General features: G+C 39.7%; 2 protein-coding genes across 9 annotated transcripts; both read right to left on the reverse strand.

Moving 5' to 3' along the window:
• Positions 1-9619: 9619 nt before the first annotated feature.
• RASGRP3 (RAS guanyl releasing protein 3) lies at positions 9620-120010 on the reverse strand. Of its 8 annotated transcripts, none has more exons than XM_043918261.1 (19): positions 119746-120010; positions 79382-79480; positions 54871-55003; positions 49959-50150; positions 48611-48713; positions 46717-46779; positions 46051-46182; positions 44494-44641; positions 42834-43007; positions 42329-42445; positions 40014-40289; positions 32759-32836; positions 28377-28493; positions 24427-24542; positions 21544-21691; positions 15968-16004; positions 13649-13774; positions 12947-13311; positions 9620-11393 (listed from the first exon to the last, which is right to left on the reverse strand). In XM_043918261.1, exons 4-19 carry the CDS (start codon positions 50026-50028, stop codon positions 11385-11387), a joined length of 2079 nt encoding a protein of 692 aa, XP_043774196.1. In that variant the 5' UTR covers positions 50029-50150; positions 54871-55003; positions 79382-79480; positions 119746-120010; the 3' UTR covers positions 9620-11384. The 8 variants fall into 8 exon arrangements, with proteins under 8 accessions (XP_043774196.1, XP_043774200.1, XP_043774197.1 ...); XM_043918265.1 differs by lacking the exon at positions 79382-79480 and adding an exon at positions 117117-117272; XM_043918262.1 differs by lacking the exon at positions 119746-120010 and adding an exon at positions 88358-88614.
• An 8044-nt stretch (positions 120011-128054) lies between these two features.
• Positions 128055-142588, reverse strand: LOC122703798 (small nuclear ribonucleoprotein E-like). The gene is made up of 3 exons (XM_043918268.1): positions 142582-142588; positions 131351-131354; positions 128055-128429 (listed from the first exon to the last, which is right to left on the reverse strand). The coding sequence occupies exon 3, from the start codon at positions 128419-128421 to the stop codon at positions 128143-128145; it is 279 nt and encodes a 92-aa protein (XP_043774203.1). The 5' UTR covers positions 128422-128429; positions 131351-131354; positions 142582-142588; the 3' UTR covers positions 128055-128142.
• Between the last annotated feature and the right edge of the window lie 1591 nt (positions 142589-144179).

A 144179-nucleotide genomic window follows, 5' to 3' on the forward strand; every position in this document is an offset into this window, starting at 1 on the left:
CACCTCTCAAAGGCATTGTTAGATAATAAACGGTGATAGGCCTTCTTATCATCGGCCAGTCTTTACTCACAATGCTTACAGTGTTTTCTAAGTATCTTCCTGGTTTGGGAGTTGAGATAAATACATTTTAATCACATTCAAAGTTTTCATCTATTTTTTTAAATTGTTTTTTATTTTCAAGAGTTTTAAATATAAATGGGTGTTGAATATTGTCAAATATTTAGCATTTATTAAGACAATCATATAATTTTCTCTTTAGATTTTAACCTAATCACATATTCATAGATAAATGAATACTGAACCATTCTTAAATTCCTAGTATTAACCTGTATATTTCATCAAATATTTAGCATTTATTAAGACGATCATATAATTTTCTCTTTAGATTTTAACCTAATCACATATTCATAGATAAATGAATACTGACCATTCTTAAATTCCTAGTACTAACCTGTATATTTTGCACTGTACTTAAAATATTTCAGATTTGCCTTGATATTCACAAATGAGATTATTCCAGTGTTCTTTTGATGTCAATATTATGTTTGACTTAAAGTTTTGAGAGGTCTTTATTATGTTCTAGAACTATGTAAATTATACAGAATTAATCTATACTTTAAAGGTTTGATAACATTTTTTAGTAGAACTGTCTGAGTCTGATGATAACTTTGGACAGCAACTCTTCAATGACCCCACTATTTTTTAAGTCAGGTTTTGCAGATTGTATTTTCCTAGAAATTATCCATTTTAACTAGGTTTTCTTTTTTTCCCTTGTTTTAGGTCTAAATTTGAATAGTCATTTATTTTTATTCTTTCTTATATATTAATATATTCATATATTTAAGACTGACTTCCTCTTATGGGTGGTGCTTATGTGGAACTTGTAGGAAGTATGTATAGTGTTTTCATGATCATTTCTTGTAAATTCTTCAATTTCTTCTTAAAGATTTGGAAGAGGTTTTGTTTTGCTTTAACTTCTGGATTTTAGGGAATTTATTTTTCTAGTTTTGCCATCAAGTTCTAATTTTATAGTATTATGATAAAATTTTATCTCTATTATTTCCAAATTTTGGAAATTTACTGATGTTTTCCTTGTGACCTAACATATGGTCCATTTTTGTAATTGTTTCATTGAAGAAGATAGAACTAAAGACAGTCTGTTTTTAGAGGACAGGGTTAATATGTATATGCATCAGTTTTTAACATCATGGTTTAGAGTACAGACTCTAGAGCCAGACTAACAGTATCCAAATCCCAGATTTTTTACTGAAATCTTAGGCAAGTTACTTAATTTCTCTATGTCTCAGTTTCCTCTTTTGTAAAGTGGCTATAATGATAATATCTACTTCTTAGGGTTATAAAAGGATTAAATGGATGAACATATGCAAAGCATTTAGGATAGTGTCTAGAATCAAATAAGCACCATATGTGTATTAGCTGTTTTAGTTATTTAGATTTACTTCGTTAATTTTTAGAATTTTTCTGGAGCAGCACTCTCCAAATGAAATATAACACAATTCACACATGCAATTTAAAATTTTGTGGTAGCTATGTTAAGAAATTTTTTTGAATAGTAAAATTATTCTTAATAATATTTTATTTAACACATTACATCAAAATATTATATTGTAACATATAATCAATATACAAAACTTCTTAGTGAAATTTTACCTTCTTTGTTGTGCACTGCCTTAGAACTCTGACAGATTGTGTACTAGTAGCACATCTCACTTTGGACTTTGCATATTTCAAGTGCTCAACAACCACATGTGGTCAGTGGCTACTGTACTAGATGGCACAGGTCCAGCAATGTATGTTTTGTGTACTTGGTCCTTTATATATCATGTGCTAAGTAAGGTGAAAATGACTCTCTTATGCCATTAATACATTTCTGTGTATTTCTCCTTGAATCACCTTTAGTTCCTATTCTATAAATGCTCATGCTCTGTAATTTGGTGCAAAAATACTTAATCATTCAATTTTCACTGTGAATTGTATCCTTTAGCATCAAAAATCAGCCTGCCTTTGTCTCTTTTTGTGCCTTTTGCTTTGAATTTTGTGTAATATTTATGACCAGCGTTTTAAAAAAAATGTTCAACCATCTGAATCACTTATAAGAAGTCTCTTGAGCACATCACAGAATTGGATTTTTCTTTGTTAAAAGTCTGAGAATCTTTTTAAAAATATAGTTGAGTGTAGCCCATTTATATTTACATGACAGATATATTTGAACTTAGGTCTGTCTTATTTTAGGTTCTGTTTTATATTTTTACAACTTTTAAAATGTCATAGAGGTTCTCCTGGCTTTGGGTTTTGTATTTATTCTAATATTTAGAAAGATTAGAGTGTTGTTCTGGTGTTTACCTTTATAACTATATAGAATTGTGTTCACCTTCTATGTCTTTAGAAAGAATTACTAAGAAAGCTCACCCCACACCTGGAAATAAAGAATGGCTGCATTGTCCTTTGGATGTCATTCTAGAGCAGTGTCTTAACAAACCTGCTTAAGGGTTAGCTGACTTCCTAGAGCAGCGATTCTCAAGTGCAGTACTCAACTAACAGCCATCAGCAAGCATCACCAGGGAACTCAGAAATACAAGTTCCCAATTTCCACCCTAGACAATGTAATTAGCCTCCAATTAAAATAAATAAGACTTCCCTGGTGGCTCAGAAGGTAAAGCGTCTGCCTACCATGCAGGAGACCTGGGTTCGATCCCTGGGTCGGGAAGATCCTCTAGCGAAAGAAATGGCAACCCACTCCAGTACTCTTGCCTGGAAAATCCCATGGATGGAGGAGTCTAATAGGTTACAGTCCATGGGGTCGCAAAGAGTCGGACACAACAGAGCGACTTCACTTTCACTTTTTCACTTAATTTTTAAAAAAATGGAAACTCTGTGGATGGAGTCTAGAAATCTGTGCTTGAGCAAGACCTCCACATGATTCTGATGCATGTGCAGTGGTTCTCGGACGAGCAGTTTTGTCCCAAAGAAGACATTTGGAACTGTCTGGAGGCAGTTTTGGGTTGTCACAACTTAAGTGGGGAGGACAGTGCTACAAGCATCTTGTGACACATACTACAATGCACAGGACAGCCTCCACCCCATCCCAACAAAATATTAACTGGACCCAAACATCCACCGCGCAGAGGTTAAGAAACTCTTCAAAGAGAGTATAACTTTGTTTGATAATACTATTTATTATGGATTAGGGTCCAGGTATTAACTTGGAGAAGAAAATCATTTGCATCTTATCAAGTTATCTGATAGAACTACAAATTCTGTAGAGAAAATAACCCCAAAGTTATGGTCTAATCACCAAGTAGAATATTTTGTGTAACAAAACATCATAAAACTTAGTTGATTAAAACAGTAAGCTTTTATTATCATGGTTTCTGGGATCAGGAATTCATTAAGTGGCTCTAGTTCTTAGCTTTTAACAGTGTTGTTTGATTTTGTAGTGGGAGGTCTCACATTTAACTATCCCTTTTTTTTCCCTCTAGTAAGCCCTGGGTTTTTGTTTTGTCTCAACTGTTTGAGCTGTGGGTTTGTAATCCAAAATTTGTAGGAAGTTCTCTTTGGGAAGATGCTGCCGGAGCCTGCCGGCAAACGAACTGGTCAAGAACGCAATTACCAGAGTACCTAGGAAAAAGAAGACTCAGAAGACTCAGAAAGATGGGGTTGAGAGGGACGGAGTCCGCTTGCGTCTGACTCCGCCAACTTTATTGAAGAATACCACACCTATATATATGCTAACAGGAGTTACTAAGAATAGATCGAGGGTTTTGCATATGTGCAGAGCTACAGATGTTTTAAATTCCCACACTTAAGATCAGTAAAGCATTAATTACCCTAGCGCCCAACATGATTAAGATCATTAGAACATTAGATAGAAAACAGGCTTCATCAATAGAACATTAGATGAAAACAGGTTTCAGGCATGATGAGCTTATCAGCACCAGAAAAACAGGCAAAAAGCTCACCGGTGTGTTTTTTTCCTGAAGGAGACAAATGCCAGTCTATACTTTAACAAGAAGGGGTGGCAGGACAAAGAGAGACCTTTTGATCTCTCTTAGGGCCGTAAGGGGCCTGTACATTCAGGCCGGCTCCCTGCAAGATGCCAGGATAATATCCAGGCCAGGTGAAATGTCTTATGATCCTAGCTTTTGCATGTAACTTCATTTAGCAAAGGTTAATTGGAAGGGATTGGCAATTGTATTTTCTTTTTTTCCATGACAAAGTTCACTATCTTAGAATTCAGTTCAGTTCAGTTGCTCAGTTGCGTCAGACTCTTTGTGACCCCACGGACTATACAGTCCCTGGAATTTTAATTTATATACTATATAATTACATATAACATTTTTATAGTTTATATAATTTATAATATTTATTAATTATATAATATATATGTTACAAATAATATTATATAATATATATTATATAAAGGAAATTTATAATATATGAATATATATTTATAGTTCCTTTATATAATAGACAGGTCACTTCTTACAAATGTTTAATCTGTGTGCTCCTTCTCTACTGCTGCTCAGAGCCAGACCAGATCCAGAAAGCTCCTGCTGGTATCTGTTGCTTCTGTTTTAAAAGGAATCTGCCCCTACAGGCTGAGAGGAATACTTCTTACTGCCTGCTAGTTGTTCCTTTGTTTATATTTTAGCTGCTGAGTCCCTCTCTACTACAGCAACTTCTCTTCATGTTCTCCTACAAGCCTCTGATCAACCTCTGATGCTTTTGGTTATCTTTCCTCTACTGGGCCTAGGATTTCAGATCTCTTCTAGTTTCTCTGCAAATGGAGCTTGCTTTTTTGTTTTTATTCTAACTGTTGCTTTTCTAATGAATTCTGGTAAGAAAAGTAGTAAGGATTTCTTTGTTTCACAACTTTTTAAAATTACAAACCTTCAAAAAAGCTTTAAAAATAATACAGTGACTGTATCTGTTTATCATATCAGCATTTACTGATTGATAAACATATGCTTTGGTCTTCCTCTCCTAAGAAGCAAAGGTAGGTAAACTTAGACCTGCCCAGCAATTAATGTTCTACTATTTTATCCTATTTGAAATGACTCAGATAGTAAATGAATTCTCTTCATTTAATTTAGTTTAGTTTCAAGTTACAAAAATCTGGAGAGGCTATTTTAGTTAGACATTCCCAAAACATAATATTCCTAAAGATTATTGAAAACTCTTACCTCATTTACCTCTATTTACTTAAAAGCTTTGTCATATCGTTTATTTTTCTTGCTGACAAATTTTGTACCAGGAATAATAAGGTCTTATTTGATTTCTAGTAAACATATGTACAATAAAAGTATTATACCTAACTCGTAACTGTAAAACCATGTCTGTATTAATCAAACCAGGAAGGTTAAGGTAACTTTAATGATTGCATGTGTGCTTAGCCGACTGTTTGCAACCCCACGGACTGTAGCCCTCCAGCGTTCTCTGCCTTTGGGATTTTCCAGGCAAGAATATTGGAATGGGTTTTCATTTCATCCTTCAGGGGATCTTCCTGACCCAGGGATCAAATCCATGTCCTCTGAATTGGCAAGCAGATTCTTTACCACTGAGCCACCTGGGAAGCCCAAGGTAACTTTAGTACCAGATATACCAGATATGAATTCAATATTGAGTATTTATGAACCTAAAATGTATTCTGGCCAATGTCTTATATGTTTGAGTATTTATGTAAGTGCTTAATTTCCTTTAAACTAATTAAATAGAGCTCTTTTATAATTAATTTTGGCAGTGCCACACATCTGTTATACACATACAAACACAGGGACCTCAAAGCTCCCATTCCAAAATTTCAGTCATGAATGAGGTACAGCAATGTAAAGCCCATCACTTACAAAAGAGATTGGATCCTAATTGGGTTTCTGGCAGATGTGCGAAATCAAGCTAACCTGTCTAGATGGCAGTACCCTTTTATAATAACATTTATGGAAAAGACTTCTATTCATAGATTCTGGTCATTTTAGGAGCATTTCTCTTCTTGGGGATGTCCCACTCTTGGACAAGAACAGACAGGTTTTTTTTTTTTTTCCTTTGCTTTTTTTCCTGATCCTTTCCTCCATTTGACATCAGTAAAAGTTTTAAATATCACAAAATTTCTTTGGCTGTAATTGGAGAAACAATACCAAACAAAATGAAAAACCTAAAGAAACACAAAATCCTAAATAAACCCTCAAGTTTGGTCTTGGGGTTTTACAAATACCAACAACACAGTAGACCATAAATGACATAATTAATACAAGAAAGGTCACAGTACTTGGGGCACAGGACCCCAAGATAACCCTGCCTAAACCCCCTTGTGGAGATCCCAACAGGTACTATGGCCACACATTGTTACAATAAAATATCATTGTCTTCCCACTCATGCATTTGTCTTATTCAAAATAAGATTCAGAAGACTTGCTTTAGGGATAGTTGAAACTAGTTGACCATTTAAAATTCCCCATTTTTTAAAAACAGGAAATTCAAGACAAGCAAAATACATAATATACACAAAAGTGCATCCAAAGAAACGAATGAACCAGTTCATAAATCAGGTAAAAGTCCAACCACTCTTGCCTTTCTCCGATAGGGTACCCTACTCAAATACAAAATAAATTAACTCTTCCAGAGAAAAAGCCTTAGAGAGGAAATAAAGGCCAGACTATTCACAACAGGATGACTTACCCTACTGTATGGATCCCATTGGCTCCCAAATGTTAATTCCTTGCTCTACCAAACGCTGGGGCAGCCGGTGCTGCATTAGGGAAATTCAAAGGGAAGATCCTCAGGACGAGGGACCCCAGCACCTGCTAGGGCCTTACCTGAAAATTCCCCAACCAGAGCTGGCTAGCCATGAGCAACAAGGCTCTTGACTGACTACAACAAAATTTGTTACCAAGTCCAAGTTTGTACTGCTTGCTTCATGACAGGCCAATAAATCAAGAGGGAAGTTTTTGGAGCAAGGAGTGGCGACTTCATTCAGAAAGCCAGCAGTCTGAGAAAATGGTGAACTCATGTCCCAAAGAACCATCTTGCCTGAGTTAGAATTCAGGCTTCTTTTACACTAAAAGGAGGAAAAGTAAGGTCAAACTTTTCCTGGTTCCAATCAGCCTCCTGAGGGGATGTTAGTTTCTTACTGCCTGTAGTCATTCACAGGTGGGCCTGGTCAGGTCATTTCCTGTGAGCTAGCTAAACAAAGGTGTTTTTGCTTAATGCTCATTACCTGGGAGGCAAGTTTCCCAGAGATGCACCATTATATATAATTTAAGCTTATAGGCAACATCCCTTTAGTGATTAACTTCTAATAGAATACAAAGGTTCTTCCCTATTACATAACGCTCTACCTAATATAACAGATGTTAACATCCTGCCACATTTGCTTTATCACTCTACAGAAAAAGCTTTCCTTTTTTTTTACTGAACCATTTCAAAGTAAATTGCAGATATTGATACTTCATCCCTAACTACTTCAGTAGGTATCTCCTAAAAACAGACATTCTCCTACATAACCATAAAATCTCAGACTGGAGTGAATTAATAACATTCATTCCATATGTCATTTAATATATAATTCATATTTAAATCCCCCAAATTTAAATATTTAAATTTTTAATATATTGCCTTCCAAAAAATATCTGCTTTATTTATTTTTTGGTCCGGAATCCAATCAAGGTTTAACACACCTCATTTTGTTGCTGGGTTTTGGTTGAGCCATAACTGCTCCATCCCTCCTTTTACTTTTTTTTTTTTTAAGCCATTCTATTTTTAAGGCATTAGGGTCCACTGCTTTATAGAATGCCCCATGTGATGCTTTCTTTATGCTATTTTGTGTAAACTGCAAGTCATTTGGGTTCTGAATAGATGTGAATTCCGACCTGGTTGCCATTAACCTCTTAAGAAGAGAATAAATATTTTTGTTCGAGGTCTGAGTACTCTCTAAACTTCAGCAAGCAAGTTTTGGATGAAGCATGGAGGAAGCAGTTTTCTGATGAACCTTAAATTCAAGTAGTTTCCTATCATTACCACCTTCAGTAGTTATAGAATACATTGCAGATGTCAAATAAATGGAGTACTTTTTATTTAAAAAGTTAAGTTTTATTTTCCTTTTGTATCCCTGTAGTAAAATAAATTCTTTCAAAAGGTCAACCTCTAAAGCACCTTTATACTTTGATCTTTTTCTCTCAGTTTATTTACATTTTACCCATTTAGTTTCTTAATCTCATCTACCTATTTTCAAACAGAGTGAGAATAACCAATGTTAGAAAACAGAACAGAGCTGACCCTATATACACACAGTGCCAGGAATAAAAAATAAAACCCTGTGAATATTTCTTTGTTTAATTCTTCTTTGACACAAAATTTAGTTAAATGTTGGATTTAGAGCCTCCAAAGAACAGAGTCATGTAAGTATGTAGTCTGAAGACAAGTTTAGAAAAGAACCCTATTTGACTATAAAATAATATTCTTATAAGGTCTTTATAAAGTACTTTTACTTGTATTATTAGACTTGATCTTTAAAATTCTGTAAGGTAGAAGGCTTTCTCCGTGGCTTAGGGGTAAAAAATCCACCTGCAATGCAGGAAACAAGGGTTTGATCCCTGGGTCAGGAAGATCCTCTGGAGGAGGAAATGGCAACCCACTCTAGTATTCTTGCCTGGAAAATCCCATGGACAGAGGCGCCTAGAGGGCTACAGTCCGTGGGGTCGCAGAGTTGGACGTGACTGAGCAAATGAACACACACACAGAAGGTAGTTGAGGAAGGTGGTGAAATCGCTCCTTTTCAAATGTGAAAACAGGCTCAAATATATGTACATAACTTGCCCAGGATCTCATGACTACAACTGGCAGAGATGGGATTTAATCTGGCTGTGGATTGCATGCCAAAGGTGTGCTGTGGGAATCTCATTTGACTGAATTTACCTCCTCAGTCAAAACTCCAGATATTTATCTTCAGGATGCTTAAGCTTCCTGCCATCAGTAACAGTTTGGCACTTCCTTCTGTAGGAGTCCTGCCTTCATTGTCAAATAACAAACTTCTTTGATTTTTGGAGAGACTCTGTTACCATGGAAATTTGGGGACATTATTACTTCAGGAAACAGTCTCTCCACATAAAGTGTTCAAAATATCAATTAGGATCACTCTTTAGACAGATCTGGAAAAACATCAATCCAGTTTGCACATCTTCCAATGAAGACTCAGTTGCCGTGTCTAGTATTTACTTTGTGTGTGTTTGCTCAAGTATGTCCCACTCTGTGACCCTCTGGACTGTAGCCTTCCAGGCTCCTCTGTCCATGGGATTTTTCAGCAAGAATACTGGAGTGAGTTGCCATTTCCTCCTTCAGGGAATCTTCCTGACCCAGGGATCAAATCTGTGTCTCCTATGTCTTCTGCATTGCAGGTAGATTCTTTACGTGCTAAGCCATCGGGGAAGCCCATTGGTATCTAATAATACTCATTGGTTTTGTTTTGTTTTTGCCACATGGCATGAGTGGTCTCAGTTCCCAACCAGGGATTGAACCTGGGCCATGGAAGCAGTGAAAGCACTGAATCCTAACCACTAGCCATGTATATATATAAACACACATATACAAAATAATTTATATACATATATACACACAAATATGCTTGTTTTATTATTTTTTTGGTTTGTTTTTACTCGTTTCATTTTAGTATCTTTCTAACAGGAAGGCTGACCCATATAAAACTTTCTGTATATTTGAAATCTCAAAAATAATCCAAACTAAATGGCAAGTGAAATAACTGCTTTGAGACAAAAAATAAGTCTTAACATTCCTTAACAACAACGTAAGACATAGAAGAAAGTTTTCTTATACTTAAATTACCATTTTCTGTTATTAATTTTGGTAACATGTATTTCGTTGCATTTATGAATAGGAATATGGAGTATATATACATAGAACCAATGCTGAGAATGGCTGTTTGCTTTCTGAGGTGCTTGCAAATGGTGGGTTCTTATATTTTCTAGCTTAATCACAACCCCTCACCTAGTAACTTTATTTAATTTGCATTATCTTTGCTAATTGATCTCTGGATCTGTTTGGCCTGATTAAGTCAGTTCTAGCGAACTTGAAACAGTATTTTAGAGAGTCAACTTGCCTTAACATGCACAGACTCTCATCTCCAAGGGGAGAGATGAAGAATTGCTCCTCTTTGTGCGTCTAACACAGGACCTTCCCAGAGCAGGTACTCAACAAGTGTTTGCTGAACAGAACTGTCTTCATTTAACTAATAGAAAGTGAGAAGAAAGGCATTTCTTTATTGAAGCAACTGCCCCCAAAGAAACTCCGTCTTACGTGGATTGCTCCCGGATGCAGACCAGTGTGCCTCTGTGGATCCAGCCTCTGACTGGTCCTTGGTAGCAGGTCATTCTCCTCACCCCTAGGCTCAAACCCATCTCTACTTTTCAATATCTTGAAAACCAAGTGCTTTCTGCTAATTCATCATGTAAGAAACAGACCCGTGTCTAGTAATGCTGAGTCAAAGGAAGATACTCAAAATACTGATACTTTAAATGAAATGTTAATCAGAGGCAGTTTGTGGTGATTTGCTTTCTATGTCTCTTTTTTTTTTTTAACCATGGATGGCAATTTCTTAGGAAGAGCATGCCAAAAACTTCAATTGATTTTTTTCATTGCTATTGACACTTCTTAATAGCAGTCTTAGGAAAGATGGCTAAACCTAGTCAGATGGGACAAGTATTTAGTGAATTTTTCCCCATGGCAATTATAAATGGATGTATCATGGCTACCTAGTGATGCAGAATTAGTAAGACATATGATTATAAAAGTGTGGCTTGTTGCACATTGTATGGTAAGAACAATGTAAACAGCTTCTCCTTGCAACAAACCATTATTAGAAGAACCACTGCATTCCAAGCCTGGAAGAGTTTCCTTGTCTCTCAAGAAAATGTTAAGTCCTGGTCCCGTCCAAAAAGCACACAAAAACACCATTAAATCGACTTCTTGTTAAACGCCCACCTTAGAAGTTTATAAAAACACTGAAGTAACATTCTCACAGAAAAGTAAAGTCTGAGTTTAGAGAATGAATATCAAGTACATGGCCAAAAGCTTCCATTTCATCCGTATATAAATGGCTCTAGAGAAAGGAGCGAAAATCACCAACTACATAACATCTCTCTGTGGCACCTCACTCGGATCAGGGGAGGAGGAAATAAATAGTTCATAGGGTAAATCCTCTGGCCCATAGTTCAGTCATAGATCCCACAGTGTCACAAGCCAGTAAATGTCCAGATATCTTTTCAGATAACTTCCTGAGCGTTGGAGTGTTCTTCAGAGTTTCTTTTCTTGCTCCTTCCAAATGCCAACACAATTGCCTTCAGTGTCCTCAGCTGAAGTCAGCCATCCTGCAATATGAATCAGAACCTGTTGTACCACGAGATCTCTCTTGGTAAAATAAAACTATCCCCAGAAAGCAATTTATCAGATAATTTTGAGGGAACCTCACAAATGACCAGTATTTTGTGCTCTCAAGATTTAGAGAGAATTAAAAGATCATGTAATCCACCCAGCACATGGTGTAAATGTTCTTAAATTAGATTGTAGTGGCAGTTGTGCAACTCTGTGAATATACAAAAACCCACTGAATTATATACTTTAGATGGGGAAATGTTATAGTACACAAATTATATCTCAATAAAGCTGTTTTAAAAGTTATTGTTATAAGAGGGAAACAATGGCTCAGCAGGAACTTACAATAAACTTCATATGACTGACGATCATGTGTGGCATCCTTACTGTCTTCAATGAGGAAGGAATTTTGGTTAAAGGTCATTGACATTTTTCTCATCATAGATAACTATGGAGACTGTGCTGAGATCTCCTGATGACAAGTGGAATGTGGAGGTCCAATCACAAGAATAAAGAGCATCGGCTTGATCCAGTAGGATCTCTGCCTAACCTAATATTCTGTTTATGATTCAGGAGGGAGGCAATGGCTGCCTTCCATGACATTGCTTTAAAGTTTAGGAATATGACACCAATTTCCTCAAATCCTTTTCTTAATACACTCTAGACTGTTGACTAATAAATTTATCTAAGTTCATCTTGAATCAATTTATATTTTCAGCTTGTTGTAACACATTCCATATGCTTCCCAATTTGCTTTGGATGATTTGAGGGTCATTTTTGTGTGGAGGCAAAGGCTCTTATAGAATCCTGAAGCCCACACACCTCTGATATTCACCACCCTCTCCCCCATGATGCTGTCAAAAGGCTTTTCTTTTTTTTAAGTAGGAGCAAGAGTTTCCAACTCTCCACTGTCTGCAAACTTTTTGCTTCCAATGCCTTCTCTGAGGAAGGGCCCTGATTCTAGTTGGAAAACTAGTAGCTAGTGGGCATAGTGTACTGATATATTGGATACACACAAGGGTCCCTGGACATCACATCAGTACACAGACAGGAAAATCTTCGCTGAGTTTTAGACCCCATTCAGTTCAGGTGGTTTTTTTTTTTTTTAATTTTAATTTTTATTTTTTTGATGCAGACCATTTTCAAAGCCTATGTTGAATTTGTTACAATATTGTTTATGTCTTATGTTTGGTTTTTTGGCCATGAGGCATGTGGGATCTTACTTCCCTGACCAGGGATCAAACCCACATTGCCTGCATTGGAAGGTGAAATCCTAACCACTGGACCACCAGGAAGTCCCTTGGTTCAATTTTATACATGATGAAACTGAGGTCCAAGGAGAAGAGACCATTTGTCCAGAGTCACATAATTAGCCGACAGCAAGACTAAAAGTGATATGTCTTTAAAAAAACAAAAGTGATATATCTTGATTCCCAGCCATTCTGCTTTCAAAACTACCAGGGTGGCCTTGTGGATTTGCAATAATGCTCATCTCAGTCCCTTTCTGCTTCCCTCTTCTGATTTTATTTGTGGTTTGACCAGCACTGACCTCACCATCCTGTTTGGTCTCATCCATGTCTGCTTCATCCTGGTCAGGTTCGAACGTGGTGCCTCGGTCAACAACATCCACACCAGCCTGCACCCTGGGCTTCTCATTTTCCCACTTGGCAAAGCCTTTGTCCTTTGCCGCTTTGTCGTGGAACTTGGACTTCATTTTGGGGAAGGTGTGGGACCCTGAGTCCCCCCAGCCAGCCTCTGACCACACAGGCTCAGTCTGGGTGGCCTGGCTGGTGGTGGCCCGCTGCAGCCGCACGGAGATCTTGCCAGAGGAGCCTGTGACCAGTGTGATGGCTCTGCTGTCCAGGTCTCGGTGTCCAGCAGTGACACCAGGGAACTCAAACACCTCATCCTGCACTGGAAGGGGAAAGCTTACTGTGATTATTGTGATTATTTGACATCCGACTGCTTCATAGCAAACGGTCAAAGTGGTTGCAGACAACAGGAGTCCGAAGGGCAAGGTCCTAGAGGAGCAGATCAGAGGCGGAGTGAAATTCGCCTCAGGTTATTGAGACCTGAAAGCAGAAAGCAGCGTGTGCAGTTCAAGGGTTTTTAGCCACTGCTGCTCACCCTGAAGAAGACCTTTGTGTTTATAACGTCTCTGACCAGTTTTAGATCCAGAACTCAGCCAAGGTGCAGGACTGGAAGGTGAGCAGAGAGAAATCACAGTAGGACAGAAAGTAGAGGACATTACCTGGGGGCAACGAGGGACTTCCAGGCAGTGACCCATGACTGCTGCCCAAGGAGGGCGCCCGGGCAAACCTCCTGCAGGCCAGAACCAGGAGGTCTTTGCACTGTTTATGACAGTTGGCTCCACAATCTGAAACAACCCAAAGCATCACAGGTGATTAGTGTGAACCTCGTGTGTTGGGTGCTGACCAGGTTTCCAGGGTGGTCTTTGGGCTGTCAGGACTCCCCTCCCCACCCTCGTTTCTGTGTTTAATCTCAGATCCACAGGGTGTGTCTAGGGGCAGTAAAAGGGCCAACAGGACTCTCTTCCCCTCCTGGGGTTCCTACAGTTCTCTCATATTTATTCTGTTGCTTCTTCTTTACAGTTCATTAAAGTGCTGGGGCAGCCTAAGAGAAGGAGTTGCCTTTGTCCCCAAACTAGACGTAAATTACATGGGACTGGGGTTCTTCTCCAGACCAAGATCCGTTCCCCACAAATGCACACCCTGAGCCAGAAAGAGGGTGAGAAGCCTCAGCATCTACCCTCTCCCAGGACCTACTGCTGCCTCTCATTACTAATAGCAAGGCATCCCTCCATTCAGGATGTGTCTGCATTTTCTATTCTTCTTCATGTCCCCAGACCTTTTCCAGAGCAAGTGATTTCATCTTTCACTTCCTCTCTTGGCATAGAAACAGAAGACAAGGTGAGCTTATGCTCAGTAAACATGTTTCATTGACTGTGGCTTGGAAATGGCAAGCAGCACACCCTGTGATCGTCCCATGAGATGCTTTAGTTAAGAAAGTAGATATTAATTGCTACTTGGGGTAGAAAATTTTGGCCCCTTTGGAAGATAACAGCATAATTACTTCCTATGATACGATGACAGTTCTACATTCCTCTTAGAATCACTAGACAGATACGATCATTTTAAAGGGTATATTTCTCTCTCACCATCAAAAAGGAGCTTTCTCATTATTTTCAAAACAAACCGTTTCCCTCTAAAGCAGTGATCCCCAAACTTTTTGGCACCAGTGACCAGTTTCTTCATGGAAGACAATGTTTCCACAGACCAGGGGTAGGGAAGATGGTTTGGGGATGATTCAAGCACATTACATTTACCGTGCACTTTATTTATAATCTAATGCTGCTGCTGATCTGACAGCAGGTACTGGTCTGCAGCCTGGAGACTGGGGATTCCAGTCCTAAGTGGTCTAGTTTCAAATGGTTTTGTAATGACATCATGGAAAGATCAAATTGTAATGATGTTTGGTCTGTTTTAATTAGACTTTTCACTCTATGTATCTTTAAGAGAAAATACCATATGAGCAGAGATCTTAGGGTTTAATTGGTTTTCATCTTCATAAAATTGTATGTGTGTGTGTGTGTCTGTCTGTCTGTCTAGGGCATAAGGGGGAGAAATGAGTATCTTTGCTGCTTGAAAGGAACAATTCAAGTTAGACTAAGATAACTGATTCAGAAAATTAAAGGGAATTTTTTTTTTTCCTGAGCACTAAAGTGTGACTCCCAGAGAGGTTTAAGGAAGCTCCCTACTCTTTGTAAAATGAGAGCCAAATACTGAAAGATAGCTAGAGAAAAAAAGGCATCACAGGGAACATTATTAATCTGAAGGCATTCTCTGATTACAATATTCCTTTTGTGGTTTTATTATACTCTTCAAGAGCATTATCAGATTCTTAAAAGAACCAGTATGAACAGTTTGCATAATACATAATACACATTACATAATTATATGTAATAATCTTTTATCTACGAGTAGCAACAAAAGTATCTAAAATTTGCATTTATTAAATATATATTTATTCAATTGCTATAGATTTCAATTAAATGGGGGGAGTATATGAACAAATTGACTGAAAAGGGCAAAAGTGTCTCCTCTTCTCTCATCATCATCTGTAATCTAGTAGAGACAGGACTAGCTATGTGAGAGCCGAAAGAGATGCGTATGTATTACAGAAATGAGCATGGGTTCTCTTTTTTCCCTTGAAGGACAAAGTTCTTATATACAGTATTTCCATTGGGCTTGCTCTCCTCAGAAATCCCACCTTGAATGTGTGCTAATGATGATCAGGACACCTTAGAGATAGGGGTCAGATGTGTGTGGGATGATAAGTGTAGTTTGCTTGGGATAAAATTCCAGCCTGGGCTCTTCGAAATGAAATGTCAGGGAGTCCTTTCCTAGACACATTAACTCTTCAGTTGCCAGTAGCCCCACAGCCCCAGGTTCTCCAAGATGCCCAAAGCTTTTAAGTTTTCATCAGACAATTATGACTTCTGGCCCAAATGTCACATTTAAAATTTTAACAAAATAACGTTTTTACGTACCTTTGCATTTGTATCCTTGCTTGATTATGCCCCAGAGCTGTAACAAAAAGACAAAGGAATGTCAGGGAATCTGAAGAGAAATCTGGAAAGAAAACAAGGCCGCAGAGAAGGAAGTCCTGGGAAGCGTGATGACTGGCAGTGCACAAACAGGATGTGGCTGCTCCTGACACCCTTCCTGTCAGATAGAAGGACCCTCTCCCGGCCCACTCCAGCTGGAGCAATAACAGGACTTTGGCTTCCGTTTTCTTTCTGGGAGCCAAACGGGAGCTGGGATGGGAAGCTGATACTGGTGAATTTATTGGACTCTGTTGTAATGCGCGCTCAGCAAAATTCACAGAAAGATTTTGTCCCTCTGCCTTAGGAAGCCCTCGATCCCTCTGGTTTCCTTTCCTTTTCTTTTCTTTTTTTTTTTAATTAGGGTATAGTTACTTTACAACTCTAGTTATGCTTGTTTCCGCTGTTCAGCAAAGTGAATCGGCTATATATATGCATATATCCCTCCCTCTTGAGCCTTCCTCCTATGCCCACTCCTCTTGCCATCCAACTAGGCCGCCGCCAAGCACCCACTGAGGTCCCCGCGCTGAACCGTAGGTTCCCACTAGCTGTGTTTCACGCGTGGCAGTGCACACACACCTAGTCCCCACCTTCCAATTCCCACTGCTCTGGCGCCCCCTACAGGAAATTAAGGGCTTCCTGGGTAACTCAGCTGGTGAAAGATCCACCTGCAATTCAGGAGACCCCGGTCCGTTTCCTGGGTGGGGAAGTTCCCCCGACAAAGGGGTAGGCTACCCACTTCAGTATTCTTGGAATTCCCTGGTGGCTCAGACGGTAAAGAATCCACCTGCAATGGGGAGGCCTGGGTTGGATGCTTGGGGTGGGAAGATCCCCCAGGGCAGAGCATGACAGCCCACTCTAATATTGTTGCCTGGAGAATCCCCATAGACTGAGGAGCCTGGTGGGCTAGAGTCCACAGGGTCACAAAGAGTGGGACACGACTGAGCAGCTAGGCACAGCACAGCACACAGCACGGGAAAGTAAGCAACCCAGCAGACCATCCTACTAAAGCATTTGAATTTTGCGTGGTTATTTTCTGAGAAGCATTTCTGCCTTGATGGAACACAAAAGAGGAAAAGATCTTGCATCTGTTCATGTCATTATTCTCTCCATGTGCCCGGGGTATGGTCTGTGCCCGGGCTGTGCCAACCCAGGTAGAAGTGGGATGGAGGAAGTGACAAGGGAGTGTCTGCCCAGGCACTTGAGGATTCTTATCGTGGTGACTGTCCTCACAAGCCCCTGCCTCGCTGTAACCTCCGTGAAGAAGGGCGCTGCCCACATTCTTTCTCAGGCCTCCTGCAGCCCTTGCATATGGGAACCAGGGACATCAGGAGCAGGGAGCATGGATGAATTAAATGGGCTTAGCCCTAAAGTTGGAGAAGCTCCATTCCTAACCTCTTTGTGCTTAGGCTGAGTGACTGATATCTACCTAATGAAATCATTTTGATAGAAACAGGGCTGGTAGGGGCTATTGACACAGACGGGGGTGTTGTGCACAATGTGTTATAGGAGAACAATGCCCTGAGCGTGGGCATCATGGCCCTAGGAGAAGAGAAAGTAGCTGCTGATTCAAGGCGGTAGGAAGGTTGCTCCTTACTCTCTTTCTGACAAGGAAATCCCACCAGTGGTGAGTGATTCCTTTGAGCCTGAAAAGTAATTTGTTCCTTCAGAAAACATTACAAATGTCTCTTGGGACAAGGTAACATTTTGCCTTGGAGACAGGAAGAATTATTAAGACAACTAACTGGAAGCAAGGCCTCAGGTGTCTTGGATGACTGGAAGAGGGATGGGGAGGTGTCACTGCAGAAAAGGAAGTGGGTAGGTAGGCCAATCACATCTGTCAGAACTGTAAGGATCTTTATGATAATCAAGTTTGCTTCCCTTTTATAAAAGGTGAGTGTCATGATGCAGGAAGTCAAATACTTTGCAAGGTCCCACATCTGGGAAACTTTGTGGGTATGAGAAAATGTTTCCTCACAGAGCCCCTGGTCTTTGTAATAACAAAAATAACAGTGATAGCATTGAATGAACTCTTGCTATGTGAAAGGCAGTTTCACAAAGTGAGTAATGAGTAAGCTATGTGTAGCAATTCATTTACTGCTCACAATATCCCTGTGCTTTGTCGCTTGTCATGTCTGATTCTGCGAACCCATGGACTGTAGCCCGCCAGGCTCCTCTGTCCCTGGGGGTTCTCCAGGCAAGAATATTGGAGTGGGTTGCCATGCCCTCCTCCAGATCCTTATGAGATAGGTAATGATAATTGTATCATTTTTACAGATAAGGAGACTGAGCTACAGAGAGGTGAAGTCACTTGACAAGATCTCATAGCTAGTCAGTAAGGAAAGAAGAAGGTGAAGAATGTGTCACTTGAGGAAAGACAGGAAGCCATGGATCCTGGGTGTTTAGCATGAGATCAGAGCAAAAGCCACTGATCTAGGACAAGAGAGGATAAGGTTTAAGAAGCATTTGATTATCTGGCTATAGCATGTTATTAGCACAGCTGCAGAAACTGCTAAATGCTAAAAAAGATAAAGTCAAGCATGAGACACATGAGGAGGGCAAGTCAGAGCATTGCTTGCTAATGCTTACTTAAGAACCAGGAGACAACACGAGGCAGAAAGAGGCTCTGGGTCAGCATACAAGCCAAGGACAGGAGAGGATACTTCCCATAGCCCTTTGACTGTGAGATCTCAGGCTCTTGTAGGGGTGATTGTTTGTGGTGGAAGGAGCGCTGGACTGAGCATCAGGAGACCTGAATATGAGTCATGATTCTGCTGCTCATGATCCATGTGACCTTAGGGAAGTCGCTTAACTTCTCTGGAGTTCAAAGTAAGGGAATTAGCAAAACTCTTTCAGCTTTGGAATTCTAATTCTAAAATCAATGTATTTCAAGCAGTGTCTGTTTGCCTTCCTTACCATCAAAATGGAATTTATTTCAAAAGTATGTGGTCCAGGCACTAAAAAATAGTTCCTTCTATTCCCCCATAAGTCCCTTCAATGCCCATGTAGAACATGATATTTTATAAATCCCTTTGAAAACTAATGAGGTGTTTTTTTTTTTAAATATGCCTGTGTAAAGATCAACTCAAATTGTAGCAATGCAATTAAGTGTATTTCGGAAAGTACAAAGGGCTATTAAAACTATAAATGAGTTAATTTCAATTAAACTCCAAAAGTATCAAGGCACACTAAAAAAACAAAGAGAGAAGGATTTACTTTGAGCTCTGTGGCATGCAACATCTGATATCATTTACTCATCACAACAACATGACAGGTAAGTCTTAACCCTCTCTTACAAGTAGGAAAATAGAGACTCGGAGATGATCTGTAACTTGGTCAAGGACATAGAGTTAAGGGCAGAATTGAGATTCAGAGTTCTGGACTCCAAGTCCAGAGCGTTCTACCTGATCACAGCTGCATCTAAAACCTAGTGCAGCAAATGTACGGTGATGAGTTGAGGAGGGGAGTGTGGAAGCTCCAAGAACCCTACCTTGTTGTTCCCCTCCATGGAAGGGAGAGACATCCAGAAGCACTGGGGAGCAGAGATAAGGCCTTGAGGTTTGATAAGGACCTACCAACTCTCACACCACGCCAGGGTCAAAGTCTCAACTTGACTTTTGGCTGAGCTGGGCCCTGGCCAAAGAAATTCCCTGGGCCTCCCTCTGCACTAGAGAGTTGCACATGGCTCCATCCCACTCCCACTCGAGCATTTTTCAGGTCTAGACACAGGCAAAAGTCCCCCTCAGAAGAGAGAAACATGAAAAAGGAGATGTATTTGTTTGATGATCAAGTGGTCAGGTGATGCAATCCCAATGGCGTAATTGGTAAGAGAACCTCTCTTTCCCTGGCGTGGGCGAAGAGAGCTGTTAGGCTGGCCTTGCCCCTTGACCACAGCAGCTGCTATGATCACATCTTTGATGTAACCACTGCCTCTAAATTTATCCATTCTCAGAGGGATGCTTGAATAGAAACTCCTGCCCTTCAGCTCCTCAAAGCCAGTTATTCAAGAATGAAAGTGGTAGTCCAGTGGTACTCTGCCTTGCAATGCAGGGGATGGGGTTTCAATCCCTGATCAAGGAACTAAGATCCCACATGACTCAGGGCAACTAAGCCTGCTGACTGCAACTATTGAACCATGCAGTACAACTAGAGAGAAGCCCATGTGCGGCATGAAGTACTCACCTGCTTCAACTAAGATCTGCCACAGAAAAAAAGTAAAAAAATATTAAACTGTCTTTTTAAAAGAATGAAAGGGGAAAATGTAATTTAGTGGGAGCTTATATGATATCAGCTATGAATTTCATGTGGGTCCACAGTGGGACATGACTGCTGAATGAAGCTAACAAAACTGAGTTGGCACCTGAACAAATGCCTCTCATCTGGCTGCTGGGCTACGCTCGTGTAGGTACCACATTTTCCATCTTTTATTACTAGGATATCAACTAGAAGATGTTCGGAGCTCAAGGGTCTTTTTTTAATACCAAGGCCAAACCTGATCTTAACTGCCAAAGAATCATCAAATGCGGGAAATGATGGGTACAACCTTCCTTTGTTGCAGTGGTGTAGGTACAACCAGAATACCTGCATTTGAGTCTCAGATCTAGTCATTATTGGCTGTGAAATCTGGGGAGAATTGGGTTATCCACTCTGGACCTCCCTCCATTCATACACAAATGGGGAAAGTAAAACGCCCACCTCATGGGCTAGTTATGAGGATCAATTACACTAATGTCTCTAAGTAGTTCATGCCTGTCAAATTCCAAGTAAATGTTATTTATTATTATAACCATCTTATCTTTGAAAAGATTTTTTTTCCTTTCTGAGCTTTGAATTATTGAGCCATGTCATGATAGATCTCTAGTGATTGACACCATATAAAACAAGAATTGGGAGGAGCTGGCTATGAGAAATACCCCACTTAGTTGTACCCACCTAGTGATGATTGCCAGGGCTCACTGGGCAGAACCTTTCCCTGGCAGGTAAGAACAGTCAAACTGCTCTCTTGAGTTAATAGTCCTCACCAACCTTCCCTGTCTTCACCAGCCCTGCATTCCTAGAAAAAGTGTAGTTCAACCTGCTGGTGCTGCTGCTAAGTCGCTTCAAGTCATGTCTGACTCTGTGCGACCCCATAGACGGCAGCCCACCAGGCTCCACTGTCCCTGGGATTCTCCAGGCAAGAACACTGGAGTGGACTGCCATTTCCTTCTCCAATGCATGAAAGTGAAGAGTGAAAGTGAAATCGCTTAGTCGTGTCCGACTCTTCACAACCCCATGGACTGCAGCCTACCAGGCTCCTTGTCCATGGGATTCTCCAGGCAAGAGTACCGGAGTGGGCTGCCATTGCCTTCTCCAAGCTCAACCTGCAGCTCTTGCTTTTAATCGAATGTTTCATTTCAGGGAGCCATCGTGGTTTACATGATCTAAGACAGACCGTAGACTCTGTTATTGGACCATTTTCCCACATTCTCAGAATACTGCACAAATCACCACATACAAGTGAAAACACTGAAAAACAGACTTACAAATCCTGCACAGTGTTCACAGAAGGTTGGCTTGAGATAGGTCATCTCCTGAAAATTATGGACAAATCCTGGTCCCATTTTACAGTGTAGTTGGGACTTAGCTCTCAGGAAGTAAGCCATCATCTCATCCTTACTGATCAGGCCATCCCTGTGAAGAGAACCAAGAAAAGAGGGCTCTTTAAACACACGTCGCTCAGTCGTTGCCACACTTAAATCACTCGCCTCCCAAACCTTTGTGACCAAAGCAGGTGGGAATGTTTGCTATCCTGTTCACATATTCACATCCGAAAGGAGAGGACCTCAAATGACGGCTTTCAGTGCAGAGTGTGTGTGGGGTGGGGGGCTGGGGGGGGCGGTGGTGACTTGTGCACCGTAGCACAGAAAGTCAGATGATTTACCAATAGTAGCTTCCGGAAGGACATCTCCTTTCTAGCCTTTGCCTCATCACAGGGTTTGCAAGAATCAAGTTGCTGGAGAAAGGCGGAAAATCATGATAACTGGACCCACCATTCTCAAATTTTTCCACCTGATGTCGTCCAGATCACTACCATTGGTAACCTTTTCATTCATGTCTTATTGGCACACAGACCATTCACTAGAGTGATTCTCCCAGATCTTCTTCACATAGAACCTCTGGTTCCACTTACCACTGCACACCCTGACTCCTTGTTTACCAAGAGACCCCATCAAATCCACTGACGTCGGTGAACTTCATGTTGCCGTCTCGCTACATAAGCATGAGTTGAAGACCACATCTCTCTCATCTGTCCTTTCTTGGGGTCATTCTCCCACCTCCACCCCCCTACCCCTGTCTCCAGGACACTGCCCCTTCTAAGTTCTGCTCCATCTTGTCAGCCATTCCTTCTTCTGTTTACAAATACACTCAGGACGTCTCCTCCTTAAAAAGATCTTTCCTTACTCCTGCCTCCAGTTCCAACACTTGTCTTTTCTCTCTTACTCCTGAAGTTTTTCGGAGGAGTATTCAGTAGACATTTTTTCCATTTCCTTCAATTACTCTTTTCCTCCAAATAATCAGGTTTCTAATTCACCATTCTACTGAAGCTGTCACAGTAACATCCTTAGTGGCCTTTTCTCATTCCTTGAACTTGCTGACCTCCTGGCAGTATGTGACATGGGGACAGGATTCCCCCTTTTTGACATCCCTTCTCCATGCTCCCCAGTGATTCCATGTAGCCATGGCTCCCTTCTGCCTCTTCTGCTCCTCCTTCTCTAGCTCTTCTGAAGGATCCATGTCTTTCAGCTTCTGCACGTGGGGAGAGGAGTCCCTGAAGCCACATTCCCAGGCCCCATGCTCACGTTCCTCTAAAGTTACCTATCAGAGGGACTTTCCTGATGGTCCAGTGGTTAAGACTCTGTGCTGCCTCTGCAGGGGGTGTGGATTCCATCCCTGGTCTGAGAACTAGATCCCACATGCTGTGCAGTGGGGCCAAGAGATAAGAATCTTTTTTTAATTAAAATAATAAACTTTCCCATCAGAATGTGCTCACACTCCTGGGACTCTAGCTCACACCACTGGACTGAAGACCTGACTATCTCTGTCTCCTACCCTGACTGTTCTCTTGAATCTTGGTGCCATATCTTCAACAACCTGCTAGAATCTTCTCCTGGATGGTCCACTTTCCTCTCAAAATCAACATATCTAAGCATGTCTGACAAGAAATCATGTAGGGATGCTTTAAACCTTCATTTTTAGGGAAGATTATTATATTTTTAGGAAAAAAACATATGTATTTGCTGGGACAGACTCAGTTCCATCTAAAGAATGGCAGAGTAAGAAAATGAAGACTGGAAAGTGATTTTAAGTTCATATTCTACATACATGTTACTGACAGAAACAAACAGGGAAGAAGTGGGTAGTCAGCAGATAATTTAAAGTCAGCAGATAATTTAAACTTGATTTTATAAGAGAAGTTTATGTTTCTAATAATTTATTTTAAAAGTATATAAGTATTTTTAAAGTATGTCACTGAGCTAGTTATACAGTGAAGATAGATTAAGGTTTTAAGATGTTTATGATAAGTTACCAAGGCTTTCCCTGTGCTGAATCACTTACAGGTTTAACTTTTTAAAAATTTCTCACACCAACACAAATATTAGAGGATTTTAATATGATATAATTTGGATATATAACCAAAATAAAATCCAGTATTTCATTACAGATAATTTTTAAACTAGGAGCTAATCTCACATAATTAAAAATGAAGTGATAAAATTATTAATGTCAGAGTTTCTTGCCAATTTTAAAAAAAATTTAACGATCCAGTTTTAGCCTCTAAAGTTACTTAATCTCTCAAAAATCATTTGAAGCTAAAGAGAAACATATTTTTCCTTTGTTTCTCAAGACAGCATTTGAGCTAGCAAAGACAAAAAGCCTGGACACTTTCTGGCTATCTGTACCTGTCACCTGCTCACCTGTAGCTGAACACCGTAAGTAATCAAAAAAAAAAAATCATACTTACTTGATGATTTTTAAGATTACTCCCTGGTCCAGTGATGATGAAGACTCTACTGTACTAGACCTAACTATAATTAGCCTCTATTCTTTTTTTGCTGGAGGTTTTGGGGTTGATGATAGTTCATCTGCTAAGTAGTAGCAGTAATATGTGAAATGGAGAGCTGGGCTAATTTGCACGTGACCCTCTACTTAACACTAACGATGTGATCTGCCTTGTGATTCTATCCAACCAGTCATGTTCATGGACACCAAGAAAAAAACAGCAAAAAGTTAGACATATCTCATTAAATCACTAGGATCAATGCTTTTAGGATATAAATTAGAGAGAGACTTCTCTGCTCTCCTTTGATAGTAATTTTCTGCTTCAGGACACCTGCATTATTATAATATAACAAAATTAAACTTACTGATCTTTGTCCAGCACACAAAAGGAATCCAAGAAGGGAAAATTGGCAGCTATACTTTCAAAGTCTTCTTGGGAGATATACCCATCATGGTCATGGTCGTAGTTCCTAAACACAGACTGCAAAGGAAAGACAAATATTTATTGAATGACTATTTATGAGGCAGCCTCTGAACTTGTTATTGGGAAAGCATAATTAAGCATACTATTTTTTCTATCAATGAGCTTGAAATCTAGTGGGAGATAACAAAATTGAGAGGCCTTTATGGTATAATGAGATAAGTGCGATGCTGAAGATAAAGGCAGAATGCTATGAGGGGAGGTGGAGATAAATTTTAAAATATTTCCTGAAGAAAGCAAGGTCTAAACCAAGACCTCTGGGTTGAGTAGGAGTGAGGCTGGTGAATTTACAAATACCAACACCATGACAATAGAAAGTGAAACTTTAAATGTTAAATTATCTCAAAAATCAAAGTATACACGTAATGCAATTCCAATAAAAATCCCAGTGGGAATTTGTTTGAAATGAACAAATTCATTCTAAAGTTCCAATAGAAGTAACATGTTGAAAATAGCCTAAAATTGTTAAAGATGAGTAGTAATGACCTCAGGCAAGGGAAACAAAAGCAAAAACAAACAACTGGAACTATATCAAACTAAAAAGCTTTTGCACAGGGAAGGAAACATCAACAAAATGAAAAGGCCACCTACTGAAGAGGTGAAGTTATTTGCAAATGATACATCTTAAAAGGGGATAATATTCAAAATATACAAAGAACTGACCAAAAAAAAATTTTTTTTAAAGGCAGAGGACCTGAATAGACATTTTTCTAAAGAAGATTTACAGATGGTCAACAGACATATGAAAAAATGCTCAATATCACTCATCACTCATCTCAGGGAAATGCAAATAAAAACCACAATGAGATACCACCTCACACCTGTCAGAATGGCTTTTATCAAAAAGACAACAAACAACAACTGTTGTTGAGGATGCAGAGAAAAGGGAACCCTCATGTGCTGTTTTTGGTGGGATTATAAAATGGTGCAGCCACTATGAAAACAGTAAGGAGGCTCCTCAAAAAATTAAAAATAGAACTATCATACAATCCATCAATTCCTTTTTGTGTATTTTTTCCAAAGAAAACAAAAATATCTGTTTTTGAAAAGACATATACACCCCTATGTTCATTCCAGCATTATTTACAATAACCAAGATATGGAAGCAACCTAAGTGTTAAGTGAATAAGGAAGGTGTGATATATGAATAAACTGGAATAGATTCAGCCATAAAAAAATGATGCAAACTTGCCATTATTTGACAACATGGAAAGACTTTAGAATATTATGCTAAGTGGAATAAGTCAGGCAGAGAAAGTCAAATATCATATGATTTCACTTATATGTAGGATTCAAAAAACAAATGAACAAACAAAATAAAACAGAAACAGACTCATAGATACAGAGAACAAACAGGTGTTTGCCAGAGGTGAGGGGAGTGGGAGGATGAAAGAATAGGCAAGAGAAATTAAGAGGTGAAAACTTCCAGTTACAAATGACATGGGATGGAAAGCACAGCTTGGGGAATACAGTCAATAATATTTTAATATCGTTGTATTGTGACAGTTGGTAACCAGACTTATTATGGTGATCATTTTATAATGTGTAGAAAAGTCAAATACCTAGAACACCTGGAAGGTCAATTATACTTGAAATAAAAAAACTGAGTAGCAATGAGAGACAGTGTACCTTATCAGAAATCAAAGCTACATTAGCCAAAACAACATGGTATTATAACTTAGCAGAGACAGTACAGTCTAGAAACAGATCTATATATATGTAAGAATTCAGAGTTCTTAAACAAGTTTGCTCAAAGATATACATGTATATATGTGCATGTGTGTGTGTGTATATGGAGGGAGTAGAATAAAGTCATACAAGGTCATCTACAAGTTATCAGTGATTATCCCTAGGCAGAAGAAATACCAAGACCTGAAAGTAAAACTTCTACTTTCTATGTTTTATGTAATGCATTAATATTCACAATGTTTCTGGCTTTTTTTTTTTTTTTGGGGCCTAACCACATGGCTTGTAAGATCTTAATTCCCCAACCAGGGACTGAACCTGGGGCCAGTGAGAGTGCTGAGTCCTAACCACTGGACTTCCAATGGAATTCCCCTGGCTTTCTTTATAATCAGAGAAAAATAAAAAAGAATTTTCTATTGCCCTCTTAGGATTTAAAAAAAATTTGTGAGTTCTCCCTGCAAACACATGTATGCAAATACTTGACTTGGCATCTACTGTAATGAATCTCTCTCTCTTTCCCTGTGGTTTCTATTATATTTTATCTTTATTGCCTTAGGTTTCAGGCTGATTCAGGAGTATTTTGGGACGTAGGCAATGAATAAATGAACAAATTACTTCATTAAAATATGACTGGCATCATTGTAAGTTTATCCATAGATAACTGAACTTTTTTTGTAAGTTTCACTTTCAGTACTTATTCAAATCAAAACTGCTTAAAATTTAACTATTATGGAGTGCTTACAATGTATCATTTAATACCCATATTTATATGGAGAGTGTAAGATTTTTTGTGGAATAAAACTCATTATGGAAATTCAAGTAAAACCCAGTCATTTATTTGATTAAGTTACTGGTACTCAACCTATCAAAACTGGGTCAACCTTCCCCCATGAAATTGGAATTAGAGAAAAGAGATAAAGTACTGAGGGGCAAAATAGACTCCGCATGTGGAGCAAAGAAGGCCTGTCTGCAGAGAATGGAGTGAGCATTCAGAGAAAAGCAGACATAAGAGTAGGAGAGAGAATACCTCTTTTACTTCTTGATTCTAGACTTTCCTGAGCCACAATTCCATGTCCCTGGATCCTCTGCCCACTTTCTCTGGCTCCAAGTGGGGTCTGTCACGACCACATCATCATGTGGTCCCCCCTGGACCTTATGGCTTTGTCATCATCTTCCCTCACCCCTTCCTCCCTTTCTGCCTCACATGCTCCATGAAACTTTTCTATCAGCACCTCATGGTTTTGTGGATGATCCAAGATGTAGAACATTCTTTTTCTGTCAACATTCTTTCCCAGCAAAGAGTACATTCTATACCAAAGACTTGTTTCTGTTGTACCTGAGGATATACTGATCCTCAAAGGTAGATGTGTAATCAATAATCACAGTTTCTAGCACCTGAGAAAGGTGCTTTCCATCTTCCCCACAGTGGTGCATCTACTCTTTGTTTCCATGGAAAACTCTGACATCATCTTGCCCTTCATTAAGTGATGTTTCTTACCTAAATGGTATTATGTTGCTGTGTCATAGACCTCCAAACATACAAAGCTGAAGAAACGATTTCCTTGCAGGATTTTCCTCCTACCCTCAGGTAACCAATTTATCAAGCATTTTATTATGATCCACGTGGGTTGTTTCTTGTTTTTTTTTTTTTTTTTTTTTTGACTGCATTGGGTCTTCATTGTGGCACACGGGCTTAGAAGTTGCAGCTCACAGGCTTAACTGCCCTGTGGCCTGTGAGATATTAGTGCCCCCACCAGGGATTGAACCCGCATCCTCTGCATTGGAAGGTGGATTCTTAACCACTGGACCACCAGGAAAGTCCCCCCATGTGGATTTTTAATGAGTAGATTCTAACCTTCAAACAGTCCTTTGGGTTGCAGGGGCAATGACAAATGTGCCAAATGCCTGGGGAAGACAGGAGTTCTAAGTAGCTGTGAGTATTTGGACAAGTGAGAACCCACAGAAAGAAAGGAGAAAGGGGGCCTTCCTGGGAGAGTCTTCCCCCAGAAACCATGGCCAGGTGGAGCTAAGTGTCTGTTAAATTTCTCCTACCTGCCAGAGGGCTGTTTTAATGGACTCCAGCTGATACCTAGGCTGGTACCAGAGAACATTCTGGAAAGACAAAGGGGCCTCTTAGGGCTCACTTACCTCAACTAATTTCCTTATGTGCTTGTTTATGACTGTAGGATCTGGCTTCGGCATCACTCCTGAGGCCCACTCCAGGGGAACCACAGGCTTGGTGGGCGTCGTAGGGGAGGTAGGCTGCTGACAGAAAACACACACGTTAAAAAAAAGTTTTTTGATTAATTTTTTAAATTGGAGTATGATTGCTTCACAGTGTTGTGTTAGTTTCTGCTGTGTAACAACGTCAGTCAGCTCCATGTGTGCATATATCCCCTCCTTCTTGTGGCTGCCTCCCGACTTCCACCTTCAGCCCACCCCTCTTAGGCCATCACAGAGGATCAAGCTAAATTTCCTGTGCCAGACAGCACCTTCCCACTAGCTAGCTATTTTACACATGGAAAACACACACGTTTTTCAACTTTATCTGGGACTTTGAGCAATCTGGACGAGGGACACTGAGAAAGACATGTGAGTTTTGCATGTTCACATCAGTAGAAAATTATATTTGTGTCACACTTAAATGTTTTTAAAACAAACATCAACGAAAACGTTAATGGAATATTTTGTCGGTAGAATCTAATCTGTAACCAAACATATATTTGGATAGTGTGTTTTGTTTAGCAGGAGCCTAGATTGCATTATTTTAGGTGGGGAAAAAACATTGCTCATCCAAAAATCCTATCCAAGTTCCCTAAATAATACTAAAACACTGGTAAACATCTCTATAACATTCCATACAGTTATTTTTTGGGTTTTTTTTTTTTGTATAATGGAAAGCCTATGAAACACCAGTTATCTAATTCTTTAATACTCAGGGCCAGTGATAAATTAGGTGTGTGTGGCAAGCAGGCCGCAGTGCACAGCCAAGTTTATGCCATCTTGCCAGCGTCTCTCTCAATATGCTTAATCACTTCTTGATGGTTTGAATAATCACTAGCTCCCTTGAGCCCTCTTCAGTGCAACTTGTTTTCTCCAAAGGTGTTACCACCTTCTTGCAAGATATTTTCACTTAAGAATGTGAGAAGATGGTGGCAATAATGCATAATACGTTTATACGACACAAGCACAAAACAGTCCTATCAGGAGACCAGCCAAGAGTGCTGTGCACGTTGTGTCCTCTCCCTTGGACTCTCACACAATGAAATATTTTTTCTGGTGCCTACATACAAACATGTATTAGCAGATTTTTTTTTTTTAATTGGACACTGAGTTTGGAACAAACATTTTTGCAAGGGGAGCTGAGGTGTAACTATATGGTTTTACGCCTCTACTAATGTTGTGAGGTGGATGTGGGCTACAAATAAAACAAAAAATATCTGCCATCTGAATATGGTCACCCTTTCACACAGTCTCTCTCTCTCTCTCTCACACACACACACACACACACACACACACGCCCATCTTGGCTCTTTCAGTCAAGTCTTTCATCTTATTGATATGACAAAGGACTAAACCCTTGGTTCCCTTGGTACTTGGTCAAGGAGGGGGATACCCTCTCCCCAAAGCACTATCATAAACTCAGAGGGATACCAGAAGATATTTCAAACTTCAAAGGGAAATATAGCTATACTCAACAGTTGTTGGACTCCACACAAACTACAAAATTCACCCATTAAATCATGCTATGTTTCTACCAATGATATCATATCTTTGTGAAGCAAAAAACCAATCTGGAACAAGCAATAAGGATAACAGTAGCAATATGATTTCAAGATTTAAAAAATTGTACAATGCCTAACATTAGTATTTGTGGTTATTTAAGAATGAAATAAAAATAATATCTTTTTCAGTGTGTGTTTTTCAAGCAGGTACTAAGTCATTAGAATATCAATATTTATACATATTTAGTTGCTTGGACCTAACTATTCTATAAGTAGAAATATAAGGCATTTCTTTTGACCTAGAGGTAGCATGAAAAAGCTGAGACATGAAGTAAAACAAAAACTAGGGAGGCACAAAGGATGCCATTGTGAAGAGAAAAAGGTCAAGAAGCTCTGAGACTAAGTAGGTGAGGTCGGCCAGCTCTAGCTTTAAGCACGCAAAAGCTACAGGCTCTCAGTAATAATCTTGACTGGAAATTGTTCGCTACTTCCCAACACGCATCAAACACTAAATACAAAATAGGATGACATTCCACTTTGAGAAGAGACAGAAAGGGATTGGGAAATGTGTTTTCATAGAATTTTCATTTTAGGGGGCTTCCCTGGTGGAGTGGTAAAGAATATGCCTGCCAATGCAGGACACAGGGGTCTGATCCCTGGGTCAGGAAGATTCCCCTGGAGAAGGAAATGGCAACCCGCTCCAGTATACTTGCCTGGAGAATCCTAAGGACAGAAGAGCCTGGAGGGTTACAGCCCATGGGGTCATAAAAGAGTTGGACATGACTGAGCGACTAAACAACACAGGATTTTAGCACTTAGAAAGGTCTTCAAAAGCTTCTGCTTTGATAAGAGATAAAAACACTTTTTTGGGACTTCCCTGGTAGTCCCGTGGCTAAGACTCCATGCTTCCAATGTAGGGGGCCCAGGTTCAATTCCTGGTCCGGGAACTATATCCTATGTTTTGCAAAGATCCCATTTGCCACAACTGGGACCTGGTGCAATCAAATAAAAAAATACTTTTTAAAGATATATATATATGATGGAAATATCTCCTAAAATTGGCAAAACTTGATACTGAAAATAAAGTAAATCTAAAGGGCACAAATCAGGCATGTATGCTAACATGGTCCTACCCTGTTTCTGAACAAGAGATGGTGGGGAAATGATGAGAAGCATCATAGGAAAAAGCACAGGTGATGAAGCCAGACAGTCCCAAGAGGAATCCAAATTCTCCTGCTTACTGGCTGTGTCGAAGATACCTATGCTCACTAGACTCTGTGAGTTATCTCATTGCTTAACAGAGTCAATGAGATAACATACATATTATGACCTGCCAGGCATTCAACAACCAACAGGCAGCAATTAAGATGCCTGGTTACAGATAAAGGAAGGTGTCAGGAGGTGGCAATGCTGTGTGTGCACGTACAGGACAGCTTCATCACACCAGAGCTATGGAATGAAAGAGAAGCCTATGAATTCCCTTTTTCAGTAACATTACCTTTCTTTCTTGCTTGTATTTGTGCTCAGTTGTGTCCGACTCTTTGTGACCCCATGGACTGTAGCCTGCCAGTCTCCTCTGTCCATGGGATTTCCCAGGCAAGAACACTGGAATGGGTTGTCATTTCTTATTCTAGGGGATCTTTCCGACCTGGGGATCAAACCTTCATCTCCTGCATTGGCAGGCAGATTCTTTACCACTGCACCACCTGGGAAGTCCACCTTTCTTTCTAGCTCTCTTTATCATGCTAATTTTGAAGAGTCTGGCCCTAATCCCTCCCTTTGTCTGTGCTGTATCTTTCCATAATGCTGAGTTCTGCAGTGTCCCCAGAAGATGAGCCTCTTGGGACTGGCAAGGAGGGGAACATAGTGATGGAAACACCACTCATTATTTTAAGAACAGATGCTACTGGGTCAACTGACTCAGACTCAAGTTTATGCTCTCCCACCTGCCCTTCGCTGTGAACAGCATTCACAGTCATTCTGCCTCTTTCAGTTCAATGGTTCAGAATTGTAGTGGGTACTATCAGATGGACAGACTTGGAGTCTAGAGTTGCTGGCAACACACCACAGAACTCAACTGGAATGAAGGTAATGAATGAGACATTTGTAAGAAAACTGATCTCAGGATATATATATATAAGAAACAGATAGAAATTTTTTCTTCATCATGCAAACTTCATCCTTATTGTAAATTTCATATTCATCCTGATATTTTTCTTCCCAGTGTAAAACATATTTGAGCTACAGTCTACTTGCTAAAAGTAATGAGCAGTGTACACTCAGTAATACAATTTCTTCAACTCATTGTATAATGCTTCTTTACTAAGAGTCAACTATCAATTAAGTGAGGTGCTATCCTAATGAGATATTGAAATTCTGAGTTGGGTCAATCATTAGTAGAGAAATTTGTGATTTATGATTAGGGTATTTAAAATTTATTAAATCTAATTTTATGTTGAATAGGCTTTTAAAAAAGCCTGGAAGGGTCAGAATGATCTTTAACATTAAGACGAGTTATTATTACCACTTCTTTTTTTTTAGCCCTATATGTAGGTAGTTCTCAGAAGGAACATGGAAGATCAAGAATAAAACAGAGTAATTGGAAATGATGTTTTTCTTTGTTAGCCTGTGAAGTGAAGAGATAATTATCTGTCAGGGCTAAGCTGTTCCACTGGTAAAATGAGAATATAGATTTTTTTATATTCCTCAATCTTTAGACCACATAGCACTATTGTAATGGGCAATTATTATAAATGACAAATAATGGTGTTTATCACTAATCCTTAGAGAGAAAGCAATACCTACCGATTTAGAATTTCTAGGCTCCAGAACCAGTGATAGTTTGTAAATATCATCTTCTGTGTGATAGAGGTCCAGAGAAAGCTACAACAAATTAGAAGGGATAAATCAGAATGCTGAATTATTTATTTACTTATTTACATTGCTGAAATTTCTTCAAACCAAATGCTTGGGGCCAATGTAGTGCACTGAACGTAGAACATTAAAAAGATAGCATGCTAAGGTGGAAATGAAATTTCAAAAAGAAAAAAGTTAAACCTAGTATGGTCATCAGCATTTAAGAACCATTGATTCAATTTCTCAATAATTATTGAGCAGTTCCTAAGAACCAAGCTCCTAAGAGCCAGAGATCAGGAATCCTTGATGTTATAGAATAGGACAAGTGCATAAAATAAGACTTGGACACGGAATCAGTGCTGTCTTAGAGGTTTGATTAGAGAACTGTAGAAATAAAGGAGCAATTAAAAGGTTTCTATTATTTCCGAGCATTGTGCTAGGTTCTGGTGATACAAAATGGTATAAAGTCATTTCTGCCCTCAAGGGCCTGACACTATTTGAATAAATAGGACCTGAACACAAAAAGATATATTCATATCAACAAAAGGCAACAAAAGCTAAATGCGAGGACGCTGTCCCACGATAAGTGCTGTAGGAACTTTTCGTGGAGCAGCGTGTATAAGCATGGCGGAGAGGTTTTGGAGACCTGAGCTCAAATCCTAAGCCTGTCTCTAGTTAACTCTGTGATCCTTGAGCCAGTTGTTTTCTCTCTGACCTTCAGTTTCCACTTCTGTAAAATGGGAGCGATCACAAAAATCCCTTATCTAACTGGATTTTTATCAGGATCAAACGAAATACTGCATGTAGACAACTTCACACAGGGCCTGGTACACAGTGACGTCTCAGCAAATGTAATCTGATGTTGTTGCTGTCATTGTTATTGTTACAGCTACTAAAACTACTCCTATTATTGTGTGGAGGGACCACGGAAGACTGAAAAGATCAGAATGGATTCACAGAGGAATTTGTAAACTGGGACCTTCCGAGAGAAAAAACAGGATAGGCAAGGATGACAACATATGCCAAGACTGAAGAGTACGGATAAAATCTATAAAACCTTAAAATGCATGGTCTCATTCACCTAAAACAGAATGCATAAGACTTAAATAAGCCTGGATAATTCCCATATATGCCCTTCACTGTTAAGATGAATCATACCATGGCATCATCAGGGAAGAGAACCATGTGCCCTATCCTTTCTCTGACTATTTAAGCATGAAAATTTTCCTTTAATATATTTCGTCTAAAAATAAAAGCTTAGGGACTTCCCTGGGAGTCCAGTTGTTAAGAATCCGCATTCCAATGTAGGGTACGCAGGTTCGATCTTTGGTTGGGGGACTAAGGCCACGTGCCACAGTTAAAGATTCCACCAGGCTGAGACAACGCACACCACCAAGAAACAGCCCGCAAGAGCCACAACTAAGACCCGACGCAGCCAAAAAAGTTAAATCGTTTTCTACCTAGGAAAAAATTCAAACTTTAAAAACTCAATTAAAAAAAGGTTTAGATAAATTAGATAAAGGCTTAATGTGTACGGGTATGGAATGAGAGGGAAGAGAAAGAAGAAGGAAGCAAGAGAAAACTCAGAGGCAAAGGATATCTTTGAAGAATTTATCTTTCTGTTTTATCTCATTTAAAAAAAAGAAGAAGCTGGCATTATAAAACGGCATTCTTGCAGCGTTCATTGAACAAATATTTATCGGCCACCTAATATATGGTGAGGGCCATTCTAGTCACTATTCTACCTACTAAACATAACATGTAAGTTAAGAATTTCACTCATCTGATCATGTATTGCTTTACCTAGACTTTGTCATCTAAAGGTGTTTTCTGAGCATAATAAAATTGACAACTGACTTTACTACAAAATTACCCCAGTATCATTTCAGATCAGGAAAATCCTGCTCACAAAGAATGCACATTGTATTCACCTTCCCCTGAAGAGCGGTCACTTCTACCTCCAGGGGCCCTGACTTTTTGCTGGAAAGGAACTAGCCCCATGTCACAAACAAATGCTTTTAGGAGCCAGCCTACTGTATAATGGAGTAAAAGAAGATGCGTGAAAGGGAGATTGTGATAGAGACATTGGTACAACGGAGAATTTGGCAAAAGAGTTTTGCAATGTGATTAACTTGGGGATCTTTCCTCTTAGCCCAACAATAAGAAAAATTTGTGCTGGTAAGTGGAATCGGACCCTGGATCTCTGGGTTAGGGAAGCAAGGGGGCGGATGTGAGCTCTGATGAATGGGGGACAGCTACTACTCAGCTAAGGCAAACCGTCATCAGGCTGACAGTTGCCACATCTTCCAATTTATCAAAAGAAGTCACAGATCTGGACTGTTATATGAAATACTCCCATTTTAAGCACTAGCATCTAATAATAAAAAAATTTTTATGTGTCCTTGTGGGTCAAATAAAGCACATCTGCCATGAAAAGTCGCTGACCATTTTGTAAATTCCACAGTAGAAGACTCTGCTGATCTCCAAGCCTCACGAAAGCAAAGAGCATACCTGTCTTTTCTGCCCCCATAATCCCTGTCCTAGTTCGCTACCTTGCATTGTGAATGCCACCTAGAAAACTGAGTGACTTCTTCCTTCCGAATTACTCGATATCAGGAGTTAACCCGGGCTTTAGTGAGTATGCTCCTGTTCTCCTGACTCCTCCTCTAATGATGGCACTGGCATCTGCTGGAGAAGAGAAGATGGCAGTGCAAGAACATCCAACCAAAAACCTAAATATGCCACACACCAAGGAGGGGCGATGCTCTTTCAAAAGATACAGAACATCCTTGGGGATTTTCTTGTGTCAAATGAACAGATAGCTGACTCCATGATGCAACTGTTTTGGTTTTCTTCCAAGGTTTGCTTTCCATTCATTAGTGGCAGTATGAACCTAAGCAAGTCATTAACCTTTAAAAAAGATTTTTTTTTTTTTACTGGAATATAGTTGATTAACAATGTTGTGTTAGTTTTAGCCCTTAGAGTCTGTCTCAATCTGTAAAATGGGAATCAATAATAGTTCCCTCCCAGGATTGTTGGGAAGATTAAATGAGCTAGTATGTGTCCACTGCAGTTTGTTTCAGAGGGTCACACAGAAGGGAACTGCAGGGTTTGGCTTCCAATCAATATAGCAGCCACAGTGTTCAACCATGAATACAGAGCTGCCATCTGGGTCAGTCCTGCCATCTCTCTGCTTTCCCAGTCACAATCTTACTTGCTTTCTTGGATCTCCTCGGGGCCTTATGGCCCTGTTCTACTTCCTACACACCTTTTTAATAATAGAGGCAGCTTGTCAATGGGATTTTAAAAATGTTTATTTCTGTCTAACATTTTAAGTTTGGTTGTTTCTGAAAAATGTTCTGAGTCACTGTTTCAGGTTGTTGCTTTTACATCCAAGCCTATCAGCAGAGATGGCTGTGGATTTAGTCTGCATCTTAGGACTGACATTGCCTTGACTGGAGAATTGTAAAACAACACACACTTGATCATCAAATTATCTCCATTCACAATTTTTACAATTCTGCCTCTTCCTCTCCCTCCTCCTCCTCCTCTTCTTCTTCAATTGTAAAAATACAGGGGCTTTCCAGTTATTTGCATATACTCAGAATGGTAAACGTAACTGATAGATCTAAAAATACTATGAAAAAAAATCAGACTATTTCATGTACCGTAAAACAAGAAGCCTCAGTCTGAAAGCTCCTGGTTACATGAATTAGGATCACAATGGAAAGGGTCTTCTCCAGATCTTCCATCAAACAGGGAATAACCTAAATCACAGCAGTTTGGTGGTATGGTCACCTTTTCTTCATGTGCCCAGTGCTGTTTGGGGGGCTAAGGTTATGATCATAAAAATGGCAAACAGAGTCCCTGCTCACATAGATTTTGTTTTGTAATTAACTTGTTCTTTACATGCTTCCCTCAAAGCTCAGTTGGTAAAGAATCTGCCTGCAGTGCAGGAGACCCCGGTTCGATTCCTGGGTCAGGAAGATCCCCTGGAGGAGGGATAGGCTACCCACTCCAGTATTCTTGGGCTTCCCTTGTGGCTCAGCTGGTAAAGAATCCATCTGCAATGTGGAAGACCTGGGTTCGATCCCTGGGTTGGGAAGATCCCCTGGAGAAGGGAAAGGCTACCCACTCCTGTATTCTGGCCTGGAGAATTCCATGGACTGTACAGTCCACGGGGTCGCAAAGAGTTGGACACAACTGACACCCATGAAAAGAGAGATTATTTAAGTTTCAAAGATGCAAAATAAAATAAATATCAGCAATATTCCCACATTACTGAGTAAATGTCCATCAGAGCGTGAAAGAGAGAAACATCCAAACTGGGCATTCAGAAGTTGGTTATTTGCAAGCTTTTTTGTCCTTTATGACTCTCAGCTTCTTCATTTCTAAAACAGGAAGGAGCAGGGGTGATGTTACGCCCTCTGACCGACCCAGACTACATCACAGGGTGTGTGTGAGAATCTACTGAGGCAATGTATGTGAAAAGTGCTGTGAAAACTGGAATCGATTACTACAGAAAGTTCAAGCATTGCTATACATATTTTGGAGCTCTCAATTGATATCAGCTTCCTCACCAGGGGCCATATTTAGAAGCAATCACTTCAGGCAGAAACTTGACCTAGGGTCTTGGAGCAGAAAGAATCACCCCTTCAATGCTGTGCCTAAAAATGACCTCACATGCATTTGGGCAGCTGCTGTCAATCACATGGTTCTCATCCCAACAAGTACGTGGTTCATGAAATGTTCACTGGGCTCCAGGGAACACCTCCTGGGAGCCTCCTCCACCCTGATTCTGAGGAGATTAATCTGCCTATGGCCATGAAGAATGAACTTTCTCCTTGGTTGTGAGGAGAGAGTAAGGCTCTTGGCTTCAAGTAGGAGCTGACTTGATGACTGTGCGCATCTCTGGAAATCTGCTATCCTGATGCGTGCTGGGCTGGAACCACGGGATAGGGTTCCTTAGTCCCAAGACTCCACCATTCCTTACATCTAGAACCACAGAAGTTTAGAACTGGGTGAGACCTCACAAATGAGCACAAAACTCTTTAGGAAAAAAAATCCAAAGTCAGTGAGCAAGGAGACAAAGCTAAAAAACTGCAGAGGCAAGGTTAACAGCTATATCTCCCATCAGGGATTCTGGCCAGGATACTACAGTCTACCACCACTGCTCTGACTAAATGTGATGCCTGGTGGCTTCTAAATTTTCCTTCCGTTTCTGAGAGAGAGAGAGATAGCTAGAGATTGAGGGTTTTTTCTTTTTTCTTTCCTTCTCAGTAAAACCCAATTATTTCTTAGCTTTTACTTCTGGAGTTCAGCTTTTCTATTGGCATCCCAAAATTTCATTCAAAATCCTTTAAGATTTCTCTGTCATGATGTTGCTTGCTGCCTTTACAATTAAAAATTATCTCCCCTACTCTATCATTATCTTTTTTCCAGATGAGAAACTGCCCAGATGTAGGCAGCTGCTATGTGAAGTTATCCTCCACCTCAGGGAGACAGTCTGAATAAAGACACCTGAAACTTCGGCTACACCCTGAGACTGGTCTGCAGACATCACCTGTGTGTGTGGGTTTACACAGTCTGATTGGGGCTGCGACTCTGGTCACTTATTCATAGAAACAGATTTACATGGCAAATGATTAATAAATGCAGGTGCCTGGGTGATTGTGAGGTTCCCCCCGCCCCCAGTGAGAATGTCTCAGTGTTTATTATTTGTCACACAATCTGAACCCCAAGAGATTTGTGTTTCTGTGTGTTGGCCACTTCTGCTTTATACGAAGAAGGCAGCTGCCATTATTGCCTACACCTAGGGGGTCAACTCTTTGGTAGACAATTATGTGTTCTAGGAACAGTGGGTGAGAAGGTCTAGGAACCACACTCTTATTCCAATGCAGCAGCCCTAGAGGATTTTTTAGCCCTTCAGAGCTTCAGAGGATTGTTGTTTTCATTTCCTATGGCCATTGGAAGGAAGTAGTTAATTCAGTATTGCAGCCAAGTTTCAAATGCTACAGTGTCATAAACCCAAACAAGGAAGTTACTCCTCCATTTGTTTCAGCTAGGCTGAGAGAATTTGCTTATGCCTCTTGTCCCCCTGACAAAGAAGCAGCCAATGGGAAATATTCTCTTCTACACACCTGTGTATCTAAAAGTGCTAGGACCTAGAGACTGGCTAACTGTGTGTGCCACTAATGCCCAAAATGATGAGAAGTGGGTTAACTTCTTCCAACCTACATCATTCCTAAAGATAGCATTCAATTCATCTGTTGAGCCCCTACATATGCCAGGTACTATGAAAGGTATTGTGGACATGCGATGCATAAGGCAAGTAGACAGAAAAAAAAAAAATCTAATGTCAAGTGGTACCTCCTGTAGATAAGAAAGTACAAAGTGCAAGGGCAACACAGGTGACAGATGCATTACTGCTTTGGAGGGAAACAGAAGGCTCCCTGAGAGCATTTAAATAAAGAGAGAGGCATTTAAATTTAAGCTAGTCATGGGGTAGGGGGTGGAGGTTAGGATGGAGGGGTAAGGAAAGGATTTTCCAAGAAAATGCAATGGCTAGAAAGTAGAAGGCAGCAATTAATGGTGAAAAGCGTAAGTCCCATACTCCTCAAAGCAGGTGTGATGTGGGATCGGGTAATCAGCAACAAGGAGAGACTAAGAGTCAGAAAACAAGTCCTGAAGGGCCTCCAGGGCCAGACTGGGAAGTGCTTCTGGTGGTTAGGGGAGGTTGGTGGGAGTGGGGGCAGGGAGATCTCAGAGGAGGTTCCTGCTTTACTCCAGGCTTCAGCTATAGCAGTGCAGTGAGGATCCGGAGAAGCCAGTGAGCTGAGGGCACAGGGAAGGGGGTGACGAATTAGTTAAGTGTGAGGCAGGATTGTGAGGCACCGAGGACAGAGCTGAAGGGCCTCTCTAAGAACTCCAGAGACCAGAGCTATGGGGGCAGAGACTGGGACCCTCAAAGCAAACTGAATTTTCTTTGCTTGGAGATCATATTTAACAGTATGAATTTACACAAATTACAGGTGTGGCTTCCCCACCCTTCCTCCTTTGAGATTTCTTCCCAACCACTGACCCCGCATCCAACCCCTCCCTTGCCCTCACTGTGAACTGCTGGTGGGGATCTTCCTGCATCCCCTGGGAGGTGAGGTTCAAGCTCCAGTCTATTGGAGCACAAACTCCAGCCCGTTGAACTCACCGTGAGCAAGTTGATCAAATCCAGGTTGGGTTCCAAGTGGTGAGAGGCATTCTGCAGGGAGACCAGTTCACTCAGGGTAACGGAGAGCTGGTGCATTTTCACAATGTTCACTTTGTTCTCCTCTGTCCAGTCTGGGAAAATGACATGGACTGCTATCAAGTCTTTCAAGTGGACGCCAAGGATTGGAATTTTGAAGCCGTCGCAGTCGGCAAAAGCCTTGCGGTAATTACAGTAATTGCCGTTGGAGGAGACCAGCTCCGTCATTTCATTCCAGTTCTGGGAACAGATGGAAAAGTAGATTTTCAAACGGCCTTCCCTTCTGCCCACCCCCAGGCCCAACAGTGTGTGGCTAGGAAATTCCTCTGCTACCAAGAGAAGTATTGATTGCACCAACATTGATGCAGGGAGATACTAAACCGGAAAAAGAAAGTTAGAAAACCTGACTATGAATTGGACAGCCTGTTCCATTCTGCTACAAAACAGAAATAGCCCACACCTCTGCCTACCTACTAGGGATGTTGAGATGTTAAATGGCATCATTATATAAGTATTTAATAATTCATGGAAATATTACAATCCAACAAATAAGCATATATTATATTAAGATATGCAGTATATTAAAATTTCCTAGTTCCAAGAAAGTTGCATTCAAGATATAACTTGAAGGGGACAGGATGGGGGCAGGAACAGTCATATTGATGTGTGAGATAGCTGTGGTTTTGGACTCTGCCACTAAGTAAGAAGGTGACCTTAAGCAAGTCACTTCACTTTTAGGGACATTAGCTTTCTTTTTCTGTAAGAAAGAGTAGCTTGAATAAATAATTTTTCAATATACACTGGTGGTTCCAAGCCTCTATGAGCCTCCATTGAATTCTCTTTTTTTTCTATTTTTTCCATTGAGTTCTTATTCTTCACATTTAAAATATGTTTTGCTCTCTACTGGAAATTCAGTACTAATCTAAAGGAAAATGAAACACATAATGAGCCCCATTATACTTGAAATGAGTACAGTGTTTGAAGTTAGTCAGCAGTGCTTCTGTGGCTTAAATTCTCCTGTTCATATGAACAAGTTATTGTTGGTTGTCTAACGGCAACCAGACCTTCCTAATAGACCCTAACTTTGACTAGTATACTCTTTCCCATGTGTCTCAGATGGAGCAATTTCCATGCCCAAGTCCAAGTATAGGTTCTGATCTACCATCATCATAATTTCATCCCTCTGGTTTATGATTGGCTCAGGAATACAGAGTTAAGCCAATCTACATGTTGTATTCCTCTGGATACTATTATTGGCGCAGGGGTGGGGCATGTGATTTCAGATGGGCCAATCTGCCTAAAAAAGAAGGTCTTTATTCCATGGGGGCAAAGCTAAAGAGGGGTTTTCCCTACTTCCAACTTTCATAAACAAAAGAGCAAAATTTTTCCATTGTTGCAGACAACCCAGTCAGGAGGGAAATCAGTCTGATGAATAACAAAAACAAAAACCTCACACTCAGAGGAATTCAGAGCAATTGAGCCAGAGTTCTGATCAGCCCATGAGTGGACTTGGCCTTGCCTCTGGACTTTTCAGGTATGTGACACAATCCATTTCCTTATTATTTAGGCAATTCCAAGATTTTTTTTAACTTATAGCTGAAAGTGTCCTTACTGATATAGCAAAGTACACTTTTACAGAGAAATCTTTTCATAAGGATGAAATGTTCTTTTTTGCTCAATAAGGAAAAATTTAATTGTGGTCTGGAAAAAGTTCAGTTTGGGAAACAATAGTTGTTTTAAATTATTTTTGTTCCTGGAAACTCAGCTATAAATCTGAAGGCTTTCTATACAAAAGATTTCTTTCTGTCTCCTCCCTCTTCTTTTGTATCTTCTACCATGGAAGATACAAGATACAATGTTGAATCCAGTGCTATGAAGAGACTAGGTGTTCAATGACTTCATTTGAGGAGGGGATAACAGGAATGATATCTGTCTTATTTGCCTTGTAACCTTCATGTATTTCACAATACCAATCACATCAGTTTAGTTCAGTTCAGTCGCTCAGTCGTGTCTGACACTTTGCGACCCCACCGATCACATAGCAAGCACCAAATACACATTTTTTTAATATTTACAACTACAATATGTTAATGGGGTTTAAAAGCATTTGTATTGAAACACTTGCTGCCACTTCTGTTTTTCCAGGAGGTATGGCTATAACCTCCTATTGTCTAAGAAGAAAACTTTTCCCTTCTGAGTGACATTTGTTAGGATCATCCTACCTCTAAACAATTTCCAAGCAAATTTTTTACTTGAGATTATGATCTGATTCACTGTACCTTTGTAACTTCTGAAGAAAGATGAGAATGGGTCTCTTTGAGCCGGGAAATGGAACTATGACTGAGGCCTCCCACCACTGCCATCAGGGTGTTAAAATTTTTGAGCTGAAGGAGCTTCTGCAATAAAAAAAATGTTAACTTCAATACTTTGTAACAATTTTTGAATTATTCTCACCTTTTGGCAGTGGAGATGAAGTCATGTACAATTTTAATAACAAGGATGTAGGAAAAACAATATCAATTCAAAATGAAATACAAACGAAACTCACTAGAAAAATATACCAATCCTTTCACAGAACATAGCTACATTAAATACTTCCAAGTGTTGCCAATTAAAAGCAGTCTTCTTGCATGAGAGAAGTATATTTGTTCATTAGACGTTTATGGGTAGTTTAATTGCCTTCTACATTGTGAATTCCAAATTTCTTCAATGACTTTTCTCAACCAAGTGAATGAATATCTGGAACCCTTTAAGAATCCCAGTCTAATTAATAGATATACATACCTTGGCAACATTGATAAACTTTGTGATGACTTCTGCTCTTTGCTGAGGAGTTGGTTTGCTAAGAACCATCAACTGGACCCACTTAGAGATTCCATTAAATAAAGCAATAGATCTCTCCAAGGTTGGGTTATTCTCCAGGCAGCCATGGATGACATAGCTTTGGTAATCAGTGAACTAGTAAAGGAAAATTCAGAGACTCTGAGTTATAATGGAGTCTTTGAAAAATCATAAATTAGAATGTTGCATGGAAGAGGTGAGACAATGTTTCACAATAACATCACTATTTCTTTCATTTCACACTTACAATGGCATCTTACACATATGAATATACTATGAATAATGACTATATCTGTACCTTTAACATGCTATTTCACTGCATTTCACTCTCCCATACACAGACCCACAATTATTACACACCATAGTGTTGGTGGGGAGAGCAAGGGATAAGACTCAAAGTCACATTCCAGTGAGTCCAAAATTTGCTGGATCTTAAGATCCACATGGGGCATTTGCTAAAACACTGGTTTCAGGAAACTTGTTAGACCAAAAGGATCACTGTTCCAGAGGAATAATCTAAGAATCTCCATTTTTCACCACTACTGGTGATTCCAGTGGTTGGGCAAGTTTGAGATACAATGGCATGCATTAAAGAAGAGGAAATGAACATAAAAATCATAATTTCAAGTCAGAATAAGCTTGCAAAATTGTTCTCAAGAAAAGAAGAGAAAAAATAGTAATTGAAGTAAGGCCACTCTTTTACAAAACAGACACATTTTCTTGAAGTCAGCATGGGAGTCATCAGATATTAATACACAAGAGCCTCCTATCATTTAAACAGGGCACGAGGTTTCCTCTCATGGCCTGCCTGTGGGGACTCAAAAGGTCCTCTCCAAGAAGGATTACTTAGTGAAAAGAATCAGTCTTTCAGAAATCCATACTTCTGACCTCATGTTCTTCTTTGCAAGCAATAATGTAATTCATTCTTTGGCATCTTGGAAAAGGAGTGACATGCCCAAAGCTTGGTGAGACAAAGACAAAAGCTACTTGTGAACAATTGTGCAAATATTATAACAAATGGAAAGTGAGTGAGTGAGTAGGTGGCTAGGAAGAGACCACAGCCGAAAGGAAGAAAGGGGTCGTAGAGAAGGAACTCTATCAAGACAAAGTAAGAAAGAAAAATTTAATCCAGGATCTCCATCCCTGAGAAAGAAACAGCCTAATGTTAAGATTCTTCAGAAAGCTTACAGTTCCTAATTTCAACCTATACCCATAATTAGGCATTTATACAAATCCCAACCTAAATAAATATTTCTTCCCCCCAAATGAAGGGCCCAGCCAAATGCATTCACTTGGGAGACATCAGTGGAGCAAAATAAACCTTGAATGGTTAAATCTCCACTGAGTATTTAGAAAATCATGCTTTAATCCTATGAAAGGAGACATTGAAAATAGCGACAGAAATATAGCTCCTGTGCCATAAAAGAAAGACAGGATAATATTTATCTTTGGTTAAAAGGGATTGTTCCTGTGAATTAAGGGCACTTTTCCAGAGGAGCACAGTGACAGAGGCTGCCAACACTTCAGAGTATGAAAATGCAGCTCTTGGGAAAGTTGGCATGGAGGTTGTTATCCTTGGAAGAATAAATGTCCAGTTTCTTACTGAGATCCTTCTAAAAGATTTATGCTCCAGAAAAGTGAGGTGCTCGGCCAATTCAATGGGCTCCAGATGGTCGAACAGCAGACAGGCTTTTCCCTTCTTGGATACTTTTTTTCTCTGTGTGACTCTTCTCATCCAGTCATAGGAAGGACTAGGAAAGAAAAGCAAGTCTGGTCAATGTGCTGAAAGCCCATTTCACTCAATGGAAGTTATTAACCTACTGACTCTGTAACTCTTGGCCTGCTTCCAGGGGCTTGTGTGAAATACACGCCCTGTCCTTCGTGTTTGAAGAGAAACCCACTGACCCATTGCCAATAGAACATAAACTTCGAGTTGTTTCTCCAGACAGGGTTGGTTTGCATGGATCCATCCAGAATCTCTTACTTGGTCTTTCTTGTGAGCAGTAAGGTCTGAATCATGAGGGATTTTGTCAATATATAGTTGGGATAGAAACCACCAAAATCCATATGGTCAGCAACATGTGGATTATCTGAAAAGCTTGTTATAAAAACAGAGGCCTGGACCTCACTACCAGACATTCTGATTTACTAGGAATGAATAATCTGAATAATCTATTTTTTAACATCAACATTTATCAAATGCTTGATGTCCCAGGCACCACTATAATTACAGGTATTAACTCATTAAATCTTCACAACTCTATCAGGTAATACTATTATTACTCCCATTTTATAGATGAGAAAATATAGGCACAAAGAAGTTAAAAATTTATCCAAGCTCACATAGCTAGTAAGTAGAGCAGTTGGGCTGAATAATCTACGTTTTTAACAACACCCCTAATAATTCCAGAACCATTCACCATGGATCACTCTTGAAGAAGCATTTTAGGAAAGGAGACTAGAGTATGAATGCCTAGGACACACAAAAGTATATATATTTTCAATATGGATAATAATACTTACAACCCTAAAATATCTTTGTCTGTAAAGTTAGCTAGTAATATAAAATGCTAGCCTAATAGCACCAAGTTCCTAATTACTGAACTAATCAGTTCATGGCACAGCTATGGTCCACATTTGCACAGCCTCTGGCTGACAGGAGAAGCACCATGGTACAGAGCATCTCGAATTTGAATGAGCATATGAATCACTTGGGAACCTTATTAAAATGCAGTTTCCAATTCTGTAGCTTTAGGGTGGGGCATGAGATTCTATGTTTCTATTGAGCTCCCGCCCCCAGGTAATGCCAGAGATGCTGATCCACAGAACACAGTGGCAAGGGCATAGGAGACTAGATTCAGTAACCAAGTACTGAGCATCTCTTAGGTGTCAAATACTTTCACATATTATCTCATGTACTTCTTGGATGTTCATTATAACCCCATGAGAAAGGTACAATTTCTACTACACAAACACAGAAATTGAAGCTTGGAGAGATAAACTATGTCCAACAGGACTGTGCTCTTTGCAACAAAGCTTTCCTCAAGGAAGCACACCTTGGTTCTGAACAGGTATGGATGGAGGTCAAGTGGGATCATCACTACTCCCTCCCCCAAAGAGCAGACTCATCATATTTGAAAGAAGCTTGCACCATTCTTACATGCTGGATATATCAATGAGGCTGGTGTGTTTCTCATATCCCAGTTGACTAGCTACTTCCCGGAATTCCTCAGTCATACGGATCAAACCGAGGTCCAAATTAAACTCTGCAGGAAATTTCACAATCCAGTACCTGAAAGACATCAAGTATTTTTGACAACCAGAAGATTTCAGGCTAGATCTCTATGGAAACTATGGTGTCATTCCATAGATTACATTTAACAATGCTTTAAGACCATACCTCAAATTAGCAATGTCTTATCCCCCATCTACCGTGTTGAGTCTTACCCTTCCCTGCTTCAACCAAGGACCCAAGTCCACCACACCTACTTTGAGAGTCTCTTTCTCTCTAGAACCACAGCTGAGAAGAAACCCCTCTCCCAACTCATGGCAAGCAGGTGGGAATGTGTACAGTGAGGGAGCAGAAAAAAATGAATACACTCTTTCTCAGAACTGCTTTCATCCCTTAATCACATCGACCTCTGCTTGATAGTCCAAAAGAAAAATGAATTCTATGCCCCCAGCAACAGAGGAGAGCCAATTTTAATAAAATCAATAAAGGGAGGACTTGAGTCCATTTTATTGTCAGATTAGGTCTGTAGTTTGGGGAAAAGAAAACTGTCAATAATTCCAGAACCAGAAACAAGACAATTAAATTTGTAAGTACCTCATGAAGTAGCAGATCTTTAACCGAAATTCATCACAGCTTTCTCCACTGGCATTTCGATAGGTACAGTAGTTAAGGAAAAAAATCCTTGCACATTGTTTCCTTTGCACAAATCTGTGGCTGTTTAATAAATTTAGATGAATTCCTAAGAAGAGGACTATACTATTAGGGTGACATGGATGTTCAAGTGGGGAGAAAAGTGGGCTCTGATGACATCAGCGCTAAATAACAAGCACCATGTATTGTTGCTCTGAGATGTATTTTTTTGGTGTGGAAGAGAAGCCACATATAAAATGAATTTTACCTTCCTGAGAACATACCAAATGGTGACTGTCAACTGTAATGACAAATAGACTACTAACTATAGATAATTTAAAATGAATAGTACATAGAAACACCATTTTAGCCAAGAAGATTTTATATATAGGATTAATGGTATATATAAGTACTCTAATCTCTTTAGTATTTGAAAATGTCATTTTGGGGTATATTAATATACACATCTTACAGTTATTTAGTCTCAAGTCTATTTATTCATACCTTTTAGCTAATATTTATTGAGTTCATGCTATATGCCAGGTACCATGGATATGCAGTGAGCAGGGAATCCAAAGGGAGGAAAATCTAGAGAAATGTGAATTCACAGGTGGTTTCACCTTTCATACAGTCTGTACTTTCAGATAGTAAGCTATACTGTGTCTAAATACCCCTTTCTATTTGTGTTTCATATGGCAGTGGACATACTGATGATAAAAATACTGTCTGTGGGCACACTTTTTGGACAGTGTTTAGACCCTAAGGAGGGAATGGGGCCAGACTAAAATAGTTCCCTCCATCCTTCTCTACGTACCACCTTTCAATAACAGGACCCATGGAACCCTTGGACCACAAGGTACTAAGGTATTGCTCATTTCCAGGAACCTCTGTTCAGGGAGAATGTCCCCTACTCGTCTCTAACACCCACTCCCTGCCTGAGGTTGGGTGGATTATTGATGATGGAGTGAGGAAGTAGAAAGTGGAGGACTTGAAAGAAGCAGATGGAAGCTCTGCTAGCCCTGACAACACTCCATGGCCCCACTGCCTCTCAGGCTGTCCCTGCCCTGAGAGGCTCCTCACTCATCTGCAGGACCCCTGGGCTTGATCAGGCAGAGACTATAGGAACCTACGTTAGCAATTATATAATAAAAGTTAGATCTCAGGGACTAAAACCTCCTTATCAGTATGTGACTATTTTGTAGCCATTTTTCAGTCATTTGTTTTTTAACCACCTTTTAGGATTGTACCATGCACAAAAGTGGTAGATGGCTAAAAGTCCTTATAGAATGGGGTTTATAACTATGGTTTTTTCCTTTGCCTTTATATCAGAAGAAAATCTAAAATTAATGTCAATCAAACAGATTATAATAAACATGCTAGAATGTTCCTTGTGTCTCACCAGCAAGGGATGATGTGAAAATTTAGGTCGTGTTTATGCCTGAGCCAGATCATATTATTCTGGCTGGCATTTCCATATGTCTAAACTGTATCCTCTAGGTCTACCATTCTGCCTTTCTAAAAGGAATAAAGTAACTCTTGAATGAGTGTTAAATATTCTTTCATTATGCTAACAGCAGAAATGTTTAAGACAAGTTAGAAACATTCAGGCTACAGCTTCTGTTTCATTTCATATCAAGTGGTTATTTTCAAGTAGAGCCAAAACATTCAGATGGATAATCAACTATTTGGTCAATCATCCAAATGTTTTGTCTAGACATCTATATATATTCACAAAACAGCTGGATAACTGACTGAAGACTGTTTATTCATCTTAATTTACTGGCTTTGGTTAGACACTTCATCTAAGTACAGAACTTGATTTATGATTGTAAAAATTACACAGTAGTTAGAAAGATATATGCAGAGAAGTTTTTCTGCCAATTCAGTGGAAGACAAATACCATCGGTGCATGAGTAGAACTATTCTTGGCAAATAACTATTATTCAGCTCTCCATTGTCATCTGTTAAAAAATAAAAGGAGATTAAGAGGTGAGGAGACAACAGCACATACTACTTTTCTCTTTTTCTAATATCAGTAGAGAAACATTAGTGTCAAAAAGTTCTTGTAGACCCAATCATCGTTTTCCTCCTACTTCTGGTATTTCCTTGCAAATTAAGTGGGTAGGTCTCATCCTTCCTCTGGTGTACAGTTGCCAAGTTTCACATATAAAAATATAGGAGATTTAGTTAAATTTGAATTAAGGCAAACCACAAAGAATTTTTTAGTATAAGTATGTCCCATGCCCTATTTATGACATACTTATACTAAAAATGTGTCTCATCTGCAATTCAGATTTAACTGATCATCCTGTATTTTATCTGGCAACCCTACTCTGTCTGGTTTAACTCTTCCTAAAACAATCATTCAACAAACAACTTCTTTGTGATTCTTTTTGTATAAGGAATAATCCAAAATGCTAGGGTAGTTAGACAACATGAAAAGCATATAGCTGTAAAGTCTACAACTTTGGAGGAGATATAAGACTTACAGACAAATATAGAATGTAGGAGATTGTGCTATTCACACGTGTCTAAGCCAAAGGACCAAGAAAGGATCATAGCAGCATACACCATGTCCATGAAAAAATCACAAAGGGCTATGGGTGAGTGGAGGAAGCAGTCAGCATTCCTGACAGGGCACTATAGGAATGATACTATGAAGATTTGAAATGACACCTTGAATAAGGTCTGAAGCAGAATTTCAATGGAGTATGATAAAGGCGTAAAGGTAGAAAGATGCAGGGAATGTTCCAGAAACATTACGTGAACAGTATGTCTGGGTATTAGCTGTGGACAGTAAAAGGAAGGAAATGCATGGGGCAGTGATACTGGGGAGACAGACTGGGGTTAATAAAAAGGGCCTCAAATAACAAGGTGCGTGAGTCCATGCTAAGTCACTTCTGTCGTGTCCAACTCTGTGCGACCCCATGGACTGTAGCCCGCCAGGCTCCTCTGTCCATGGGGTTCTCCAAGCAAGAATACTGGAGTGGGTTGCCATGCCCTCCTCCAGGGGATCTTCCCAACCCAGGGATTGAACCGGCAACTCTTAGGTCTCCGCACTGGCAGGTAGGTTCTTTACAATTAGCGCCACCTGGAAGTCCCAAATACCAACGTATGGAGATTGAATTCTGTTCCATGGCAACACTTGCAACTGAACTGGGAAAGGTAAGAGTAGCAAGATGTTCAAAAGGGAGAAAGGCTCGTACCAAACATCTCAATGCAAGTGCTCAGCAGCTCATCTAATGTTGCTGCTTTCCCAAGTCCACTGGACCCCATGTTTATGCAGCCGCCGTCAAAAAACTAGGGGCATTTTCAACGTCTTGCTGATCATCTCCATAATTATGCAAGTGGGTGATGCTTGTGCTTAGTGGTGGTCTCTGTCCTAAAGTCTCAGGGCTCTAAAAAACAAGAAGAAAAAATATCAGACTAGAGTTCTGCCAGACTAGTTAAAATACCTTTAACTAGGGTTAAAGCATGGCTTTCCTACCTGAAAAGATAATGACTGCTATTTACTCTGTATTTCTGTAAGAAAATTATCAAAGTGATAAGAGAGTGTGTGAATCACCATGATGGCAAAGTGCCTGCTAAACTATTCCTTGGCATGTATGATGCTCTGAGACCATGGGAATGTGTGTGTGTGTGTTAGTCACTCAGTCGTGTCCAACTCTTTGCAACCGCAAGGACTGTAGCCCACCAGGCTCCCTTGTCCATGAAATTCTCCAGGCAAGAATACTGGAGTGGGTTGCCATTTCCTTCTGCAGACCATGGGAATGTTCTCTATCAAATAACATCTTGTTTTTCAGTTGAAAGAATTCACAACATTTTGCAATTTCTTTATTTACTTAACTGATAAAGACATTCAGGAGCATATTACCATAAACATTCAGTTCAGTTCAGTTGCTCAGTCATGTCCGACTCTTTGAGACCCCATGAACTGCAGCACGCCAGGCCTCCCTGTCCATCACCAACTGCTAGAGTCTACCCAAACCCATGTCCATTGAGTTGGTGATGCCATCCAACCATCTCATCCTCTGTCGTCCCCTTCTTCTCCTGCCTTCAATCTTTCCCAGCATCAAGGTCTTTTCAAATGAGTCAGCTCTTCGCATCAGGTGGCCAAAGTATTGGAGTTTCAGCTTCAACATCAGTCCTTCCAATGAACACTCAAGGACTGACCTCCTTTAGGATGGACTGGTTGGATCTCCTTGCAGTCCAAGCGACTCCCAAGAGTCTTCTCCAACACCACAGTTCAAAAGCATCAATTCTTCGGCACTCAGCTTTCTTTATAGTCCAACTCTCACATCCATACATGACTACTGGAAAAACCATAGCCTTGACTAGATGGACCTTTGTTGACAAAGTAATGTCTCTGCTTTTTAATATGCTTTCTAGGTTGATCATAACTTTTCTTCCAAGGAGTAAGCATCTTTTAATTTCATGGCTGCAGTCACCATCTGCAGTGATTTTGGAGCCCAAAAAAATAGTCAGCCACTGTTTCCACTGTTTCCCCATCTATTTGCCATGAAGTGATGGGACAGGATGCCATGATCTTAGTTTTCTGAATGTTGAGAGCTTTAAGCCAACTTTTTCACTCTCCTCTTTCACTTTCACCCAGAGGCTCTTTAGTTCTTCTTCACTTTCTGCCATAAGGGTGGTGTCATCTGCATATCTGAGGTTATTGATATTTCTCCCGGCAATTTTGATTCCAGCTTGTGCTTCCTCCAGCCCAGTGTTTCTTGTGATGTACTCTACATATAAGTTAAATAAGCAGGGTGACAATATGCAGCCTTGACATACTCTTTTCCTATTTGGAACCAGTCTGTTTTCCATGTCCAGTTCTAACTGTTGCTTCCTGACCTGCCTACAGGTTTCTCAAGAGGCAGGTCAGGTGGTCTGGTATTCCCATCTCCTTCAGAATTTTCCACAGTTTATTTTGATCCACACAGTCAAAGGCTTTGGCATAGTCAATAAAGCAGAAATAGATGCTTTTATGGAACTCTCTTGCTTTTTCAATGATCCAGTGGATGTTGGCAATTTGATCTCTGGTTCCTCTGCCTTTTCTAAAACCAACTTGAACATCTGGAAGTTCATGGTTCATATATTGCTGATTACTTGGATTAATTGTATTACAAGTATATGAAAGTGAAGGTGGCTCAGTCGTGTCTGACGCTTTGTGACCCCATGGACTATAAAGTCCATGGAATTCTCCAGGCCAGAATACTGGAGTGGGTAGCCTTTCCCTTCTCCAGGGAATCTTTCCAACCCAGGGATCGAACCCAGGTCTCCTGCATTGCAGGTGGATTCTTTACCAGCTGAGCCACAGGGGAAGCCCAAGAATACTGGAGTGGGTAGCCTATCCCTTCTCCAGGGGATCTTCCCAACCCAGGAATCAAACTGGGGTCTCCTGCGTTGCAGGTGGATTCTTTACCAACTGAACTATCAGGGAAGCCCCTACAAGTATATATAGAGAGATAAACTTCAAAGTGCAAATATATTAATTAGGATTATCCTCAGTGATCATGTAAATGTTGAAAAACTGGTTAAAAAATATTATTTGCATAACTTTTCTAATAGTATTATTAATAGTATTAAAATATTAACAATAATCTATTGAACATCCACATTATGTACCAGGTACTATATCAGATGTTTTGCATATATTATCCAACTTGACCTTCACAGCAATACTGTAAGGTAGTGATTATTATTTCCAGTATAGACACAAGGTCATGGGATTCACAGAAATTTGGCAGTTGGTCTAAAGCCATACAATAATTAAGGCCTTGAATCAGAACTCTGTTATAAAATAGTTTTTGGTTTCCCTTTTCCCCTTTTATTGCTCTCCCAAGTGCAGACATCATGAGCTGTCATAATTTTGCCCCCTAATCTAGTGTGAAAAATAGCACTCCACACCATCTCAAAAAGAGGATATAAACCAGGTTATTTGTCACAGAGGTAGAAGGAAAACGTGGGCCTGAGAGCTGTCCATTTTATAGCAACGGCTTGGGGAAAGTGGGATTAGAAACAACCTCTCAGAGATGCTTATATCATAGTGTTTCTGTAGGAAACACACCATCATTTTATTTTACAGAGCAAGTCCTTGATGCCAGCTCCATACAAGGCTTAGAGAAATGGACACGTTATCATGATGTAAGACAGTTATCCACTTTGGACAGTTTAGTAGGTAAATGTGGCCATTTGGACTTCATCTCTCGAACTGTTTAAAGTCAATGTCTATTTTACTCTCAAAGTTTATTTATTCCTTGGTAGTCATGGAGCATCCGACAATTGCTAGGCACTATGCAAGGCATTGAGGCTGCTAACATGAGATCATCACCACATCCCTGCCTTCAGTGGGCCCATAGTCAACTTCAGAAGGTAAACACATGAATGAAGAGAAAAGAAAAAAAAAAAAAAAGCCTAAGGTCCACATGTGTGGCTGCATCAGTTCTATGATGCCACTGAAGACTGACGTCTGAATGAGTCTATTCACCAGCTAAATAAATCCAGTGGAAACACAGTCTTGTACTAAAGGTACCACTCTTAGAGCATCAAAAGAAGAATTATTTCACGTGTCATAAAAATAACAGAAACACTGGATCAATGCTGAGCCACTTGGATAGTCAAAGGGTTTGTGAAATGGGAATGTTAAAGTAGTGCAGAACCAACTCTTACATCTCTTAACAAAGTACTTATCAGTAAGACCCTTCCCAAACACCCTAATTTAACACAACACTCTCTCTCCATGCCCACCTCCCAAATGGCATGCCCTATCTCTCTTCCTGGATTTCTTTTTCTTCATAACATGTATCCCCATTTGAGATGCTATACATTTTACTTGTTCATCTGCATTTAAATCTTTCTAGCACTACATATGTAAGCTCAGTGAGTACAGGAATTTTTGTGTTAGTTCTCTGGTGTTTTCCCCAATTCCTAAGATTTTGCCTCTCAAAAAAAGAATTTGCTGAATTAATGAATGAGTGAATGGATGGATAAAAAAAGAGTAAAATAAAAATGATAAAAAGCTAGTCTTTAAACATGTATATATTTGGAAGAGTGGATACCATAAAATTTTAAGACGTTGTTTTCTAGTTTGTTTTAGTACTAAAAGCTACTAAACTGTAGCTAGTTTAGTAGCAGCTTTTAGTAAACATTACTGGAACAGAAGTTTTCTAGATTTTCTGCAGCTTTCTAGATATGATAGGATCTGCCTATACTCCATTGATAAGAAGTGGGTACCTCTTCCAGGACATTTCGGGGCAAAATTTTTCTGATTTTCTTAGTGCAAATTCTGTCAACCCCACGAAAAGTCAACATTGGACAATTGATAAGTTTGATTACCTTCTTGTATCAGTTCAGTTCAGTCACTCAGTCGTGTCCGACTCTTTGCAACCCCATGAACTGCAACACACCAGGCCTCCCTGTCCATCACCAACTGCCGGAGTCTACCCAAACCTATGTCCATTGAGTCAGTGATGCCATCCATTATCTCATCCTCTGTCGTCCCCTTCTCCTCCTGCCCTCAATAAACAGGCTTTTTTTTTTTTTTAATCTTGTTAATGCTTGCTAATGAAGAGTAAATGTATTACTTAGACCAAACAACCTAGATTAATTAAACTAATTCTGAGATCAAAACCAAAATTATTCAGCTAATCTGTCTGGGGAAGTTATTGACTTTTCCCAAAGGGTTAGAAGTAATCTGGCACCAAAGACCTGTCACCATATTTGGAGTTATATTTGTGATCTGCAAAGAATCAGTCCATGAGAGCCAGATGGACGAGGCTCCCCAGTTACAATCTGTTTCTGCAGTCAGTAGATGTATCTGTGTCCCTGTTTAGAATTCTATCACCTACATATGTACCTGAGATCTTATTTCATTTCTGTGGATATTATTGTGTCTACAACTGTTTTTTCAAAAGTACAGTTTCTTTATTGCAAAGGCAATATACATTCATCATTTAAAATTGGACAGTAATTAAAAAGGAAAGAAAAATCATTATCCACAATTCCATCATCCAAAGAATTCTTGTTAATACCATGGCATATTTCTTTTAGTTTTTCTCTCATAATTATTTTGGCAAGTTTCTTACATAATCTACAATAGTTTAAAGAAATACTTACCTATTGGTCTTACACAGATAGATATCCAGACATGAAAGAATATTAAGGGCAGTTTTCATCACTGGCAAATGTATTGAGGACGCAGTCTGTTGAACTGGTTTACCCAACACAAATAATAAGTACTTTGGAGAACCTGATAAAAGAACAGAAATAAATCCCCAGAGTTAAATAATAGGAGCCCCAAATAATCCATTGTGTTAAAGCATTTTCAAAATCCTTCAGTTATAAGTGGTTTTGAGATTTTTGTCTAAACATCACCCACAAAATTAATTAAAAAGACAATGCAGTTGAAGTAGTTATTTGGTGCCATGATATTTTTAAGATCAAATTGTTTTTTAAAAATAAAACAAAATAAATTCCAGCCAATTAAAAGCTATAAGTATGGAGGACTTCCCTGGTGGTCCAATGGTTAAGAATCCACCTTCCAATGCAGGGACATGGGTTCAACCCCTGGTCAAGGAACTAAGATTTCTCATGCCATGAGGCAACTAAGCCCATGAAGGAACTGGAAAGAAGCCCTCACAGCAATGAAGATCCAGCATGCTGCAACTAAGACCCCATGCAGCCCAAAAAACCTACAAGTGTGACAAAACCAAAATTTATACACAATGTAAAATATTATTTTAGTCCAAATATACATCTATGGGTAGATCACTCATTAAGAATTTCCAAACATTGACTATTGAATGTTAGTAAGTCTCTAAAACAGTTTGTTGTGGTGATCGTGAAACTATTCTAAATCACTCCTGAGAGTCTCAGTGAGAATGTCAATGTTATTTTAGTCCATGTTGTTTAGTCTTCTGATGGCTTTGGACTTGCTTTTGTGTTGATAGGTACTCTCTGGCTTCAGTGAAAATTATTGCTCCCCAGCATAAACATTTTTCACAAGTTTGAAAAGGACACAATAAGTCAAAATTTCCCCAGAGCTTGAATTCTTTCTAAGAGAGAAAGTCTCACTTCAAAAGAACAATAGACTTCTGTCGGGTGTGATTTCCAAAGGCCATGATGTCTTCACGCAGCAAAAGACTTTCATTAATGTGACTTGTGAAGACCCAAAAAATCCTTGTGAGGTGGCGTAGGGCAATAAGAATGATGCTCTCAATGCTAGAGATTGTGCAAAGGAGCCAACTCCATGCAACTATACATGGACAGATCTTAAGAGTCCCAGACTCTTGATTCAGAGCATTTAGTTTTCCAAAATTGTGTTTCAATATTAGATAGACAAATGGGGAGAGTTTTACTACTTTGAGTAAAATGTTGTTACCATTCTGAGTGAAATGCCATTGACGCTAATTACTAGACTGTTTGAGTTAGAAGGTAACATAAAAAGCACGCACCGTCAATCTTGCAAAAAACTGGGTGCTTGGGAAGGTGTCTCCCTTTGTACACAGTTCCTCTTCCCTTCCCATATTTAAAAGCATTGAAGTTGAGGACTTAAGGTGAAGTATTATAGGAGATCAATGTTTAGAAGTACAGGAAGAGAGATGTTAATCTAGAAAGAAGGAGAAGGAAATAGGAGGAAAAAATTCTGTGACACTAGGCATCCGGTAGTGGGGCAGGCGGCCTCGTCAGCAATGGAATCCCATTTCTGAAAGTGCTGAGGCCAAAGTAAGGTAATGACTGTCATAGACGTTGTCGACTAAACTCCCAGACAGTGTCTAGGAAACACGCCAGAATAACAGCAAAGGTTGGTTGCCTGTAGCTCTAGGATTGCAGAATTTATAAGGTGAAATATTACATCTAGTAAGTATTCAAGGAATAGTGTTGAAATTATATTGGCCATATTAGAACTCCCAAAGATAGTCTTTTTTTTTCATTTATTTTTATTAGTTGGAGGCTAATTACTTTACAATATTGTAGTGGTTTTTGTCATACATTGACATGAATCAGCCATGGATTTACATGTATTCCCTATCCTGATCCCCCCCCCACCTCCTTCTCTACCTGATCCCTCTGGGTCTTCCCAGTGCACCAGGCCGGAGCACTTATCTCAAGCATCCAACCTGGGCTTGTCTATAGCACTATCTCTGTTGCAAGAAAAGACAAATGAAATCTCTTGAAGATTCTTCCCTCCTAATGGCAGATATTGTCTAAACATATAAGTAACCATAAGTATGTTCCCACACTCATATGACCTTCATATGGAGACAAGGGGATTGCTCCAAAAGCCTAAATCCTTTGCTAAAATGAGGGGTAGTTATTACAAACTTTTACACTTTAAATTTTAACAACTAAGGTGTCACAGCGTTTGTAATTCTGGCAACACTCAAGCTTAATCTTCCTTTCTCTACAGAGACATGAAAGTTTAAAAGTTCTGTGATTATATTCACTGAGACTCCACAGTAGAATCAAGATTATTGAGTTCAATAAGAGAAATGACAAAAACTATGAAAGATAGTTAATTTATTTGACAAATGTTGTTAAGTAAGTGTTAAGTGTGAAAGTGTTAGTCGCTCAGTTGTGTCCAACTCTTTGCGACCCCATGGACTGTAAGCCCACCAGATTTCTCTGTCCATGGAATTCTCCAGGCAAGAATACTGGAGTGGATAGGGGATTCTCCAGGGGATCTTCTTGACCCAGGGTTTGAACCTGGGGCTCTTGCATTGCAGGCAGATTCTTTACCATCTGAGGCACCAAGTAAGTCATGACAAATATCGGGTTGGCTCAAAAGTTCATTTAGGTTTTTGTAAGATCGTATAGAAAAACCCAAATGAATTTTGTGGCTAACCCTATACTTATTGAGTATCTACTAGACACCAGATACCAAGCAAGGTACACTTGAGTGGCTGGTAGACAAAGTTGGAGACAAGCAAAGAGAAGGATAAATTGATGAACAAGACAAACGTAATTCTTGCTCTTATACTCCAGCAAAGAATTAAATAAGAAATTAAAGTATCCTGTGGAAGGGCTGAAGCACTAAGACAGTCTAGGAGTCAGAGGAGTTTTAGACAGGCCAAGTGTGGGTAGGATGATGGCAATTAAGAAAAGTTAAAAGATATTTAGAATGACTGATGTATTGAATGGGGCAAGAGATGAGCCTTATTATATTAAGCCTTATATATTAAGGAGTTTGGGCTTTATCTGAAAGTCAATGAGAATCCATTGTTTTAACGGTGAGTAGGAGAATGGTATGATCAAGTTTGGATTTTTTAAAAGATTCTTTCAGCTACAATATGGAGAAGAAATTAGTAAAAACCTACACTAATGACCAGTGCATAGTCAATTATAACTATCCATGCAAGAGATAATGGTTATCTAAACCAATGTGTGGCAGGGAAAATGGAGAGACGTGATTGGTCACAGAGCATATTTTGATGATAGATCCAACAAGATTTGCTGATCTGTTTGGCTATGGGGAATGAGTAGAAAGGAGGAATCAGGGATAATTTCCAGATTTCCAGCTAGACATTTGGTTGGGTTATGGGCCATTTCCCTAAGACTGAGAAACGAAGGAATGGGGGAAGGAGTTTCTGTTCATGGAGAGGGCAGCAAACAATGAATGCACTTTTGAACGTGTTGAGTTGGAGGTGTCTGAGACATATTAAGGGGAATGTTGAGTTAGCTTCTGGATATCTGTTACATGTTTAAGTGTTAAGCATCAGTAGAAAGGGAAATTTAAGGGGCAGGAGAAAAAGAACTTATATAACAAGGTCTCTGGGAAGACAAGAGTGATGGACTGTGCCCAGATGGAGGGATTTACCTTGGATAAAACAGAAGGTTGCCTCTTTCAATGTAAAGGCATGGAAGAGGAAAAAACAGGTATAGATACAGGCATATTTGTCCTTTTGATAGCAGGAAGTCAAGGAACTTCCTGTCTAGTGACTTCTATTTACTCTAAAAAAAGGAGACAAGGTCATCCGCTGGAAGGTCTGATGGAAGCAGATCTAAAGTTTACCCAGAGGAGAAAATAAACAAAAGATACTGTGTAAGATCAGAAGAAAGAAACCAGAAGTATTTGGATTATTTTCATCAAGAATAAAAGGCTGATTTTCTCTTGTTCTGGAGTTTGTTTTGAGAGGAAGTTTAGTGTTCCTTGTTCCTTGGGTGACATTACTTACTCATGTCAATACAAGAAGATCAAATATTGATCTTCTTCTGTATGGAGCAGGCAATTCTGGGTTTCTACTGTTATCATCTAGTCACATAAGTTTCTGTAAGTATGAACCTCAGAGCTAAAGCATGGTTGGCATTTTCTGGATGGTTTTCATATGAGGGCATGGGTCCCTGCTCCCGTCTCACCTAGCTTTGCTTACAACAGGGAAGAGGGAGACAGATACAATTGGAAAGGAAACTATAATAAAGAAATAATTTACCTACCACACTTTGACTTGCTCCAGGAAATTTCATCTGGCAACTTCAACCTCAGCCTCTCATTCCCATGTTCTCTACCTTTCTAATCAAGGTTTCTGTGTCTCAGACCCACCATGCACAATCCCCAATGGTTTCATTATCTGTTACCTTTTAAAAGGTCATATGTCACAAGACACATTACTGTTGCTAACTATTCAGATTTAGCATTCTTTGGTTATTTCTGTGTTGGTCTTCTTTTAATTTTCTTTTTCATTTCTTTCAACGTCAACTCTGAGTTCTTGGAACTTATCTTTCTACTTTATTTCCTTCAATCAGTTACTTTTCCTCAAGTGCTCTGTTAAAGTCTCAATGCCAGCAATGTCAGGGTTGACTCTATCACAAAGCAACTTAGAAAGTATGATAGTATGAACTTAGAAAATGAGCCTAGTGCTACTGGCAAAGTTAAAGCATTTTAAATGGGCCACAATGATGACCCACAGAAGAAAGTATCCCACATTTACAGACAGTGGATCAATATTTCCAAATTCTACTTAAGACTGGCCAGAAGCAATAGTCATGGATAATATTGAATCTCTCAAATATAAAAGCAATTTTTTTCATTTTTGACTTAGACAGGTTTATTTAGTGTCACAATGAGATTTTTATTTGTTTTGCTTGTTTATTTTTTTCCTACAAAGAGCTTTTACTAAATTAATGGAGCATTAATAATCAATGTTGTCCTGGATTTTAGAAAGCAAAATAATAATAACTTATACAAATACTAAGTTGGGGCATATAATGTGATAGACATAATGTTGGGGAAATTACCTATATTAGGTTAAACCTTATAACACCCTGAAAGCTAGGTATTATTATAACCATTTCATAGAGGAGGAAATTGAGGCCTAGAGAGGTGAAATTATTTGTCCATATCATATTACTAGTTAAATTGAGAGCTAAGTCCATCTGACTCCAAAATTTATATTCTTTTCACTATCCAGACAAATGTTAGCTGTTGCTAATGCTTGCCTATTAGATCAATTTTTAGGCATTATCTAGAACAAATGTTTACTGTTCCCTTTGCTTAGCCTCTAAGCATTCTATCACTGGCACCATTGTCTGAAAATGAATAACAATCATTATTACCACAAGCTTGACAATTTAGGGACTCACTGGTACCAAACACTGAACAGAAGTCGATAACCATCTCAGAGCTCATCTCACAAGCCCTCATAGCATTTTTTTGTAACAATTAAGTATTGGTTAAAAGGTTAACTGTATTTTATTTATTTTTTCTTGGTTAACAATATTTAATATTGACAACCAAACTAACATATTTGCAGCGATCTGACATGAGTTGAATGAGAAGTTAAAGTCTTGAAGAAGTTCTAGCAATAAATGCAGTGGAAGAGAACTCAAACCAGCGCTCTGTGACCGCCTAGAGGGGTGGGATGGGGTGGTAAGTGGGAGGGGGTATATGTATACCTATGGCTAATTCATGTTGATGTCTGTCAGAAATCAGCACAATATTGTAAAGCAATTATCCTTCAATTAAAAAATAAAAATTTTAAAAATGCAGTGAACTCTAAAGTCCAAACCAAGGGGGTATTTTCCTTGCATTTGGCTGTAAATGAACATGGAAGAGTATTAACATATACACATATTAGGCATTTTCAGTCAGATAGTTTCTAGATGGACACATTCACCCACACAGAAGGGTTATGGCAATCCCAGTATTCAAATTGTAAATATCCCCCAAATAAGACCCAGAAATAGGAGATGCTTAGCTCAGAAGTTAACACTTTAAACTTTGGGAAAATGGGGTTTTTTCTTTAAGGATCAATACTTTCTTCTCCTGAAGATGCCAAAAATATATTCATACCAATCCTGTCTGTGGCATTAGTACTTTGGAAAGACCTGGTTCCAAATGCCTTGAAATAAAGTAATATTCCCTTACCCTTTGATTGCTTATTTACCTTAGAGTGAGTGTATGATGATGATGATGGAGGAGAAGGAGGAAAAGGAAGTCATCTTTTTGAGTACTACAATCCAGTCACTGTGCTGAGCACTTTACCCAATGGATTCTGGAAGGCCAGACCCCACCACAGAAATCCAGCAATAAATAAAATGCAGCTAAAAAAAACAGTTGACTCTGGGAAAATGCCCTGATGCTGGGAAAGATTGAAGGCAAAAGGAGAAGAGGGCGACAGAGGATGAGATGGTTAGATGGCATCACTGACTCAGTGGACATGAATTTGAGCAAACTCCAGGAGACAGTGGAGGACAGAGGAGCCTGGCGTGCTGCAGCCCATGGGGTGGCAGAGAGTCGGGCACGACTTAGCGGCTGAACAACAGCAGCAAAACTTCGTTATTTGTTACCAAAAGAAAATGCAAGGAGGCCTTGTGGGATGAGCTCTGAGCTAGTTATTAACTTCCATTTAGTACTTGCTGCCAACACTAACATCCTCATGCCTCTGAACCCACCATGAGCAGGAGGACATTCTCAGTAACGGGCATGGGTTAAGTAAAACTCTGGTGTCCTCCCACTGAGGCTCAATTGACAATTTCAGGGAACAGAATCTATACAAAAGAGGCTCCAAAGGAATGAAGACATTACACAGACCACCACTGAGAAGCAAGAGAATGTGAACAGAAGACACAGCCTGGAGGATAAAATCTCTCTCTTACCTATCACCACTTGGAGCTGGGAGTGGAAGCTGCCTGTCTCTGAAGGGACTGGGAGAGGATTTCAAAACCTGAGTTCTAAGTTGTTACAAAGGAATGCAGCAAGAAGATAACACAATGAAATATTGCCTTCAAATTGTCTCCATGCTTTCAGAGAAAGGCATTTGTTTGATTGAGCAAAAAGGCCAGTGATTACTACTTACCTATTAAATGTTCAGCACTGTGCTATGGGTTGAAGGGATAAAGAGATGTTCATAAAGACCCACATCCCTGTGAGGGAGACCCATTATAAACTGGTTATTATAAAACAGTGTTAAGTCCAGCATCAGAGACATATGCCCAAGACATTATAGGAGCCTAGGAATTGGACCAAATTTAACCAAAGAGATTTAGGTAGTCTTCCTCAAAGAGGAGACACCTGAGAGTACTGAGTTTATGGGTCACAAACAAAAACAGAAAACACAAGCAAAATTCACTGGTGTCAGATAGCAAAGTGGCTAGAATGAGCATGATTTTAGAATTGGGCAGGAAATGGATATTACCAATCTGCTATCAAAACTTAGCATCATGTGAAAAAAGAATAAGAACACACAGAAGACAGTATTTGGAATAAGAACTGTTAAAAGTAAAATGATTGGGGCTGGGCAGGTATGAGTTGAATTTTGAAGATTTAAAAAACATATAAGTAATGCTGCTGCTGCTGCTAAGTCACTTCAGTCGTGTCCGACTCTGTGCGACCCCATAGACGGCAGCCCACCAGGCTCCCCCGTCCCTGGGATTCTCCAGGCAAGAACACTGGAGTGGGTTGCCATTTCCTTCTCCAATGCATGAAAGTGAAAAGTGAAAGGGAAGTCGCTCAGTTGTGTCCAACCCTTAGCGACCCCATGGACAGCAGCCTATCGGGCTCCTCCATCCATGGGATTTTCCAGGCAAGAGTACTGGAGTGGGGTGCCATGGCCTTCTCCGTATAAGTAATGAATATACCACAAAAAGATAGGGACTGTACAACGCTTGATCATTATCATTATTTATTTAATTTTATTACTTACACTGATAAGCTTTAAAAACTAGATTTCTTACTCCATTTTGATGCTAATTTTGTTTACTGAGATACAGACCTACTTGAAGATGTAGTATTAATTTCTCCTTTTCAAGTGAACTGTACAATGTTCTCATACAAGTGAAATTTTTTTCTAAAACTTTGGTGGTGGTGGTTTAGTTGCTAAGTTGTGTCCAACTCTTGCGATCCCTTGGACTGAAGCCTGCCAGGCTCCTCTGTCCATGGGATTCTACAGGCAAGAATACTGGAGTGGGTTGCCATTTAGTTTATATTTATTTTTTAATTAATTTTTATTGGAGTATGGTTGATTTACAATGTTGTGTTAGTTCCTACTGTACAGTAAAGTGAACCAGCTATACATATATAAGTGAAAATCTTTTGCACTTGCTCAGAACTCATATGCTTATAGCATTCTTTTTTTTAGTGTTATGAAAACTTTATTTCCATTTTTTATTTTTTTTAATTATCAGAGATTATAATTATACAATATTAAGAAGTATAGAACAAAATACAACTATTAGAAGACAATTGCTTCAGTGTTGGCCTCTGCCGCACATCAGTATGAATCAGCCACAGGTATACATATATCCCCTCCTTCCCGAACCCCCTCCCACCTCCCTCCCATCCCATCCCTCTAGGTTGTCACAGAACACTGGGTTGAGCTCCTTGTTTTACACAGCAAATTCTCACTTGCTATCTATGTTATGTATGGTAATGTGTACGTTTCTATGCTATTCTCTTAATTTGTCCCACTCTCTCCAAGTCTCAGTTTGAAACTACTCCTGAATGAAGGATTTGGAGGTACACTTTTTATTGGAACAAATTAAAAGTAAATTATTGTAACCTCCCCAAAATGCTTTTTTAAAAATTATTTCTGTATTCTCAATCAAACATACACAGCTTGAAGCCTATAATTAGAAGGCACCACTTAATGATTCTTTTATTTCAGATTTTTCTCCTGCAGCAAATGTTTCTTTCTTTCTGTCAAAGAAAAACAAATCTCAAGAGGTGGTGATATCTCTTTCTCCCATCTAAGACATTAGCTAATTTCACCTTACTCCTGAGAAGAGATTGCAGTACATACCAACAAGAGAAAACATGAGTGAACAGTAAATTTCAGTCCTATCTTTGGTCCCGCTTAATTTCTCTAAGGTTCACTTTTATCATCCCTAACATGAGAGAAATAACATGACTCTGCCTTCCCCATCAGACCAAAAACAGCCTTCATTTGAAGAGATTTTAAGGGCATTAAACACAACAGGAAAAAAAGGAAGTCCTAAAACTATGAAATGTTCTAAGCTATATTTGAAAAGTTGTTATTCAGAATTTAGAATATATTTCCACATTAGAACAATACTATAAATGGATTACTCGTAGATTTATACATGGAGGACAAGGAGATTGGTGAGGATCTGTCAAAAACACTAAAAGAACTTTTGGAATTCTCAAGTAAGTTTAGAGGTCGACAACACTGGTTCCCTATCCGAATCGAACCCAGGTCTCTTGCATTGCAGGCAGATTTTTTACCGACTGAGCTACAAGGGAAGCTCCATATGCCAAATCAAACTTCAGAAATTGTGTAGCTTCTGGAAACATGAAAGTGATAGATATATTTAGTTAGAGAGACAAAGGAGGGGAAAGAAAGAGAGAGGGAGAGGAAGATAGCTTTTTACAAAGTCACTGTTAAAGAGTTAGAAGAGGCAAAGAAACGGGAGTAAGGATTTGGTTGGCACAGTTATAAAACAAGGGAGGAACTGATGAATTGGAACTAAATCGTTAGCAGTTTAAGTAAACATGAAATGTTTTTCCCGGCCTCAAAGAACACAAGCTGTCCATTGGCCATCTCTCCTCTTTCCCCATCCTCCACGGCCAAGTAGAATTTGCTGGCTTGATTTCACCCCCTCTTCAGCCAGTCAAAATCAATTCTCCCTCCACTCCCCACCTCTACACCTCTCCGAAAACACTCTGGTAGAGAAGTCAGTGCGTTCTGTCACAGGTTATGTCAAGGCTCAGCTGCCCTGTGTTACCTCTTGACCACACTCACCCTAAAATTCTCCCCTCGAATGATTTTCCTGCCATCTTCTCTCCCCTGATTTGCCTCCTATGCCTCTGGTCACACTTCCCAGTCTGATGTGCAGGATCTTCTACTGCTGGAGGTTTGCAGTCTCCGTGACTTTCCATTTTGCCTCAAACTCTCCATGTAAACTCATCCACAATCACAAGATTCAATCACCACCTCTGCATCAGTGACTCCAGCTATGTGATATACTGTATAGTAGCAGTCCCCAACCTTTTTCACGACGAGGGACCAGTTTCAAGGAAGACAATTATTCCACAGATGTGGTGGTGGGAGGGGTGGTTTGGGGATTATTCAAGCACATTACATTTACTGTGCACTTTATTTCTATTATTATTACATCAAATCCACCTCAGGCCATCAGGTATTAGATCCCAGAGGCTGGGGAGGACAGATTGGACTCTGGAGAAAGGCACGCTTGGGATAACATCTAGGCTCTGCTCCTTATTAATGAGTGACTCTGGGAGAGTTCTACTTAACTTCAGGGTAAGTTTGCATTTCTTACCATCATATATCGCTAGTGGAAATGTAAAACGAAGAAGCCACTTTGGAAAACAGTTTTGCAGCTCCACAAAAACTTAGAGTTACCATATATGGTCGAGAAAATTCACTCCTGGGTATATACCCAAGAGAATTGAAAACGTATGTCTACAAAAAGTTTGTACACAAATATTCATAGAAGTAATATTCACAATAGTGCCAAAGTAAAAACAACCCAAATGTCCATGAACTGATGAATGGAAAAACAAAACGAGGTGTATCTATACAATGGAACATTACTTAGCCATAGAAAGAAATGAAGTACTGATACATGTTATAAGGATAAACCTTCTAAATATAATGCTAAGTAAAAGAAGCCAGACAAAAAGGCCATCTACTGTATATATATATGGCCGTATATTGTAAATTATAAAGGCCATTGTAAATATTTAAAGGCCATATATTGTAAATTCCACTTATATGAAATGTCCAGAATAGGCGAATCTAGCAGGTAGAGACAGAAAGTAAACTCTTAGTAGCAGTTGCCAGGGGCTGAGGGAAGGGACGAGGAGGGAGCAACTGAGAAGACTCAGGGTTTCCATTTGGGGGTGATGAAAATGTTCTGGAATATACTAAATTCCTTGTGAATATACTACAAATGCACTTTAAAAAGGTAGGTTCTAGAAAATAGATTCAGCTAGCGGGAAGCTGCTGTCTAGCATAGGTAGCTCAGCTTGGTGCCCTGTGATGACCTAGAGAGGTGGGATGGGGGGCTGAAAGGGAGTCTCAAGAGGGAGGGGATATATGTATACACATAGCTGATTTACTTCCTTATACACCAGGAACTAACACAACATTGTAAAACAATTTTACTTTAATTAAAAAAAAGGTAGATTCTAATGGTATGTGAATTATACCAATTAATTTTTAATTACTTCAAAAGATATCCTCGTCACTTTCCTAAACTGCTATATTTCCTGTATTTCCTTCCTTGATTTATAGCTCAACCTTTCTTCCAGTATTCCATGCCAGAAACTTGGGATTCACCCTAGATCGCCTAGTGCCTTCTTTCATCATCCCTCCATATCCAAGTCTGATCATGAACCTCCAGACACTTTCTCATACACCTCCACTTGTTTTCCTGTCCACTGCTGCTCCTGGGTTCAAGCTGTTGTTACCTTTCCCCTGGTCCACAGAATGCTTACTCGTCAGGCTTCTAGATCAACTCTTATATCCTGTTTCTCTCTTCTTTCTGCTGGTGCCAAATCAATCTTTCCGAATTATCAGACTGAGGACATAACTCCCCTATTCAAAATTCTCCCACTATTCCCTATCTGCTCGATAACAAGTCTTTGCCTGGCATGCGAAGCCTTTCATGAGTGGCCCTCACTGTCCACCTAATCCCTCACTCTTCTTTCCTCACCTCCATTTTACCTGTTGTTGTAAAATGAACTTCTTTTTCCTAATGCCCACATGATAGGGACTGAATGTTTGAATCCCCCAGCAAATTCATATATTGAAACCTGAATCCTCAACGTGATGGTATTTGGAGGTGGGGTTGTTGGGAGGTAATTAACTCATGAGTGCGGTTTGTTATTTAAGCCTCGCAGTCTATGATATGGTTTAACAGCAGCTTGAACTACAACATCATGCTTTGCACATACTGTTTTTTCTTAGAATGGCTCTCCTCCCCCAAGTATGTCTGCATGCAATCACAAACTCACTTTTCAAAGGCCTATTTGAATTCTCCTCTTCCCTCCCAACTCTTCCAGGCAGACTATGGCACCCAACATACTGACTTCCTTCAGGCTTTGTATGATTTATGTTACTCAGTAGTTCTGTCTCCCCACTAATTTGGTAAGAAGTAGACCCTGTCTTCTCGTCTTTCTAGCCCCCAACACAGAAGTATGTCGATAACTTATATGTGGTTACCTTTTTCTGCTATCATAGCCTTCCAACATGGTCTCTAAACTTCAAATTTGTTTCTTCTCCAGTTTTCTTCTCTAATCTTACTTTTGTCTCAAGCTTTTTCTTTGGACTGTTGAATGAATTTACTTCTTTTATATTAGCATGCCCATAATGAAATTTCAAGACATGCTTCCAAATTTGTAGTAGTACAGATTTATGTTAGAGAGAATAAAAATACACCAAATACTTCTTCCAGTCACTTTCTCATCTGCATCATAAATACTTACTTCTGTGCCAGGCAGTGTGATTGACACCATGGCAGGGGTACAAGTATATATCAGGTACAGAGACCATAGGGTCTAAAGAGGGAAGACACATGGACAGAAATTATGATACAGGGCATTATGAAAGAGTCATGAGAGAAGTAAAAACAAGTTCTGACTCACAGAATTAAACTGTGCCTTAAAGCATAAGTGAGGTTTCACTGATCAGAGAAAAGAACACTGTTTGCAGAGAACGGGACATTGAAGAAAGCAGACAGGTGTGGAGAGAGCAGGAATGCCAACAGAATGGTGAGGTCTTAAAACTGGAGTTAAAGTACCTATGTGTTTATTTACTCACTCAACAAACATGGAGAGAGGGAGAGAGAATACCATGTTCTCAGGATCAGAACTAAAAGCCTCTGACGGTCCATGTGAAATAATCTAATGTAGCCTTTTTCTGTATGTCTGTGTAGGCTTCACATGCATCCATGCATGCTCAGTCATGTCTGACTCTTTGTGACATCATGGACTGTAGCCAGCCAAGCTCCTCTGTCCAGGGGGATTCTCCAGATGAAAATATTGGAGTGGATTGCCATACCCTCCTCCAGGGGATCTTCCCAACCCAGGGATCAAACCCATGACTCCTACATCTCCTGAATTGGTTGGTGGGTTTTTCACCACTATTACCACCTGGGAATCCCCACAAAGACATATACATGCCCCCAGAGAGTCCAGGAGAGTTTAGTAGACACAGTTAGAAATGCAATATCTTGTGTGTAACAAAGAGTCATGAATGGGACCCAGGTCTTCACATTGCATTCATTCTTCTGCAGAATGAAAATAAATGTTAGATTACTAATGTCCTCAAAAACAATTCTTGAGAGTAGCTATTACACAAAAACATTTCCACTAAAAGTTTTGCTGATGGATCTACTTGTCACAAGAAGGGTGTTGAAGAGCTGAAATAGTAAGTGAAACCAAGCGGGGTGCTAAAATTAGAATGAGAACCTCATCGGCTTCTGTGGTAATTTGTGGGGATTTCACAAGTCCGCATGTTCACATAGTTTTATGCACTTGTTAATCTTTATCTCACCACAATATCTCACGCTCAGTGACTTTTTTCAACACTTGCTTCTTATTACTAGTCCAGGAAACTGGACATGTATTTATTTATTTATCTTAGACACTCTTTAACTATTAATCACATAAAACCTGAAGGTATTCAACAAGAACTTAGGCAAAAAGGATACTTCCTCCCTACTAAATGCAACATAAATTATCTATGGAATTTTTAAAACAGAAAAATAACAGAAGAAAATGGTTAAATCTCTCATTAACTTACCACTTCATAATAATGTAGTTAACATTTGGTTTGGGAAATAAAGGCAAAAACCCATCATAAAAACATCAATGACTGGGGGACAATACTGGAATGTCTGAAGCAGTATCTCACTGAAAACTCAAAGAATGCTCAAAATCCAAAATGTAATATTTTCATGCATCTAAAACAATGTAGAGGAAGCCCAGATTTTATAAAAAAAAAAATGTCTTTGTTTTTAGTAATTATAGTTTCTTTGCAAATATCTAATTTTGATTTTGGAAAAGAACAAGATTTTTTTAATTCAATAATGTGTTGTCTAGAGTGCCAAACATCTGATTTATAAAGACTATTGTCTTTTGTCTATAAAGACTATTCCTTTTGTCATCTAGATGTATCTAAATCTCCATATTTTGTGGAAGAACCTGAGTCTTTCCAGTAAGTTTTTTAGGTTTTTTTTTGTTTGTTTGACTGAGAATCATACTAGCATCAAAGTGACTGAACAAGTGTCATGCGTGACATCAGCAATATCTCATATAGATGTGCCTGCAGGTCCTAACAGAAAATCATCCTTTCTATAATAACTTCGGTTCTGATGCCATGACAATTAAATATGAAAGTATAGTGGCCATATATACATTATAAATATTGTTCTCAAATGTCCCTTTTTTTTTTTACATTTACTTATTTGGCTGCCAGATCTTAGTTCAGCACATGGGATCTTCCATCTTCATTGTGGCATGTGAGATTTAGTTCCCTGACCAGGGATCGAACCCAGGCCCCCTGCATTGGGAGTGCAGAGTCTTAGCCACTGGGCCAGCAGAGAAGCCCCTCAAATGCCCTTCTCTTTTGCATTTTTCTCATTATCTGTAAAAATCTACTTGAAGACATGTAAATAATAAACCACAAGTGTTAGTCTTTTTTCCTCCCAAGTGAAGATGGTGTGCGTTAACAAGTTCTTACTCACTCAGCATCAGCAGGTTGCAAAATAGTGACCTCCTACAGAGATCACACTTGAAGATGTATTTTTGTTAGACTTCCTCACACAGGATTGGCTCTCACAAAGTTGCAAATATTTTGAATTAGCTGCAAAAAGGTACAAGTCCAGACTTTCACTTTAAAAAATCCAGTTTTCTCGATTCTTATGGAAAAATCAGATCTGCTGGTTTTAGGACTGCATTCCCACCAGGCAACATGTAGCTGGAGCTGAAGAGTAATCACTTCTGAGTTCCCTAAAGTCCCCACTACCCTCTACCATCTCCCCAAACAGAGGCCAAGTGTCACAGCCATTTATCATCCCACTATATTAAGACATTTAAGAGGAAAGTGAAATGCCACTTGTCCCAGACAGAGATAATTCTTTTTATCCCTCATCCACTTCACTCATTCTGGTCCCTTCCTGGCCCTGCACACATTTGCCTTTGCAAGTTCCTATCTCAGGCTCACCAGGCTGCTCACTGACATCACAGATGCCAAGAAGGACTCTTTAGAATGTTCCTATTCATGGACTGGACAAGGAAGAATCACAAGACAGCTCCTATGCCTTCTGGCCTATTTTCATTCAAAAAGTAGGTTCAGATTGTAAGACAATCCTTGTCCAAACAAGAAAAGTTTAGGGATTTCCACAGCATTTGTCAAGGCTGGTCAGGCTGATAAAATCTTCTTTATTTTCACTTATAATGTGCTTAAAATATCTAGATTACCTCCAACTTTTGCAGTTTCTTCAGATTTCTGTATTTTTATTTCTTTCTTTTGTTTTCGGCCATGCCCTGAGGCATGCGGGATCTTTGCTCCCTGACCAGGGACCAAACTTGTGCCCTCTGCATTGGAAATGCAGAGTCTTAACCACTGGAATGCCAGGGAAGTCCAGTCAGATTTCTGTGCTTCTCTTTTACAGAAAAGTTCTCATAATCAACAAAATATTGGTCAACAAACTATTGATTCCCAAAGAGCATGGGAACTTGGTGCCAATGTCTCTCAACACTTTACTTTGTAGATTCTGGAACGATTACAGGAAAATAGAATGTATACAGGGCTATCTATACAAAAATTATGTATCTACTCATGCTTAGAGGCAAATGCATTTTCAGATTCCATACACTACAGTAAGTGTCTAGTTTCACTCTCTCCCACTTCCTCTCTCTGTTGCTTTGGATTTGTTGACTACAACCAGTCACAGCTTATTCCTCCCTGTCAGATCTGAGTCACTCACAGGTACTCGTCACTGTAGACTTTTCAGGATAATTTCCTGTGCATAATTTCCAAGATCATTTCCAGTCCTTAGATAATGAATCACTTGGATAACTAGTGACGGTACAAGCTGAGCTGGTATTCTTTCTTTGCTGTTGTTTATGATTCTAAACAGAGAAACCAGCAACCAGGCGAGGGTTATTTACCAGTCAGTACAGCTGCAAGGATTGACCTCTAAACACCTGATTTCCTCATCTTGCTCATTCAAGTCTTCTGAGAGAGGTTTTTTTGTCTATTCAGAGAAACTCTCTAGTTCTAATAGAGAAATAGACTGTGGTGCAGGAAAGACATAGGCATGTTTTTTCCACTTTTCTAGGGAACCTCTTATTTATCAGTTTAATGACCTCACTTTATAAAGGAGAAGCCCAGGGTCAAAAAGATACCATAATTCGCCCAAGTTTAAACAGTGAGATAATGAGACAAAGGAAAAGACACCATCATAGTAGAGCTTCCATAGCATGCAGACTCATAGTGAGTCCGGTTCCTGGAACATAAAAAGTGCATGTGTCAGAGGCTGTTTTAAACTAATGCATCTGCTTAAGAAAGTGTGAGTTTTCTGATAAGAAGCAGCTCTTTGCCCTGTCGATATGAAGAAATGAATCAGCATGGATGTTGCTGTGAGTTGTGGAATTTCTGCTCACCATTCTGATTTCACGGTAATTTGACACTCGAACTTTGCAAAAAACTATTCCAACCTAATCATCTCCCTTTGTGGAAATAGTTTTTGTATTCGGGGGTCTAAAATGACGTGGGGGTTTTGGTACGAAGCTAAAATCCCCAGTTGGTGGTCACTGGACATCAGAAGTAGTTCTGGGTACCTTTGAGATCAGGTGTAAAGATGGGTAGTAAAAGTGAAATTGAGAAGATGGAGTCTTGGAACTCAAAATTCCTCTTGGTACAAACAGCTGGCTCTCTGGCTCTGATGCCTTGATCCTGAACACTGTCCAGTCATTTCCTCTTATCACATGGAACCCCATGTATTTTCTTGGTTACCTTTGGTCACTCAAACTTTGGCTTCTCTCTTCTTTTAATGGTTAGTTATTTATTTTAGTTGTGCTGGGTCCTCGTTGCTGTATGCAGGTTTTCTCTAGTTGCAGAGAGTGGGGATTACTCTTCACCGCCGTGCGGGGGCTTCTCATTTCAGTGGCGTCAGCAGTAGCAGCTTGTAACTCTGGAGCGCAGGCTCAGGAGTTGTGGCGCTCAGGCTTAGTTGCTCGGCAGCATGTGGGATCTTCCCAGACCAGGTATTGAACCCATGTCCCCTGCCTTAGCAGGTGGGTTCTGAACCACGGGACTACCACGGAAGGCCCTGGCTTTTCAAGTTCTTCCAGAAAAGAGCTCTAGCTGCTCTACTCCTCCAGTCTAAACTCACTCCTTCAACACCACTACAGGCTTTGAGACTCCAGGTTTGGGACCAAATGGTCTACAAATTGCAGCTCTCATTGTCCTTGTCCTCAAATTCCACTCACAGCAGACAGCAGCAGATTCTTCACGAGGGATGATGACAAGGCAAGTGGATTTTTAAGAAGCAAGTGCTTCCCACATTCCCATCAGTTTATTCCTGGCTCAGGAGATCCCAAACTTAACTCTGGGGGAAAAGATCTACTTTACAAAATGGGATTGTTGTATTCAGGAGGATACCTGCCTCATGAAATGTTTGAAAGAAATTCAAGGAGGCCGCTGGGCCAAGATGGACAGCACGCCCAGTGAAATGAAGGAGAACCTACAGAAATGGCCCACACGCAGCATGAGCTCGTCATTCTTCTGCATGGCCTTCGGACTTTGTTCTGTAGCGTGGACGCATGAAGCCCAGGGCAGAAAGAGAGCCAGGCACGGTGCTGCCAGCTGATCTTGTTCCTGTGCATCCAGGCTTCTGCCATACACCCCACAGCGTGGCTCTTGCACACACAGAAAGTGAGCTCGCTCGGGAGTCCCCCTCTCCCAGCCCACTCCTTCATGGATCACTGACTGTAGACATTTTGCGGGGAAAACCAGCTTCTACCATAGAGACTTGGCTTAGTTTGCTTGTACTGCTATGACAGATATCACAGACAAGGTGGCTTGAACAGAAAGGTCTCATAGTTCTAGGAATTCCCTGGTAATTCAGCAGTTAAGACTCCATGCTTCCACTGCCAGGGGCACCGGTTCAACCTCTGGCTGGGGAACTAAGATCCTACAAGCTGTGTGGTATGACCAAAGGGAAAAAAAAGGAAATTTCTCATAGTTCTAGAAGCTAGGAAATCCAAGATCAAGATGCTGCCAGTCCAATTCCTGGTGAGACTCCCTTCCTGACTTGCAGCCTTCTGCTGTGTCCTCACATGGTAGACAGAGGACCTTTTTCTTAAAAGGGCAGAGCCCTATTGGATTAGGCCCCCATGCTTATTACCTCATTCAACCTTAATTACCTTCTTCTAGGCTCTGTCACCAAATATACTTGCAATGAGAGTTAGAGCTTTAACATATGAATTTGGGGTGAACACACATTCAGTCCATTCTTGGCTGTCAACCAAGAATCAGAGATATATAAAGACTTCTGGCATCCTATGTAGAATTTTGTGTTTGTGTCCATGAGCTTTTAAAGGGGCTTTTGATCAATAAAAGTTTAAGAACCACTGCTCAAACACACAGAGGCTGGTTGCCCAGAGGATTTCAGAAGACACAGGAAAATCAACATTCTCTGAGGATCCACCATCTGATGCCATTTTTATTTTTTTATATTTTAAAACAGATTAAGTTGTCCAATGCAAAAGGAGAGGAAACACAAAATCATTCCTTGATTCTCACCACCAGCTTTTTAAAGTCACAAAACTTTGAGGTATATTAATAGAAATTTTCACATTCTCCTAAGAGTCCATGAGCAACCTTAGACTTAGGATCCAATTTAAAAACACAGTTTTCTTCTTGCAGAGGCATCTATGGCCCCATCAAGGTTTAGAAATACTATCACTACTCCCCTCTGTGAAGTTGCTTCCTTCACCACTTCATTCACTTCTGTTACCCTTCAGTACCCTGGTCAGATGCCATCAGCCAGGGGCGTGGGGGTGGGCTCTGTGCTGGGGGTCCACCTGCTTCATAGGACACGCCCCACGGGGCAGCAGAGGAGAGGGCGCCAAGGCTGCATACACTATGGTATAATCCTAGCCACTTCACAAAAACACTGTCAAACGGTGTCCTTTCAAATGGGGCGTACAACAATTTAGACCGATGACATTTTGTTGGCTCACATACCACAAGAGTTCAGACATTAGTGGAGTGCAGTCCTCAGGCTAAAGAAATTGATAGTACATGTAACCTCTGCACCATCTTAAATGGGGCTGTGTACATGTTTAATGTCTTTCTTCAAAGGAGATTAAAGGGCAATAACCTAACTTTGCCTTATAAAATAACTCTGTAAAAATAGAGTTAATAGTGCTATTTCTGTATAGTAACTAAATGAGAATACAAATAAATTAAGTAAATGCTAATCTACCCATTAATCAACACACATTTATTAAATATTTTCAGGTTTTTTTCTCCCCTCCTCCCTCCACTGATGTTTAAATGTTGTCTTTTAATCTAATTAAAAGTATGGTTCTAACTGCACAAGGATCTGATTCTTGTCAGGAAAAAAGAATGTTTGTTTAGGTTCAATATCCAAATTCTGAGTTCTTGATTGCCTTAACAAATATCAACTGAGTACACACCTCTGCCTTCCAGACATTATGCCAGGGCCTGGGCATCCAGTGGTGAATGAAACGGACCAGATCTTTGACGAGTGGAGTGTACTGTTTACCGAGGGAAACCAACAACACACAAGTAGAAAGACAAGCTGACACGTCACTAACTGTCAGCTTGTGTTGTGACCCACTCAGCTTGGCTTTTCCTGAACCTTATTCTGAAGGGCTAGTCATTTTGTATCTCATTTTTGCCCTGGTGTTGATACAGCGGCGTTTCATTAAGAGTATTAGACTGGCATTATTTTGGCCTTTGTTTTATTCCTATGTTAATCGTTTTCAGTTTCATTTTATTTTTGCTGCTTATCATAAACTTTTAATTCTTTTTGGAGGATATCAGAGAATAAACATCTATGAACAAAGACTTTTTTTTTCAATACATGAATAAAGAATTCTGTTTTGTGAGAACAGTTTGCTTCCTTTCCCATTGTCCCAATGCTGATTCCCCTTGACTAATCTCAGACTGACTCTACATAGAATGCACTGCTTATATTACAGTTTTTTTACTTATAAATCATCTACTCTGTTGCCTTGTTACTCTGCAGAGTTGTTTCAGGCAGAGAGTGATGCTCAATGTGAAACTATTAGAAGGGATTTTTTTTTTCCTCCTACCAGCTCTGTCAGTTACTGGAAAATAGCTTATGCTTCTGGGGGTCTTTTTTTTTTTTTTTCTCATTCAAATCCAGTTAACATTTACTAAGAGGCAGGTGTTCTTGCCAACTTGATACTTGACAGTTCCTCAAAGGCTGTTTTGTGGGAGGGTGTGTCTGCTCCATATGGCAGCAACTTTTGAGGATCAAGAGGTTCTCAAAGAGTTTTCATTTTTATAAATAACCCAAGAACAATCAGCCATGAATTTTGTTAATCCTTCTTGAATCACAGCCTTTCCTTCTGGCAAAACAAGTGTATAAGTTTAATATCTCTTGTGTAAAATACAATTCTGCATAAACGAACACTGAACTCCCGTTAGTGATATGTATGATAAAGTGATGAGGAGTGGAGTGAACTGCTGTCTACAATTATACTGAAAAGGAAAGATGGACCAATGGATGAATAGAGGAATGAATACTTGAGTAGATATGTGAAAAAGCAGACTTAGGAAATTATTAATGGTAAAACTGAATTGGCAGGGGAAGATCCCCTGGAGAAGGGAATGGTAACCCACTCAAGTATTCTTGCCTTGAGAATTCCATGGACAGAGGAGCCTGGCGGGCTACAGTCCATGGGGTTGCAAAGAGTTGGACACGACTGAGCGACTAACACACTCACACAGATGTTCACTATACCAGTCTTTCAACATTTTTTGTCTGAACATTGTCATTATAAAGTGTGAAAAATTCTCTCCATTATTTTATACTTTATTTTGTGTTTTTTACAGTCAACTAAGTTTTTAATTGAAGTAAAAAAGAGATAATATTATATTGATATATCATATGATATTAATGTATAATATTATGTTACAAATGTACAATGTAGTAATTCATAATTTTAAAGGTTATACTCCATTGATAGTTTTTAAAAATATTGGCTACATTCCCCATGTTGTACAATATATCCCTATAGCTTATTTTATACATGATTGTTTGTACCTCTTAATCCTGTGTCCCTGTACTGTCCCTCCCCTTTTCCCTCTCCCCATTGGTAACAACTAGGTTGTTTTCTATATCTCTGTGTCTGCTCCTTTTTTTTATATTCACTAGTTTGTTGTAATTTTTAGACTCCACACATAAGTGATATCAAGCAGTATTTGTCTTTATCTGTCTGACTTATTGCACTTAGCATAAGGCCCTCCAAGTCCATCTGTGTTGCTGCAAAATTTTTTCCTCCTTAAGGCTGAGTAATATTCCATTTATATATATGTATGTGTATATATATATATATATATATATGTACACACACACACACACACACACACCACATTTTCTCTATCCTTCATCTGTTGATGGAAACTTAGGTTGCTTCCATATCTTCTTGGTGATTGTAAATAAAGCTGCTATGAATATTGAGGTGCATTTATCTCTTTGATTTAGTGTTTTCGCTTTTCTTTGGATATATACCCAGGAGTAGAATTACTGGATCATATGTCATTCTATTTTTAACTTGTTCAGAAATTTCCATACTGCTTTACACAGTGTCTGTACCAATTTACATTTCCACTAACAGTCTTTTGTGTTTCCATACAAATTTTTATATTATTTGTTCTAGTTCTATAAAAAATGCCATTGGTATTTTGATAGGGATTGAACTGAATCTGTATATTGCCATAGGTAATATGGTCATTTTAATAATATTCATGACTCTAATTCAGGAACACTGTACATCTTTCCATCTGTTTGTGTCATCTTCAATTTCCTTCATCGGTGTCTTAGAGTTTTCCAAACACAGGTCTTTTATCTCCTTAGGTAGGTTTTTTCCTAGGTATTTTATTATTTTGATGTGATGGTAAATTGAATTGTTTCTTTAATTTATTTCACTTTCTGATAGCTTGTGCTTATTGTATAGAAATGCAATAGATTTCTGTATATTAATTTTGTATTCTGCAACTTAACCAAATTCATTGATGAGCTCTAGTAGCTTTCTGGTGCCATCTTTAAATTTTATACGTATGATATCATGTCATCTGCAAACAGTGACAGTTTTACTTTTTCCTATCCAATTTGGATTCCTCATTTCTTTTTCTTGTCTGAATGCTATATATGTCTAAGATTTCCAACACTATGTTGAATAAAAGTGGTTAGAGTGGACATCCTTGTCTTGTTCCTGACCTTAGAGGAAATGCTTTTAGCTTTCCAATGTTGAGTATGATGTTAGCCATGGGTGTGTTGCATATGTTTGTTTAGAAGGCCTTCCTTGAGGTGTGTTTCTCCTATGCCCACTTTCCAGAGAGTTTCTATCACAAATGAATGTTGACTTTTGCCAAAAGCGTTTTCTGCATCTATTGAGATGATCATATGCCTTTCATTCTTCAGTTTGTTAATGTGGTATATCATATTGATTGATTCACAGATATTGAAAACCTGTGCATCCCTGTGATAATCCCACTTGTTTGTTGAATATTTTGCTAAGGATTTTTGCACCTGTGATCATCTGTTACATTTGCCTCTAATTTTCTCTTTTTGTGATAGTTTTGTCTGGTTTTTGTATCACAGTGATGCTGGCCTCATAGAATGGGTTTGAAATATCATTTCCTCAGCAATTTTTTGGAAAGGTTTGAGAGGGATAGATGTTAACTCCTCTCTAAATGTTTGGTAGAATTCACCTGTGAAGTTGTCTGGTCCTAAACTTTTGTTTTTTGGGTACTTCCATTATTTTAAGCTGACATCTTTCAAACTTTTAGTGTTTGGGGATTTGGTGAATAAGTCACATACATTAGCCTTTATGATTTTATAACTATTAATCGTAGATACACTGAAGAAGTGTCAGTTATCAGTCTATCTGAGTGAATCCTTTCTCCCCTGGAGCATTTTAGATGCTATTCTCTTGTTTTCTAATTTTTGCTAATGACTGTCTTAAGGTGAAACAATCAAAATTACTCCAAATATTCTAAGTCTCAAAGCTTTGTTTTAGAGTAATAGGAAAACATTTTTGTACTTGTTTCCAATAGTCTCTGGTGAATGAAGAATCAGTCTAAACTGCTTTTCATGGAATGCCTAAACTGTATCAGTTATTGGCATATTCATATGCTGATCATTGTTATTTAGTCAGTAAGTCATGTCCTTTGCTTTGTGGCCTCATGAACTGTAGCATGCCAGGTTTCTCTGTCCTCCACTATCTCCCGGAGTTTACTCAAACTCATGTCCATTGAGTTGGTGATGCAATCAAATCATCTCATCCTCTGCCACCCTCTTCTTTTGCTTTCAATCTATCCCAGCATCAGGGGCTTTTCCAATGACTTGGCTCTTTGCATCAGTTGGCTAAAGTATTGGAGCTTCAGTGACAGTCCTTCCAGTGAATATTCAGGGTTGATTTCCTTTAGGAACTATATCCAGCACTACAATTTGAAGTTATCAATTCTTTGGCACTCAGCCTTTTCTATGGACCAACTCTCACATCTCTCATATGCCAATCGTGTGTGTGCGTGTGCTCCGTCATATCTGACTCTTTGCGACCCCATGGACTGTAGCCTGCCATGGGATTTTCTCAGCAAGAGTACTGGAGTGGATTGCCATTTCCTCCTCCAGGGGATCTTCCTGACCTAGGGATCAATCCATTGTCTCCGGAGTCTCTTGCACTAAGTTTAAAATCTCCAGGTTCACACAAGTTTAACACAAGTTCACATTTTCTCAGGGATTTTCCTGGCAGTCAGGTGGTTAAGATATGATTCCTGGTCTGGGAACCAGGATGCTGTGTGGCCAAAAAAAATTTTTTCTTTCTCAATTCCCTCCCCTCCTTCACCCCCATATCCAATTGCTCTCAGGAACTATCAACTTTACTTTTTAAACATTCTGAAAATTCTTCCATCCTCACCATTAGTTTAATTCACACTTATCTCTGGAGTCTTCTATTGGTCTTTGGCCTTTTTCTTCTCTTTAACCTGTCTTCCTCATTGCCTCTCCAATTTTCTTTCTAAAATGCAAACATATTTGTATCGCTCCTTTATTGACAAGCTTCAATCTTATCAATTAGTTTAGATGTATTAACGATACTGTGGATTTTTCAAAAGAGAACTTATCTATTATAAATATAAACTAAAATATTTACAGGTAAAATGATGAGATGTCTGGTATTTGCTTCAAAACTGAGAAGGAGTGAACATGAGTAGGGATATATATCAAACAATATTGGCCATTGAAAATTGTTAAAGTCAAATAATGAACACATGGAGGTTCACCATATAATTTTACTTACTTTTGTGTATGTTGGAAATTTTCTATAACAAAAATACCTTTTAACTTTAAATTCCCCTCAAAACTATCTAAATGCTTCAGAAGGGCAAACATTACCCTTGACCATCTGGAACTACCTTATCTTTGAGCCTTGAATCCAGTTCCTCCTCCAACACATACCCTATGATTCAGCTCTACCAAGTTACATGTTATTCCTGGAAAAATTGGAAATTAACTGGAAATTGGAAATATAACTGAAAAATTGGAAATATAACTCCTAAAAGGAGTCTTTCAAAAAGGTTTTTTTTTTTCCTTTTTGAACAATGACTACTTATCCTTTTATATCCTCTTCAAAAGTCATCAACCCTAAGGAAACTTCCATGACTTAATCTGATATAGTCATCTCCTTTTCCAAGATTTCTATTGAACTCTGTGAAAACCTCTTTTCTAGAACAAATATTTGTGTGTTGTAAGATGTTTGGTGTAATAAATCTTTAAAAATATCAGTCTGCTTTACTAGGTGGTAATATAACGTAGGGTAAATTATTTATGTTTGTGCAATATGCAGTGCAAAGCTTATGTGTAAAAATACTTCCTGAATGAATCATAGGAAAACATACTTTGATTTTTCTTTTACTTTTGTTACCCAAATGTGGATTCTGACTTTCACATAAGAGGTCCCATAAACTAGAATTTACTTAGTCATGTTTTGATAACTTCTAGTTGAATAAAATTTCCAAATGTGAGGATGACAACTCTACACAATCTTTCAAATGTCTTAGCCTCTCTTCCACAAGTTTGATGTGCAAGAATATTCCAAATAGTTGCAGGATTTTATGCATGACACATTTCTCGGTCATCCTTGTAGCTAAAAAGATAGCAACTCAATTCTTACACAATAACTCCGTCAGTGGCTTACGTCTATCAAAGTTCTTTCAGCCTCCAAAGAGAATTTGAAGGTAGTATTTCTTCTAAAGCTTAGAGAATTACAATAGAGCGAGATATTATGTGTTCCACAGGCTCTGCTTCAAGTTCTGCTTGGCCCTTCTCTCGTTTGTAATCATGGCCCCAAGAAACAATTTATAGAGTGAATATAAATGCCCGTCTTGGTGCCAATATTATGTCATTTCTTGTAAAAGCCAAATACCATGTAAAGCAGACTCTCACTGCTGGTTAATTAGCTAGGTCCTATGGTCATGATCTATTTTATACCTGTCATCGTCTGAGATTATACAATGATTTTTTGAGTGTTACCAGAGGCTTCGCTCTGCAGGGGCACCCTGCCCAAGGCACACAGCACCACAGCTGAGGAAACACCTCAACAATGGAAACAGGATGAGACTGCAGAATGCAGTCTTGAATCCAGATTGCTAGGATGTTTCTTTGTCCTGCAGCATGCTTCTAATGGAAATAGTTATGCATTGGGCACGACCAAAACTGCAGAATCTGGACCCTCCAGAACAGATGCCTTTTCCACAGTGAGCATCAGTTTTTAACATAAACATAGTGATACAGACAGTATGATAGATTAGAAAAAGGCATGCACTTTGCTTCTACGAAGACCGGGACCTCCAGCTTTACTACTCACCGCCTTGTGACCTTGCACAAGGTCCTCAACCTCCCTGAAATTTAGTTTTCTCTTCTGTAAGTGTCAGCAGTACTATCTACCTCTGGGTGTTGTGAAAATAAACACCAGGGTCTTTCTTCTTGCAGCAGCAGACTCAGTTTAAATGCCTACTACAGAGGAAAATAGGAAGAGACAGATTCATCTTAGAATCAGAGTGACGTGACTGGAAAGAGACTACAGAGAAATCTCGAGCAGCACCATTCACATTGAGCCCTATCCTTGACATAAGAAAATAATGATCTCTAAAATATTCTGTCGGCTCACAGGATTTTGAATCACAGTGGTTCAATGCATAAATCAAATTCTTTCTACTTCTAAAAAGCAGAACTGTAAGTGAGGCAGAATCCAAAGTTTAGTCAAATTGAACTCATGGTATGAGTTTTCCAGAGCCAAAAAAGGAAATTATACTCAGTTCTTCTATTTTAAAGCTGCTTTAAACTGTTGTGTAGTCTGTGAGCTTCAGAAATCTACAGTAACTCGAGATTTGAGAACATTCATTCTTCCAAGTCACAGGCAAGTTTTTAGAGTGTAGCTGGAAAATAACATTCATTTTCCCTAGCTCCTTGATCCTAGGTCTAAAGAGTTCTAAAAAACCAGGACAGTTTTACGGTACACCAGTTCCTAAAAAGGAATCCTTTAAATGGAATCTGCTGAAAGTGAAGTTAAGTAAAAGAATCCACAGAATCTTGGTGCAGCCCATTTTGAATTGCTGGATGAAAGTAAAAATATTACTTTCTCAAAGCAAATCAGAGGTATAACTAAACAGTCCCTTTTTCTTTTTTATTTTAAAAAATATGGAGTCTGATCCCATGGCCGATTGATGGACCCTTTGCCTGAGTTCTTCTCCTTCCTTTTAGCCTGCTCATCAACAGCTAAAGTCTCTACCACAAATACCTCAAGAGGGGGGGAAGAGAACCAATTAAAGTCACTTAGACACATTCAAATGCAGTTATTTGTCTGTGACTTTGGCAGCAATTAAGCATCAGTAAAGTGGTGATTAAAATGAAATTTTGTAATGTAACTGTGAACTTAATTTTTTCCATGTTATCTTCCCCCTTACTAGTGCTCGATCAAAGATTGTACGTGAAAAATTATACAAAATTCTGTAAAGCGATTATTCTTCAATTAAAAAAAATAAAGTTTATACATGGAACACATTCAAAGACGAAACTCTGAGTATACTTATGATACTAAAGAAAACCAACAGACTAATGATCTAAGCAAGGGTCTTGGAACATTTTGTGAGGTAAGGATAGGTTCACCCAAACCAACACTAAGCGCAGCAAACATAGGGCAGCAGTTGGCACATAGAGAAGTCTTCAGAAAATAAAATGACCAATTTGATCACGTAGAAACATAAAATATGTTGGGAATAACTGCAGCTACATACATCATTTATACATTGAGTTGAATATTTTAAGTTCACCACTTACAATAGGAGCATTAAGGTTTATATATATATATATATATACATATATATATATATATATGGTTTATTAATATCAATATATTACTTCAGAGTCCACAGACTGTAACCCAAGAATGTAAGCCTTTAAATCAACTTTTTCATCTTTTTCTTTTCTTTAAAACAAAATTTCCCCTTTGCTCCTCTTAAAAGGTGCAGAAAATTCTGAGTATTATACCATAGTTACCAAGGAAAAATAGCCTTGAATCAGTTATGAATTAAATGTTTTTCAGGATGTTTTAATTTGAGGAAGGCTATTTTTCACACCCATAATTTTGAAAAGCTACTATGGAAAGAAATGACATAATAGCTGTTATTGTCAAAAAGCTGTTCACTTGTTTTCCCCATTCTCTGCCTCTAAGCTCAAGTCATCAAAATGCAGAGCTATGCTGTAAAGTCATCACACACCATACACTGTCATTTTTAGGACCTTGCAAACATACCGATTATACAATGAACTGGATTGCTATCACAGAAAATTAACTAATAGTAAGGATTCTCAGTGAGTCTAACAAGCTAAGACTCTCTCAGTTGTGGGCAGAAGGAAATGATCACAGGGACACTGTGACTGGTGGTCAGAGTACATCTTTTTCTCACGAGAATAAAGGTATTACATAACCAGGTAGAACTTCCAAGAAAGCTGATGTTTTGATGGGTAAGGGGAGTGCCTAGCGGACATCAGACTATGCTTTTCAATCTCAAAAAATAACAGGAGCCCTCCTAAAAGCTGAATATTACATCATGCCATAGTTGGTACAACTCCACCTTAACCACATTGGGTCTGCAGGGTAGGAAAATGACCACCAAGTTCCTTTAAAAAATATGACCAAAACAAACACTATTGTGTCTGTAACTAAGCTGACCCTGTTGCCGAAGCCAAATATCCAAAGGCTTTGGAAACATCATCATTGACATGTGTTAAATGGCACATCGGGAAGCAGTTATCCATTTACCTTCCACCCATGAGAATAAAACACAAACTATAGTCCTATGATCATAAAGAACAATGGATATTATTCAGTCAGAAGACTGGGGACTTAGTTGAGCGTGGTCACTTACTGGTACTGTGACCATGGACAAGTCACTCACTTTCTCTCATTCTTGGTTTCCTCACTGTAATCAGTGGTGATGGTGCCCGCCCCCCCTTCATAGGATTGTGGCAAAGTGCAAGAAAAGTGTCTAATTCTGGAAGATATCCATAAAAATGCAGGAGTTTGCCTTCTCAATACAGCAGAGCCACTCAAAGAAGATGCAAACACAGGGAATCCACATAACACCAGACTCCAGAGGTACATACACTACTGTGATCGTTTAAAGCAGCAAAAATCCCAGACTTTAAAATCCGTAAAACAATGTGAATGTGATACACGAACAGCTAAACAACTCCAGGGAGGGCAAATGAGCAACCAATACAAACAGAAATGGCACCCAAGGGAGTTTAGTCTTTGGGAAGAGTTTCCTTGGAACACAAGCTGGCAAAAAGAGAGAGACAGAAAGAGAAAGAAATGAAACAAGCACTGCCTCACCAAATTGGTTTCCTTATAAAAGATCCCAGGAAATTAATCACTTTATTTTGCTTCAGAGCAGGTCTCTGAAGTGTGACTTGCAGATTCTGCTGCAGCTCTAAGTTCATCTCAGGAGTCCCCATGTGGCACCCACCAGACCACACCGATTATTAAGAACTAGAGGTGATTTCCAGTGGCTCTGGGTTAGCAGACTGTATTGCTGACTGCTCTTGAATTGGCCCTAGGTTTAGAAGGATCAGGTAGGTGAGAAGTAGGTGAAAAATTTCCTCTTCTTGTTACAAATAGCTTGGTCTTCAAAAGATATAATCTTGTTAGAACCACCTTGAAAAAACATTGATGACTTTCTCAAAGACACGCCTGAGTGGTCTGCTTACTTTACTTTCCTCCTGCTTAACCAAAAGGCCCTTCTGCTCCTCACTCAGTGCTCTTTCTCATCACCAGCCCTCATTTTGACATTGAACCACATGGAAGGGTACGGAGAGTTAAATTTTCAGAAGCGTTTGAGAAGTAGGTTTTTCTCAGGGCTCCGTCTCTGGGTGATGACCCAGGAAAGCCACAGGTTCACGGGCCACAAGTGAGAAGGTCAGTCTTCAGAACTGGGGCAGGTGGGGGGAGGAGTGTGCACTCGGGCAAATGGTGGTGCCCGGGAGCACTCCAGTCAGCAGAGACAAGCACCTCTGTCCTCTCCCCCACCCTCCAAATGGAGCAGAGAGGGGGAAGAACTGCATTGCTTCGAGTCCTGAACTCTCTGAACAACCCGCCTTCCAGGTTGAGCCACATGATGAGCAGGACCGACACTAGTGTTATCACCACTACGCTGGCTGTCTGGGGTGGGGCACGGGTGCAGGGGCTGTCCTCCAAAGGAAAGGAGTGACAGGAAAAACTGAGGACAAGGCCTTCAAGGGCAGTGGGAGGGGTGCATTCCTGGGTAACAATAAAGCCCTCGATGGCCGACCTGACCAACATGTGGCCCATCAGGGAACCGCTCTCACGGAGAAAAACGCGCTGCCCGTCGGTGCTGCTACACTGCCTGCGCTTGGATCGTCACAAAGGGAAGCCTCACCCTTCCTGCCAAGGAGAGTTCACAAAGGCCAGAGCGCACATTGTGTGTCTAATCGTGTCGTGCTGAAATAGCCTCATTTGCATTTCATGAGCTTTTAAGCTTCAGTGTGTGAGATTAGCAGATGAGCTGCCCCTTTTTTTGTTGTTTGTTTAACGTGTGCAGGTTCTGGAGTCAGATCTTGGTATCACTTCTGCCTGCATCATGTATCTCCAAGTGACTACAGCCTCTGAACTTCAGTTTCTCTATCTATGAAGCTGGAATAATTGCATAAAGCACATAGACTTACTGTGAGGATTCTATGAACATAAACACAGTTGCTCACCACAATATTTGGCACAGCAAGTGCACAATAAATTTATGTTATAATTTTTGTGCTGTGTGTGCTAAGTGGCTCAGTTGGGTTTGACTCTTTGCAACCCCATGTACCATAGCCCACCAGGCTCCTCTGTGCATGGGATTCTCCAGGCAAGAATACTGGACTGGGTTGGCATGCCCTCCTCCAGGAGATCTTCCCAACCCAGGAATCTAACCCACATCTCTCACATCTCCTGCATTGATAGGCGGGGTCTTTGCCACTAGTGCCACCAGAGAAGCCCTATAATTATTAGAGCTAATATGAGATGGTAGTGATAGCAGAAGCCTTGAGATCTTTTCAAGCTCTGCCCCTGACTAGTTCTGGGACCTAGATAAATGAGCTACAATTTCCTCATCTTTGAAATGAAGGGATTCCATTGCACATTCTGTCATTCCTATCCTAGAATTAAAAGCTTTGGTTCTGAGAGAGCAGAACTGACATATTTTCACTACCATGTATAAAACAGTGAGCTGGTGGGAAGCTGCTGCCTGGCATAAAGAATTCAGCTTGGTGCTCTGTGATGACCTAGAGAGGTGGGGTGGGGAGGTGGGAGGGGAAATATGTATACATGTAACTGATTCACATTGTTGTAGCAGAAACTATCACACCACTGTAAAGGAATTATACTCCAATTAAAAACTAACTGGATAAATACACACAAAGACACACAAAACTTTGGTTCTGTGGACATACTATCTTCATGCAAAATAATTATTTCTATTATTCTGATATTACTATTTTGAAAGTCAAGACATCATTGATTTTTAAAATAATCTGTGGGCTTTCAAAAATTCAGTACTCATAATTCCAAGAACAATCAGCCTGCCATTTAGACACCCCCCACTGTTAAGGTGGGCGGCTCTATAACTCTGACTTCACCTGGGGGTTGTTTTCTCCTGTCAGTCTTCAGAAAAAGGGAACTACACCAGAAACAAACTCCCTACAGAAAGGCTCCTTGGACAGCCAGTGCCCCACAGTCAGAGGAACCGCTGGGCCATGTGGTCACATGCTGACCCAAGGACCTCACATACTGGCAGACAGAGGAACAAAGGAGTTGGAAACATTGTTTCCTTACTGGACACTCTAGGTTTTGTGAATCCTTCTACATTTTGAAAGAAATAAAGGGGGAAATAAATCTCCCAGTGCCAGACTAGCCAGGAATCTGAATCTGCTTCCACCCCAGGTCTTTGGCTGATGTGGTAACTCAAGGCCAAACGCACGGAGGGAAACTTGGGCAGAATCAGCATGTCATTTTCAATCCATTCTCCATGTGCGAGGAGGGCGGGGTGGTGGAGGGAGAACTTGCTCCTCCAAGACATTCTGCCAGTCATTTAGGGAAAAAGCACACGTCAGAGTGCCCTGGGCTTCTCACCAGCAAGCCGGACTATCTGGTCAGAATTCAAATCAAAACAGCACTGTGTGCACCCACCCCGCCCCCCCTAATGTCTGGGCAATCCAGAAAAAGGAACTTGTTTGGTTACCTGCCCCCAAGGGTCTGATTCAGAGACCTGTCACTTCCAGAGGTTTTTTTGCCTTCTCCCTTTCCCCTTTCCCTTTCTTACACATTCTGTCCGGGGGTCAACAATGCAGGGACCAGTCCCCGACACGGAAGCTTGGTTTCAGGACTGTGCCTGTGTTGCTGCCCTCCTGAAACCAAGCTCCATTACTGCCAAACGAACCAAAGAAAGAACACGTTCTCTCAGTGTTGGATGCCAGGCCCCCTGGAGTTGATAATTAGCTTCAGAAAACACTTCTATAATCTGGGTCGTAACCAAGGAAGAACGGCTGTTTACATCAAAAACACAGGAATTTTCCCTTATCTGAAACAAGGAAGACCAGGGACGCCTAAACATTTTAGCTGTAAAGTGATAGAAGTGAGTTTAGAAAAGCTGTAAAGTAATGAAGATGAAAAGAGTTATAAAATCTATCCTTCCATGAATTAGAAAGCAAGTCTGAAATCTAAATATGATTTCTAATCTAAGTCTTATTTTGCTAGCTTCCTGTATTGCAGATTTTTATACACAGTTACATGAGACAGTCTCCAAACTGACTAAGAATGGTCCAGCCGCACATACAATTGATTCACAAGCTATTTCTCAGACAATATGTTCAATGGTAAGACTCAAGCGTCAGTGGTAAAAACTGATGAAAATCAAATTTAGTCATCAACTCACTTCTATAGTCTCTACTGCAGAAACTGAATCTTGGCTTTGAAACTAAACGTCATGTACCATTAAAATTCCAAATACCAGGAAATAAACTCACTATTTCCTAGATAGGAATCAAGCTATATGCCTCACTAATCCTTAAAGTTAGAAAACAACGCTGCTGAAAAGAATAGTTTCTTTAAAAAAAAATACTAGTAAAAACACAAATGGCTAATGGCTATTAGCAACAGGTAGAAATAAAATATCTCCTTTAGTGCCAGAGGGAAGCCAAAATTAAAAATTGTTGGTGACTTGCAAAACATGTGTGCACCTGCACACACACACACGCGCACGCACACACACACACACACGCGCGCGCGTGCACACACACTCACACACACACACACACAGAAGAAAGTTCTCCAGTTACTTACTAGGATGGTTGGTCGCGTATTCTTCACATCAGCGCCCTGTCTGCTCAGCTGCCAAGTGCCAGAGCACTCGGCGAGCAGCTGTTTCCTTCAAGCTGCGGCTGTGTCTTAACCAGTCACATGCACCTCCTGATAAATACCGCTACGTGCCAGGAGGTCAGAAACTGAAGATCATTATTCTCCTAATTCGCAAACCGTCTCATAACCCGTGCACTGGCTCAGCCAGTGCATTAGCATGCAGAGAAGTACATTCCATCATTTGTTTTCTTTTGTGACAAAACCCGAACAGCTGATAACTCACCCTGGAGAGCAGGTCACTGCAAGTGGAAAGTTGATGTGTTTGTGTTGGGCAGGGGGTGGCGGGGGGTAGGCTGACAGTCCGTCTGCTCTCTCCCCTCCCCCAGGTTTTCAACGGGACACTGGACCAGCAGGAGGAAGGGACCCCAGCGGTACAGCTGGCGGCAGCTGCTGTTCTTCCCAGGTGTCCCTAGTCTACATCCATCTGCTGCTCCATCTTGGTTTCATTTTCTCAGCATCCCAGGCTCCAGTTTGTTGGAAGAGTCACAAACAGTGGACTCTTCTGAGGAGGGCAGACTAGCAGTCTAAGAAAGCTTAGGCCTAATTTCAAAGGACAGGGCTGCTATGCCCCGTGATGCTGAGGGGCAGATGTGTGGAGGCTTAATGAGGAATAGCAAATGCAGTTTTATCTAAAGAGTGAATGGAAATGATTTCAGGCACTTGAGACCAAACTTCCCCATAGTTATCTATTGGATTGTGTCAACATTTGGAGGCACTGTTGAGATTATCAGTGAGGGAATGAGAGTGGAAACAGAAATAATCATAGAAATTCACAAAGCACTTTGCAGATGTGCCGCTGCCCTCTTTGGTATGCCAGGAAATGGGACCAGCCTGCTGTCCCATTTGCTCACAAAAGTGGCAAACCATCCTGAGTGCTTTGTTGAATTCATATTTCTCACCTGGGCTGATTTTCCCACCACCACACCCCCCTTCTTCTTTGCCCATCTCTGCAAAGAAAGTCTTTAGGCTATCTGACTTTGAACAGTGTCTGACCTTGGGCATCTGACCCAAGCATTTCTAAGAGTGACACTTACCCAAATCTGTGACCGATTTGGGTATAGAGGAGAGGGGAGATACGACAGAGATTCAGCCCTTTTGGCAAACTGAACATCCAAAAAAGATTTTTAAAAGGTTAAAATGCCCCAGGGGATTTCTGAACCATAATGAGCCTGTTAAACTATCAACCTTGATTTTTAATAAATAAGATCTTACTCAATAGAGGAGACTGTGTAGGCCATTTTTCAAATCTGGATTTTGTCTCATAATTATTTACAATGTTAATCAAACCAGAAATTTCCCTCTGTACAGAAGATAAAATGTTTTTCCAGAAAATCAGAAAAGGATGAAAAAAACCACCAGTCTTGCCCTTCTTTCAGAGGATTCATTTGTTAGCAACATGTGAGAGCCCAGAATACAAATGAAATTTTTTTAAAGCTTCAAAATGTATCTTTTCTTAAGGGTTCAAAGTTAGTAACAGAAATAAGATATCCGAATACAATGTGCTAAAATACATGTTAGCTTCATAAGCAATTTTTGCTCATGTGTTCATACGACCATCATCAACCAAAAACAGAAAAGGAGGCCTATTGAAGATGTGAAATATTCTTTGATTTATTTTTACTTTATAATTATAGAAACTTTTGTGACCTGATGGCCTCCATCAGTTACTTTACTTGTAACTGACTTGTTAATTGTTCTGATGATCTATTGCATATCACATGGTCAATGAAAGAGAGAAACCCTTCAATAACCAATAGAAAAAACAGCCTCAGGAAAGGTAAACACAAACAACATTGTAAAGCAGCTATACTCCAGAAAAATAAAAGAAGGAAATACTTTTCTCCTTCTGTTGGCAGAGAGGAACAAAAGGGATGGACCCTGAGTCACAGCCCTGAAGCAAACTGTCGATGCACACCATGACCAGGAACTCACCTTCCCAATGGGGTCCAGGAGTGTGATGGAAGGTTCTACAATGACACCTTTCAGCCTCGCAAAGAAATGGGGAGATTCCACCTCCATGCCTATACTGTCTACAGGTACCAATCATTTACTTCAACTCAAAGAGAGGTGCCCTCCTGCTGTCAGAGGCCATCTACCTACTGGATTTGGGTCTCACTGGGTAACTCCCACCTGTTTAGGATGTTTTCACCAACAACTTTACCTTCTCACCCCCTCATTATCTAAACATGCTCATGGTTTTCTGTATCCTAAAAACAATCCTTTTTGATCCTTTGCTTCTTTAACTCCTACCCTAACCCATTCATTCCCTTCAAGCCTAAACTTCTGGAGAAATACTTGTATGGTCTTGCATCCAATTGTAAGTCTCAACCTGCTTACAGTCTGGCTTCTTCCATCAATTTCACTGAAATGATTTTTTTTTTTTTTATTTTAGGGAAAGCAGGCTAGATTTATTCAAAAACTATAAAAGCTTATAATATAAATCAAACAAAATTAGTCATTAAAAGTGACTAATATGTATCAAAATTCTGACCAAATAAGACAATCCAAAGCACAGAAAGATTATATAGCTCAAGGAGAAAAAAGCTATAAACAGGAATGTCGATACAGAAACTACATAAATATACAAATCTACAGTTTTAATGTAACAACAACAAATCGTTAAGTACATGTGTCAGCTATCTTTCTCCAACATTAAAATAGCATATGTTTCACTTTTAGCAAAAACATACATAACACATAAAACCTTCCCCCAAGTCACCGAAGACCAAAGTTATTGGCTTCACTTGTATTTTACTCAACTTCTCAGCTGTACTTGACCCAACTCACCAAACACTCCTTAAAATTTTCTCCTGTGACTTCTATAAAATTTTACTTCTACCTCCTTCAGCCTCCTATGTGGACTTTTCTTCTACTTGCCCCTTAAATGTGAAAATCCCCTCTTTTCTTCCTGTTTTCTTACATCTTGCATGTGTCTTCACTGATTACTGGTTTCCTAATTAGTTGCATTGCCTTCAAAACCCTGTCTCTGCCTTCAATCTATTTATTTTTTTTTTTACACTAAAAGCTTCTCAGGGGCCATGGCGGTGGCTTTGGTACATTTATGTTACCAGAACCTGTGACTGGGCTTGAATCTTTCCCTTGCATTTTCCACTGCTGCTGCATTTCTTACTCTGTGTTATAGTTAGGTCTTCACGCGTCTATGTTGCATCCAAACTTCAACTACCTTCGAGAAAACATATAACTTACTCATTTTATATCCTGCAATGCCTAGTACAATGTCTGATATATAGGAGATATGTGGCTGTAACCATGCTGAATAAATAAATGAATGGCTGAAGAGAAGGGTCATCTGCCTATTCCTTTAAGAAAAGATAATTTTTCCAGTTTGCAAAAATGGATTTTATATTAGTTTATCAAACCATCCTAAGCAATTCCCTCCCAAAAGAAATTATTTTCTCCACATTCTTTGACAACACTGTAGTAAAACTATAAAACAATTACAAAAGCCAGAAAAGAGCCAAGCTCTTGGAAAGATTTATAATTTGTCTTAAAAAAAGATCATTGATTGGAAAAGAAGAAAAAACAATTACAGAATGCTTAGAAATTTCAGTAATGAGAACACCAGATATCAAACAGTATGCACAAAGCAAGAGAGTTAATCAGAGACAAATTGACTTAAGAAGTTAAAAAACAATAGATCAATAATCATGGGAAAATGCAAAAGCTATTAAGAAATTGTTCCAAGAAAACTTTTTGGTCTAAATTACTCATACAATCAAGTTCTCTTATGGCTTGAAACCATAGATAATTCCCAGGCTTTACAAAATGTTCAAGTGGACAAAAATAACAGAAAGCTAACAAAATACCCTTGATTTAAAAACAAACAAACAAACAGATAGAACATAATAAAGGAAGCCACAGACTAAATTCCTGTATAAACATAGTTAACCCTTGAGATTGAAAAAATAAATCTCAATATTAAGGAACCCACTAGCATAGTAACATAAATAAGTCAACAGAAAAAAACTTTTGATTTAGCACAATAGATAACCTTAGCAAGTCTTTTGATAAAACTAAATATCAATTTTTTAAATTAACAGAATAGGAGAATTTTTCTTAGCACAGTAAAGATTGTGTATCCCAAACCAAACACAGGCATCATACCTCAAGGTGTAATACTAGAAGTATAAACATTAAAATCAGAAACAAACAAGAAAAGAATGCTCATTATCACCACCATCATTTATTTTAGCATACTATTCTGGACCAGATAAGAGAAAGAATTATGAAAGAGATGGAAACAAAATTATCTAACCTGCACATGTTATAATCATTTACTCAAAAGAATCAGCTTTTGAAAAAGTTTTTAAATAACTGGAAATGTCAGTGAGGTGAACAGTTAAAAAACAAATTCACACAAAAAAGAATTTTCCATATAACAGTCAAAAACTGTTGGGAAACATAATGGAGGAAAAAAGCTTAATAGTAGCAACAAAGTTTCTAGAAATGACAAAAAAAGTGAATAACTTATATTTAAAAAATTTTAAAACTATATTGAGAAAATAGTTCAATAAATAAAGTTATATAATTTTCTTGGAACAGAAGATTCAACATTGTCAAGATGTCAATTTTTCCCTATTTAATTTGTAAATATAATTAATTTTTGGTTAAAATCTCAAAGAGATTTTTCAAACAGCTTAAAAAAGAAATTCTGAAGTTTATTTGAAAGAATGAAATACAGAATGGTAAAGAAAGTTTTAGAAAACAACAAAGGGGTGTGTCCTAGATATTAAAATAGGCTAAAAAGAAAAAATCAAGAATTTAACAGTTTGATACTGATGCCAAAGGGGGCAGAGCAATGGAACAGAGCAGAAAGCCCAGAACTATAAATACAAGGACTATAATAAAAGGTTTATTTGTTAAATATGGTGTTTAAACCCAGTGGGGAAAAATTATTCTGATTGAATTAACTGGTTGAATAGTTAATTATTAGGAAAAATAAAGATGTAATTATTACCTCACATCATACACAAAGTAAATGCCTAGTGGACCAAAGAGTGAAACATGAGAATAAAACCACACACTTGGAGAAAATGATGTAATTGTTTTTATAATCTTAAAAATCATTTAAATCATGGTTAAATATGTTTATCAAGAAAATTATTCTATGATCAGAAAAGCAGAAATCATAAAAAAATTGTACTATTTAAATGAATAAAATGTAAAATTTGCAAATGTCAGAAATAACCCCACCATAACCAAAATTAAATCAGAAATGACAAAATGAGATTAAAAAGTGAAACCTGTACATTAAAGGGCTAAGAGCCTTAACACATGAATAGCATTTATAGTTAACAAAAAGGCAAAGGATATTACAAATGGTCCACAAGGGAAGAAATATAAATGACCAATACATATCTGAAAAATACTGTTTCCTAAAAATGAATATAAGCTAAACAATAATAGGATACCATTTATTTTCTAAAAACTTGACAAAGATGGATTATTGATACTTTCCAATGTTGGCAGGAGGTTTGGAAAATGGCACCTTCATACTCTACTGGCAAGAATATAAATTGCTACAACGTTTGAGGAAGATAATTTTGTGATATGTAGCAAAAGTTTTTAAAAATATGTATACTTTATAATTCTTCAGTTTGTGTTTAGAGATATATCCCCAAAATATAATATAGATACTCATATATAAGGGTTTTGCACAACATTGTTCCTACTAGTGAAAAATTTGAAACAATCTATGTGCCAAAAGTAGTGGAATAAATTACAACACATTCATAAGATGTAGCACTATGGAGTCATTATGAAATAATGTTGAAATATGTTAATGTGGAAAACTATTTGGTATAGATTAAGTGAAAAACACAAATTACAAAACAATTTATTCAGTGTGATTTCATTTTTCTAAGAAAATATGTGAGCATGTAGAAAATTGACACTTTTGACACCAAATTTTTAAAAGCAGTTATCTTTGGGAGTTGAGGTCACATCCAGTGTTTCCCCCTTCTTTATGCTTATCAGCTCTTTTCTAGTGTTTCCATGATAAATATGTAGCAGTTGTTCATTTTCAAATGAGATCTTTCTTATATAAGAAAAAGTATACTAGGCTTATAAACATACTGAAGTATTTTAATCATCTACATGAAGAAGAGAAAGCCTTTGATGAGAAACATGATTAAGAAGAAAGGACCCAGAGCAGGAAAGCCTCACCATCCATTAACAAAGCCAGCCACTTCCTCCCAACTAAGTCTTGATTCTCCAAACTGGTGGTCCTGGATGCAATAACTGCCAGCAAGTCACTGGAAGTGGTGGAACTACCAGGTTCAAAGGATGAAGGAAGAGGGGAGAAACATGGCCTGGCTTGAGTACCTTGGGTTCAGTTTCTCAGAGACATCCTGATGGGCCCTTGTGCCTAGTAGAGGCATTCCCACAAGCAGAAATTCCCAAATGGTACCCATCCCATGTACACATGATCAGAGAGCAGGAACCACCAGCACCACGCCCCTGACTCCCCTCAGCCCGGCCAGCGCTCCCTCCTGAAGCTGCCCAACCATCCATCTGCTTGTGCCAGACTCCACGCCAGCTGCTCCAGGCTGGTGCCACGCCACCTGCTGGCCAACTTGGGGTACCAAAGCGAGCTGCATCCCCGCCCCACCTTGTTTTCAGGGAGCCTCAAATGCAGTGTTGCTCTTCTATTTCTTGAGTTCAGTAAATTCTACCTGGTCACTGCTTTCTCAGATACATATACTTTGGGGGCCCTTTCTCTCCTTTTTTTTCTTCCACCATTTGTCTAAGAATCATAGGGGATCTTCATCTTCTTGTTCTTCCCTTTTTTTCCCCATGTGTGAGCCAAATACATAATCACAATCAGTTGTAAGAACCATGCAAGCTACACGCCAGTTACAGAAAGAACAAAAATTGTGAAGAATCAGAGTAGAGTTTTTAACCTCCAAAGCCCTTGAACTAAGTAAACCATTGTCAATAAATGAGAAAATAAAATGTCTTGTGTTCAATGTACATTGCATTTAGGGATTCATCAAAAATGAATTCATCAAAAACGAAAATCTCTACCTTCAAGGTTTGTAACACCTCCAGGAGAAAAGTGGAACATGTAGAAAGCCATATGTAAGGAATAACAACAATTATTTATCATAACAGTCAGCATCTATTAATATTATAATGTACTATATTAATATATTGTTAATAGTTTATAACAAATTATCATCTGCTTAAAATGTTCCTTTATTTATTTATTTATTTTTTAAATGTTCCTTTAATTCTCACAGCAATGCTCTATGGAGATGCTATTATCCCCAGAGGACCTTTAACAAGATTATCTAGCCTGCCCACAGCTAGGAAGCAGCAAAGAAAGAGACATTTTGAATGCGACTGTCTGACTCCAAACCCTGCACATTTACCCCACAAAATGTTTTGGCAATCAGAGAACTTTTCAGAGACTTGCCTGTCCTTTTCTAGCTTACCCTGCTTATCCTCAAGCGTAATAGCCAAGTAAACTGCATGGCACTTTAAGATCTAATCATTGGCATCACTCTTGTCCATTGCAAACGTGTTCTATTTCAGCCAGTGATAGTGGTTCAGTGGTCATGACGTGGTCTGGTAGACTGAATGGCATTTATAACATTGCTCCTAGGACTTCCCAGTGGCTAAGATTCCATGCTACCAGCACAGGGGGCCCGGGTTCAACCCCTGGTCAGGGAACTAGATCCCATATGTGGCAGTGAAGTCCCAGAGAGCCACAGCTAAGACCTAGCACATCCAAATAACTAAAAGAAATATTTCAAAAAACCATCGCTTCTGTGCATAATACTTCTATGGGTTAAAAATATCTTGAGTTCCCAATAACTGATTCACAACTGAACCTTTGGAATCTAGCCATTCATAAACTGGAGACAGGCTGTAGAAAAATGAAGAGGAGAATGAATAAGGACAGTCTCTAGCAGAGGAGGCCTCAGAAGAAGGTGCCCTCAAATCCCATCCTCTGCAACCCCCCTTTTATGCACCATCCCAGGAGGAACTCCCAAATTTCTGTACAAATCAGTCCAGATTAAAAATAGCCTTCCACTTTCAGTATCTCTTTTTCCTGCCAATCTCTTCTCTTTTTTCCCCTTTTTTATAAAATTTCATTTACTTTTTAAAAACACATTACATATTACTAGAGTTGCATTTACTCAATCTAATTCATTTAAATTTATCTTAATGGCAACATTTTCCCCTCCATCTAAGCTTCTCAGACCTCTCAGTGTAGCTTCTTAGAGCATGCTGGCTAAGCTATATTCAGTTTAAAAAAAAAAAAACAGGAAGGAAAATTAAGTATTCATGGCACAAAACACCTTACTTAGCATAACTGCTTATATAATAACTTCCCCCACTAACAGTCTTCTTTCAAAACCCTGACTTGACAGCAAATTTCATCAATCTTTGAAGATCTCATCACTATATACCACAGATTAATGATAAAATTAACTTTAAATCTTCTAAAATGCCACTGCAGTTTCCAGAATTCTTTTAGTTCTTGAAAAAAGTTGCTTTGAGTAAAAAATAAGTAAACAAATAAATATAAATTAAAAAATCCCCAAGGCTGTCTCTGTGCATTTTCCTGAGAATCATTTGGTGTGCAGAAAATAATAGAAGGGCAGTTTTTTTCAGATTTATGGTTTCCTTCTTATTTGTATCAGCATCATTGTTTTATCAAAGTATAAAACACAAAGCTGATTCAGGGATAAATGAGGCAAAGAAATTATTCAAATTTATTTTTTTTTCTTGTGATGTGATAGCCAAATGCATGAAGTGGAGCACAATTTGATCTTCCTAGGAATCACAAGAAAAGCATAGAAACTCCAAATCCTCTTATTCTTACATGCAAACTATAGGACCCCTCGGACCCACTTCTCCCTATTCTCTCATTGTTTTGCTCTTGCTGGACTTCTCTAAGTCTGCTAAGCTGTCCTGGGTTCACACCACAGCCCACTGGCCTGGGCTGGAAGATGATGGTCAGTGGACACTTTCTGAATGAATGAATGAATGAATGAATGCATTTTTACACCATGGTGATACTATACATTAGCCATACTATTTTGACACCAAATCCATTTGCTCAAAATTATACATAATTCTAACCAGTGTCAATGTTCTACTTAAATCACTTCTGCTCTTTACCATATTACCCAAACCCAGCTGGCTGACTACAAGTCCTATTTTCCAGTCTTTAGTGCCAAACTATTTGCTCAAGCTTTAATCCAACCATCACCACCTGTAGGTTCTAAATCTGTGAGGCCTGAGCTTCTAACCTCATTTCCATTTATCATACACTTGATCAAATATCGCCATGGTTTACTTGAACTCTCTTTGCTGAAACTTTCAACTGCATCTCAGGCTCACTTATACCCTTTGTGTGTAGAATGCCTTTGGATAAGATATTCCTTTCTCTGACTTCCTGGAAAAACAAAAAGGCAACCACAAGAGTGGGAACCTGCTGCGGAATGAGGATCTAACATTCTTGCTATAGGATTTTCTTATTTGCAGATCACAGGGGGTCAACTAAGAAAGCACAGAAAAAAGTGGTAGGAACGGTTCCAGTTTTCCTTCATATTTTAATTAAATAAGGAGTGTTTGTTCTTGGGGCTTTTCTTGGTGATTGCCATTCTTATTAGTAAAAGGCAGTAGATCCATTTATATTGTGGTAAACTCTCAAACTGAGAGGCAAGTACAGGGGAAGGGTCAGAGCTGAGAGGCGGGTGCTGTTTCCTAAATACAACCATAGGAAGTAAGAAAGTCAGCCAAAGTGTCTTGGCTAGTGGAAATAAACACATGGTAGTGAGCAATCATTGCAGGAGAGCATAGGTTAAAATAGCTGAAAGTAGCATCCTAAGTGGTGAGGCTTCAATAGGTATTTGAATGCTTATAAACCCTTTTTAAAAATATACATTCTAATGGTCAGGAAAACTACCTTATCACTTGGAAGAATGCTCTTGTTTCCTTTTACACTGTAAGAAAAACAGATGCCTGTGTGAATTTGTTAATTTATAACATATTTAAACTTAAAAAGCAATAATGCTCATCATAGATAAATACAAAGATATATGTAAGGTAAATACTACAAAAAAATAAATATGTTATTGTAGAACTCCTCTCTTTCACTGAGATGACACACACCTAGGAGAAATGCATCTCATGCATACATACACACATAGGGCTCTATTTTTCCATTAAAAAATAATCTGTAATTTGATTTTCCCCCATCACAGTGTATCATGGTTACATACACTGGTTTCACTATCAGTAACATAGATTTATTTTCTTAATAGTTTTGTACCCCTTCATATTGTAGTTATATAGTTTATTTACCTTATTGCTGAACACTAAAGATGCTCCTAGTGTTTTGTCTCTATAAACAATGCTACACTAAACGTTCTAGCACATACGTCTTAGTTTCTGGTGCTTTTATTTCCAAAGTATAGATCTCCAAAACTGGAATTATTGGGATTTCAAAGTTATTCATTTTACTCTGAACTCGCATTTATTTTCCCAAGACTAAACGGAAAGCAATGCAAGGGTCAAGGCCTTTAAAAGACTGATAAATGTAAACTTAGCGGATCAAGATCATTCATTTGCAGAATCCTGCCCTACCAGGCATATTAACTAAATCATTTGTATTGAATATTTTGCTTGATTTTCATGTAGAATAATAACATTTTTAAAAAACCAAAGCATATTAAGCCAAATCACTAAAATTGGCCAAAGTTAAGAGTTAGAATCTATTTCTCTCGCTTCCCTGGATAGCTTAGCTGGTAAAGAATCCACCTGCAATGCAGTTCAGTTCAGTTCAGTCATTCAGCCTTGTTCGACTCTTTGAGAACCCGTGGACTGCAGCACGCCACGCTTCCCTGTCCATCACCAACTCTCGGAGCTCGCTCAAACTCATGTCCATTGTGTAGGTGATGCCATCCTACCATCTCATCCTCTGTCGTCCCCTTCTCCTCCTGCCTTCAATCTTTCCCAGCATCAGGGTCTTTTCCAATGAGTCAGTTCTTTGCATCAGGTGGTCAAAGTATTGGAGTGCAATGCAGAAGACCCCAGTTTGATCCCTGGGTTGCGAAGATCCCCTAGAGAAGGGAATGGCTACCCACTCCAGTGTTCTTGTCTGGAGAATTCCATGGACAGAGGAGGCTGGCAGGCTACAGTCCAAGGGGCCACAGAGTCAGACACGACTGAATGACTTTCACTTCACTTCAACCCTTATTATCTGCATACACCAAAAATTCCATGAACTCTAAAGCCCATTTCAGTTGCAGAATCTCTTGCTGATTGATTTTTTTAAATTTATGAGCAAAAATGAACTGGTACATTAGGAAGAACAAAAATGCTAATGTTGGACTAGAAATTAGTGCTGGGTGGAAAAGGGTCAGGAGCATCCTCACTTATTTCTATCTTATTTTCTGGACTGTGGCCTTAGTAACTGAAGGGCCAGCTCTTCCACATGCCATCTCAGTTAGGGAGGGATGGGGCCCACAATGCAAATGTAACAGTAGGAGCACCCCAGGTCTACAACTACACTCTTTCTGGCATTAGATGTTTATCACAAACCACCTCTTCTAAATTATATAGTTTCACCATGTCATTTGGTTTGGGATTTGGGAGTGAAAGTTTGGACTATGTTAGTTTGTATTTTAATAGCATATATATTTCACATGACCATTAACTAATATGGCTATACCAGCCAACACAATTTCAGATACCAGCATTTGAGCATAGAGTTCCTTGCCCAAAGGAAAGGAAAAAAAAAAAAAGTTCTATTCAACATGAATTAAAGGAAAATTGTTCACATTACCAAAGCATTCTTTGTTTTAGAAAGCCACTCATTGCAGGATTACAAGAAATGTGTGTGCCCTGGTTCATTAAAAATGGCATTCGACCAACCAAAATTCAACTCATATTATTCAAGAACACATTTATTAAGTAAAATAAACATGAGTCCAATTTTGGACCCAACTTACTGGCCTAGATGGTCTGTGTACTTTCCTTCAGAACAAAAATGTAGGCAAGCAATTTCTAACTGCCTGTGAAAGACAGGTTATTTCACAACCCCCCCAGGAGTGTTTAAAAGTAACCTACTAAAAATAGCCCCTCACCTCTGACATTAGTGTCCTCAGCAGAGGAGCCAAGTGAAACTCTAAGTTCCCTGAAATATGTCCCCTGCAATCTAATTCCATAGGACTACTATTAGCTGAAAATCCCCAGTTTTCCTCCTGACAATTCCAACATTAATAACTTTTTTCTTTTTTAGCCATTTTCCAAACTAGGAGGAGAGGCAGTACAGTGAGTGGTGAGGATTTTGGCATGTTGGAGAACTGTATAATCAGGATTCTCATTCCCTAATCAGTTACTCACTAGATGAATAAGTCACTTAACCCTTCAAGTACAAGTGCCCCCTGATTTATGATGGCTTGACTTGCAAATTTTTGACTTTATGGTGTTGTGAAAGCTATTCAGTAGAAATCATACTTTGAATTCTGAGTTTTGACCTTATGGCAGAAAGTGAAAAGGAACTAAACAGCCTCTTGATGAGGTGAAAAAGGAGAGTGAAAAAGCTAGCTTAAAACTCAACATTCAAAACACTAAGATCATGGCATCTGGTTCCATCACTTCTTGGCAAGTAGATGGGGAAAAAGTAGAAACAGTGTCAGATTTCATTTTCTTGAGCTCCAAAATTACTGTGGATGGTGACTGCAGCCATGAAATTAAAAGACACTTGCTCCTTGGAAGAAAAACTATGACCAACCTAGACAGCATATTAAAAAGCAGAGACATTACTTTGCTGACAAAGGTCCACATAGTCAAAGCTATAGTTTTTCCAGTAGTCATGTATGGATGTGAGAGTTGCACCATAAAGAATGCTGAGTGCTGAAGAACTGATGCTTTTGAGCTGTGGTATTGGAAAAGACTCTTGAGAGTCCCTTGGACTGCAAGGATATCAAACCACTCAATCCTAAAGGAAAGCAACCTTGAATATTCATTGGAAGGACTGATGCTGAAGCTGAAACTCCAATACTTTGGCCACGTGATGCAAAGAGCCGACTCACTGGAAAAGGCTCTGATGCTGGGAAAGACTGAGGACAGGAGAAGGGGGTAACAAAGGATGAGATAGTTGGATGGCATCATCGACTCGATGGACGTGAGTTTGAGCCAACTCTGGGAGATAATGAAGGGCAGGGAAGCATGGTGTGCTGCAGTTCATGGGGTCTCAGAGAGTTGGATAAAACTTAGAGACTGAACAGGCTAGCAGTATGCACTCTGATACTCTCTAGTGATGCTGAGCTGCTGGGGCGAGCTGCAACTCCCAGTCAGCTGAGAGATCACAAGAGGAAATAACCCATACACTTAACACCATTCTGAACTTCTACAACCATTAATTTTTCACTTTCTGTACACTATTCAATCAACTACATGAAACACTCAACACTTGGGTATAAAATAGGCTTTGTGTTAAATGATTTTGTCTAACTATAGGTTAATGCAAGTGGTCTCAGCACGTTTAAGTTAGGCTAGGCTAAACTATGATGTTCAGTAGGTGCAGTGTATTAAATCCATTTTCCATTTGTGATATTCTCAGTTTATATTGGGCTTACTGGGACATAACTCCATTGTAGGCAGAGGAAGACCTGTGTAAGATTACTCAATTGTAAAAGGGAAATGATTATACCCAACTCAAAGCGTGGCTATGTGGGTTGGAAATAATGCATTGCACTTCAGAGTTTTATCCTATAAAAATATTCAATAAATGCACAAGGGTAGACATACTGTGTTAGTCACTCAGTCATGTCAGACTCTTTGCGACCCCATGAACTATAATAGCCTGCCAGGCTTCTCTGTCCATAGAATTCTCCAGGCAAGAATACTGGAGTGGATTGCCATTCCCTCCTCCAGAGGAACTTCCCAACCCAGGGATCGAACCCTGGTCTCCTGCCTTGCAGGCAGATTCTTTACCGTTTGAGCTACAGGGAAGTCTCCTGCTCTCTCTAGACATAAGACAAGTTCAACACAACACTTGTAATAACAACAATAAAAGGGAAACAACCAAAAATAAGGGACTGTTGTTGTTTAGTCGCTCAGTCCTGTCTGACTCTTTGCGACCCCATTGACCGTAGCACGCCAGGCCTCCCTGTCCATCACCAACTCCCGGAACTTACTCAAACTCATGTCCACTGAGTCGGTGATGCCATCCAACCATCTCATCCTCTGTCGTCCCCTTCTCCTCCTGCCTTTAATCTTTCCCAGCATCAGGGTCTTTTCCAATGTCAGTTCTTCGCATGAGGTGGCCGAAGTATTGGAGTTTCAGCTTTAGCATCAGTCCTTCCAATGAAAATTCAGGGCTGAGTTTATACACAGAGATAAGAGGATCAGACAGTGCTCCCCAGCTCAGCTTCTTTTAACTATTTTTCTGAAGTCTTAAAAGTCACTGAATGAAGGTTCTTTACACTAAAAATAACAAAGGGAACCGAAAAAACTAGATCAGGAGGAAAGAGCGTGAGTGAACTGGAAGGGAGACAAGAACTGGCAAAGAGAAATACACCTCCCTGCTCTTACCTCATCAAAACGGTAAATGAAATGCATGTGAGGTTGTCTGGTACCCAGCTGGTCTGCAGCAAAAGCGCCACCATTCCTACTTAAAGCAAGGTGCTCAGTGCAGGGTGGGGCTCACATCTGGGACCTCCACTCCTTTTCTCCTTAGGAGGTCTGAAGGGAAAGAAGTGGCCTTCTTTGTGTGGTGGAGCTGGAACTCTGCAGAGGAGTGTGAACTAAACTTAACCAGGCCAGAAGGGATAGCTCATCCATCCTTTCATGGAATCTGTGAAACTCGGTTTTAATCAATCTTATCTGGAAAACAGATGGAAAATTCTCCCCAGAATTTAATTCTTTAGTCTTGTTCAAAAAGGAGGACATGTGGCTCCTTCAAGCTGTGTGCGTTTGGCTGTACTCTCCCAGACTGTTGATTTTACACTTATTGGGGTTGATGTGCAGGGGAATTGTGGGTCAGACGATAGGAGACTGTGGACAGTCTTGCAGTTTATTGCCTGTACATAGCACCTCCAAATGTCCTTCCCTGCTCAGTCATCTAGGAGTTTGTGATGTTGGACTGATTGCTGCGGTGCTAAAAAATAAATTGCTCAAGAATCAAAAGACAGGATTTCTCACACCAGCTCTGCCTTCATCTAGTTATAGTGAGTGAGTCCACCACATTTACCATGATGAGTCCCCCTTGATTATCAAGAAAGTGGGAATAGCAATATCTGTCTCACAGATTTTTCTGGAAAGCAAAGAAAATAAATACAGGAAAGCAAAGGAAATAAATATAGGGAAAAAGTACTTTGAAAACCCATAATGTATGGTAGAAATGTAAAGTGTACTCATTTCTCACTTAGGAATTTTAAGCTGTGGTCCTTTGCTTATATGACGTCACCTCCTACAGAGGAGGCTAAGAAGTTTTAGTTGTCATCTAGGACACTGTCTCTCTAATATGCCCATTCTCTATCACCCTCTTCAACAATAAGCCCATCTGGCCCTCTGATCTTCCAAACTTCCTTGATCTTTTGAGCAAGGTTCACTGGTCCAGGGATGGGCATGTGATCCTAACTGGACCAGTCATAGCACCTCTCTCCCTTTGGCCAAATTGGAGTGTGTCAGGGGTAAGCACCTGATTCAGGCAGATGATTCCCTAACCTAATGGGTCCCTTCCCCATATTTTTCAGACAGGGAGCCAGAACATTCTTTTTCTTTGGCCAAGTCTTAAGATATAAAACCCAGAACCTATTAGCAATCATATTTTCTGCTTTGCCAACTGTGTTCTGGGAGTCAAGTGGGAGAAGAGGGCTGGGTTTCAACTTTTAAATAATTCTCTGGTTTTAACTAGAATGTGTCTACCTGCAGCTGGACCTCATCCAAAGACCAGGGTCCCACAGTCTAAACACCTATGCTTTATCCTGTTGAGAGACTAAACCTCCAGTATCATGGTACCGTGTAAAGCAGGGGAGAGGACCTGGGAATCTAACTGCTTTCTCGGAAGATTTTCAACCAGGCTCCCTCCCTTTGGTCTCACTTTCACCGACAGTTTTAACAGTAGTTGGTGCCACTAATTCTCAAGTCTTTGAAGAGTTCTCCAGCACAAATTCCTTGGAAAAGGAAATGGCAACCCACTCCAGTATTGTTGCCTGGGAAATCCCATGGCAGAGGAGCCTGGTGGGTTACAGTCCCCGGGGCTGTTTAGTTTAGCAACTAAAATCGCCACCACCACCAGGGCAAATTGGGTTGGTTTTCTGGTTTCCACTATTGAATTAGTCACCATCTGCTTTCTAGCTTCCAAAATATTGTCATAGTGTATTTGTGACTTTAAAAAACCCAAATGCTTTGATCTTGCCTTAATAGGCTCTCAGAAGGAAGCAGAGGTAAGTAAAAGTGTATGTTAAACCCACCTTTACCTGAAAGCTCAAGGTTTTTTCAACACATTTGTCACTCTTCATAATATTCTTAACCCTTTTTGATGTCTCTCTGATTCTGGGGCCCCTATACTGCTATGCTTACCCCAGGCTCTCTACTTTGGCCACATCTTCCCAGGTGTGTGCCCCATATTTCAAAACTACTCCTCTTTCCATATAGATGTCCCTTTCCTTAGTTACAGGATTATGTCAGAGAAAGAAAAGCGTAGATAATCCAACTTCATACCAAGGTATCAGGGATGAGCTTGTCTTCACTGGACTAGTTATGGTTTTGAAAAAATAACGTGTGTTGCTTTGGATGTGTGTGATTCCAAAACTCGTGTATGTTCACCATAAAATTTTTTTAAAGTAAAGCTCCCCCCCAAAATAAGATCCATTCTAACCATCCTTAAAACTTTTATTTCAGTGTGTATTTGCAGTCACCTGCCGATGATCCCCAGTGATCCTCACATGCCCTTTGCAGTCCTTGCTGACCCTGACTCAGGGCTGGCCCTGCATAACTACTGGACACAAGAGCCATGGTGGTGTGTCATGACCAAGGCAAGGTCATAAAAAGCATATCAGCTTTCACCTTAGTCAAGGATTTCTCACTCAGAAGTCAGATGCCATGTCACGAAGATATTCAAGCAGTCCACAGAGAAACCCCACAGGAGAGGACCTGAGGGTCCCAGCCAACAGTAAATACCAACTTTTCAGCCATGGGCATGACCTGCCTCAAAAGTAGGTCTTCAAGTTCCCATCAAGTCTTTGGATGACTGGAGCCCCACCGGATGCCTGATTGCAACCCACCCTTTAGGGACTTGGTTAAGGAGTGACTTCTTACATCGAGACAGGCAACTAATAAATACCTTTCCTGTGTTTTAGAAAATTTACAACAGGAAAAGTAATGCTCAAAACTCTTCAAGCCAAGCTTCAACAGTACGTGAACCGTGAACTTCCAGATGTTCAAGCTGGATTTAGAAAACGCAGAGGAACCAGAGATCAAATTGCCAACATCTGCTAGAGCATGGAAAAGGCAAGAGAGTTCCAGAAAAACATCTACTTCTGCTTTATTGACTATGCCAAAGCCTTTGACTGGGTGGATCACAATAAACTGTGGAAAATTCTGAAAGAGATGGGAATACCAGACCACCTGACCTGACTCCTGAGAAATCTGTATGCAGGTCAGGAAGCAACAGTTAGAACTGGACATGGAACAACAGACTGGTTCCAAATCAGGAAAGGAGTACATCAAGGCTGTATATTGTCACCCTGCTTATATAACTTATATGCCGAGTATATCATGAAAAATGCTGGGCTGGATGAAGCACAAGCTGAAATCAAGATTGCTGGGAGAAATAGCAATAACCTCAGATATACAGATGAAACCACACTTATGGCAGAAAGCAAAGAACTAAAGACCCTCTTAGTGAAAGTGAAAGAGGAGAGTGAAAAAGCTGACTTAAAACTCAACATTCAGAAAACTAAGATCATGGCATCCAGTCCCATCACTTCATGGCAAACAGATGGGGAAACAATGGAAATAGTGAGACTTTATTTTGGGGGGGGGGCTTCAAAATCACTGCAGATGGTGACTGCAGCCATGAAATTGAAAGATGCTTGCTCCTTGGAAAAAAAGTTATGACCAACCTAGATAGCATATTAAAAAGCAGAGACATTATTTGCCAACAAAAGTCCGTCTAGTCAAAGCTATGGTTTTTTCAGTAGTCATATATGGATGTGAGAGTTGGACCACAAAGAAAGCTGAGTGCCGAAGAATGGATGCTTTTGAACTGTGGTGTTGGAGAAGACTCTTGAGAGTCCCTTGGACTGCAAGGAGATCCAACCAATCCATTCTAAAGGAGATCAGTCCTGGGTGTTCATTGGACGAACTGATGCTGAAACAGAAGCTTCCATACCGTGGCCACCTGATGTGAAGAGCTGACTCATTTGAAAAGACCCTGAAGCTGGCAAAGATTGAAGGCAGGAGGAGAAGGGGACAACAGAGGATGAGATGATTGGATGGCATCACTGACTCAATGGACATGAGATTGAGTAAGTTCTGGGAGTTGGTGATGGACAGGGAAGCCTGGCGTGCTGCAGTCCATGGGGTCATAAAGAGTCGGACATAACTAAGCAATTGAACTGAACTGATAGTTTTTTAGTCTGCCTCTTTAAGTATCATAAATATTTCCAACATCATTCAATATTCTTAGATTCCAATGTCATCAAACATTCCTCTACAACAAGACTTTTCCCATGGCTGCACAATGTTTCATCTTACCAACAATAGTCTAATACGTCTTTTTTTTCTTTCTGAGACTGAAACCACACAAGCTTTATTAAATGACCAGAGAATGGAACCTAGTTCACAAATCAACTTCTTCTATAATATATTGTGTCTTAAAAGCAGATATTTGGAAAACAATGTCTTAGCCCTAAAGAATGAATCCCTAGAGATGGTAAAAAATATATATATTTGGTTGGTGGCAGAAAAATACATATGTATGAGTGGAAATTCTATTACTATATACTTTGTTAATATTTTTATTCTTTCTGTCACCAAACATAAAATTCATATATTGGTGTGTAATCCGTTATAGCAGGTACTCCACAAAAGGTAAAAATGATTGACAGAATTTAGGATCTCAAATCATACCTGGACAGCACTTGACATGTGTCTCAACACCTACCTTAGCACCAAGTACAGAGCAATCGTGTTATATCTGGTGTATACATAAGTGAGGAAATACACCTGCTGTCTATCACATGTAAATTTGTGTCTTAATGAATCTCATTACAAATGATAATGTCATGTTGACTCACAACAAATGATACAAGTATTACTTAAGTGCTCACTTATTATACATAGTATCTGGTTCCCAGAGGGTATTATTAAAAAATAGCTTTATTGAGACATAATTCACATACCATACAACTCTTTGATTTCAGTATATTGAATTGTTATTATTTTTAAATAGTGGTAAGATATATGGAACAAAAAATTGCTACTCTGACCCTAACCACTTTTACGTTTACAGTTCAGTAGGATTTGTCACACAACGTTGTACAACCACCACCATTATTTCCAGAAATATTTTACCACCCTGATTAGAAACTCTATGACCATTAAGGAATAATTCTCCACTCATTCCTGTCTCCAGCCTCCAACAACCTCTTTCTGTCTTTAAGATTTGCCTATTCAAGATATTTAACCTAAGTGAAATTATATTTCTCCTTTTGTGTCTGGATTATTTCACTTAGCATAATTTTTTTCAACATACATCCACATTGCGGTATATACCAGAACTTGATTCCTTCCTATGGCTGAAGAATAGTCCATCAAATGTTTATACCAATATATGTTTATCCATTCATCTATTGGTGGACTCTTGGGTTCCATTCGTTGGCTATTGTGAATAATGCTTCTGTGAACACTGACCTACTCCAGAGGGAGTTTTTGAAAAGCAAAAAAAACATGGCTTATACCTCAAGGAATTCAGAAATAGGTTGAAGAGAGAAGAAATTCCTGGAAAGTTAACTATAGAGTCAAATAACAGCTGATTAAGTGAAAGAAATACCACCAAACATCATGTGATTAAATATATTAGACAACAGACAGTGTGTTACAGTATTTGAAAGTGGGCGAGGTCACAGAAGGCTGGCGATGGGTTTATCAAGGAGAGCGATTCTGTGCAGCATCTGGAAATAGACAGAGGCTTTGGATTGGGAGAAAGGAGAGGGGCGGCAGAACCCTAGCTGGCCAGGTCAGCATAGCAAAGTCTACAGAGAGGGAAGATACATGGCAATTTCATGGAAAATTAGGAGGCACACTGATCAGGGCCTGAGAGATAGAGGTCAAAAAAAATCAAGAGCCCCCACACCTCAATGCCAAGTGTGTAACAGCTTTGGGGCATCCCAGCACAAGCCCCTTTCTGCTGAAAACTGCCCCCATCCGCAGGATTAGCCTAGTGACCTCCACTCCCAAGGCCATTAATGACCAGACAACGTATTGACACCTGAGGCAAGTATAGGCCAGTCGGATAATCAGATTTTTTACAAGAGAGTCTGGAATTTAGAAGTACCAGTGCTTGAACATTCAAAGGACATTCCCACAGATGGACATCCTCTTTCTCTCTATGCATGGTGAGACAGGGAAAGCTGGAAAGAGACAGAGAGAGGGGGAGAGGGAGACAGAGACAGAGGCAGAGAGAAGCAGAACCCCCCAGGGGGACTGGAGGTTCGGAACCATTAAGCTCTCCTGTCGGGTCCCCGGCCCCTGGCCAGCTGGTTTCTGGGTGGAGGCTCCCCAACAGCCCCAGCTTCATTTCTTGTGCTTCTATGGGGTACACTTTTTTTCTTATAACCAATACAGCTTATTTTGAATGTATTTCTATTCATTGTAACTTGGCTAAGATCCCAGACAGTGTGTTGTCCTCTGCCAAGTGCTCACCTAAGCTGCTCCATGGTATTGCTGCCTTGGCATCCATTTTGTTTGGCTAAAAAGGCCTGCAGGGTGCCTTAAATTCACACTACCCCCTCACGCAAGGGTGTGCCCTAGAAAACAGCCAAAAGAGCCACCGGGAAATATAGCTTCCTGGTAAGTGTGAAAGTCGCTCAGTCGTGTCCATCTCTTTGTGACCCCATGGACTATACCATCCTTGGAATTCTCCAGGCCAGAATACTGGAGTGGGTAGCCTTTCCCTTCTCCAGGGGATCTTCCCAACCCAAGGATCAAACCCAGGTCTCCTGTATTGCAGGTGGATTCTTTACCAGCTGAGCCACAAGGGAAGTCCAAGAATACTGGAGTGGACAGCCTATCCCTTCTCCAGCAGATCTTCCCGACCCAGGAATTGAACCAGGGTCTCCTGCATTGCAGGAAGATTCTTTACCAACTGAACTATCAGGGAAGCCCATATGACTTCCCCAATAACCCCCGTGATCAACAGTCTCCCCAAACTCCAAGAGCCTTCCCCCATATCACTTAGTTAAGACCCACCGAGGAACTTACCAAAATCCTGCCTTTGGGCTTTGGATTGAGCTTAGCTCAGGAACCTCAAAGCGTTCCACCCACACACTCCACCCTAATAAAAGCTTGTGCCCCAGGTCCTGGGCCTGCCCCCTTTCTTGACCTCTCCCTTCAGGCCTGCCATGTACATCTTCAGGATAAACCTATTTCAGTTTCTCTTATGGTCTTGTGTTTTGCTTACCATCCTACACCTGTGGTTCTACTTAACAAATGTCAATTCAATAAAGTCACAACAACCCCCAAGACAGATTATAGTCAGTCAGTTACACTGTATCTGTGGGTTCAAAAAAACTTTTTCAGAAGGTTCCAAAAAGCAAAACTTGAATTTGCCACAAACCAATAACTACTTCCACAGCGCTCCCACTGTATTAGGTATTACAAGATCTAGAGGTGTTGATATAAAGTATAGGATGTTTACATCAAAAGCAAACTCTATGCCATTTTACATAAAGGACGTGAGGTACCTCAGAGGTGTCTTGCAATAAATCCCCTGTAGATAGGAGACTCTGAGGAAAGGAAATCAGCTCAAGTGAGTCCCCCTCCCCACTTTTTTAAAGACTTTTTTTTTTTATGTGGACCATTTTAAAAGTCTTTATTGAATTAGTTACAATATTGCTCTGTTGTTTATGTTTCGGTTTCTTGGCCCCTAGGCATGTGAGATCTTAGCTCCCCGACCAGGGATCAAGCCTGCACCCTGTGTCGGAAGGTGAAGTCTTAAGTCTTAACCGCTGGACTGCCAGGGAAGCCCGCTGGAGTGAGTCTTTAAATAAGGGGAAAAGGAGCAAACACAGAAGCAGTGGTGGGGAAGGGAGGAACGGGGTAATCTCAGCCCACCTGTACTTCCCTGAATTCTCTTGCTGGTTTGTGAGCTCAGTCAGTAGCCCCACTCATCCCAGACTTCCTGACTTCGCCTAAAGGCCAGTTAATCCCTGACCTTGCACCTGCTTCTCATTTGCTAGTGATGAGCAGAAGCAATGGCAGTCCTACAGAATCCAACAGTTTACGGCGCTCACCGAGGTACAAAACCCTGACTTGGAAAGTATGCTCTACGCGCAAAAAAAGGTCAGTTGCACAGGCCTCCACCCCTCCTTTTCCCCTTCTGGAAGCTGCAGAGGAAAATTCACAGAATGATCCAAATCCTGGTTCCCCTGTGCCCTGCCTTCCCCCCGCCCCCACCCCGCAAGGAGAACCGAGCCAGTTGGGCGAACTCTCTTTCTTATGTGTCCCCGTGTTCTCTTTCACCACAGCCCTTCTCTCACCTTCATCTCTTCTACCTCTCTGCCAAATGTGACTTAGGAAAATCACGCCCTATATGGGAACCAAAAAAGCTCCTAATTGTGGCTACACCCCGAAGAGAGGTACTTGGTCCTAAGGACGGAAAAAAAAAAAAAAAGGCAAATCCAAAGTTAAGAAGTTAAAATTAGACACAGAAATGAAAAGGTCTTCTCCACCTAGGACTAACGCAGATAACAAGGCTGTCTCCGTAGGAAAGAATTCCATCTATTTCCTCATTCTTCTCTAGTGAAGCTGCTGTCCTACTGACAATGACAAAATAAACACAATTTATCTTTTATGCTTGTCCTGGTACCTGATAGGGCACCTGGCACTTCCTAGATCCTCCATCAGTGCTTTTGCTTTGGGTAGATGGAGACTGTAAATTGATTCAATATACTATTTTTCTGTTTGCATGCTAAGTTGCTTTAGTCATGCCTGGCTCTTTGCAACCCTACTGACTGTAGCCCAGCAGGTTCCTCTGTCCATGGGATTCTCCAGGCAAGAACACTGGAGTGGGCTGCCATGTCCTTCTCCAGGGGATCTTCCTGACCGAGGGATCGAACCTACATCTCTTATGTCTCTTGCATTGACAGGCGGGTTCTTTACCACTAGTGCCTGGAAAGCCCTGTTTGGGTTAATTATTAATATATTACTAATGTATTAATATAATTATCAACATAGTGTTATATGGTATAATGTATTAATGTAGAAATGTTAATGATTATATTTCATTGTAAATGCATTGGAATAATGCATCCTTATAATAAATCATAATTAAAGCACAATAATTCAATGTAGTACATTCTAAATACATTGTAATGATTTCACTGTAAGCATATGATATTTTAGGTGCACATACCAATCACTTTATAACTTTGTTTCTTTGGGGAAAATGGAAAGTCAATTCAGGGAACCAAGAACATTCTTAAAAAACACACTTTTGAAACACTTCTGATTTATATATTATGCAATGGATGGTTACTATTTCTATTTTAAATGTCTTTAACTTTTATTGTGATTTTAGAATTTTCTGATTGTTTTAAATCTAGCTCCATAACCAAACCTTCATGGAATAAGCAATGAACCTAAAATATGATTGTTTCGTTGACTGTGACTCCTTGCCAGGACTTCAGAAGCCCTTGTTTCCAGGTCTCTGCTGTTGGCGTTGGCGGGGGCTTAAGAAACTACAATGTCTTTTAGTTTTATCCACTTCCATCAGTTCTATTTTTGCATCTCCATACTTAGCACACAGAGCTATCTTTATCACTCCAGCTGACTGGCATGAGAGTCCCCAGGGCATAGTAGCTATACAAGATTATTTAAGCATACTTCCTCCCCTTCAAATAAGACAATGCAGAATGCAGAAAAGACATCAGAAATTGTCACAATAGTAGAAATTTGTGTATGTGTGCCTATGAGAACTGCTAAAGATTTCTTTCTTTGTACTGTTGTACACATTATTAACAGAATATCTATAATGCTTTCCAGAAGTTTATTTTAAGCTGTGTAATGTCATCTCTTCACATTCCTAAATTCACTTGGAAACATCATGATAAAATAAAGTTTCTTATAATCACATAATCCAGATTTCAAAGTCTGAGAGTTTTTTTTAAAACCTCTTACCCTTATTCTCAATTGAGGAATCCATAGTTAGGCAGCATTCCAGCTGATGCAACAAATAGTTGGATTGTTCTAAGAGGACAAAACTCAGAAACTTTCAATCCTTTGCTTGCTTTTCAGTTATTCAGTTTTAGCTGGTACATGTAAGATTGGCCTAATGAGTGCATCAGAATGGAAAAGACCATGAGTCCTGAACAGACAGCGGAATCTCACAGTCCAAAATTCACACGCCATTTATGAAGCCGTGGTAGCTCTGCTGTTGAGATCTGCACTGCCCACTACATACAGTAGCCACAAAGGCACCGGAAGCCACTGAGCACATGAAATAAGGCCCATCTGAACAGAGACGTGTAGCAAGCATAAAATACACCCTGGATTTCAAAGACTTGGTACCAAAGAAGATGAAGGTAAGATTCTCGTTACTAATCTTTTATATTGATTGCAAGTTGAAATGATACTGTTTTGGATATAATGGGTTCAACAAATGAGATTCTTAAAATTAATTTTTACCTGACTCTATTTAAATTCTTAATGTGGCCACTAGAATATATAAACTGACACATGTGGCCCACACATGTGGCTCACTTTATATTTCTAGTGGACAGTATTTGGTTTAGAGGTGTCCTCATTAAGTCACATGACCAATAATTGGTCTTTCAGACTGGAAGTCAGAGCTGCTGCAGAATTTTACTCCAAATCAGACTAATCATAGTAGAATATGACCAGGAGTAAAGGTTAAAGCAGATCCTTCATGTTTAATTTTTTCATCCAAACATTTAATAATACCTAACAGGACAGTTAAGTCATGTCTAGCCACGCAAGCCACTGGTTGAGATAAATGTCACTGCAGTGTATGTAATACCTGTCTTACTTAAGCTCTTTCCCAGTTGATAATACATCCATTTTCATCTCAGTCACTGTGAATCGTACTCATTTCACAGCATGGAAACAAGACAGTGAATCATGAATTCATTTGTTTTGACTTTTTGTTGTTTCCCTAACCATTGCTGCTAAAAGAAAGACAAGTGATCTTTTCACAGAAAATAGAAACATGAATTTGATTTTTTTTGATTTACTGGAAAATAAAGCTTTTAAGATCCTGTATATGGGCAACAGGGGGCTAGTTGTTGTCATAGGAGTACTACAACTGAACACATGGTGCATATTAAGAAGTTCACACTGATCCTGATATTAACATAGATAAAAAATTCAGTCCCAAGTCCCTGACGTGGGATTACAAATTACTGAATTTAAAACACACTGGGGGTCATTGCTGCCAGCAAAGAGTTGTGTAACTGCTACTAAAAACAATAGTGATTTCAGAAGTAGGTTGAAAACAAAACAATAATATCTTTGTAATGTTCTGAAATTGTTGCAAGAACAGAACTAAGACAGGCTCCATTGCATTTCCCAGTCTGATTTGCTGACCGTCTTGTCTGCCCATAATTGTTTTCTGCCATTCATTTCCTCCAATTGTCAATTATTGCTAAAACAATTATGAAAAAAAACAAGTGTCTGTCTTTGTTTCCTGTTGCCAATGAATACAGTGAAGTCATAGACCAGACTAGTGCATCATAATCTTTTCCATTGCAATGAATTATGGTGTCACAAACAGGATGCAGCTTCTTACTGGGCAGAGAAGCCTAAATGGGGCTGAATTAGCACAAACCTGATCATCAGTCATGAAAGCAAGAAATTAGAGCATCGGGACTTAGTTCTCCACTGTATCAAAACACATTGGTTTTCATACCTGATTATAAAAGTAATACATGCTTATCCCAGAGAGAAAGCAGAAAATAAAAATCACCGTTACCCCCACTGGCCAGAGATTCTTATTGCTGACATTTTAATATATGAATTTTTAGTTCTTCTTTTTCATATATACATTTATAATTTGTAAGAAAATGGGATCATGCCACGAATATAACATTTTTGTCTTTTCTTTTTCACATATACATTTACTACAAACAGTTACCATTGCCATTAAATATTTTAATGTAATTTAATGGCTATTTGTAATTTCATATTGTGGACTATTATTTGGCAAATCCCTAACGTTGTATATTTTCCAAAATTTTTTCTGTTTCAAATAGACAAACTTTCTTTTACATACATTTTTGTCTCAATATATGAATATTTCCTTAGGATACATTCCTAAAAGACTATATTTTAATAGAAAATATATGGTGTATTTTTAAATAAACATTTAGAATAAAAGGTCTAGGAAATTTTCTTAACAATCAAGGCACAAGTGTGTATTAAAAATTTCATAACCAAACTTCATGGTGGCTCAGATGGTAAAGAATCTGCCTGCAATGCAGGAGACCCTGGTTGGATCCCTGCGTTGGGAAGATCCTCTGGAAAAGGGATGGCTACCCACTGCAGTATTCTGGCCTGGGGAATGCCATGGACAGATGAGCCTCGCAGGCTACAGTCAACGGGGTCTCAAAGAGTCAGACACCGCTGAGAGACTTTAAGCTTTTACCTTCCTAACAGGATAAACAACTGAAATACCTTTAATGATTACCAAGTTTAATAAATCCAGAACGGGATACCCTTCAAGCCAGCCAGCTGGAAGGGTGTAAGTAACTCTATGAAATCCATTTCCAGAATCTCTTAGCACCACTAGCCTCCAAACCTTTTAGGAGCCCACAGATGTTTCTGCTGACTCTGACTCGGTTTCCTAAGGAGCCAAGGTTCCCAGACCTCAGCTAAGCGTTGTTAGCTGGTTCTGCCACTAGAGGGCAGCCAGAGACAGGGAGAGGAGTTTAACACCCTTCGGCCTGTTTTCTCGTCATGGTCATTTTTATTTCACCAAATAACCGAGGAAAAATCTAAAAACAAGGCACTGAAGGGAAAAACAATTTGGGCAATAAATATACAAATAAATAAATGGGAAATTCTCTGTGTATAAACTGTTCCCTTTTCCTCAGACAGATTAACCGAAAGGTGGAGAATTCTGAGGGCTACCACAGTGAGGTAAGAAGACCAGGCGTCTGGTTAATCCGCGTTGATGTGTGGCAGGGGCCACCACAGTGCTGTGAAGTGACTCTCCTCCAATTAAAATAAGTCCATAAATTCTTCAAAAAGAAGAAGATCTGGGTTACAGCATGAACAATTGTGCCTTTAGGTCTTTGTAGATGGAGGAAGCGAATCCACAGAAGATACTCAACATTCTCCATGGGAATGAGGGGGAACATGGCTTTGAGCATATGGACGGCTGGGTTCCATTTTCTGTCTCTAACCAGGCAATCGTGGACAAGTCACTTAACCTCTCTGAGCCTCAGTTTTCTCATTTGTACAGTCTGGCTAGCAATGGAATCTGCTCATAAGTAGTTGTGAGCATTACATAGAGAATGCATATTAAAAAAAAAAAAAAAGCTTGGCATAAAGAAAATCCCCATCAGTGTTGGCGTTGTCATTATTTCCAGCCTTTACCTTTCTCCTAAGCTATTTCCCATTTCCAGTGTCCACTTAACTATTTCTACCTGATTATCCCATCATTGCCTCAAATTTAATCCTCCCTCACCAATTCCCTGACCTGCTGCTATCTCTGACTATTTCTCTGAATAGACTCTAAATTAAACATAATATCCTTTCTAACACTTCCTCTCCTCCCTGATCCATACCCAATTAGTTTACAAGACACGTGGATTTGTTCTCTAACATGTCTTCATCTGACTGGTTTCTTTCTCTCTTTTGTCACCAGCGTCCAGACCTCGGTAAGCTGCTCTCTTTGCCCCAGCAGGTCCTGCCTTGAATGACCAGATCTTATTGATGTCATTTCCCATTTCAAAACCCTCAGTGTCTCCTCAGTGTCTTCAAATTAGATTCTAAATTCCTTAGTCTAGCATTATGGTCCCACCACAGTCTGACCTCAATCTCCTCCAGACACTTTTCACTTTTTCCATATGTGCATTGCTTCTGTTTCTATCAAGCTGGTGGACACAGAGTTCCCTGGTAGGATGACCAGATTTAGGAAATAAAAAACACAGGACTCCCAGTTAAATGTGAATCAGATCCACAACAAATATATTTTGTATATCTCATGCAACAGACTTCATGCACATACTCTTACTAGGAAAGGTATATGTTGTTTATCTGAAATTCACATTTCAGTGGGAATCCTATATTTCATTTGGCAACCCAAGTACTTTCCTATCTCTTCCCACGCACACAGTTCCATTCTTATCTTGGAGGCTTTTATCTCTGGCCATACCCATCAGATCTGCCCTTCAAGGCTCAGTTCAACCTCTCCCCTTCAGGAAGCCTGCCAGGATGAGAACTTCCTTACCTGTAATCATTATCCACATCATTCATTTGGTCCCACATATAGGATGCCTTGTGTTCTGTATAATTCCAGCTCTCCAAGTTAATGTTGAGTTTATCAAAGGTAGAGATTATAAGTAGAAGAACTTAATAAATATGCTTTGGTGGTGCTACTGCTGATCTGTAATATAGGATATGAAGGGATAAGAGTATAGGAGAAAAAGAGCCTCCAGAGGTCACTAATCTGGATTTAAGGTGCTCATAGACCCATGAAAATCAATTTGCAGCTCCCCCTGCTCCCACAGCATCAGGCCAGGTGGGTATGGCTGCCTGGCGGTGGGACGCTTCTTCCAGCATCCTCCTTCAATACATCCTACAAGTTGTGAATTACAATGTGAAATCTACATTTCTTAAAACTTCACTCTATCTCTTCAGCAATCTGATCTCATTTATATTTCAATGAGTATCAAGTGGTGGCTATACTATGTAACCTGTAAACACATAGTGGTTGTAGGAGTTATGCTGGAAGCCAAGAAATAAATGGCTGTTTAATTAATAGAGAAGCTAAAAAAGTTGGCTTTTGTGTGTTTGTTTCAAAATCAGCTAACTCTAGTAATGTACTATGGGCTTCCGTGGTGTCTCAGCAGTAAAGAATCTGCCTGCAATGCAGGAGATTCGAGTTCAATCCCCGGGTAGGGAAGATCCGCTGGAGAAGGAAATGGCAACCCACTCCAGTATTCTTGTCCGGGAAATCCCAGGAACAGAGTTTTTAGGCTACAGTCCATGTGGTCGCAGAGGGACACAACTTAGTGAGTAAACAAAAGCAACAATAATGTACTATAACCTCAGGAACTTGAGAATACATCAAGAAAACTGTCAAACTATTAAGCAATTCCCAAGAAATCTATTTTAAATAACTGGTACTTCATGGATACATTTATAAGCATCTATGGGCATCCAGAAACTAATGACCCAAAACAAAACTTTTAAAATTGGGAAAGATACATATTCTTAGAATAAAATACATAGCTCATAGTTTTGTTTATTATTTAAGCCTTCAATAGTGTTTATAACAATTTTATTCTCATAAGGTAAACATACGAATATGTCAAATGAGAATGTTGTTTTGAAATTGCAAGGGGAAAAAGTTCAATATACACAGAGAAATCAGAATCACTGTAAGTGGTGTTTCTATCACTAGACCCACATGGGATGGCAATTAATTAGGTTACCTTAGGTTTTATTTTGTGGAAATAATAAAATGGATTCAGCACTGAATTCAGGACTTTGCAGAATTAGAGTGTCCTGGAAACAAGGGCTAAGACTTTGTTCTGTTTCTTCAGGCTCATCATATTTGTCCAGATTAATTTTATTTCCCTCTATTTTTTACTACCTAGCTTTAAGAAATATTGCTCTTTCTACTCAAGGATATTATACTTTGCTATTACCATGGAATGAATTATAATTTTCTAATCAGAAGAAAATAACCCTTAAATTATTCCAGGAAGGAGAACAGGCAATAAAATCCACATCGAGACAAAACTCAGCCTTGGCCTCCTGCATTAGTCTCAATCTGGCTGGCTCAGCTTTTCTGGCTTCCAGTTTTGCTATCTTCTTAGGACAGATTCTAAACATACCAATCTCAAACGGGGATAAACCAAAATAACAGCAACACATTTCCTTCTGCTTTTCCTTTTCAATAAACCACCAGAACCTTATTCCTTTGTTTGACATCATAGAAACATTAATCAAGTTTTTCCAGGACACAAATGTGAATATAATCAGTGGGGGATGCAAATACGGTGGATCATCTAAACAAATGTACTTGTGTGATGGCAAAAAAATGTTAAAAGAGTTGGAATGTCCCTAGGAGCTTTCCAAGTTTTTGTGGGCAGCATCAGCTGCTCTTGGATATAATCCATTCCCTTTTGACCTTTCCACTTCCAAACCCAGGAACAATTTTTCAGGTCAGTCAGAAAATATATGTTGAATGAATATTTGGAAATAATAATTTAAATGCAAGTAATTATTGTGAACAGTTTCTATCACTGGAGCTGTTAAGTGCTGGGTTTTGTTTTTTTTTTTTTTTAATGCTTCTAGAGGGTTTTCCTTAGTCTGAAAATGCATGTTTAGAAAAACCCTTGCATTAAAAAAATTCAATCTTCACTGAATGTTATACAAAATTTAAATTTTAGTTAAAATAACTTTTCTAAAATGACCACTTTTGCTTGAGGGCCTCTCTATGCAGTGTATTCTAAACCAGTATTGATTCAAAAATTGGTATGTGGAATATTAATCAGTACTTTGAAAAGGATAGAAAAACAGACAAATATCAAGAAATGATTTTTCAAAAATGATCTTCAATGAAATTATTTATATTATGTAATCCTCTGGTGACAAAGAAACCAAAGAAAACTTAGTGGAGACAGAACTATTTTAAAGAAACAACTACTTAAAAATATTATTGTTAAAAACTGAAGATGTCACAACTAAGGCTGAAGGAAATTTCCGCATTTCTTCCGCGATAAAAGCAAAGCTCATGAGCTCTTCAAGAGACTCTGCCTTCAAATTATACACACCATCTAGGGCTAATCTCCATAGCACATGAGATGCATGTAGGCACAACAGCAGACTCTCTTGAAAAGAACACTTACCTTAATTCGCAGGCGCGGAATCATTTCAAGCTCATCCTCTCCTTTCTGCTTCACCAACCCCTCACGGTTCCTCTTCCACGTGTCTAAACACCTAGAGATTCCTGTTCTCTCTTCTGAAATGCTGCCTTCATCGCCATTGCCCAAATCCAATTCAAACGTGGGGAGAGAAAAAAATTCTAATTTGCAAGCTGTTTACGCCTCACGACCACAGCGAAGCCGCTAAGCTTTGAGCTCAATGAATTAAAGGTTGTTTGGCTAAATGGCAGGCACACTTCCTCCTATTCTTTCTGAACTTAGTTTTCCTGCCTCCAGCGGTGCTTTTTCCTTTCCTGGGCTATAAATAGGCTGGTGGTAAGAGTCCAGAGGAAAGAAAAGGCAGGAAATACATTTGATTTCAAAAAGCAGTCTTAGGGGTGTGTGTGTGTGTGTGTGTGTGTCTTCCAAGTGAGCACCAATAAACAATTTAAGGAAAATTCAGCATTGGTGTGTTGCACCATAGCAAACATTTTCTTTGATTTCCTATAACCTCCGTTTAGCTGTCAGCTGTCATTTTCCATAAGCAGAGCTTGGATTTGGAGATGTATTATTTTCTAAACAGACCATAAAAAAATCTGCATGTAAGCCTTAATTTTTCGAAAGATTGTCTGAAAAAAAAAATCAAATTTCCTGGGGGAAAGGAGGAAAAGAGCAGACAAGGAGGGTTACCATAGTTGTTTCTTTTTGTTCAGAAGGAGGTGAAGCAGCACTTTTTGAAGCAAGATTCAACCAAAGGTGAACAAGAAAAGCAGATACTTTTGCTTGGATGAAAGTATGAAGTCGAATTTAAAAACCAGTCAGCCTTTGCACAAAATTAATAGATTGCCTACAGTCTTGCTACTCAGAGTTGTTTAACTTCTGCCATAATTTAATGCGACACAAAGTAAAATAAAGATTAGATGTTATTTTCTTTTACATGTCAGATTGGCAGATCAAAATTTTGGATATTGTTCGATACCATGGAAGTATGGAGAAATAAGCATCCATATAATAATAGATGAAAGTATAAACTGGCATAAACTATTTGATAGAGGACAGTTCCCAGCTTCTTTCAAAATGTTAAGTGCACATATTCTAACAAGATATTAAACATGCTTGATTCTTCAAAGTGGGTGTGGAGATCTGGAAAGAAGGAACAGTTTAATTTCTGATATACATATTTTGTACTTTTTTTTTTAACTTTTATATTGTGTATGTCAGGCTTTAAAAACTTATTAAGGGATAGAGTTTTTAAAATGGCTATTATTTAAATAATAAGTAGTAATATAGGATTCATAGGATTCTATTATCTATCATCTGTCAATGATTATACACTTAACACCTCAACAAGCTTCTCTTTACATTGGTTTCCACTGGGTAACACTTTGAGAAGCAGTGGCACTTTGTGATCAAAGTCTCCATGGCTGGGCCCAGCAATCTGTGTTTTAACTCCAGATAATTCTCATGCTCACTAAAGGATAAGAAGCATCAGTCTACAGAATTATTTTGTTTATTAATATCGCACCCTCTAAAAAGAATTTGAGATTACAGCTTGGTGACTAGAGCTAATAATGTGTTGTGCTTAGTCACTCAGTCGTGTCTGACTCTTTGTGACCTCACGGACTGCAGCCCGCCAGGCTCCTCTGTTCATGGAGATTCTCAGGCAAGAATACTGGAGTGGGTTGCCATGCCCTCCGCCAGGGGATCTTCCCAACTCAAGGATAGAATCCAGGTCTTCTGCATTGAAGGCAGATTCTTTACCTTCTGAGCCACCAGGGAAGCCCAAGAATACTGGAGTGGGTAGCCTATTCCTTCTCCAGGGGAACGTCCCATCCCAGGAATTGAACTGGGGTCTCCTGCATTGCAGGCAGATTCTTTAGCATCTGAGCTACCAGGGAAGCCTAGAGTTAATACCATATTGCATATGTGAAAGTTGCTAAGAGAGTAAATCTTTAAAGTCCTCATCACAAGAAGGAAAATTTTCTGTAATTATGAATGTTGGCAGATTGTTAACTAATCGATTGTGGTGATTATTTCCCAATATACACAAATATCAAACTAGTATGTAGTATACCTGAAACTAACATAATGTTAAATATCAATTATACATCAATTAAAATAAGACATGAATACAAATAAAAAGATTTGAGGCAAATGATTTTGTTTTATGGAAAAATAAGAATAACTTTAAAGACAATACCAGTGACTCCGATTAAGAAGACCACAAGAGTTTTTACACATAAAGGTTAAAAAGTCAAATCGATTTCCCAATTAATTTTGAGGAGCTACCTGAAGCAGGGCAAAAGCAGTGGAAAGAGCAAACTGGTGATATTTAAGGGAGAGAGAAAATCTCTGTCTCATTGTGGGTAGCCATAGTTAAAATGGACGAATTCAAAGCAGACTTTACTAATATGGATGTGTGAAAATATGGATGTTAACAAAACAAAGAAAATATGAAAAAAGTAAATGTAAAGCTTCTAAATGCAAACAAAATATTCCACTCCCTGTTTTTGTTTAGTGATTTGATTATGGTTTTCTAATGCAAAGCCCTGTCCATGAGAAACAGTAGATTGAACAATGAGCTCAGCCAGAACTGATGAGGGAAAAGCAAGAGCATCTGCATCCCAGGCACAGATGGAGAGGAAAAGGTTTCTTTTAAGAGAGAGAGAGAGAGAGAGAGAGAGAGAGAGAGAGAAAGGAGTGAATGACCTCGTTGAGGCAGCAGAAAGGAAGAAGGAAGTCCATGGTGGTCAGGATATAACAGCTGCAGTGTATTGAAGCGGCTGAAAGGTGCATGGGTTGACATTGGCAGGAAAATGACTGGCAAGGGGGGAATAAGTTTCTGGGAGCAAACCATTCTCCATGTGAGAATGAACTCTTCTAAGGAGCTCCAAGTACATTCACCAGGCTTTCATTGTTCACTGGAAACCTCCCTTCTCTTTTTGTGGGGAAATATTTTACTTCTCAAGAAGAACAGCTTCACAGAGCTCCCCAAATAGCCTGTCTATGGGAATGAAGCATTAAAACATTTATGGAAACAGAAAAGCTCTGTACTCTTAATCTAAAATTAGCAGTAGACTCTCTTAAAAGGCATTAGGGGAGAAAGTCAAAGACCTCCTGAGGAAAAGTAATGTGCCAATTTCTTCTAGTTTTGCAAGTGGAGGAAAATAAATTTTTTTATTGCAGTCATCTACAAAGAATTTCAATGTATACCATGTAAAGGAAACCCAAACAAAAGTCCTCCGGAAAGATGTGAAAAAAGCTTACATATTATTTCTCAAATGACCCAATGCGCTGCATGGATCTGAGTCTCGATGCCTTGTAGGTATTTTCTTTTCTTTTTTTTTTTTTTTCTTTTTATTATTATTTTTTTTTTGTCATACATTGATATGAATCAGCCATAGATTTACACGTATTCCCCATCCCGATCCCCCCTCCCACCTCCCTCTCCATCCGATTCCTCTGGGTCTTCCCAGTGCACCAGGCCCGAGCACTTGTCTCATGCATCCCTCCTGGGCTGGTGATCTGTTTCACCATAGATAGTATACATGCTGTTCTTTTGAAATATCCCACCCTCACATTCTCCCACAGAGTTCAAAAGTCTGTTCTGTATTTCTGTGTCTCTCTAAAGTATTCTATCTTTGTTCACAAATTGCAGAAGTTCTAGGTGCTATCAAATTGTGGGGAACTGCATTCCTTTGACTGGAATTGTTGTATTAAACTAATAAAAAATATATCAAAGCTGCTGGAAAGAATAGTCCAAAGAACATAAGTAAAGGATGGGTTTATACATTTTAGCAGGTACATTGAAAAGATGGTGGAAAGTCAGGAAGAAGTTCTACATTATAAAAATAAAATATAAAAGTTAACAACTCTTTGAAGGAATCATAAGATTTAGTGGGAGAAAGGTGAACCTTTTCCATTAACCTCTATAAATTGTGTTCGTCAGTTATTTATTTTTACTTAATCTAACAATGTTAAATTTACCTTGAAAAATTACAATAATCCTGGCACAAATGAAACCATTCACAACATTTCCAAGCAGAAGCTCAGCTTTGGTTAAAAATTCAGTGGGGAAATCTAAACCAGACTTCCCTCACTGAATTTGACTTTGGACTTGATTGGTCTTCTGTCAGTTTGCCACGTACCTAAGATGAAACAGCACTAGTTTCCACAGAAAGATGATTTTAAAATAAAGTATCTTGAACCTTTCCAGTAACAAATGCTTAGAGTTTACAGTTTTGTCAAGGCTAAGATCTGATATCATAATAGCTAAAGGAAATTCTCATTGGTGTTGTGGTAAAAGTTTTTTCTGTTAATTTAAAAATATGGACACTTTCATTTTATTGTTTCTGTCAGTTGTGTGTTCTTTGGGGCGGAGGGTGGGCAAGAACCTTTGGACCCAACCATGAGGTGGTTTGTGAAGCTAATCCCTGATGGAATCAGGATGAACAAAACCATCACTGGGAGGGAAATATGCACAAAAGAATACAGATAATTGTAGGCACAGTGCATGGCACATTTCTGAAGACAGAAGGAGGTTATCATGGGATCCAAGAGATTTGGTGCCCAAATATCACATTTTTGTGCAACATTTGGAAAGAAGAAGGGAAGGAAGTAGGAGATAGAACATGGCAGTGAAATTGATTTACCCCTCCAAGGTAAAATTTATTGCTTTGGCAGACACTCTGGTCTAAGGAAGGTCAAGTGGTAGGTTGGTGGCTGATTTAATAGTTTATACAGGTTCCCTGCTTACATAATAGATTAGTCTGAATTCATAAAAGAGTCAATGTACTCCATAATCCCCTGAACCATATGATTATGCAATTGATGAAAAAACTGCATTTATATTGATGTTGTCAAGGTAAACACAGTCACAAGTTTTAGAATCCTAACATAAGGTGCAGGGGCAAATTCACCCCAATTAGATGAAGCAAGTTAAAATAACTGAGTCTTCTGGTTGTATACAGTATGACCCAAAGACTCTCCCTCGCTGGCTTTGAAGAAGCAAGCTGCCATGTTGTGAGTGCCTCTAGAGAGCACCATATGGAGATAGTCTCCCTCCAACAACCAGCTACAAACAGGAGCCTTCGGGCCAAGAGCATGCGAAGGACTGGGGGCTGCCAACAACCAGAGCAGCCAGAAACAACCCCTGCCCCCAGAATCAAGCCTCAGATGAGACCAAAGCTTCCACTGATAACTTGATTGGATCCTTGTAAGACTCTGAATCAGTGGACCGGGCTAAACCATGTCTGACCAGGCAAGCTATAGGAGGTCTATTATCAAGATGGTTTACGCTCATGTGTGAGGTCATCACACACACATAACCATGTATATCATGTCGTCTTTGCTGCATTCTATTAGTTCTGCCTATACTCAGGGGAAGGGGATAAAAGGGTGTGAATCCCAAAAGGCAGAAGATCATGGGGCTGTCCTAGTCTGTCTGCCACAAATGATACCCAACCAAGAAAAAAGAAGTTAAGTAGACATCATACCAGATGGATTTCCAAAAGACACTGCGCTCACTAGCACAGTATCACTCACAGGCAGAATGGACAAAACAATGTCTTTTTCTCTTTTTTTGGCTTCACTGGGTCTTAGCTGTGGCCCACGGGATTTTTCAGTGCACAGGCTGTTCATCGTGGACCACAGGCTGCTCCATGGTGGGCTCAGTAGTTGCACTTCACGGGCATCGTTGCTGCAGGCCATGTGGGGTCTTAGTTTTTCAGCCAGGGATCAAACCTGCTTCCCCTGCATTGGAAGGTAGATTCATAACCACTAGACCAGCAGGGAAGTCCCGACAAAATAATTTCTTAATTTTTCTTCCTTCAAAGCAGTGGGAAATACATTGCCTCAAGAGAGAAGCAAGTCATCTCTCCACCATTATATGCTATTCAACAATTCAGTAACCTAATTAATTTCCTGCTCCATCTCTGCTGTTTGCTGTGTTAGTCACTCAGCTGTATCTGACTTTTTGCAACACCACAGATTGTATCCTCTGTCCATGGAATTCTCCAGGCAAGAATACTGGAGTGGGTTGCCATTCCTTTCTCTGGGGGAGCGTCCCAACCCAAGGATCAAAGCCGGGTCTCCTGCATTGCAGGCATATTCTTTACCATCTGAGCCACCATAGAAACCGTGTTCATCTCTGAGGTTCTTTCAGTTCCAAGCTTCCGTGACTTTGGACCTGCGCTTTCAAGCCTCGCAAGACATTTTGGAATGCCACAAGTCCTGGTTGTATCCATACAAAGTGTTTGGTGACCATTGTGTTACTACTGTTGACTTATGGGGGAGAAAGAGCATACATAATAGATTAGTCCATTAGAAAAGTTAAAAGATGGATCTGTTGGGGTGTTACTATCTGATCTAATTTTTGATTTTCCATTTGGATGTTTATATTTCTAAAGCATGATGTCATTCTAAAAACACATGAAGATAAAACTATCAGGCAATTCTCTTTGGACAGGCAAATTTGGGGCTAAAAGTATGTTCTCTCTGGGGAACAAATTACACTTCACATTACATCCAAGTAATACTGAGTGTGTCAAAATATTACATTGGCAATATAAATTCACAGACTTTAAGGATTAGATAGATCCTTTACAGACATTTATCTAACCACCCATCTAATGGGCAAAAATCCTCCAGAACATGAAGAAGAAATTGTCTTATTAATTTCTAAGTGAAAAGACTGCCATTGTACATACTTGTGATATCATAAATTTAAATGGCTATTAAAAATAAAATTATGAATTTAATCTGAATGAGGCAACTCCAAATTGCTTTGCTTACTAGATAAATGAAACTTTTCCTTCAGAAAAACATTAAATTATAAAATATATGGAATTAAAAAGTATCTTCACAGTTATTCTTGTGTGGACAGGCTACACAATGAAATGAACATTATAAATGTTCTCTAATACTTCATTGAGAACACATTGAAAGTTGTAAGTCAGGTTGAAACTAGGAATGCTTCATTTCCATCTAGAGGCTGAAGAGGGATAAAAAGTTCAAAAAAGGAAATGACTTTTTAGAGCTCTATGAAATCAGAGGCTCTGAGAGTCTGGATTTCAAAACACTAAACACTAAAACCACATTTTTGGAGCTAGCATCACATTATAGCTCCTTATTATTATATATGGCTTGCTCAAATACATATTAATGCATAATTAATTCTGAAATAAGCCACATGCTCCAGATTGTATTTTATTTGGACAAGTCCAGCAAAAAAAATTTTTTTTTTACTGTATTTTTTCAACCACATGTAAGTCCCTACTGAGTACAAAGCTCTGAGCTTGAGCCCACAGAAGAAAAAGTAAAATTAAACATTTAGTCTTTGCCTTAAAAGCAGCATACCTTCTTTTTTTTTTTTTTTTCATTTATTTTTATTAGTTGGAGGCTAATTACTTTACAATATTGTAGTGGTTTTTGCCATACATTGACATGAATCAACCATGGATTTACATGTATTCCCCATCCCGATCCCCCTTCCCACCTCCCTCTCTACCGATACCTCTGGGTCTTCCGGGTCTTCCCAGTGCACCAGGTCTGAGCACTTGTCTCATGCATCCGACCTGGGCTGGTGATCTGTTTCACCCTAGATAATATACATGTTTCGATGCTGTTCTCTTGAAACATCCCACCCTCGCCTTCTCCTACAGAGTCCAAAAGTCTGTTCTGTACATCTGTGTCTCTTTTTCTGTTTTGCATATAGGGTCATCGTTACCATCTTTCTAAATTCCATATATATGTGTTAGTATACTGTAATGGTCTTTATCTTTCTGGCTTACTTCACTCTGTAGAATGGGCTCCAGTTTCATCCATCTCATTAGAACTGATTCAAATGAATTCTTTTTAATGGCTGAGTAATATTCCATTGTGTATATGTACCACAGCTTCCTTATCCATTCGTCTGCTGATGGGCACCTAGGTTGCTTCCATGTCCTGGCTATTATAAACAGTGCTGCGATGAACATTGGGGTGCACATGTCTCTTTCCAATCTGGTTTCCTTGGTGTGTATGCCCAGAAGTGGGATTGCTGGGTCATATGGCAGTTCTATTTCCAGTTTTTTAAGAAATCTCCACACTGTTTTCCATAGTGGCTGTACCAGTTTGCATTCCCACCAACAGTATAAGAGGGTTCCCTTTTCTCCACACCCTCTCCAGCATTTATTGCTTGTAGACTTTTGGATAGCAGCCATCCTGACTGGCGTGTAATGGTACCTCATTGTGGTTTTGATTTGCATTTCTCTGTTAATGAGTGATGTTGAGCATCTTTTCATGTGTTTTTATGAATACAAGTTTTAGAACTACATCTCTAACAAAAGACACCTAAAAAACGCAACGGTATTGCCAAACAATTTCTCACTTCATCTATCACTTCTAGTTGGAGACACTTTGGAGCAGAGTAATGTTATCTCCTTTTAGCATGACCCAACCCAGTTGTTTTCTTGACTTTGTTTTAGAATGAATCTCTTCTGCATTATCTAATACGAGGTTCATATACTCATCAAAACCAATGATACAGCCTTCTATCCGCATATTCACTTGCTCATAAAGCCACACCTGAATCTGCAATCTATTTTGCAAGTATCTGAAGATGAGATTGATGGGCTGCACCATCACCTTCTGCACCTTCTGGCCCTGGCCCTGGTACGCCATGCTGGACACTCACAAGCACCACACTACTCCACACTCTCTCTCCAGCAGCATACCTTCTAAAGCAGAATTTCTCAATCTGTGATACAGTGACAGCCTATTTCAACATGACATAGAGTTTATTTAACATGCAGATTTCTGGGCCTCAGACTCAGAGGATTTCAAATTCTGTAGGTCTAGAGTAAGCCATGGAATACACATATATAATAAGTCTGTAAGTTTCAGAACCCATGATCCAGGGATCAAAACGTATATCTTTAACTAAAACGAGAGAGTGACCCAAAGGGTCAGGTTATGTAACTACTGTGTGAATTCTGATTACGGTTGTAGCCAACATCAAGGTTCCATATTGGAATACATGCTACAGCAATAAAATTCCCTTAAAACCAGTTCTAATCCATGCCTGAAGGTGAAAGTGTTAGTCACTCAGTCGTGTCTGACTCTTTGCCACCCTATGGACTGCAGCCTACCAGGCTCCTCGGTACATTAAATTCTCCAGACAACATATTGGAGTGGGTTGCCGTTTCCTCCTCCGGGGGATCTTCCCAATCCAGGGATAGATCCCTGGTCTCCTGCATTGCAGGCAGATTCTTTACCATCTGAGCCACCAGGGAAGCCCAATGTGTGCCTAATGGTAGCAAATTGAATTTGTATTTCTCAGAAAAAGTAAGGATGGAGAGACCGTTTGTTTTTTTCTGGGTGCTAAAAAAAGTTTTTTTTCTGCATTTTTTATTGCAGTAAAAAACACCTAATATAAAATTTACAGACTTCATGATTTTTAAGTGTAAAGTTCAGAAGTGTTAAATATATTCACATTGTTGTGAAACAGATCTCCAGAAATTTTTTATCTTGTAAAAATGAAACCCTACACCCTTAAAACAACAACCTCCCCTTTCCGCTTTCCTTCAAGCCCCGGTAACCACCATGCTACTTTCTAAAATGAAGTCGCCATTTGTAAAACATGATCTCATGACAGTGTCAGGTTTGAGGAAAAGATAGTAAGTAGAGTTGAATCCAAACCCCAAAGTCAGGAATGAGATTTTTTAAATGAGATCATAAAGCAGAAGGAAGGAGCAAAGCAAAGACAGATGGATGTAGAAGCAGAGGCATTTTCCAGAACTGAGTTGATACAGTTTGGCCTTCTGCCTATGGGTGTTTGGTGCCAGAGATGTGTGCTATCTGAAGCCAGATACGAACTGGAAGTCACGGTCAGACACCAGATAATCCTCCTGCATCTTTGGTGAACAAATGGCTATGACAAAAGTAGCTGAGAAGAAGGTCAGAGGATGAAGATTAGGGATTATAAAGGATATTTGCCACTTCCAATATTTGCTGCAGACTTGAGAGATGAGCAGATCTGTGATAAAACTCACCAGGATAGTTTACTAGGATTGGAGTGTTTGAGGCAGGCCTTGGGGCTCTGTGGGTCACTGCTTACTCGACACAGGTGTCAGGAGAATTAAATGTCAAAGGCACTAGTCTAAATACAGAGCCATTAGCAGTTATAAAGGGCCATGGTTAATGGGTTGAACAGACCATGATTATCCAACAGGGTGGGGCTTCCCAGGTGGTGCTAGTGGTAAAAATCACACACACACAGGATGTAAGAAATGCTGGTTTGATCCCTGGGGTGGGAAGATTCCCTGGAGAAGGAAACAGCAACCCACTCCAGTATTCTTGCCTGGGAAGTTCCACGGATAGAGGAGCCTGGTGGGCTGCAGTCCTTGGGATCACAAAGAGCTGGACATGGCTGAAGCGACTTTGCATGCATGCATCCAAAAGGGTTGGGAGGTGCCCTGAGGGAAGTCAAGAACTTATGTGCAGGTGTCCTCCAAGGCATTAAACTAATCAATCTGGAGGACTAGACACCTCTTCTACTATATATGCTGGGGTGGCTCTGAAGCTCATCTGAGCCCTCCTCCGGGAAAGGAAGCATGGAAAAAAGCAGGAAGATCCTACGCTTTGAAGCCAGACACACCTGGCCTCAAATTCTACTTCTGCCTACCATCTGGAGGACCTTTAAACCAAATATCAATTTCCCTATCTATACTCAAATTCTAACAATAACTTCCTACTGGGCAAGGACATGAGTCAAATGCTATATAACATGAAGATGCTCTCCTGGTGCAGAGGCGCATTTTTCTCCTCTCAGTGATGAAAGCCTCCTGCTAAAAATTGGGTGTGGTAAGGATCTTAAGGCTGAGAAGGAAAAAGAAAGTCTGGGAAGTATATGGAAACCTGAGAGGTCTGTGACTTTGGCTAAAGGTTTCTGGGCTCCCTGAGCTATGGCCTGGACTTCATAGCAGAGTGGTGATCCAAGTCATGGAAACAAAGGGTGTCTTAAGAGGGCCATTAAGCTCCCAGGACATTCATTAGCCTCCACACCTAAAGTCACTCCAAATGAGCATACCATCTAAGTAAAAATAGAATTCTTGGTATACAAAAGCACTTAAATGACAGACTCCCTAGCTCCCCCTCCCAACTCAATTGCTACTTCCAAATCATATATGAGAAATTTGATGCTATCAGGTGTCTCTGATTTTACTATGGCTTAAACCTGGAGGTTCTGATCTGTGTGGGTGCTGGCTGGCCAGTCTCATTTCCCCAGCAGCAGATGTGTGCTGCTCACACTGGCACCCATATGTAATGTGACATCCTTGCACAATACATGAACAGCTCTGTGCCCACCTGAATATTCACTGGAAGGATTGATGCTGAAGCTCCAATACTTTGGCCACCTGATGCAAAGAGCCGACTCATTGGAAAAGACCCTATGCTGGGAAAGATTGAGGGCAAGAGAAGGGGGTGACAGAGGATGAGATGGTTGGGTGGCATCACTGACTCGATGGACATGAATTTCAGCAAACTCAGGGAGATAGTGAAGGACAGGGAAGCCTGGCGTGCTACAGTCTCTGGGGTCGCAGAGTCAGACAGGACTTAGTGACTGGTCAACAATGTGTCCACCAGAAGGTGGCAGCAGAGAGCAGTGACCACAACCAGCTACTGTGGCTCACAGTCGGCTGTTGGAGCTTTGTAGGCTGAATATGGAAACTAACTCTTCTGGTAGCAATCCTTATTTGTCTACACTTGGGGTTGATGAATTCCAAAGGCAGCATGCAAAACAATTCCTAATGTATGTTGACTATGGTCATAGAGTCAGACACACCTGAAAAAGAGGGCAGTTTCTGCCTGTGTCTCTTTCTGGCCCACCATGTCTTCTGCCAGGACCAGAATTGCCTTGAGACCAAAGCTCTGAGAGCACATACTCAATGTGTCTTCGGAATTACTATCTGCACTTTGCAGAGTTCTAATCCTGGTGGCTATCTTGGCTCCAGACTGGTCCATTTCATGGAGTCTCAACATATCCACATGGGTATTCCTGGGTATCTCAAACTCATCATGTTAAGATTGGATTCCATTTCTTTTCCATTTGTTTTTTTTTTTTTTTTTCCAATAGGAAGTAGGTGAGAAGCACTAGCTTCCTTCAAAGCAGCCCCTGAAACCAGAAATCTGGTGTCATCCTAAAATTTTCCCTTTTCCTCGGTCTTACTGGCTTCAAACTGCTTAGAGAATCTATGTGGAATATCAGTGAATTAAAGAAGCTTTGTTGCCTAATTGGGAAAAAAAATATCAGTAAAAGGCAAATCTGGGAAAGACTTTTATAATATTCAAATGTCTCTCTTCGAAGGGAATTGTGAGCAAACGGAGGGCGGAGCTGGTGATTAGGAACATGGAGAGGGAATTCTGAAGAACTCTAGCTCCCAACTGCAGAAGGAGTTTGAGAACAAAAATTCGAAGAGTTGTTTGACTCTGGTTGCCTGATTTTGAAATGCAGAAGTCCCCTGACAGGAAGCCCTGTGTAGAGAATACAGACTACACCATCCTGCCATTGTCAGTCCCAGGGGTTGAGCAACTGGAGCAGAAGGAAGTTGCTTTTTCTGGTATTGTTTTATTTTTGTCTTAAAGAAATATCCTTCTTAATATGCATATGAAAATCTTGAATAAAGATGTAGAAAATATGCAAACTTACAAGAGATGGCAACCATACTGGATGATAGAATCAGAATCTCAAAAGATCTTGATAGGCTAAAGTTAAAGGACAAATGACAGAAAGTGAAATGAGTAGGCACAAAGGTAAAATTCTACACTGATGTTAAAAAACCCAGTTGCACATGTTCAGAATGGGGAGACATGGCTTAACAGGAGCCCATAGTTTTCAAACTTGCTGTTGATGTTACGTTAGTCAGGGTATGCTAATGACTATAATTTTAATTCCCAGGACTCAGTGGTTCTAAGATATCCTAGGGAGGAAAAAGTGCCAAAGGGATGATAGTCCTGGCTCAGTCAATTGATTGCTTCTAGCAGGTTTCCAGACATTCCAAGAATATCTGCCCAGTAAGGGGAGTTTCAGCTAAAATCTCCTTTTAACTAAGTTAACACTCATATTGGAAAAATGGCTTTAAAAGATTTCTTCAAAAAAGAAACAGGTAATAGAAAGATAACAGCAAAATGAACTTAAAGAAAATGGCAGAGTAAACCTTTCTACTTTGAGTACAAATCAGCTGCATTATGCTATTAAAAAAAAAAAAAAAGAGTAACATTGTAATTAGAACAGTCCTATGGCTCAGGGGTAAAGAATCAGTGCAGGAGACACAGGTTCGATCCCTGGGTCAGGAAGTTCTCCTGGAGGAGGGTATAGCAACCCACTCCAGTATTCTTGCCTGGAAAATCCCACAGACAGAGGAGCCTGTGGGCTACAGTTCAAAGGGTAGCAAAGAGTTGGACATGACTGAGTGACTGAGCACATATAAGAAGGAATCCCTCCAAGTCTAAAGTTTCCAAGAAAACCATTTGAAATATGGATTTACACCCACTTATATTAATGGACTTCTCCATTAATGGTAGTTGGTTAGCATATTATGTCCTGAGATATTAACTAGTAATACTATGAATTCTGGTGATTAGCCAGACATTTAGAAGCTAAGCATTCAGAACAGGAAGACAAACTTGAGCAGTTTTTCAGAGATACTTAAAGTTATATGGAACAAACCTAGTTCTTGACAAATCTCATGAAACCTACTAATAATTGCTTAGAAACCTTTCTTGAGGTCTTTCAATTTACAATTAAGGAACAAAAGTCACGAACCATCGGGGTCTCTAGTTCTTCTTGCCACAGTAAAAACTGAAATAATTACAAAACAAAAGACCAACAAACTCAAAAGCATTTCTTTGTCAGCACATTTTTAGGGAAATCACATAGAAACATTGCTGAACATATGAAGAAACAAATATTAGAACAGATTGGCCATGCATTTGGGTGATAGTATCAATGTTTGTAACATGCCTCCATTTATGGTGCTTGTTAGATTCTATTTCAATAGTTACATCCCCAAAGAACTTTTTTTTTTGGTGAGGCACTTAAAATATAGTACTGAGAAATCCTATCACTATCCTAGTGATAAATGATTTCATAAATTAAAAAAAAGATTTTATGGGACGCCAGTTGAAATATAGCCACTGAATTCAGAAGAATGAAAGGTATTCCTGCAGACGAATAAAATAAGGATTTTAGGAAATCTTGACAAGGATGTTCATCTCTGTGGTGTTCATCCCTTGGGGAGCCAAGGTAGTGAAGAAATTGAGGCTAAAAGTGCCCATGATACTACTTGATGCCACTGATGTGATTAGTTTGATTGAAAACATTTAAACAGTAGAACTTTACAAGATCGTAAGGAGATGCAGAGTCTCTTGAGATTGAAAATCCATTTTCTTCTCCTGCCTGATAACACTTCCTTCTCCTCCCTTCTACAGGCATGTTTCCCAAGAACATTGCCCAGTTCAACTCCCATGTGATGAGTCTGCTTCCTGAGAAGCTTAACCTGCAGTAGTGGCAGGGGTGGTCCAAGAAAATAGACGCTCATGAGGGATTCTGAAGTTGCCAGCCATCTTGAAGTGAGGACCCTGATCATCAGAAGGAGGAGGGCTGCTCTACATAACGTGACAGAGAAGAAGGTGATGGTACCATTGATCCACAAGGGATGGATCTTGACATTCCTTTGCTCATCTTGATGATAAATGGATAAGCACAGCAGTCATACATCAGAAAGGTGTGGAGATCAGGAGCACAGAGGCCCCAGAAATGAAGATCGGAGTCATGCCAACAGGGAAACCATCTACTCAGCAAAGGCAGTGGCTGAGAATGAGGCAATCTAGAATGGGTTGTATATGATGAATATTAGCTGTGGTCCCAAGTGCTTGGGCTCCAACTGCTTATAGCCAGGGCTATAATTTATCCCTAACTGTCTATTTCCCCCAGGGAATGAGATCCAACAGAATCTTGGAAGAACTCTTCTCAGAATTTATATGAAGTGGATCTGAGTAGTGCAAATGGTGAACCTTAGTGAAAGATCTGATCTGCCACTCTGTCCACTAGAAGACTGAGGTACATTCCTCCAGCTACTGACAGCACCATTGGCTGAGAGTCATCAGAAATTATCATAAGCTGGAGAGTTCTGCCTTGCACAAATTTCCCATGCTTCTTTCCTCAGGGCAGCTCAAATCCGATAACTGATCAATGTATAATATAAAGACCCAAATCCTTCACCTTATCTCAGGACAACATTAAAGGGCATCACAGCTTCAGGGTCCCTAAAGGGTTGGCCTAGCCTTTGCTGAGATTACATCACAGTGCAAGTTCTTCCCCTGTCCAATTCTGTTTCCTTCTCTTCCTTTCCATGATGTTGATCCTGAGAGTGAAATTCACTCAGTCATGTCTGACTCTTTGCGACCTCATGGACTATACAGTCCATGGAATTCTCCAGGCCAGAATATTGGTGTGGGTAGGCATTCCTTTCTCCAGGGGATCTTCCCAACCCAGGGATTGAACTCAGGTCTCCCATGTTGCAGGCAGATTCTTTACCAGCTGAGCCACAAGGGAAGCCCAATCCTGAGAGTGCTCCCTATAAAAATTTCTCCACACTAATATCCAACCCAGAGTTTGCTTCCTAAGAAACCCACCCTACTACAAAAACATCATTGGGACAGCTTATAGAATTTGAATATGGGCTCTTGATTAGATAATGGGATTGTACCAGTGTTAAATGTCCTGATTTTTAAAAATTGTTTTTTAATTGTTGTTCTTCAATATCTAAATCATGTCCAACTCTTTGTGACCCCACGGACTGCAGCAAGCTAGGCTTCCTGGTCCTTCGCTATCTCCCGAAGTTTGCTCAAATTCATGTCCATTGAGTCAGTGATGCCATCCAACCATCTCATCCTCTGTCACCCCCTTCTCCTCTTGTCCTCAATCTTTCCCAGCATCAGGGTCCTTTCCACTAAGTTGGCTCTTCGCATCAGGTGTCCAAAGTATTAGAGCTTCAGCATCAGTCCTTCCAATGAATATTCAGGGTTGATTTCCTTTAGGATTGACTGGTTTGATCTCCTTGCTGTCCAAGGGACTCTCAAGAGTTTGATCATAATATATTGTGCCTATATAAGAGAATGTTTTTGTTCTTAGGAAATACACTAAGAACATGTATACACATGGCTGATTCATGTCAATGTATGGCAAAAACCACTAAAATATTGTAAAGTAATTAGCCTCCAATTAAAATAAATAAAGTTTTAAAAAAGGAAATACACTGACAAAAATAGGAATAAAGGCACATGACACATGTAAGTTAATCTCAAATGATTTTTAAAAATTGTGCATGGAGAGGTGGAGGATCAGAGAAAAAGAAGAAAATAGGACAAAATGGAAATATTTGGTAAACCTGGATAAAAACTATGCAGTTTAATTATAGACTTCTTGCAATTTTTCTGGAAGTTTGAAGTTATATCAAAATTTAAAAATACCAAAGTAAAATGACCAGACCTAATACCATTCCAAGAGATTCAGAATCCCTTGGGTACTATTATATTTCCAGTACTCAGCCCCAGTCTGTAGGTATTCAACAAATATTTGGGTAAATGAATGAGTTAATAGGTAACCTTGTAAGTTAAGATAATGAATTCAATTTGGGATATGGAGACTTTTGAGTGCCCATGAGTCCGATTTTAAAAGTCCACTCTAGGGACTGTATAACCTTTTGTTCAATTCTGAAGATAACCAGTAAAAAGATAACTCCTCTGTTCTTTTTTGAGGCCATTTTCCTCAATAGCATTTAGAAGTTTGAAGTCCCTATGAAACCTCGTATAAACAATATCTCATCACTTTTGAGATAATTTGATATTTTAAATGACATAGAGACTGGATATTGACTTTAAATGATGGAGAAATTGCCTGACTTTTGTTGGCATGCAGATTTCTTTATCCTGTTTTGACCATAATACACATAATTGTCTTTCCTTTTTCTATTTTTAAATTTTTGAACTTTAGCCTAGTAAGTCACAAGCATATCCCATCAAGGTGTTCTGGTAAAAGTTGACTCTAAAAGCAAGGCATTTTTAAGTGGACAAGAAGGACCAGCTAAAGAGTAGAAGGGAAAGAAAGAAAAAGGGTGGCGGTGGGCATCCGAGAATTGTTACTGCCATCCAGTGGTGATGCTCTCAGACAAAGATCGTTCAAAGCCCATCGCTAATCCCTGTTTTCCATTGCAAAGACCCAAATACCATTCATTCAAGCTTAGCGACTAAACTGCAATGCTAACCTGCCATGAAATTTGTATTATGCTTTCCTGATTTTAAAGTAATAAGTTCAGTTTGTCTTCTTGTGGTCCTTAAGAATTCATAAGCTTCCATAGCAACCAGTTTACTCTGAGAGTGTGCTCCATGTGGAGAGAATCTGGCCCATTAGAGACCTAGCCTTGGTAACACCCCAACCCCCTGCCCTCTTCTCCCTAGCTCACTCCATTTACACACCATTACAGAGAGTGAACATCACGGATTCGCTTTTCAGCCCCTACTGGACATTTCCAAGTCATCTTTTTATCTGTGCTCTTTTAATTGTGACCTCCCACACTGACTCTCTTTTAAAATGTTTACTTATTTGGCTGCGTTGAGTCTTAGCTGCAGCACGTGGGATCTTCTGCTGGGATGCACAGGCTCTTTAGCTGTGGCATGCAGACTTAGTGGTTGGCATGCTCAGGCTTAGTCGTTCTGGGCTTAATACTTGGCATGCTGAGGCTTAGTTGTTCTGTAGCATGCGGGATCTTATTTCCCCGACCAGGGATCAAACCCACATCCCCTCCATTGCAAGGCAGATTCTTAACCACTGGACCACCAAGGAGGACCCTGACTGACTCTTTTGAGCCCATGGAAATAAAACAGGGAGTTGGCCAAAGCCCAACTCATTGATTTTAACCCAGCAAGAGCCTTTGCCTACTGGAGGAGAAAAAAAAGAAAAATGCTATCACAAGATTTAGAATAAAAGAAAAAAAATTGGCCTAAGCCTATCATGTAAGTTTTATATAAAGCAAACATTTTGGCCTTGACAAACACCATCCAGTTTACACGAAGCTCATAAAAGTGTTAATGTTTCTACTTTTAAACCTCACATATAGTGCTCTCTGTGTGCTAATGATGTGGCCTGTTAACCAAAGTTCGACCTTCCTGTGCTGTAAATCCAGGCCCACACACTGGCTTTCCAAAGTCATAAGCGCTGGCAGTGATGTCATTCCTTGACTCTAAAAACAAGCACCACCCAGATCTGTTTCCTTTCTCCTGCAGGTCTGTAGTCCATTGCAGCGGTGCCCGTGGGTAAGGGCCGAGGAGACCGTGGGCTTTGCTTATATCCACAGGCTTCAGCAGCTGGCTTCCAGGAACCGGCCCAGACCAAAATTGAAAAATGAAAAACAAAAAACAAACAGACCAAAAAAATTTTAAAAAACCACCTCCAGAGAATGCTGTGCAAGCTCTACATACATAATTCATGATGGTGTAAAGACCTAAGCAAGAAGTTGGCATTCAATAAAAGGTCAGTATGCATTGTATTTACTGACAGATGACATATGCCAATTTTACAAGAAAATTTGGTGGAGGGGAACGTGGGATAAAAAAATTGAAATCATTTTCATCTCACTTGTTTTAAAAAGATTTTTAAAGGGGTTCTGTAGCCACAGTATTCTATATATATAGAAACAGATGAAAATTATTGGTTTTGATTATGCATGAATATTCTACTAAAACTGACAAAATATACATTCACACAATTAAAAAGAAATATGTCAGTGACATTTGGTACTGAGTAGGCTATAAAACAAAAAATTTACTGGTAAATGAAATCCCATATCCCAAATGGAATACTGTATAAAAGGATATCAATACACTCTTCCAACAAATACTGGAAACCAAATGTTAATAACAACATGAAATAAATTTGAATACATTTTTACACAAACTAATACAAATCAACTAGCAAAACAGAGTACTTAAGAATAATTTCCTTTACAGTAGCCAAAGGAGTCAGTCAGAATTTGGTGCATAACATGAAACAAAAAATAAATGTGAAAGAATGCCCAATTTATACTCATACATACAGTAAAGGAAAATATTTCACTGAATATTGGAACAGTTGTCCCTCTGTATCCATAGTGAACTGGTTCCAGGACTCTGGCAGAGGCTCAGATGCTTTATATGAAATGACATAGGACCATGGGCCCTCCATATCTGTGGGTCCCATATCCCAGAGGATTAAACTTTTGAATGTGAGGATACAGGACCTGTGGATATGAAGGGCTGACTGTATGCTGTAAATGACAGAAGAAACATTAAAGGATTCTAGTGCAAACACTTAACACTAACATTACAGCAATGCCTCCACTGGCTCTTAGATGGACAGTATCCACTTTGCTCTGATGCGACTGTCTCTGTGTTCTTTTCCTAGGAGATCTCGTTACTGCTGATCTCTTTGTTGTTTACTCTGCCCTTCCTTCCTTCTCCTCTATATTGTTGGCTCTTCCATTTTTAATATGGGTACATGGTCGGGGGGTGTGGGGAGGATACATGCTGCCAAAGGAAATGAAGTAACCCTGTGCCTCCTAGGTGCCAGGACACTACATTTGGCTGTTCTATGCCTCTGAACTGAAGACTTCCTAGACAAGCCCCTCCGGAAATGCAATATAATCATGCTTTTAATTTTGCACCAAGGTACGTACTTGGAGTTGTATACAGTTTGAGAAGTCAAGTTATAATTTCCAGTAATTGGCTAACTTAGTTACCTGCTTAAAGGGAGAATAATAAAAGATTTTATTATCTCAATTGATCAATGAACATTTTTAGAATCTTATGGGACCTGGGTTTCTTGGATGACCTACTGAATAGTCCTCCCAAACACAGGCCAGTTCAGACATGTTTCAGACTTAGAGGGTTTAGTCCTAAGTTGTGTGAGGTTTCTGTTGGTAACAAAACCGAAAAGGATATTTTCTTCAGCAGCAAAATAATTCAATAAAATTCAACATGTATATTCATATTAAGCCCCTCGCAAATTAGGAATAGGAAGGAACATTAACCAGACAAAACACATACATAAAAACAGTTAAGCACACGTCATATTAAATAGGACGACAGTAAAAAGGATTTTCTTTCAAATCAGGATGCCTGCTCCCACCATTCTACAATTTAATATTGTCCTGGAGGTCTTAACTAGTTCACTGGACAAGAACCCTATGTCCTTCTCTCGATTTTTCAATAAAGATAAAACTGCTCATAAAGTCTATTAATTAAAAAAAAAAAAGCAAAGGCGAACGTACTCCTAGAAAAAAAAAAAGGTGGAAGAATTGACTTTACCAAAAATGAAGGCTTTAAGAAAAAGCTATAGTAATGAAAACACTATGGCAGAGACACAGAGATAAACTGAAAGTGACAGAATTGAATGGAGAGGTCAGAAATAGAGCCACGCTTAGTGGGACCTTGATCTGTGTCAGAGCTGTCATAGCAAATCAGTGGGGTGAAGGACGACCATTGAATAAAATGATCATTTCCATCCACAAGAATATAGCCTGAAACCATGCTTCCTAATGTTTTTCACATGATGGCAAAAAGGCCTATTTCACAGATATTTATTTGGCTCTCTGGTATAAGAGGGAGGAAATTTGAGGCCTTTAAGTGGAGCATGATGGAAAAAAGTCATTAAGATTTTTTTATATTATACATGTATTCATTTTAAGAAAGATAAAATATGAAGTAGCAGGTATGATATTAAGTATAGGACAATTTTCCTAACCATTCCTAATAAAATGTTTTTTGAAGTTTCACTGAGGTTCTTGAGCTTACAGCTGCAAACTTTCATGTTTTATCTTTTAAATTACCGCCTGCAATTCTTATTAAGACTTTTACTTTGATCTCTCAGACTTGTAACAGTCACCTTCAGTGAAAAATTTGCACGGATGGCTAAAAATATTTAAATCTTCTAAAAATCATTCAAAAATGTGACACTTTAAGTTGGACTTAAAGCTCTTCCTTTCTCACATTGACAAAGGCACAGTTGAAACTTTTTGTCATAAAGTTGTGGGTTTAGAATCTAACCAATATTTTTCCTGTCAAGTCTTCCAAGTGTTGAAGCAGGATGCCGGTGTACTGTTAGAACACTCATCATCTGTTCTTATGCATCTATGGAGCATACAAACACCCAGTTTTCCAGCGACTTTTCTTGAGATTGGTTAAGGTGTCCTAAGCCAATAGGTAATCTTGAATGTGCTCACACTTACAAGAGTAAAAACTCAGGCTGGGAAAAAAGGCATTTTGATAAAAAGAAATCAAAGATGGGGTCCTACGCTATAGTTTGGTGCACCGGTCACTTAAAGGAGCACCCTGGGTGGGGTCCTACTCCGTAGTTCAGCGTGTCAGGCGTTTGACAGGCCAGCCTCTCTATTGTTCAGCTGCCAATGCTGGCATTTGGGGAGAGAGAGGCTATGGTGATGGCTCCACCCTCTACGCATGACTCAGCAGTACTGCCTTGCTTCCAAGCCTGCCTGGCTTTCCTCCTCAGGCATTTTGCACAACAATCTCCTCCCTCATATCCCCTCGATCCATCTCTCTGCAGTCAACAGCAGCCCTTACCCTGGGATTGCTCCACGATCCCCAAATTCCAGCTCCTAGCTGCTGCGCCTTCCAGGAGACCTGCATCCCTGTCTGGGGTATGTACGGCTGCGGCAAGGACTGTCTGATTCTCATTCCATTGAGGCTGCCACAGATCAGCTGTTTCATTCCCAGCCTTAAATGTTTCTCCTCTGACTCAGACAATTGCCCTGATGTGGGGATCAGACCCCTCCTTCAGTTCCCCCACCTGCTGAGGGCAGGTTCAGTCCTACTAACACTCCTGTTTTCCCCCCAGTTCCTTTGTCCTTCAAGTTCTGCGTGGTTCTATATATTATTGTTCTCTGGTCAGGTACTCCTGTCCATTCTCAGCATGTGTTCTGCATGTACTTCTGTGTTTGAAGATGTATTCCTTATGTATCCGTGAAGAAAGATGTCCACCTACTCCTTCACCATCTTGTTCCCGAAATTAAAGAATTAGACAAGTTTTGACATGGTAGGGACCTCAGAGCTCATTTTACTGATGAGATAAACAAAACTACAAGAGGTACAGAGCTTTGTTCAAGGTCTCATCGTTGGCTGTGGAAGAGCCAGAAATCAGGATCAGGAACGTAGTCCAAGATTCCAAGTTCAGAGCTCTAAGGAAGGGCAGGTGAAGTGGCTGCGATGTCGCTTTCTTTTCCCTAGTGAAATTTAAGGCCAGTACAATTCCAATCATCTCATCTTCTGCCTAGAGTTTCTGTCTCATCCCACCCCACCCGCCCAGCAGGCTGAATCAGTTGGGTCCTCTTTGTTTCCACAGCACTGTGTTCTAGCTGCCACTGAATTCCTTACCTTGTTGTAACACGGTTAGTTTGGCTCACATCTTCTTCTGAGCTAGCTGTGGGGTCAAGCACTACAAGTTATTCATGTCTGTCTTCCCAGGGTCAAGCACAGTGCCTGGAAAATAAGCATTGAGCACATGTTTATTGGAGAGATGAAATAATGACAATTTTCTTTGGCCTTTAAAATCTTAGCTGAGGCTAATTAGCGCCCATCCAATTCTATGTGGATAAAATATACAAATCATTTCCCCCTTTCAACTGCTTGCCCTCTGCTCCTTGCCCACCTGTGGAGGAGACAGACATAATACCTCAAGGATCCCACCTGGTAGGAACTTCTGGTTCTCAAAGGAAAGGAGCTGAAATGGACCTTGCTGGGCCGGTTTCCCAGGACCCACCCCTTGCAATTGCTCTCTGGGTTTCCAAAGGGAGAGAGGAAAGGGCTGTTTTCTCTTCTAAGAGCGGGACATTCCACCTGGGGCTCAGGAGCAACGTGACATCCTGTTGTGTGTGTGCCGCGGGAGGGCCCAGGGTTTTTATAGCTCAGAATAATCTGTAGGGAACTATTAAAGCCACAAGGGAAGGAACCAGCGGGGATCACTCCTTCAGAGAGGAAGAGGAGTTTGCTAACAAATAGCAGAAAAATGACTCATCATTTAAGGACATTTGAGTCTGGGAATGGGATGAAAAGTTGAGATGCCTAAAGGTTGAAGGAGAACTTTTAAAAAATCTTAGGAAGTAGGAAGACTTTCTTACCCAGGCCTGAAGTCCTCACAAGATACGAGTTCCCTTTGCCTCTCTGAAGCCATCATCACCTACTGCACCACCCAGTGCTCCTTCCACTGTAGCCACACCGGCCTTCCTGGCCCAAAAGTTCCCCAGATTCCCCCAGAGCATATTCTTTGTACTTCCTCTAAGACAGAGGAGTTCCTTCCCTGAGATACCTGCAGGCTTTTCATGCCCTTACTTCTCTGAGGCCTTTGCTCAAATATAATTCCAGAATATGCCTTCCTTAATGTTATGGGAAATAGCCTCTCTCCATCACTCTCCACCTAACCTTAGAGAGTTTTCACTAACATGACATTATACTTGATATTACTGTCTCCTCACTAGAATGGAAGTTCCAAGAACATAAGAATGTTGTTTATAAGATTGCTGCCGGATCCTAGCACCTCATATGCTGCCCAGCACATACCAGTACTCAGTAAGTATTTATTGAAGGAATGAATGAATGAGATAAGATATATATACTTGAGCCTGACTTTCTGCTTCAGCCTTTGTGACCTGGGACTCATTGATGCTAAGTAACCATGAGTCTCATAGAAGACTTCTCCTAAGGGATTCTGAAGGTCTTCCCTGGTGGCTCAGTGGTAAAGAATCCATCTGCCAATGCAGGAGACACAGGTTCAATCCCTAGGTTGCGAAAATCTCCTGGAGAAGGAAATGGCAATTCACTCCAGTATCCTTGCCTGGGAAATCCCATGGACAGAGGGGCCTGGTGAGCTACAGTCCATGAGGTTGCAAAGAGTTGGACACGACTGAGTGACTAAACAACAAGGGATTCTGCAGGAGAATCTCCTCTACACACGTTTAAATTTCCTGCTGTAAACTGAGAAGTGTATATTTTCCTTCTAAGCAAGAGTATGCTAGACTGTGAGCAATTCAGGCATGGTGGAAGGGCTGGGAACACAGCTGATATTCTGGGTAATATTCCTGTGGATACCTGGGCCTTTCTTTAACCTCTCCAAACCAGAGTTCCTCATCTGTAACATGGAGATGGAGTAATAATCTCACGAAAATTGGATGACAGGCTTGACACAGAACAAAGAATCAATAGGTAGCAAGTTTATTGTTTGGAAAAGGAGACCAGAAAGGGATGACATAGAAAGGGAGGGTTAATGCTGGGAGCGGGGTCAATAAGGTCAATAGGTAAAACACACTGTGTTTCTATGCAGTAGCAACAAGTAA

The sequence above is a fragment of the Cervus elaphus genome, chromosome 11 (genome assembly GCF_910594005.1).
Source record: "Cervus elaphus chromosome 11, mCerEla1.1, whole genome shotgun sequence".
NCBI classification, from domain to species: Eukaryota; Metazoa; Chordata; class Mammalia; order Artiodactyla; family Cervidae; genus Cervus; species Cervus elaphus.

What these genes read in the sequence shown, in the direction of transcription:
- RASGRP3 (XM_043918260.1), bottom strand. Translation starts at nt 50,028, where the DNA reads ATGGGGTCCAGTGGACTTGGGAAAGCAGCAACATTAGATGAGCTGCTG. An exon ending in TTTCTTCAGAAGTTACAAAG is followed by an intron (nt 40,290 to 42,328) that starts GTACAGTGAATC and finishes ATCTGTTCCCAG; the next exon opens with AACTGGAATGAAATGACGGA. An exon ending in ATTTGATCAACTTGCTCACG is followed by an intron (nt 32,837 to 40,013) that starts GTGAGTTCAACG and finishes AATTTGTTGTAG; the next exon opens with CTTTCTCTGGACCTCTATCA.
- LOC122703798 (XM_043918268.1), bottom strand. Translation starts at nt 128,421, where the DNA reads ATGGCGTACCAGGGCCAGGGCCAGAAGGTGCAGAAGGTGATGGTGCAG.